At 47.2% G+C, this 144,179-nt stretch overlaps 1 protein-coding gene across 1 annotated transcript; it reads left to right on the forward strand.

Moving 5' to 3' along the window:
• Positions 1-1,147: 1,147 nt before the first annotated feature.
• ABHD1 (abhydrolase domain containing 1) lies at positions 1,148-102,964 on the forward strand. Its single transcript, XM_078650070.1, has 9 exons — positions 1,148-1,662; positions 60,812-60,972; positions 64,159-64,341; positions 71,446-71,491; positions 73,763-73,875; positions 74,736-74,909; positions 76,462-76,510; positions 83,345-83,510; positions 99,705-102,964. Exons 1-9 carry the CDS (start codon positions 1,543-1,545, stop codon positions 99,920-99,922), a joined length of 1,230 nt encoding a protein of 409 aa, XP_078506196.1. The 5' UTR covers positions 1,148-1,542; the 3' UTR covers positions 99,923-102,964.
• Positions 102,965-144,179: the final 41,215 nt, after the last annotated feature.

Consider the following 144,179-nt stretch of genomic DNA (forward strand, 5'->3'; position numbering starts at 1 on the left):
CACTTAGTCAGCGATACAGCCACTCACCTATCCACTCATACAGGCACTCACACTGGCATTCACTCAACCATAGAGCAACTCATACACCCAGTCACTACCCAATACAGGCACTCACAGAACAATTCACTCACCCATACAGCTACTCCCACATCCACATATTCAACCATACAGTCGCTCACTCACCCACTTGCACACCCATACAGCCACTCACACACCCACTCACACATGGATACACTCAGTCACACAACGACCCACATTATATATATTGGAAATACTATCACTCATTAGTAGAACACAAAGTATACTAATCTAACTTTTGTAATACCTTAGTATATATGCTTAACATTCATAAACTCTTAGAAAACACTCACCATCACGGGATGATTTAATCAGTGATGCCATTTGAGATGTCATCAGTGATTTCATCAGTGATGTCACTGAATATGTGAGGTCATAAGCGGCACATTACGGGGACATAAGTTATAGTTAGCTCAGGTACATAAGTAATAGTTAGCGCAGGTAACTATAATTGCTATATTTCACTGGTTTTGTATGAGTGAAATCTGAGCCTAACTCCTAACTATAATGTCCCTGTATCCTTTGGTTATTTCAGTGTACGATAGATAGATAGATAGATTAAATAATGTACCTTGCGTGGTAAAGGCATGCACTGTAAAGGCATATGCGCGGTAAAAATGTGCGTGCTAAAAAATGTGTGGTAAAGGCGCTGCTGCTAATTACTGCATTGTAAAGGTCGTTTGCCCAACCAGTAGGCCTTCTAGAAAGTCGCCTTGTTTGATGATGTCACCTGAAGTTTTGAAACATGTTGTGACATCATTGTCAGACTGGCTTATTTAAGTGTAAGCTCCTATACACACACTCTGCAAATATGTTGATTGCTAGGAGCTGATTCCATTTCCCTTACTTTGAGAATGGTCTTGTATCTTAAGTCTGTACCTGTAATTTAAGCTAAAATGTCAGACTATCTCTTTCTGAGTGTGCTCAGATTCTCCAGTTTAAGGCATTAGCAGTTCAGACTGTCTCAAAAATCGTTTGTGATTCAGAGATAGATTTGTAGACCTGATTTTATCTAATATTATGAACAGGACACATGTCCCAGAATGCACCGCTGCCTCCGGGGCAGGATGAGCTGCACCTCGGAAGCGTGAAAGCCTGGCGTGTGCTGGTCTGCTGCTCTGCTGCTGCAGGAAGTGTTCCAGGGCGAGAGCGCGTGCCCAGCAGAGGCACCCGCAGTCCGTGAGGGCAGTGCCAGGCAGGCTCCCTGCCCCTCACAAACATGGGCGCTGGTCCGGGCAGAGCTGCCTGCGAGGATGCCTGCATCGGTCGAGACAGCGCCTTGATCTCCCGCACTTGAAGCCCCGAGCACAGGCGCGGCGCCTTGAAGCTGTGACGGGATTTATCGGCGCTTCCGGTGATACCTCACACTGGTGGCATCTGACGGGCACGTCAGGCAGCTGCTGCTGGCAGAGACCGGTGCGGGCTGAAGTGTGCGCGGCTCGCGGGAGGCGCTAGGAGCGGAGGATGCTCGGGTACACGCAGATCGTGCACGATGCCCTGCTGCCCACCTGGGGCAGGCCCCTGCCCCTGATCCTGGGCGTCAGCACCGCCTACCTCTGCTACTACTGGGCCTGCGTCCCCAAGGTGGGTGAGAGTGCCGGCCGGCTCAGCTGCTTCCGGGGTGGGTGAGAGTGCCGGGCTCAGCTGCTTCCTACTCACGGGGTGGGTGAGAGTGCCGAGCTGCTTCCTGGGTGGGTGAGAGTGCTGTTTCCTACTCCCGGGGTGGGTGAGAGTGCCGAGCTGCTTCCTGGGTGGGTGAGAGTGCTGTTTCCTACTCCCGGGGTGGGTGAGAGTGCCGGCCGGCTCAGCTGCTTCCTACTCACGGGGTGAATGAGAGTGCCGGGTTCAGCTGCACCCTGCTCCTGGGGTGGGTGAGAGTGCCAGGCTCAGCTGCTTCCTGGGTGGGTGAGAGTGCCTGGCTCAGCTGCGTCCTGGGTGGGTGAGAGTGCCGGGCTCAGCTGCGTCCTGGGTGGGTGAGAGTGCTGGGCTCAGCTGCTTCCTGGGTGGGTGAGAGTGCCGGGCTCAGCTGCGTCCTGGGTGGGTGAGAGTGCCGGGCTCAGCTGCGTCCTGGGTGGGTGAGAGTGCCTGGCTCAGCTGCGTCCTGGGTGGGTGAGAGTGCCTGGCTCAGCTGTGCTTCCTGGGTGGGTGAGAGTGCCTGGCTCAGCTGCGTCCTGGGTGGGAGAGAGTGCCGGGCTTAGCTGCGTCCTGGGTGGGCGAGAGTGCCGGGCTCAGCTGCGTCCTGGGTGGGTGAGGAAGAGGTGTGGCGCCGCGGCCAGGGCGACTGACGCTGGAATCTGGGGACCACAGTTCGATCCCCGGCTCCGGCGGCAGGGTAGCCCAGCACCATGTGACTCTGGGCAATAGCTCGCTTAATCTTCCCGACGGCCCCCCAGCGCCTAGAGACCCTTACGGGTGATTGTGCGCTTTACAAATGTGGACTTTACTTTTTTACTTTGAGAGTGCCGGGCTCAGCCGCGTCCTGGGTGGGTGAGAGTGCCTGGCTCAGCTGTGCTTCCTGGGTGGGTGAGAGTGCCTGGCTCAGCTGCGTCCTGGGTGGGTGAGAGTGCCGGGCTCAGCTGCTTCCTGGGTGGGTGAGAGTGCCTGGCTCAGCTGCGTCCTGGGTGGGTGAGAGTGCCGGGCTCAGCTGCTTCCTGGGTGGGTGAGAGTGCCGGGCTCAGCCGCGTCCTGGGTGGGTGAGAGTGCCGACCGGCTCAGCGGCGTCCTGGGTGGGTGAGAGTGCCGGGCTCAGCTGCTTCCTGGGTGGGTGAGAGTGCTGGGCTCAGCTGCTTCCTGGGTGTGTGAGAGTGCTGGGCTCAGCTGCTTCCTGGGTGGGTGAGAGTGCCGGGCTCAGCTGCGTCCTGGGTGGGTGAGAGTGCTGGGCTCAGCTGCTTCCTGGGTGGGTGAGCGTGCTGGGTTCAGCTGCTTCCTGGGTGGGTGAGAGTGCTGCTTCCTACTCCCGGGGTGGGTGAGAGTGCTACTTCCTACTCCCGGGGTGGGTGAGAGTGCCGGGCTCAGCTGCTTCCTTCTCCCGGTATGGGTGAGAGTGCCGGGCTCAGCTGCACCCTGCTCCTGGGGTGGGTGAGAGTACCGGGCTCAGCTGCACCCTGCTCCTGGGGTGGGTGAGAGTGCCGGGCTCAGCTGCACCCTGCTCCTGGGGTGGGTGAGAGTGCCAAGCTCAGCTGCTTCCTGGGTGGGTGAGAGCGCCGGGCTCAGCTGTGTCCTGGGTGGGTGAGAGTGCCGGGCTCAGCTGTGTCCTGGGTGGGTGAGAGTGCCGGGCTCAGCCGCGTCCTGGGTGGGTGAGAGTGCCGGGCTCAGCTGCGTCCTGGGTGGGTGAGAGCGCCTGGCTCAGCTGCGTCCTGGCTGGGTGAGAGTGCCGGGCTCAGCTGCGTCCTGGCTGGGTGAGAGCGCCGGGCTCAGCTGCGTCCTGGCTGGGTGAGAGCGCCGGGCTCAGCTGCGTCCTGGGTGGGTGAGAGTGCCGGGCTCAGCTGCGTCCTGGGTGGGTGAGAGTGCCGGGCTCAGCTGCGTCCTGGGTGGGTGAGAGTGCCGGGCTCAGCTGCGTCCTGGGTGGGTGAGAGTGCCGGGCTCAGCTGCGTCCTGGGTGGGTGAGAGTGCCGGGCTCAGCCGCGTCCTGGGTGGGTGAGAGTGCCGGGCTCAGCCGCGTCCTGGGTGGGTGAGAGTGCCGGGCTCAGCCGCGTCCTGGGTGGGTGAGAGTGCCGGGCTCAGCCGCGTCCTGGGTGGGTGAGAGTGCCGGGCTCAGCCGCGTCCTGGGTGGGTGAGAGTGCCGGGCTCAGCCGCGTCCTGGGTGGGTGAGAGTGCCGGGCTCAGCCGCGTCCTGGGTGGGTGAGAGTGCCGGGCTCAGCCGCCTCCTGGGTGGGTGAGAGTGCCGGGCTCAGCCGCCTCCTGGGTGGGTGAGAGTGCCGGGCTCAGCCGCCTCCTGGGTGGGTGAGAGTGCCGGGCTCAGCCGCGTCCTGGGTGGGTGAGAGTGCCGGGCTCAGCCGCGTCCTGGGTGGGTGAGAGTGCCGGGCTCAGCCGCGTCCTGGGTGAGTGAGAGTGCCGGGCTCAGCCGCGTCCTGGGTGGGCGAGAGTGCCGGGCTCAGCCGCGTCCTGGGTGGGCGAGAGTGCCGGGCTCAGCCGCGTCCTGGGTGGGCGAGAGTGCCGGGCTCAGCCGCGTCCTGGGTGGGCGAGAGTGCCGGGCTCAGCCGCGTCCTGGGTGGGCGAGAGTGCCGGGCTCAGCCGCGTCCTGGGTGGGCGAGAGTGCCGGGCTCAGCCGCGTCCTGGGTGGGCGAGAGTGCCGGGCTCAGCTGCGTCCCGGGTGGGTGAGAGTGCCGGGCTCAGCTGCACCCTGCTCCTGGGGTGGGTGAGAGTGCCGGGTTATCTGCCCCCTGGGGTGGGTGAGAGTGCCGGGCTCAGCTGCGTCCTGGGTGGGTGAGAGTGCCGGGCTCAGCTGCGTCCCGGGTGGGTGAGAGTGCCGGGCTCAGCTGCACCCTGCTCCTGGGGTGGGTGAGAGTGCCGGGTTATCTGCCCCCTGGGGTGGGTGAGAGTGCCGGGCTCAGCTGCGTCCTGGGTGGGTGAGAGTGCCGGGCTCAGCTGCGTCCCGGGTGGGTGAGAGTGCCGGGCTCAGCTGCACCCTGCTCCTGGGGTGGGTGAGAGTGCCGGGTTATCTGCCCCCTGGGGTGGGTGAGAGTGCTGTCCTTCTGGTGGATAAGAGTGCTGCTTCCTGCTCCGTTTGGTGGGTGGGAGTGCTGCTTCCTGCTCTCTGTTGTGGGTGAGAGTGCGCCTGGCTCAGATGCTTCCTGGGTGGGTGAGAGTGCCGGGCTTGTCTCTGCTCTCTCTTGTGGGTGAGAGTGCACCTGCCTCAGCTGTTTCCTGGAATGGCCTAGAGTGCGCCTGGCTCACATTTCCTCCTCCCTGGGGTGGTGTCGGTGTCGGTGTGTCTGTCTCAGATGTCCCCTGCGGTGTGCCAGTATGCAGCAGCTGTCAGGACACCTCTGTTCTCTCCCTGGCATCGAGGAAACACGAGTGCAGCCTGTCTCCTGCGGGGGAAAGAAAGTCAGACAGGGTGTGCTTGCTGCCAGCAGGAAGAGAGACCCCGGTGTGCCCGGTGCCCACTCTCAGCTGAGTCTAGGCCGGGGTCACACGTGCGCCCTGACTAGTTTCCCCAGGTGGCTCTATGTTCCCCAGGGATAGCCTATTAAAACCCCTGATTTTCCACCAAACATTACAAGATGGTCACAGTGCCGATAATGGCAACCCCCCCCCCCTTAGTACAAGCTGCAGTCAATAATCACGCCACACACATTTTGTTGGAAAACCGTTTGCTGCAGGTTTATTTCATACAAGGAGTATGCCAACGTGGTGGGTTAACTTATGGGCTATCCAAGGGCAGGCAGCGATGAGTAACCTGAGCTGCCCACCCACCTGATGAGCCAAACTACACCGTGGCCAACCCAATCGGTGCTACCATTTATGTGGGGATTCTCCCCCTTAAATACCGTGGACCACCAGTCCGTGACTTTACTCACGCCGTTTTAGTGGTGGAGCGTTGCAAGGTAAGCCCCCGGTTGCTCAGGCTTACAACCGCCCGAAGGACTAGCGGGGCGCCGTCGTTTCCATCCAGGGTCCTGCCGTAAAGACTCCTGGGGTTTGACATAGAGCACCCCTGCTGTGCCCAATCAGAGAGTACCCCGTAGTACCAATCGGCCAACGCCCTAGATGTGGCCACCGTCCTATCCGGGGCTCCCCACCACCATGGCAGGCTCCATAACTTCCTGCAACCTGCAGTTACCAGTCCTGCTAGCCAGCAAATTTGCATACATCACTGATATGACCCTGCAAATATTCCTAGCTGCGGTCTAAAGCACTACAAGCAGAAGAAGAGCAGAGGTCCCAATACAAAAGTCCTATTCTACAATGCAGAGGCATAAGTGCCTACAGCCTGACCATTACAATACGTAACCAGTGGCTAGTGCACGGTTACACCTGTGTTATGACCGGACCCCACTGACGTCACTGTGTGAATATCGAGTGCATGTGTATGAGTGGAAGCAGAGCTCTGTACTGTTCGCAAGAGTGTATGTATGCTGTTACTAGTGGTGTATGTATGCTGTTACTAGTTGTGTATGTATGCTGTTACTTTTGGTGTATGTATGCTGTTACTAATGGTGTATGTATGCTGTTACTAGTGGTGTATGTATGCTGTTACTTTTGGTGTATGTATGCTGTTACTTTTGGTGTATGCATGCTGTTACTAGTGGTGTATGTATGCTGTTACTAGTGGGGTATGTATGCTGTTACTAGTGGGGTATGTATGCTGTTACTAGTGGTGTATGTATGCTGTTACTAGTGGTGTATGTATGCTGTTACTAGTGGTGCATGTATGCTGTTACTAGTGGTGTAAGTATGCTGTTACTAGTGGTGTATGTATTCTGTTACTAATGGTGTATGTATGCTGTTACTAATGGTGTAAGTATGCTGTTACTAGTGGTGTATGTATTCTGTTACTAATGGTGTATGTATGCTGTTACTAATGGTGTATGTATGCTGTTACTAGTGGTGTATGTATGCTGTTACTAGTGGTGTAAGTATGCTGTTACTAGTGGTGTATGTATTCTGTTACTAATGGTGTATGTATGCTGTTACTAGCGGTGTATGTATGCTGTTACTAGTGGTGTATGCATGCTGTTACTAGTGGTGTATGTATGCTGTTACTAGTGGTGTATGTATGCTGTTACTAGTGGTGTATGTATGCTGTTACTAGTGGTGTATGTATGCTGTTACTAGTGGTGTATGCATGCTGTTACTAGTGGTGTATGCATGCTGTTACTAATGGTGTATGTATGCTGTTACTAGTGGGGTATGTATGCTGTTACTAGTGGTGTATGTATGCTGTTACTAGTGGTGTATGTATGCTGTTACTAGTGGTGTATGTATGCTGTTACTAGTGGTGTATGTATGCTGTTACTAGTGGTGTATGCATGCTGTTACTAGTGGTGTATGTATGCTGTTACTAGTGGTGTATGTATGCTGTTACTAGTGGTGTATGTATGCTGTTACTAGTGGTGTATGTATGCTGTTACTAGTGGGGTATGTATGCTGTTACTAGTGGTGTATGTATGCTGTTACTAGTGGTGTATGTATGCTGTTACTAGTGGTGTATGTATGCTGTTACTAGTGGGGTATGTATGCTGTTACTAGTGGGGTATGTATGCTGTTACTAGTGGGGTATGTATGCTGTTACTAGTGGGGTATGTATGCTGTTACTAGTGGGGTATGTATGCTGTTACTAGTGGGGTATGTATGCTGTTACTAGTGGGGTATGTATGCTGTTACTAGTGGGGTATGCATGCTGTTACTAGTGGTGTATGCATGCTGTTACTAGTGGTGTATGCATGCTGTTACTAGTGGTGTATGTATGCTGTTACTAGTGGTGTATGTATGCTGTTACTAGTGGTGTATGTATGCTGTTACTAGTGGTGTATGTATGCTGTTACTAGTGGTGTATGTATGCTGTTACTAGTGGTGTATGTATGCTGTTACTAGTGGTGTATGTATGCTGTTACTAGTGGTGTATGTATGCTGTTACTAGTGGTGTATGTATGCTGTTACTAGTGGTGTATGTATGCTGTTACTAGTGGTGTATGTATGCTGTTACTAGTGGTGTATGTATGCTGTTACTAAAGGTGTATGTATGCTGTTACTAGTGGTGTATGTATGCTGTTACTAGTGGTGTAAGTATGCTGTTACTAGTGGTGTTAGTATGCTAGTGGGGTATGTATGCTCTTACTAGTGGTGTATGTATGCTGTTACTAGTGGTGTATGTATGCTGTTACTAGTGGTGTATGTATGCTGTTACTAGTGGTGTATGTATGCTGTTACTAGTGGTGTATGTATGCTGTTACTAGTGGTGTATGTATGCTGTTACTAGTGGTGTATCTATGCTGTTACTAGTGGTGTATGTATGCTGTTACTAATGGTGTATGTATGCTGTTACTTTTGGTGTATGTATGCTGTTACTTTTGGTGTATGTATGCTGTTAGTAGTGGTGTATGTATGCTGTTACTAGTGGTGTATGTATGCTGTTACTAGTGGTGTATGTATGCTGTTACTAGTGGTGTATGTATGCTGTTACTAGTGGTGTAAGTATGCTGTTACTAGTGGTGCATGTATGATGTTCACCACTAGTGGTGTATGGATGCTGTTACTAGTGGTGTATGGATGCTGTTACTAGTGGTGCATGTATGCTGTTACTAGTGGTGCATGTATGCTGTTACTAGTGGTGCATGTATGCTGTTACTAGTGGTGCATGTATGCTGTTACTAGTGGTGCATGTATGCTGTTACTAGTGGTGCATGTATGCTGTTACTAGTGGTGCATGTATGTATATGCTGTTACTAGTGGTGTATGGATGCTGTTACTAGTGGTGTATGGATGCTGTTACTAGTGGTGTATGCATGCTGTTACTAGTGGTGTATGCATGCTGTTACTAGTGGTGTATGTATGCTGTTACTAGTGGTGTATGTATGCTGTTACTAGTGGTGTATGCATGCTGTTACTAGTGGTGTATGCATGCTGTTACTAGTGGTGTATGTATGCTGTTACTAATGGTGTAAGTATGCTGTTACTAATGGTGTATGTATGCTGTTACTAATGGTGTATGTATGCTGTTACTAATGGTGTATGCATGCTGTTACTAGTGGTGTATGCATGCTGTTACTAGTGGTGTATGTATGCTGTTACTAGTGGTGTATGTATGCTGTTACTAGTGGTGTATGTATGCTGTTACTAATGGTGTATGTATGCTGTTACTAATGGTGTATGTATGCTGTTAGTAGTGGTGTATGTATGCTGTTAGTAGTGGTGTATGTATGCTGTTACTAGTGGTGTATGTATGCTGTTACTAGTGGTGTATGTATGCTGTTACTAGTGGCTTATGTATGCTGTTACTAGTGGTGTATGTATGCTGTTACTAATGGTGTATGTATGCTGTTACTAATGGTGTATGTATGCTGTTAGTAGTGGTGTATGTATGCTGTTAGTAGTGGTGTATGTATGCTGTTACTAGTGGTGTATGTATGCTGTTACTAGTGGCTTATGTATGCTGTTACTAGTGGCTTATGTATGCTGTTACTAGGGGCTTATGTATGCTGTTACTAGTGGTGTATGTATGCTGTTACTAGTGGTGTATGTATGCTGTTACTAGTGGTGTATGTATGCTGTTACTAGTGGTGTATGTATGCTGTTACTAGTGGTGTATGTATGCTGTTACTAGTGGTGCATGTATGCTGTTACTAGTGGTGTAAGTATGCTGTTACTAGTGGTGTAAGTATGCTGTTACTAGTGTTGTATGTATGCTCTTACTTTTGGTGTATGTATGCTGTTACTAGTGGTGTATGTATGCTGTTACTAGTGGTGTATGTATGCTGTTACTAGTGGTGTAAGTATGCTGTTACTAGTGGTGTAAGTATGCTGTTACTAGTGGTGTATGTATGCTGTTACTAATGGTGTAAGTATGCTAGTGGGGTATGTATGCTGTTACTAGTGGTGTAAGTATGCTGTTACTAGTGGTGTATGTATTCTGTTACTAATGGTGTATGTATGCTGTTACTAGTGGTGTATGTATGCTGTTACTAGTGGTGTATGTATGCTGTTACTAGTGGTGTATGTATGCTGTTACTAGTGGTGTATGTATGCTGTTACTAGTGGTGTAAGTATGCTGTTACTAGTGGTGTAAGTATGCTGTTACTAGTGGTGTAAGTATGCTGTTACTAGTGGTGTAAGTATGCTGTTAGTAGTGGTGTATGTATGCTGTTACTAGTGGTGTAAGTATGCTGTTACTAGTGGTGTAAGTATGCTGTTACTAGTGGTGTAAGTATGCTGTTACTAGTGGTGTATGCATGCTGTTACTAGTGGTGTATGCATGCTGTTACTAGTGGTGTATGTATGCTGTTACTAATGGTGTATGTATGCTGTTACTAATGGTGTATGTATGCTGTTAGTAGTGGTGTATGTATGCTGTTACTAATGGTGTATGTATGCTGTTACTTTTGGTGTATGTATGCTGTTACTTTTGGTGTATGTATGCTGTTAGTAGTGGTGTATGTATGCTGTTACTAGTGGTGTATGTATGCTGTTACTAGTGGTGTATGTATGCTGTTACTAGTGGTGTATGTATGCTGTTACTAGTGGTGTATGTATGCTGTTACTAGTGGTGTATGTATGCTGTTACTAGTGGTGTAAGTATGCTGTTACTAGTGGTGCATGTATGATGTTCACCACTAGTGGTGTATGGATGCTGTTACTAGTGGTGTATGGATGCTGTTACTAGTGGTGCATGTATGCTGTTACTAGTGGTGCATGTATGCTGTTACTAGTGGTGCATGTATGCTGTTACTAGTGGTGCATGTATGCTGTTACTAGTGGTGCATGTATGTGTATGCTGTTACTAGTGGTGTATGGATGCTGTTACTAGTGGTGTATGCATGCTGTTACTAGTGGTGTATGCATGCTGTTACTAGTGGTGTATGTATGCTGTTACTAGTGGTGTATGTATGCTGTTACTAGTGGTGTATGCATGCTGTTACTAGTGGTGTATGCATGCTGTTACTAGTGGTGTATGCATGCTGTTACTAGTGGTGTATGTATGCTGTTACTAATGGTGTAAGTATGCTGTTACTAATGGTGTATGTATGCTGTTACTAATGGTGTATGTATGCTGTTATTAATGGTGTATGTATGCTGTTACTAGTGGTGTATGCATGCTGTTACTAGTGGTGTATGTATGCTGTTACTAATGGTGTATGTATGCTGTTACTAGTGGTGTATGTATGCTGTTACTAATGGTGTATGTATGCTGTTACTAATGGTGTATGTATGCTGTTAGTAGTGGTGTATGTATGCTGTTACTAGTGGTGTATGTATGCTGTTACTAGTGGTGTATGTATGCTGTTACTAGTGGTGTATGTATGCTGTTACTAGTGGTGTATGTATGCTGTTACTAGTGGTGTATGCATGCTGTTACTAGTGGTGTATGCATGCTGTTACTAGTGGTGTATGCATGCTGTTACTAGTGGTGTATGCATGCTGTTACTAGTGGTGTATGTATGCTGTTACTAATGGTGTATGTATGCTGTTAGTAGTGGTGTATGTATGCTGTTAGTAGTGGTGTATGTGTGCTGTTAGTAGTGGTGTATGTGTGCTGTTAGTAGTGGTGTATGTGTGCTGTTACTAATGGTGTATGTATGCTGTTACTAATGGTGTATGTATGCTGTTACTAATGGTGTATGTATGCTGTTACTAATGGTGTATGTATGCTGTTAGTAGTGGTGTATGTATGCTGTTAGTAGTGGTGTATGTATGCTGTTAGTAGTGGTGTATGTATGCTGTTAGTAGTGGTGTATGTGTGCTGTTACTAATGGTGTATGTATGCTGTTACTAATGGTGTATGTATGCTGTTACTAGTGGTGCATGTATGCTGTTACTAGTGGTGCGTGTATGCTGTTACTAGTGGTGCGTGTATGCTGTTACTAGTGGTGCGTGTATGCTGTTACTAGTGGTGCATGTATGCTGTTACTAGTGGTGTGTGTATGCTGTTACTAGTGGTGTAACCACTAGTGGTGTATGTATGCTGTTACTAGTGGTGTATGTATGCTGTTACTAATGGTGTATGTATGCTGTTACTAATGGTGTATGTATGCTGTTACTAATGGTGTATGTATGCTGTTAGTAGTGGTGTATGTATGCTGTTAGTAGTGGTGTATGTATGCTGTTAGTGGTGGTGTATGTATGCTGTTAGTAATGGTGTATGTATGCTGTTACTAATGGTGTATGTATGCTGTTAGTAGTGGTGTATCTATGCTTTTACTAGTGGTGTATGCATGCTGTTACTAGTGGTGTATGCATGCTGTTACTAGTGGTGTATGCATGCTGTTACTAGTGGTGTATGCATGCTGTTACTAGTGGTGTATGCATGCTGTTACTAGTGGTGTATGTATGCTGTTACTAGTGGTGTATGTATGCTGTTACTAGTGGCTTATGTATGCTGTTACTAGTGGTGTATGTATGCTGTTACTAGTGGTGTATGTATGCTGTTACTAGTGGTGTATGTATGCTGTTACTAGTGGTGTATGTATGCTGTTACTAGTGGTGTATGTATGCTGTTACTAGTGGTGTATGTATGCTGTTACTAGTGGTGTATGTATGCTGTTACTAGTGGTGTATGTATGCTGTTAGTAGTGGTGCATGTATGCTGTTACTAGTGGTGCATGTATGCTGTTACTAGTGGTGTAAGTATGCTGTTACTAGTGGTGTAAGTATGCTGTTACTAGTGTTGTATTTATGCTGTTACTAGTGGTGTAAGTATGCTGTTACTAGTGGTGTATGTATGCTGTTACTAGTGGTGTATGTATGCTGTTACTAGTGGTGTATGTATGCTGTTACTAGTGGTGTATGTATGCTGTTACTAGTGGTGTATGTATGCTGTTACTAGTGGTGTAAGTATGCTGTTACTAGTGGTGTAAGTATGCTGTTACTAGTGGTGTATGTATGCTGTTACTAATGGTGTAAGTATGCTAGTGGGGTATGTATGCTGTTACTAGTGGTGTAAGTATGCTGTTACTAGTGGTGTATGTATTCTGTTACTAATGGTGTATGTATGCTGTTACTAATGGTGTATGTATGCTGTTACTAATGGTGTATGTATGCTGTTACTAGTGGTGTATGTATGCTGTTACTAGTGGTGTATGTATGCTGTTACTAGTGGTGTAAGTATGCTGTTACTAGTGGTGTAAGTATGCTAGTGGGGTATGTATGCTGTTACTAGTGGTGTATGTATGCTGTTACTAGTGGTGTATGTATGCTGTTACTAGTGGTGTATGTATGCTGTTACTAGTGGTGTAAGTATGCTGTTACTAGTGGTGTAAGTATGCTGTTACTAGTGGTGTAAGTATGCTGTTACTAGTGGTGTAAGTATGCTGTTACTAGTGGTGTAAGTATGCTGTTACTAGTGGTGTAAGTATGCTGTTACTAGTGGTGTAAGTATGCTGTTACTAGTGGTGTAAGTATGCTGTTACTAGTGGTGTAAGTATGCTGTTACTAGTGGTGTAAGTATGCTGTTACTAGTGGTGTAAGTATGCTGTTACTAGTGGTGTAAGTATGCTGTTACTAGTGGTGTAAGTATGCTGTTACTAGTGGTGTAAGTATGCTGTTAGTAGTGGTGTATGTATGCTGTTACTAGTGGTGTAAGTATGCTGTTACTAGTGGTGTAAGTATGCTGTTACTAGTGGTGTATGCATGCTGTTACTAGTGGTGTATGTATGCTGTTAGTAGTGGTGTATGTATGCTGTTAGTAGTGGTGTATGTATGCTGTTAGTAGTGGTGTATGTATGCTGTTACTAGTGGTGTATGTATGCTGTTACTAGTGGTGTATGTATGCTGTTACTAGTGGTGTATGTATGCTGTTAGTAGTGGTGTATGTATGCTGTTACTAAAGGTGTATGTATGCTGTTACTAGTGGTGTATGTATGCTGTTACTAGTGGTGTAAGTATGCTGTTACTAGAGGTGTTAGTATGCTAGTGGGGTATGTATGCTCTTACTAGTGGTGTATGTATGCTGTTACTAGTGGTGTATGTATGCTGTTACTAGTGGTGTATGTATGCTGTTACTAGTGGTGTATGTATGCTGTTACTAGTGGTGTATGTATGCTGTTACTAGTGGTGTATCTATGCTGTTACTAGTGGTGTATGTATGCTGTTACTAATGATGTATGTATGCTGTTACTTTTGGTGTATGTATGCTGTTACTTTTGGTGTATGTATGCTGTTAGTAGTGGTGTATGTATGCTGTTACTAGTGGTGTATGTATGCTGTTACTAGTGGTGTATGTATGCTGTTACTAGTGGTGTATGTATGCTGTTACTAGTGGTGTATGTATGCTGTTACTAGTGGTGTAAGTATGCTGTTACTAGTGGTGCATGTATGATGTTCACCACTAGTGGTGTATGGATGCTGTTACTAGTGGTGTATGGATGCTGTTACTAGTGGTGCATGTATGCTGTTACTAGTGGTGCATGTATGCTGTTACTAGTGGTGCATGTATGCTGTTACTAGTGGTGCATGTATGCTGTTACTAGTGGTGCATGTATGCTGTTACTAGTGGTGCATGTATGCTGTTACTAGTGGTGCATGTATGCTGTTACTAGTGGTGCATGTATGCTGTTACTAGTGGTGCATGTATGCTGTTACTAGTGGTGCATGTATGCTGTTACTAGTGGTGCATGTATGCTGTTACTAGTGGTGCATGTATGTGTATGCTGTTACTAGTGGTGTATGTATGCTGTTACTAGTGGTGTATGCATGCTGTTACTAGTGGTGTATGCATGCTGTTACTAGTGGTGTATGCATGCTGTTACTAGTGGTGTATGTATGCTGTTACTAGTGGTGTATGTATGCTGTTACTAGTGGTGTATGCATGCTGTTACTAGTGGTGTATGTATGCTGTTACTAATGGTGTATGTATGCTGTTACTAATGGTGTATGTATGCTGTTACTAATGGTGTATGTATGCTGTTACTAGTGGTGTATGCATGCTGTTACTAGTGGTGTATGTATGCTGTTACTAGTGGTGTATGTATGCTGTTACTAGTGGTGTATGTATGCTGTTACTAATGGTGTATGTATGCTGTTACTAATGGTGTATGTATGCTGTTAGTAGTGGTGTATGCATGCTGTTAGTAGTGGTGTATGCATGCTGTTACTAGTGGTGTATGTATGCTGTTACTAGTGGTGTATGTATGCTGTTACTAGTGGTGTATGTATGCTGTTACTAGTGGTGTATGCATGCTGTTACTAGTGGTGTATGCATGCTGTTACTAGTGGTGTATGTATGCTGTTACTAATGGTGTATGTATGCTGTTACTAATGGTGTATGTATGCTGTTACTAATGGTGTATGTATGCTGTTAGTAGTGGTGTATGTATGCTGTTAGTAGTGGTGTATGTATGCTGTTAGTAGTGGTGTATGTATGCTGTTAGTAGTGGTGTATGTGTGCTGTTACTAATGGTGTATGTATGCTGTTACTAATGGTGTATGTATGCTGTTACTAATGGTGTATGTATGCTGTTACTAATGGTGTATGTATGCTGTTAGTAGTGGTGTATGTATGCTGTTAGTAGTGGTGTATGTATGCTGTTAGTAGTGGTGTATGTATGCTGTTAGTAGTGGTGTATGTATGCTGTTAGTAGTGGTGTATGTATGCTGTTAGTAGTGGTGTATGTGTGCTGTTACTAATGGTGTATGTATGCTGTTACTAATGGTGTATGTATGCTGTTACTAGTGGTGCATGTATGCTGTTACTAGTGGTGCATGTATGCTGTTACTAGTGGTGCATGTATGCTGTTACTAGTGGTGCGTGTATGCTGTTACTAGTGGTGCGTGTATGCTGTTACTAGTGGTGCATGTATGCTGTTACTAGTGGTGCATGTATGCTGTTACTAGTGGTGTGTGTATGCTGTTACTAGTGGTGTAACCACTAGTGGTGTATGTATGCTGTTACTAGTGGTGTATGTATGCTGTTACTAGTGGTGTAAGTATGCTGTTTCTAGTGGTGTATGTATGCTGTTACTAATGGTGTATGTATGCTGTTAGTAGTGGTGTATGTATGCTGTTAGTAGTGGTGTATGTATGCTGTTAGTAGTGGTGTATGTGTGCTGTTACTAATGGTGTATGTATGCTGTTACTAATGGTGTATGTATGCTGTTACTAATGGTGTATGTATGCTGTTAGTAGTGGTGTATGTATGCTGTTAGTAGTGGTGTATGTATGCTGTTAGTGGTGGTGTATGTATGCTGTTAGTAATGGTGTATGTATGCTGTTACTAATGGTGTATGTATGCTGTTAGTAGTGGTGTATCTATGCTTTTACTAGTGGTGTATGCATGCTGTTACTAGTGGTGTATGCATGCTGTTACTAGTGGTGTATGCATGCTGTTACTAGTGGTGTATGTATGCTGTTACTAGTGGTGTATGTATGCTGTTACTAGTGGTGTATGTATGCTGTTACTAGTGGCTTATGTATGCTGTTACTAGTGGTGTATGTATGCTGTTACTAGTGGTGTATGTATGCTGTTACTAGTGGTGTATGTATGCTGTTACTAGTGGTGTATGTATGCTGTTAGTAGTGGTGTATGTATGCTGTTACTAGTGGTGCATGTATGCTGTTACTAGTGGTGTAAGTATGCTGTTACTAGTGGTGTAAGTATGCTGTTACTAGTGTTGTATGTATGCTCTTACTTTTGGTGTATGTATGCTGTTACTAATGGTGTATGTATGCTGTTACTAGTGGTGTATGTATGCTGTTACTAGTGGTGTATGTATGCTGTTACTAGTGGTGTAAGTATGCTGTTACTAGTGGTGTAAGTATGCTGTTACTAGTGGTGTATGTATGCTGTTACTAATGGTGTAAGTATGCTAGTGGGGTATGTATGCTGTTACTAGTGGTGTAAGTATGCTGTTACTAGTGGTGTATGTATTCTGTTACTAATGGTGTATGTATGCTGTTACTAATGGTGTATGTATGCTGTTACTAATGGTGTATGTATGCTGTTACTAGTGGTGTATGTATGCTGTTACTAGTGGTGTAAGTATGCTGTTACTAGTGGTGTAAGTATGCTAGTGGGGTATGTATGCTGTTACTAGTGGTGTATGTATGCTGTTACTAGTGGTGTATGTATGCTGTTACTAGTGGTGTATGTATGCTGTTACTAGTGGTGTATGTATGCTGTTACTAGTGGTGTATGTATGCTGTTACTAGTGGTGTAAGTATGCTGTTACTAGTGGTGTAAGTATGCTGTTACTAGTGGTGTAAGTATGCTGTTACTAGTGGTGTAAGTATGCTGTTAGTAGTGGTGTATGTATGCTGTTACTAGTGGTGTATGTATGCTGTTACTAGTGGTGTATGTATGCTGTTACTAGTGGCTTATGTATGCTGTTACTAGTGGTGTATGTATGCTGTTACTAGTGGTGTATGTATGCTGTTACTAGTGGTGTATGTATGCTGTTACTAGTGGTGTATGTATGCTGTTACTAGTGGTGTATGTATGCTGTTACTAGTGGTGTATGTATGCTGTTACTAGTGGTGTATGTATGCTGTTACTAGTGGTGTATGTATGCTGTTACTAGTGGTGTATGTATGCTGTTACTAGTGGTGTATGTATGCTGTTACTAGTGGTGTATGTATGCTGTTAGTAGTGGTGTATGTATGCTGTTACTAGTGGTGCATGTATGCTGTTACTAGTGGTGTAAGTATGCTGTTACTAGTGGTGTAAGTATACTGTTACTAGTGTTGTATGTATGCTCTTACTTTTGGTGTATGTATGCTGTTACTAATGGTGTATGTATGCTGTTACTAGTGGTGTAAGTATGCTGTTACTAGTGGTGTAAGTATGCTGTTACTAGTGGTGTAAGTATGCTGTTACTAGTGGTGTATGTATGCTGTTACTAATGGTGTAAGTATGCTAGTGGGGTATGTATGCTGTTACTAGTGGTGTAAGTATGCTGTTACTAGTGGTGTATGTATTCTGTTACTAATGGTGTATGTATGCTGTTACTAATGGTGTATGTATGCTGTTACTAATGGTGTATGTATGCTGTTACTAGTGGTGTATGTATGCTGTTACTAGTGGTGTAAGTATGCTGTTACTAGTGGTGTAAGTATGCTAGTGGGGTATGTATGCTGTTACTAGTGGTGTATGTATGCTGTTACTAGTGGTGTATGTATGCTGTTACTAGTGGTGTATGTATGCTGTTACTAGTGGTGTATGTATGCTGTTACTAGTGGTGTAAGTATGCTGTTACTAGTGGTGTAAGTATGCTGTTACTAGTGGTGTAAGTATGCTGTTACTAGTGGTGTAAGTATACTGTTAGTAGTGGTGTATGTATGCTGTTACTAGTGGTGTAAGTATGCTGTTACTAGTGGTGTATGCATGCTGTTACTAGTGGTGTATGCATGCTGTTACTAATGGTGTATGCATGCTGTTACTAATGGTGTATGTATGCTGTTACTAATGGTGTATGTATGCTGTTACTAATGGTGTATGTATGCTGTTAGTAGTGGTGTATGTATGCTGTTAGTAGTGGTGTATGTATGCTGTTAGTAGTGGTGTATGTGTGCTGTTACTAATGGTGTATGTATGCTGTTACTAATGGTGTATGTATGCTGTTACTAATGGTGTATGTATGCTGTTACTAATGGTGTATGTATGCTGTTAGTAGTGGTGTATGTATGCTGTTAGTAGTGGTGTATGTATGCTGTTACTAGTGGTGTATGTATGCTGTTACTAATGGTGTATGTATGCTGTTAGTAGTGGTGTATCTATGCTTTTACTAGTGGTGTATGCATGCTGTAACTAGTGGTGTATGTATGCTGTTACTAGTGGTGTATGTATGCTGTTACTAGTGGTGTATGTATGCTGTTACTAGTGGTGTATGTATGCTGTTACTAGTGGTGTATGTATGCTGTTACTAGTGGTGTATGTATGCTGTTACTAGTGGTGTATGTATGCTGTTACTAGTGGTGTATGTATGCTGTTACTAGTGGTGTATGTATGCTAGTGGTGTATGTATGCTGTTACTAGTGGTGTATGTATGCTGTTACTAGTGGTGTAAGTATGCTGTTACTAGTGGTGTAAGTATGCGGTTACTAGTGGTGTAAGTATGCTGTATGCTGTTACTAGTGGTGTATGTATGCTGTTACTAGTGGTGCATGTATGATGTTCACCACTAGTGGTGTATGGATGCTGTTACTAGTGGTGTATGGATGCTGTTACTAGTGGTGCATGTATGCTGTTACTAGTGGTGCATGTATGCTGTTACTAGTGGTTCGTGTATGCTGTTACTAGTGGTGTAAGTATGCTGTTTCTAGTGGTGTATGTATGCTGTTACTAATGGTGTATGTATGCTGTTAGTAGTGGTGTATGTATGCTGTTAGTAGTGGTGTATGTATGCTGTTAGTAGTGGTGTATGTATGCTGTTAGTAGTGGTGTATGTATGCTGTTAGTAGTGGTGTATGTGTGCTGTTACTAATGGTGTATGTATGCTGTTACTAATGGTGTATGTATGCTGTTACTAATGGTGTATGTATGCTGTTAGTAGTGGTGTATGTATGCTGTTAGTAGTGGTGTATGTATGCTGTTAGTAGTGGTGTATGTATGCTGTTACTAGTGGTGTATGTATGCTGTTACTAGTGGTGTAAGTATGCTGTTACTAGTGGTGTAAGTATGCTGTAACTAGTGGTGTATGTATGCTGTTACTAGTGGTGTATGTATGCTGTTACTAATGGTGTATGTATGCTGTTACTAGTGGTGTATGTATGCTGTTACTAGTGGTGTATGTATGCTGTTACTAGTGGTGTATGTATGCTGTTACTAGTGGTGTAAGTATGCTGTTACTAGTGGTGTTAGTATGCTAGTGGTGTATGTATGCTGTTACTAGTGGTGTATGTATGCTGTTACTAGTGGTGTATGTATGCTGTTACTAGTGGTGTATGTATGCTGTTACTAGTGGTGTATGTATGCTGTTACTAGTGGTGTATGTATGCTGTTACTAGTGGTGTATGTATGCTGTTACTAGTGGTGTATGTATGCTGTTACTAGTGGTGTATGTATGCTGTTACTAGTGGTGTATGTATGCTGTTACTAGTGGTGTATGTATGCTGTTACTAATGGTGTATGTATGCTGTTACTTTTGGTGTATGTATGCTGTTACTTTTGGTGTATGTATGCTGTTACTAGTGGTGTATGTATGCTGTTACTAGTGGTGTATGTATGCTGTTACTAGTGGTGTATGTATGCTGTTACTAGTGGTGTATGTATGCTGTTACTAGTGGTGTATGTATGCTGTTACTAGTGGTGTATGTATGCTGTTACTAGTGGTGTATGTATGCTGTTACTAGTGGTGTATGTATGCTGTTAGTAGTGGTGTATGTATGCTGTTACTAGTGGTGTATGTATGCTGTTACTAGTGGTGTAAGTATGCTGTTACTAGTGGTGTATGTATGCTGTTACTAATGGTGTATGTATGCTGTTACTAGTGGTGTATGTATGCTGTTACTAGTGGTGTATGTATGCTGTTACTAGTGGTGTAAGTATGCTGTTACTAGTGGTGTAAGTATGCGGTTACTAGTGGTGTAAGTATGCTGTATGCTGTTACTAGTGGTGTATGTATGCTGTTACTAGTGGTGCATGTATGATGTTCACCACTAGTGGTGTATGGATGCTGTTACTAGTGGTGTATGGATGCTGTTACTAGTGGTGCATGTATGCTGTTACTAGTGGTGCATGTATGCTGTTACTAGTGGTGCGTGTATGCTGTTACTAGTGGTGTAAGTATGCTGTTTCTAGTGGTGTATGTATGCTGTTACTAATGGTGTATGTATGCTGTTAGTAGTGGTGTATGTATGCTGTTAGTAGTGGTGTATGTATGCTGTTAGTAGTGGTGTATGTATGCTGTTAGTAGTGGTGTATGTATGCTGTTAGTAGTGGTGTATGTCTGCTGTTATTAGTGGTGTATGTGTGCTGTTACTAATGGTGTATGTATGCTGTTACTAATGGTGTATGTGTGCTGTTACTAATGGTGTATGTATGCTGTTAGTAGTGGTGTATGTATGCTGTTAGTAGTGGTGTATGTATGCTGTTAGTAGTGGTGTATGTATGCTGTTACTAGTGGTGTATGTATGCTGTTACTAGTGGTGTAAGTATGCTGTTACTAGTGGTGTAAGTATGCTGTAACTAGTGGTGTATGTATGCTGTTACTAGTGGTGTATGTATGCTGTTACTAATGGTGTATGTATGCTGTTACTAGTGGTGTATGTATGCTGTTACTAGTGGTGTATGTATGCTGTTACTAGTGGTGTATGTATGCTGTTACTAGTGGTGTAAGTATGCTGTTACTAGTGGTGTTAGTATGCTAGTGGTGTATGTATGCTGTTACTAGTGGTGTATGTATGCTGTTACTAGTGGTGTATGTATGCTGTTACTAGTGGTGTATGTATGCTGTTACTAGTGGTGTATGTATGCTGTTACTAGTGGTGTATGTATGCTGTTACTAGTGGTGTATGTATGCTGTTACTAATGGTGTATGTATGCTGTTACTTTTGGTGTATGTATGCTGTTAGTAGTGGTGTATGTATGCAGTTACTAGTGGTGTATGTATGCTGTTACTAGTGGTGTATGTATGCTGTTACTAGTGGTGTATGTATGCTGTTACTAGTGGTGTATGTATGCTGTTACTAATGGTGTATGTATGCTGTTACTTTTGGTGTATGTATGCTGTTAGTAGTGGTGTATGTATGCTGTTACTAGTGGTGTATGTATGCTGTTACTAGTGGTGTATGTATGCTTTTACTAGTGGTGTATGTATGCTGTTACTAGTGGTGTATGTATGCTGTTACTAGTGGTGTATGTATGCTGTTACTAGTGGTGTATGTATGCTGTTACTAATGGTGTATGTATGCTGTTACTTTTGGTGTATGTATGCTGTTAGTAGTGGTGTATGTATGCTGTTAGTAGTGGTGTATGTATGCTGTTAGTAGTGGTGTATGTATGCTGTTAGTAGTGGTGTATGTCTGCTGTTATTAGTGGTGTATGTGTGCTGTTACTAATGGTGTATGTATGCTGTTACTAATGGTGTATGTGTGCTGTTACTAATGGTGTATGTATGCTGTTAGTAGTGGTGTATGTATGCTGTTAGTAGTGGTGTATGTATGCTGTTAGTAGTGGTGTATGTATGCTGTTACTAGTGGTGTATGTATGCTGTTACTAGTGGTGTAAGTATGCTGTTACTAGTGGTGTAAGTATGCTGTAACTAGTGGTGTATGTATGCTGTTACTAGTGGTGTATGTATGCTGTTACTAATGGTGTATGTATGCTGTTACTAGTGGTGTATGTATGCTGTTACTAGTGGTGTATGTATGCTGTTACTAGTGGTGTATGTATGCTGTTACTAGTGGTGTAAGTATGCTGTTACTAGTGGTGTTAGTATGCTAGTGGTGTATGTATGCTGTTACTAGTGGTGTATGTATGCTGTTACTAGTGGTGTATGTATGCTGTTACTAGTGGTGTATGTATGCTGTTACTAGTGGTGTATGTATGCTGTTACTAGTGGTGTATGTATGCTGTTACTAGTGGTGTATGTATGCTGTTACTAGTGGTGTATGTATGCTGTTACTTTTGGTGTATGTATGCTGTTAGTAGTGGTGTATGTATGCTGTTAGTAGTGGTGTATGTATGCTGTTACTAGTGGTGTATGTATGCTGTTACTAGTGGTGTATGTATGCTGTTACTAGTGGTGTATGTATGCTGTTACTAGTGGTGTATGTATGCTGTTACTAGTGGTGTATGTATGCTGTTACTAGTGGTGTATGTATGCTGTTACTAATGGTGTATGTATGCTGTTACTTTTGGTGTATGTATGCTGTTAGTAGTGGTGTATGTATGCTGTTAGTAGTGGTGTATGTATGCTGTTACTAGTGGTGTATGTATGCTGTTACTAGTGGTGTATGTATGCTGTTACTAGTGGTGTATGTATGCTGTTACTAGTGGTGTATGTATGCTGTTACTAGTGGTGTATGTATGCTGTTACTAGTGGTGCATGTATGATGTTCACCACTAGTGGTGTATGGATGCTGTTAGTAGTGGTGTATGGATGCTGTTAGTAGTGGTGTATGTATGCTGTTAGTAGTGGTGTATGTATGCTGTTAGTAGTGGTGTATGTGTGCTGTTACTAATGGTGTATGTATGCTGTTACTAATGGTGTATGTATGCTGTTACTAATGGTGTATGTATGCTGTTACTAATGGTGTATGTATGCTGTTAGTAGTGGTGTATGTATGCTGTTAGTAGTGGTGTATGTATGCTGTTAGTAGTGGTGTATGTATGCTGTTAGTAGTGGTGTATGTGTGCTGTTACTAATGGTGTATGTATGCTGTTACTAATGGTGTATGTATGCTGTTACTAGTGGTGCATGTATGCTGTTACTAGTGGTGCATGTATGCTGTTACTAGTGGTGCGTGTATGCTGTTACTAGTGGTGCGTGTATGCTGTTACTAGTGGTGCATGTATGCTGTTACTAGTGGTGCATGTATGCTGTTACTAGTGGTGTGTGTATGCTGTTACTAGTGGTGTAACCACTAGTGGTGTATGTATGCTGTTACTAGTGGTGTATGTATGCTGTTACTAGTGGTGTAAGTATGCTGTTTCTAGTGGTGTATGTATCCTGTTACTAATGGTGTATGTATGCTGTTAGTAGTGGTGTATGTATGCTGTTAGTAGTGGTGTATGTATGCTGTTAGTAGTGGTGTATGTGTGCTGTTACTAATGGTGTATGTATGCTGTTACTAATGGTGTATGTATGCTGTTACTAATGGTGTATGTATGCTGTTAGTAGTGGTGTATGTATGCTGTTAGTAGTGGTGTATGTATGCTGTTAGTAGTGGTGTATGTATGCTGTTAGTAGTGGTGTATGTATGCTGTTAGTAATGGTGTATGTATGCTGTTACTAGTGGTGTATGTATGCTGTTAGTAGTGGTGTATCTATGCTTTTACTAGTGGTGTATGCATGCTGTTACTAGTGGTGTATGCATGCTGTTACTAGTGGTGTATGCATGCTGTTACTAGTGGTGTATGCATGCTGTTACTAGTGGTGTATGTATGCTGTTACTAGTGGTGTATGTATGCTGTTACTAGTGGCTTATGTATGCTGTTACTAGTGGTGTGTGTATGCTGTTACTAGTGGTGTATGTATGCTGTTACTAGTGGTGTATGTATGCTGTTACTAGTGGTGTATGTATGCTGTTAGTAGTGGTGTATGTATGCTGTTACTAGTGGTGCATGTATGCTGTTACTAGTGGTGTAAGTATGCTGTTACTAGTGGTGTAAGTATGCTGTTACTAGTGGTGTATGTATGCTGTTACTTTTGGTGTATGTATGCTGTTACTAATGGTGTATGTATGCTGTTACTAGTGGTGTATGTATACTGTTACTAATGGTGTATGTATGCTGTTACTAGTGGGGTATGTATGCTGTTACTAGTGGTGTAAGTATGCTGTTACTAGTGGTGTAAGTATGCTGTTACTAGTGGTGTATGTATGCTGTTACTAATGGTGTAAGTATGCTAGTGGGGTATGTATGCTGTTACTAGTGGTGTAAGTATGCTGTTACTAGTGGTGTATGTATTCTGTTACTAATGGTGTATGTATGCTGTTACTAATGGTGTATGTATGCTGTTACTAATGGTGTATGTATGCTGTTACTAGTGGTGTATGTATGCTTTTACTAGTGGTGTAAGTATGCTGTTACTAGTGGTGTAAGTATGCTAGTGGGGTATGTATGCTGTTACTAGTGGTGTATGTATGCTGTTACTAGTGGTGTATGTATGCTGTTACTAGTGGTGTATGTATGCTGTTACTAGTGGTGTATGTATGCTGTTACTAGTGGTGTATGTATGCTGTTACTAGTGGTGTATGTATGCTGTTACTAGTGGTGTATGTATGCTGTTACTAGTGGTGTAAGTATGCTGTTACTAGTGGTGTAAGTATGCTGTTACTAGTGGTGTAAGTATGCTGTTACTAGTGGTGTAAGTATGCTGTTACTAGTGGTGTAAGTATGCTGTTAGTAGTGGCGTATGTATGCTGTTAGTAGTGGTGTATGTATGCTGTTACTAGTGGTGCATGTATGCTGTTACTAGTGGTGCATGTATGCTGTTACTAGTGGTGCATGTATGCTGTTACTAGTGGTGCATGTATGCTGTTACTAGTGGTGCATGTATGCTGTTACTAGTGGTGCATGTATGCTGTTACTAGTGGTGCATGTATGCTGTTACTAGTGGTGTATGTATGCTGTTACTAGTGGGGTATGTATGCTGTTACTAGTGGTGTAAGTATGCTGTTACTAGTGGTGTATGTATTCTGTTACTAATGGTGTATGTATGCTGTTACTAATGGTGTATGTATGCTGTTACTAATGGTGTATGTATGCTGTTACTAGTGGTGTATGTATGCTGTTACTAGTGGTGTAAGTATGCTGTTACTAGTGGTGTAAGTATGCTAGTGGGGTATGTATGCTGTTGCTAGTGGGGTATGTATGCTGTTACTAGTGGTGTATGTATGCTGTTACTAGTGGTGTATGTATGCTGTTACTAGTGGTGTATGTATGCTGTTACTAGTGGTGTAAGTATGCTGTTACTAGTGGCTTATGTATGCTGTTACTAGTGGCTTATGTATGCTGTTACTAGTGGCGTATGTATGCTGTTACTAGTGGCGTATGTATGCTGTTACTAGTGGCGTATGTATGCTGTTACTAGTGGCGTATTTATGCTGTTACTAGTGGTGTATGTATGCTGTTACTAGTGGTGTATGTATGCTGGTACTAGTGGTGTATGTATGCTGTTACTAATGGTGTATGTATGCTGTTACTAATGGTGTATGTATGCTGTTAGTAGTGGTGTATGTATGCTGTTAGTAGTGGTGTATGTATGCTGTTAGTAGTGGTGTATGTATGCTGTTACTAATGGTGTATGTATGCTGTTAGTAGTGGTGTATCTATGCTTTTACTAGTGGTGTATGTATGCTGTTACTAGTGGTGTATGTATGCTGTTACTAGTGGTGTATGTATGCTGTTACTAGTGGTGTATGTATGCTGTTACTAGTGGTGTATGTATGCTGTTACTAGTGGTGTATGTATGCTAGTGGTGTATGTATGCTGTTACTAGTGGTGTATGTATGCTGTTACTAGTGGTGTATGTATGCTGTTACTAGTGGTGTAAGTATGCTGTTACTAGTGGTGTATTGCAAACACAACAGTGATGGACAGAATGTGGATTAATGTCACACATTCACCCCAGTCCAAAGATCTGGGCCCAAATCCATCGTTTTTCCACTCCACACCACCCTGGGTTAGACAATGGCGATATGCAAATCAGCGCTGACCCTGTGCCCCATGGGAACAGTCCAGTCCGAACTACAAAAGCCATGTCCTTCCCAGAACGGAATCAAGCATCCGAGGACCGGCCCGGTTTCGAGGTAACACCTCTCATCAGCCCGGCTAGCTTGACTCCAGTGGTGTGGAGTGTCTGGGACTCACGTCTGAGCATCCCCAGTACACTTAGAGCGGTAATTGCAAACACAACAGTGATTGACAGAATATGGATCAATGTCACACATTCACCCCAGTCCAAAGATCTGGGCCCAAATCCATCGATTTTCCACTCCACACCACCCTGGGTTAGACAGTGGCGATATGCAAATCAGCGCTGACCCTGTGCCCCATGGGAACAGTCCAGTCCGAACTACAAAAGCCATGTCCTTCCCAGAACGGAATCAAGCATCCGAGGACCGGCCCGGTTTCGAGGTAACACCTCTCATCAGCCCGGCTAGCTTGACTCCAGTGGTGTGGAGTGTCTGGGACTCACGTCTGAGCATCCCCAGTACACTTAGAGCGGTAATTGCAAACACAACAGTGATGGACAGAATGTGGATCAATGTCACACATTCACCCCAGTCCAAAGATCTGGGCCCAAATCCATCGTTTTTCCACTCCACACCACCCTGGGTTAGACAATGGCGATATGCAAATCAGCGCTGACCCTGTGCCCCATGGGAACAGTCCAGTCCGAACTACAAAAGCCATGTCCTTCCCAGAACGGAATCAAGCATCCGAGGACCGGCCCGGTTTCGAGGTAACACCTCTCATCAGCCCGGCTAGCTTGACTCCAGTGGTGTGGAGTGTCTGGGACTCACGTCTGAGCATCCCCAGTACACTTAGAGCGGTAATTGCAAACACAACAGTGATGGACAGAATGTGGATCAATGTCACACATTCACCCCAGTCCAAAGATCTGGGCCCAAATCCATCGTTTTTCCACTCCACACCACCCTGGGTTAGACAATGGCGATATGCAAATCAGCGCTGACCCTGTGCCCCATGGGAACAGTCCAGTCCGAACTACAAAAGCCATGTCCTTCCCAGAACGGAATCAAGCATCCGAGGACCGGCCCGGTTTCGAGGTAACACCTCTCATCAGCCCGGCTAGCTTGACTCCAGTGGTGTGGAGTGTCTGGGACTCACGTCTGAGCATCCCCAGTACACTTAGAGCGGTAATTGCAAACACAACAGTGATGGACAGAATGTGGATCAATGTCACACATTCACCCCAGTCCAAGGATCTGGGCCCAAATCCATCGTTTTTCCACTCCACACCACCCTGGGTTAGACAATGGCGATATGCAAATCAGCGCTGACCCTGTGCCCCATGGGAACAGTCCAGTCCGAACTACAAAAGCCATGTCCTTCCCAGAACGGAATCAAGCATCCGAGGACCGGCCCGGTTTCGAGGTAACACCTCTCATCAGCCCGGCTAGCTTGACTCCAGTGGTGTGGAGTGTCTGGGACTCACGTCTGAGCATCCCCAGTACACTTAGAGCGGTAATTGCAAACACAACAGTGATGGACAGAATGTGGATCAATGTCACACATTCACCCCAGTCCAAAGATCTGGGCCCAAATCCATCGTTTTTCCACTCCACACCACCCTGGGTTAGACAATGGCGATATGCAAATCAGCGCTGACCCTGTGCCCCATGGGAACAGTCCAGTCCGAACTACAAAAGCCATGTCCTTCCCAGAACGGAATCAAGCATCCGAGGACCGGCCCGGTTTCGAGGTAACACCTCTCATCAGCCCGGCTAGCTTAACTCCAGTGGTGTGGAGTGTCTGGGACTCACGTCTGAGCATCCCCAGTACACTTAGAGCGGTAATTGCAAACACAACAGTGATGGACAGAATGTGGATCAATGTCACACATTCACCCCAGTCCAAAGATCTGGGCCCAAATCCATCGTTTTTCCACTCCACACCACCCTGGGTTAGACAATGGCGATATGCAAATCAGCGCTGACCCTGTGCCCCATGGGAACAGTCCAGTCCGAACTACAAAAGCCATGTCCTTCCCAGAACGGAATCAAGCATCCGAGGACCGGCCCGGTTTCGAGGTAACACCTCTCATCAGCCCGGCTAGCTTGACTCCAGTGGTGTGGAGTGTCTGGGATACTAGTGGTGTAAGTATGCTGTATGCTGTTACTAGTGGTGTATGTATGCTGTTACTAGTGGTGTATGTATGCTGTTACTAGTGGTGTATGTATGCTGTTACTAGTGGTGCGTGTATGCTGTTACTAGTGGTGCGTGTATGCTGTTACTAGTGGTGCGTGTATGCTGTTACTAGTGGTGCGTGTATGCTGTTACTAGTGGTGCATGTATGCTGTTACTAGTGGTGCATGTATGCTGTTACTAGTGGTGTGTGTATGCTGTTACTAGTGGTGTAACCACTAGTGGTGTATGTATGCTGTTACTAGTGGTGTATGTATGCTGTTACTAGTGGTGTAAGTATGCTGTTTCTAGTGGTGTATGTATGCTGTTACTAGTGGTGTATGTATGCTGTTACTAATGGTGTATGTATGCTGTTAGTAGTGGTGTATGTATGCTATTAGTAGTGGTGTATGTATGCTGTTAGTAGTGGTGTATGTATGCTGTTAGTAGTGGTGTATGTATGCTGTTAGTAGTGGTGTATGTATGCTGTTAGTAGTGGTGTATGTGTGCTGTTACTAATGGTGTATGTATGCTGTTACTAATGGTGTATGTATGCTGTTACTAATGGTGTATGTATGCTGTTAGTAGTGGTGTATGTATGCTGTTACTAGTGGTGTATGCATGCTGTTACTAGTGGTGTATGCATGCTGTTACTAGTGGTGTATGTATGCTGTTACTAGTGGTGTATGTATGCTGTTACTAGTGGTGTATGTATGCTGTTACTAGTGGTGTAAGTATGCTGTTACTAGTGGTGTAAGTATGCTGTTACTAGTGGTGTAAGTATGCTGTTACTAGTGGTGTAAGTATGCTGTTACTAGTGGTGTAAGTATGCTGTTACTAGTGGTGTAAGTATGCTGTTACTAGTGGTGTAAGTATGCTGTTACTAGTGGTGTAAGTATGCTGTTACTAGTGGTGTATGTATGCTGTTACTAGTGGTGTAAGTATGCTGTTACTAGTGGTGTATGTATGCTGTTACTAATGGTGTAAGTATGCTAGTGGGGTATGTATGCTGTTACTAGTGGTGTAAGTAAGCTGTTACTAGTGGTGTATGTATGCTGTTACTAGTGGTGTATGTATTCTGTTACTAATGGTGTATGTATGCTGTTACTAATGGTGTATGTATGCTGTTACTAGTGGTGTATGTATGCTGTTACTAGTGGTGTAAGTATGCTGTTACTAGTGGTGCAAGTATGCTAGTGGGGTATGTATGCTGTTACTAGTGGGGTATGTATGCTGTTACTAGTGGTGTATGTATGCTGTTACTAGTGGTGTATGTATGCTGTTACTAGTGGTGTATGTATGCTGTTACTAGTGGTGTAAGTATGCTGTTACTAGTGGTGTAAGTATGCTGTTACTAGTGGTGTAAGTATGCTGTTACTAGTGGTGTAAGTATGCTGTTACTAGTGGTGTAAGTATGCTGTTACTAGTGGTGTATGTATGCTGTTACTAGTGGCTTATGTATGCTGTTAGTAGTGGCGTATGTATGCTGTTAGTAGTGGCGTATGTATGCTGTTACTAGTGGCGCATGTATGCTGTTACTAGTGGCGCATGTATGCTGTTACTAGTGGTGCATGTATGCTGTTACTAGTGGTGCATGTATGCTGTTACTAGTGATGCATGTATGCTGTTACTAGTGGTGCATGTATGCTGTTACTAGTGGTGCATGTATGCTGTTACTAGTGGTGCATGTATGCTGTTACTAGTGGTGCATGTATGCTGTTACTAGTGGTGCATGTATGCTGTTACTAGTGGTGCATGTAGGCTGTTACTAGTGGTGCATGTAGGCCAGTGGTTCCCAAACTTTTTTGACCCGTGGCTCCCTTGACCTAATTGGCAGTTGGCCGTGGCTCCCCACCATTTTTTTACCCGCGCACCGGGGTGCTGCGGCGCACCCTTTGGGAACCTCTGGTCTACATGAAGAATGAAGCCTAGACGTGATGAGGGATTCAGAGAGTAGCCATCACTATCATAAAACTTTATTTGCAATCACAAAGACCTTATAAAGTACATCTCAATGCATACAACACCACCATAGAGTAGTATAAAGCACTCCCACTAAAAGTAACCAGGCTAGAGAAAGGCTCAAGGAGCTCTTTGGCGTTACAAGAAGTTTACGTGAGGTGGGCTCTGATCATGGGCATCCGCAGAAATGTTTTTGGGAGGGGGGGGATTTTTAACTTCATCACCATCCCCCTTGCACCCTTTTCCCCTCTGCCTTACACCCTTCTCCCCTCCACCTTGCACCCTTCTCCCCCTCCCCCTTGTACCCTACTCCACCTCCGCCTTGCACCCTTTTCTACCTTGTACCATTCTCCCCTCTGCCTTGCACCCTTCTCCCCACTGCCTTGCACCCTTCTCCCCACTGCCTTGCACCCTTCTCCCCACTGCCTTGCACCCTTCTCCTCTCTGCCTTGCACCCTTCTCCTCTCTGCCTTGCACCCTTCTCCCCTCTGCCTTGCACCCCTCTCCCCTCCACCTTGCACCCTACTCCCCTCCACCTTGCACCCTACTCCCCTCTGCCTTGCACCCTTCTCCCCTCCGCCTTGCACCCTTCTCCTCTCTGCCTTGCACCCTTCTCCTCTCTGCCTTGCACCCTTCTCCTCTCTGCCTTGCACCCTTCTCCCCTCTGTCTTGCACCCTTCTCCCCTCTGCCGTGTACCCTTCTCCCCTCCGCCTTGCACCCTTCTCCTCTCTGCCGTATACCCTTCTCCCATCCGCCTTGCACCCTTCTCCTCTCTGCCTTGCACCCTTCTCCTCTCTGCCTTGCACCCTTCTCCATTCTGTCTTGCACCCTTCTCCCCTCCGCCTTGCACCCTTCTCCTCTCTGCCGTATACCCTTCTCCCATCCGCCTTGCACCCTTCTCCTCTCTGCCTTGCACCCTTCTCCCCTCCGCCTTGCACTCTTCTCCTCTCTGCCTTGCACCCTACGTGAGGTGGGCTCTGATCATGGGCATCCGCAGAAATGTTTTCAGGGGGAGGCACATTTTTAACTTCATCACCATCCCCCTTGCACCCTTTTCCCCTCTGCCTTACACCCTTCTCCCCCTCCACCTTGCACCCTTCTCCCTCTCCCCCTTGTACCCTACTCCACCTCCGCCTTGCACCCTTCTCTACCTTGCACCCTTCTCCTCTCTGCCATGCAACCTTCTCCCCTCTACCTTGCACCATTCTCCCTTCTGCCTTGCACCCTTCTCCCCTCTGCCTTGCACCCTTCTCCCCTCTGCCTTGCACCATTCTCCCTTGCACCCTTCTCCCCTCTGCCTTGCACCATTCTCCCTTGCACCCTTCTCCCCTCTGCCTTGCACCCTTCCCCCCTCGCCTTGCACCCTTCTCCTCTCTGCCTTGCACCCTTCTTTTCTCTGCCTTGCACCCTTCTCCTCTCTGCCTTGCACCCTTCTCCTCTCTGCCTTGCACCCTTCTCCTCTCTGCCTTGCACCCTTCTCCTCTCTGCCTTGCACCCTTCTCCCCTCTGCCGTGTACCCTTCTCCTCTCTGCCTTGCACCCTTCTCCTCTCTGCCTTGCACCCTTCTCCTCTCTGCCTTGCACCCTTCTTTTCTCTGCCTTGCACCCTTCTCCTCTCTGCCTTGCACCCTTCTCCGCCATGCCCGGTACCCTTCTCCCCTCCACCTTGCACCCTTCTCCCCTCTGCCTTGCACCTTTTCCCCTCTGCCTTGCACCCTTCTCCGCCATGCCCGGTACCCTTCTCCCCTCCACCTTGCACCCTTCTCCCCTCTGCCTTGCACCTTTTCCCCTCTGCCTTGCACCCTTCTCCGCCATGCCCGGTACCCTTCTCCCCTCCACCTTGCACCCTTTTCCCCTCCGCCTTGCACCCTTCCCCCCTCCGCCTTGCACTCTTCTCCTCTCTGCCTTGCACCCTTCCCCCCTCCACCTTGCACCCTTCTCCTCTCTGCCTTGCACCCTTCTCCCCTCTGCCTTGCACCCACCCACCCAATGCTCTCCACCAGGACCTGACCCTGCACCCACCCTCCCAACGCTCTCCAGCAGGCTCCTCACCCTGCACCCACCCACCCAACGCTCTCCTGCAGGCCCCTCACCCTGCACCCACCCACCCAACGCTCTCCTGCAGGCCCCTCACCCTGCACCCACCCAATGGTCCGAGGAATAAGAGATGTGCTTGAATTGCAGCCTGATATGTGTCTCTGACATTCCACCTGAGTCCCTTTCGAAATGCTGGGCCTTGTCTTTCAGAAAGCAGGTCTCTGGCAGTACATGAGCCTCGCGCACACACGAACCTCGCGCACACAAGACCTTCGCGCTCCCAGTTCAGCTACTGAACAATGTGGAAGGACCCAGCCCACCCCCGGGCTCTTATAAATTATTGGTGGGGTCTTAAGCCCTAATAACCTACGGCCTACGCATGCCACTGAGGCTCAGCCCCTCTGCTTGACTCCTGGCACGCTGGATGAGAGCGGGCAGTGTGCCGGTCTTGGAACACTTCGAACCAGAAGCCAACAGGCTCTCCAGGGGTCGATCTTGAACGGGAGCCCTGCCATACAGATGACAAGACGTGAAAGCTTCTTGGGTTCAAACACGCGGCGACGACTGATTCTCCTGTTAGAAAGGGGTATTATTAATAGAGCTTGCTGGACATTAAAACATATCATATTAACCATTCATATAGCACACCCCAAAAAATGCATGTTTGCAGATGGTCACCATAAACAACCAGAGTTTTGCATTGGAATTACGAAGGGTACGTGTTATACACACACAGTTCAAATGCTGAAAGCCGTCGAAAGGTCCCTTGTGAAAGGCCAATAGAAAAATACGCAGAAATCGATGCAGGAACACCGATTCTCGCATGTGCGTTCACAAATTATGAAAAACCCTATTATTTCCCTACCTATGAAATAACGGGGGCCGGTTATGGTAAATTGGGAGAACCTGGCCTTACATGGGATTTTAACGAGCCACTTGGAAAAAGAGCCTGACAGCAGGGTCGGATTGGGATGAAAATTCGGCCCGGGCACACAAAAAAATAGTGGCCCACAATTGCAGTTCGCAACCATTTATGCCGAAAAAGGTGATCGATTTCTTCTTAGCCGTTTGTAGTTAGATTTTTTTTATTGCAAAGTTATTTAAAACTTTTGCGTTTCTTGTTTTTTCTCTTATTCCATTGCAAAGTATTTGAATGGAACTCCTAACCTCAATCTGATAAAACTGTCAGCAGGCACCTGAGGCTTGTCTGTCTGGTCCTTGTAACCTGCTGTGGGGGGGACAAAAGCTTCCTCCCCACACTGACGACGAGTTAATCACACTGGTCAAAAGACACAACTCTCTCAAAAGGCTTACTGACACCTACTAGGGCCTAAGATGGAAGAAGGTGCACCAATGGTGTCCTCCTGGCGCCTTACTGTCATTCTGCAAATAACAATGAATGGGCCCAATATGTGGCCTGCTCAGACTACCTCTTACCTGAACCTGGAGCTCTACGGGGAAACCAGCCCAGGTATTTGGAGTTTCTTGAGCCACAGCCTAAAAAAATCGGCCCACAAGCTGGCCTCTGCCACAGGCCCCTCGGGCACAGGCCAACTGCCCGTCCTGCCAATCCGACCCTGCCTGACAGTGAAACTCTTAAACTCTGGGTGTGGCAGGGCCAAGCGCTGCGTGAAGCGCCTGTGCTTCGGGTGTGGGAAAACCCTGACTCAAACTGAAACACACGTGTGTGCATCGCGTTTGGTCCCGGGGTGTAGCTTCCATTGGTGAACCAGCTGCAGTGCCAGTGTCTCACCGCGACTTTTCTCAGATCCACATCCTGCACGGCGGCGCGGCGCCCCTGGCTTCCCTTCACGTCGCACCAGGGCGCCGCGGCGCACACTTTGGGAACCACAGATGTAGGCTGTTACTAGTGGTGCATGTATGCTGTTACTAGTGGTGTATGTATGCTGTTACTAGTGGTGCATGTATGCTGTTACTAGTGGTGTATGTATGCTGTTACTAGTGGTGCATGTATGCTGTTACTAGTGGCTTATGTATGCTGTTACTAGTGGTGTATGCATGCTGTTACTAGTGGTGTATGTATGCTGTTACTAGTGGTGCATGTATGCTGTTACTAGTGGTGCATGTATGCTGTTACTAGTGGTGTATGTATGCTGTTACTAGTGGTGTATGTATGCTGTTACTAGTGGCTTATGTATGCTGTTACTAGTGGCTTATGTATGCTGTTACTAGTGGCTTATGTATGCTGTTACTAGTGGCGTATGTATGCTGTTACTAGTGGCGTATGTATGCTGTTACTAGTGGCGTATGTATGCTGTTACTAGTGGCGTATGTATGCTGTTACTAGTGGTGTATGTATGCTGTTACTAGTGGTGTATGTATGCTGTTACTAGTGGTGTATGTATGCTGTTACCAGTGGTGTATGTATGCTGTTACCAGTGGTGTATGTATGCTGTTACCAGTGGTGTATGTATGCTGTTACCAGTGGTGTATGTATGCTGTTAGTAGTGGTGTATGTATGCTGTTAGTAGTGGTGCATGTATGCTGTTACTAGTGGTGCGTGTATGCTGTTTCTAGTGGTGCGTGTATGCTGTTTCTAGTGGTGTATGTATGCTGTTTCTAGTGGTGTATGTATGCTGTTACTAATGGTGTATGTATCCTGTTACTAATGGTGTATGTATGCTGTTAGTAGTGGTGTATGTATGCTGTTACTAGTGGTGTATGTATGCTGTTACTAGTGGCTTATGTATGCTGTTACTAGTGGCTTATGTATGCTGTTACTAGTGGCTTATGTATGCTGTTACTAGTGGCGTATGTATGCTGTTACTAGTGGCGTATGTATGCTGTTACTAGTGGCGTATGTATGCTGTTACTAGTGGCGTATGTATGCTGTTACTAGTGGTGTATGTATGCTGTTACTAGTGGTGTATGTATGCTGTTACCAGTGGTGTATGTATGCTGTTACCAGTGGTGTATGTATGCTGTTACCAGTGGTGTATGTATGCTGTTAGTAGTGGTGTATGTATGCTGTTAGTAGTGGTGTATGTATGCTGTTAGTAGTGGTGTATGTATGCTATTAGTAGTGGTGTATGTATGCTGTTACTAATGGTGTATGTATGCTGTTACTAATGGTGTATGTATGCTGTTACTAGTGGTGTAAGTATGCTGTTACTAGTGGTGTAAGTATGCTGTTACTAGTGGTGTATGTATGCTGTTACTAGTGGTGTATGGATGCTGTTACTAGTGGGGTATGTATGCTGTTACTAGTGGTGTATGGATGCTGTTACTAATGGTGTATGTATGCTGTTACTAGTGGTGTAAGTATGCTGTTACTAGTGGTGTAAGTATGCTGTTACTAGTGGTGTATGGATGCTGTTACTAGTGGTGTATGGATGCTGTTACTAGTGGTGCATGTATGCTGTTAGTAGTGGTGTATGTATGCTGTTACTAATGGTGTATGTATGCTGTTAGTAGTGGTGTATGTATGCTGTTACTAGTGGTGTATGTATGCTGTTAGTAGTGGTGTATGTATGCTGTTAGTAGTGGTGTATGTATGCTGTTAGTAGTGGTGTATGTATGCTGTTAGTAGTGGTGTATGTATGCTGTTAGTAGTGGTGTATGTATGCTGTTAGTAGTGGTGTATGTATGCTGTTAGTAGTGGTGTATGTATGCTGTTACTAATGGTGTATGTATGCTGTTACTAGTGGTGTATGTATGCTGTTACTAGTGGTGTATGTATGCTGTTACTAGTGGTGTATGTATGCTGTTACTAGTGGTGTATGTATGCTGTTACTAGTGGTGTATGTATGCTGTTACTAGTGGTGCATGTATGCTGTTACTAGTGGTGTATGTATGCTGTTACTAGTGGTGTATGTATGCTGTTACTAGTGGCTTATGTATGCTGTTACTAGTGGCTTATGTATGCTGTTACTAGTGGCTTATGTATGCTGTTACTAGTGGCGTATGTATGCTGTTACTAGTGGCGTATGTATGCTGTTACTAGTGGCGTATGTATGCTGTTACTAGTGGCGTATGTATGCTGTTACTAGTGGTGTATGTATGCTGTTACTAGTGGTGTATGTATGCTGTTACTAGTGGTGTATGTATGCTGTTACCAGTGGTGTATGTATGCTGTTACCAGTGGTGTATGTATGCTGTTACCAGTGGTGTATGTATGCTGTTAGTAGTGGTGTATGTATGCTGTTAGTAGTGGTGCATGTATGCTGTTACTAGTGGTGCGTGTATGCTGTTTCTAGTGGTGCATGTATGCTGTTTCTAGTGGTGTATGTATGCTGTTACTAATGGTGTATGTATCCTGTTACTAATGGTGTATGTATGCTGTTAGTAGTGGTGTATGTATGCTGTTACTAGTGGTGTATGTATGCTGTTACTAGTGGCTTATGTATGCTGTTACTAGTGGCTTATGTATGCTGTTACTAGTGGCTTATGTATGCTGTTACTAGTGGCGTATGTATGCTGTTACTAGTGGCGTATGTATGCTGTTACTAGTGGCGTATGTATGCTGTTACTAGTGGTGTATGTATGCTGTTACTAGTGGTGTATGTATGCTGTTACTAGTGGTGTATGTATGCTGTTACTAGTGGTGTATGTATGCTGTTACCAGTGGTGTATGTATGCTGTTACCAGTGGTGTATGTATGCTGTTACCAGTGGTGTATGTATGCTGTTACCAGTGGTGTATGTATGCTGTTACCAGTGGTGTATGTATGCTGTTAGTAGTGGTGTATGTATGCTGTTAGTAGTGGTGTATGTATGCTGTTAGTAGTGGTGTATGTATGCTATTAGTAGTGGTGTATGTATGCTGTTACTAATGGTGTATGTATGCTGTTACTAATGGTGTATGTATGCTGTTACTAGTGGTGTAAGTATGCTGTTACTAGTGGTGTAAGTATGCTGTTACTAGTGGTGTATGTATGCTGTTACTAGTGGTGTATGGATGCTGTTACTAGTGGGGTATGTATGCTGTTACTAGTGGTGTATGGATGCTGTTACTAATGGTGTATGTATGCTGTTACTAGTGGTGTAAGTATGCTGTTACTAGTGGTGTAAGTATGCTGTTACTAGTGGTGTATGGATGCTGTTACTAGTGGTGTATGGATGCTGTTACTAGTGGTGCATGTATGCTGTTAGTAGTGGTGTATGTATGCTGTTACTAATGGTGTATGTATGCTGTTAGTAGTGGTGTATGTATGCTGTTACTAGTGGTGTATGTATGCTGTTAGTAGTGGTGTATGTATGCTGTTAGTAGTGGTGTATGTATGCTGTTAGTAGTGGTGTATGTATGCTGTTAGTAGTGGTGTATGTATGCTGTTAGTAGTGGTGTATGTATGCTGTTAGTAGTGGTGTATGTATGCTGTTAGTAGTGGTGTATGTATGCTGTTACTAATGGTGTATGTATGCTGTTACTAGTGGTGTATGTATGCTGTTACTAATGGTGTATGTATGCTGTTACTAGTGGTGTATGTATGCTGTTACTAGTGGTGTATGTATGCTGTTACTAGTGGTGTATGTATGCTGTTACTAGTGGTGTATGTATGCTGTTACTAGTGGTGTAAGTATGCTGTTACTAGTGGTGTATGTATGCTGTTACTAGTGGTGTATGTATGCTGTTACTAGTGGTGTAAGTATGCTGTTACTAGTGGTGTAAGTATGCTGTTAGTAGTGGTGTATGTATGCTGTTACTAATGGTGTATGTATGCTGTTACTAATGGTGTATGTATGCTGTTACTAGTGGTGTATGTATGCTGCTACTAGTGGTGTATGTATGCTTTTACTAGTGGGATCCATTTTGGTTTGCTCCAGGTCTTACATGGCTTCAAGATGGACGCCGTGCAAAAGCCCCCAGGCAGTGGATGTGCATTGCCTGGATTTAGATAGCTAAGGGTGTAACTGTGGACACAGAAGTGCAGCGGACTGGAGACAGGACTGCCTTCAGAAATGTTATGTGAACTATTTAGCAAGGGGTTGGTGCTTAGTCCTTCCTGAGCACTGCTATTTGGTGGATAGTGGATGAATGGGGTGACTTCAAAGAGACAGTTGCCTGTGAAAGAGAACTTTCTTTGGGGAGCTTGGGTCCTTTGTTTTCCTGTGAGGGGCCCATCCTGGAAGACTGATGGGAGCCTAATGGGGAACTTTGTACTTAATATGGTTTGTGTCCTGCCTGGAGCCAGCATCTTCTTTACCTGCTGTGAGGGGCCATCACCCTGCTCAAAGAGGCCAGCAGGCTTAGAACAGAGTGACCGACTGCCCTCCTGCCCTCATCTGAGTAGTTCCAGGGTCTGTACCCCAGCTCCTTGTTTATTACCCATGAGGCAAAATGAGTCTCCATCATTTGATACCGGAGCCACAACATAGCAGCAACACCTTCTCCTGGTCATGAAGTGTGTGGAGGCCTGAGCGTTCTGATCTGTATTTCTGTGCAGCTAAAAGTTGTTCCTATTCCCATTAGTTTTACAGGGATCAGATTTTAAGGGTGGTCTCTTCATGGAACTCACATTTCTTTTTGGTAAATTTCTTTAACTCCGTCGGGGACCTTGGTTGTCAGATCATGGTGTTATTTCAGGCATTATTAATTTTAGAAGCCAGGTCACTTGCTTATTTTAAGGTTTTTAACGTTCTCTTGGCAGGGGATTTTAATGCAAAGCTGGGTGCATATCAAATTGGAGGTAGCCCTTTTACTGATTCCCCTCTCTCCACACCTATTTGTGACTAGGGGGCGGGAGCTTTCTTAAACCCATGTGCTCGTTGGCATTTGTAATGTGATTTTTGTTGGAGGCTGTTTGACGAACGATTTACCTAAATTCTATTGGGGTAAAGGAATGATAATAGACTATGTTTTTATTTTTAGGTCCCTTGTGAATTTAGTAAGCCCAAGAGCTGTACATGATACTGGATTTACTGATCATAACCCCATTGAAATAAGCGTGCTGGCTCCTTCTGGGCATGACAGGCCTAACAACCAAAAACAAGGGGATAGGGATTCGGTGGAGTAACCTCCCAATTTCTGCCTTATTTGAGACCCTAGTTAGATCCAATTTAAACTTTATTGATGAACATCTGCTAGCTAGTGAACCACCCTGCATAGTGATCTTGGAGGCCTTTTTCCAATTGTATGTGTCAGCTAACACCATCATGAGGGAGTTGGCGGGTCGGTGCCCAGCCGTACAATGTGGTTGGTTTGATAAAACTTGTAGAGTGGCCAACAGCAAACTCATGGAAGCTCTTGACGCAAGCCCTCACAACCAGCAGGCCATGATAGTGGCTATGAAGGGCTATAATCAGGCAATCAAGAATCGGGAAGCTGAGCATAAAGAGTCCTCCTGGGAGAAATTGCTGCTTAACTGCGACTCCCGGGAATCAAGGGCTTTTGGCCCAATTATAAATGGTAGACAACCCACCCTGAATGCCCCAGACGATATTGGTTGTATCATTAGACCAGAGCAATCTGTATCCCACTTCGAAAAGGTCTGTGCTCTTGGTTCTGATGCCCCTCTGGCGATGTATGAGGATAATGACCTTTATCCAGGGCTCCTCTCTTTCCCCTGCTTCTTTTTAATTTGTATCTCCTTCCTTTAATTTCCTCTCATCGGGAAAGGAAAGTCGTGACATATAACTATGCCGATGACCTCCAATTAATTTTTAGGTTTAAAGTATTTTATTGCATTTTCACAAACAAGGAAAACAGTACAAACAAGGAAGACGGCCGTCGTGATAATGTACTGCAATGCTCTCCTCTTGAACACCACCTGGGTTCTGTATCATATTATCCAAACAAATGCAATTCCATAGTTTGAGCATAACTGTCGTGACGGCAAATTCCAAAACCAACAACCCCTCTCAACTCTCCCCCCCCCCCTGCCCTCCCTCCCAACCCTCCCCTCCCACTGTGCCCGTGCAAATGTCCCGCGCCTCCTGCACTCCTGTAAAGGGTCCGACCCCTCCACTGCACCCTCTCTCCATGTCGGCTAGGTGATCGGAGCCGTCAGTCTCATTAGTCTAAGATATCGTGGGCAGGTGATCTCTTTGAACTCTGACTGCAACAAAATATGGAAAGGCTGCCACAGGTCATCAAATCGGTCCACCTCCCCCGCCACTGTAAGGGACGTTTTCTCCATCCCAGAACGTGCCATAACCTATGCAGCCAGCCTACGTTAGAGGGGAGTGTGGTGGTACGCCAATATATAAGTATGTTTTGAATCGCCGAGCCTAGCACGATCGCTATCTGTCTACCCTTCCTGGATCGCAGGGGGTACATCAAGCCATTGGGTAACCCTAGTGGAACATAGGCAGGGAGGCGAGGCAACTCAATGTTAAAGCACTGGTCCAACTCGTCTAGTACCTCCTTCCAGTACGGACCCAACATCGGACATTCCCATAAAATGTGCGTGAGAGTGCCTGTCTGTCCGCATTCGTGCCAGCAAGTGTCCGGAATGTGATGGTTCATTTCGTGTAGCCTCTGAGGCGTGTAATACCAGTATGTGGACACCTTGGTGAAGGTTTCTGTGAGCCCAGTGTGGTATGCGGAGTGACGCGCTCGGTAGGAGATATCATCCCACTCTTTGTGACTCAGTTCCCTCCCCAGCTCACGCTCCCAACGGGCTCTCCCTGGGTTATGTATATGGTAAGGGGGGGGCTGTAAGAGTCGGTATATGTCGGAGATGAGTTTGGCGTCCGAAGAACGCGTCGCAAGCCACATCTCGTAGGGAGTGAGATTCCGATCGGCCAGGTCCCGCACTTGCGGCTGAAGCGCCCAGTGGCGCACTTGCATGTACCGCATACGCTCAGTCTCGGGTAGCTGGTATTCCCGGCGAAGGTCTTCGAACGATACAGCGCCCTCTGGGCCGTAGATATGGAACAGCGCGCAGCATCTGGCTGCCTGCCATAGCGAGAACGCTCCCGGTTCCGTTCCAGGACTAAAGTCGGGGTTCCCCACCAGTGGTGTAAGCAGTGACGGGAAGGTGGTAAGGTCATGCTTAGTATTCATGGCGTCCCAGACGCGAAGCGGAACCTGTGTAACAAGGGACGCATAGAGGTTGGGGGGCCTATGACTTTTGCGCAGAAAGGGTATCTCCTGTAGAGTTCTGCCCGCCACTGCTTGGTCTAGGAACAGCCAGTGTCTGTCAGATTCCCACTTGCTCCATTCCACCAAGTCCCGCAGCTGCGCCGCCTGATAATACTTGTGGAGATCCGGAATGCCGAGTCCACCGGACTCGGGTGCCAGCGTAGACAGGGTTCTCTTGAGTCTGGGCTTACGACCTTGCCAGACAAAGCGAGCGATATCAGATTGAGCCTGTCGTATCCACCCTTTCGGCGGCTGGAGCGGCAGGGCTCGGAACAAGTACAACACCTGCGGCAAGAGGGTCATCTTCACCGCGGCGATCCGACCCAACAACGATAATGTACCTTTGTTCCAACGAAGTAGTTCCTCCTTCATTTTCTTGCCCAAGGCAGCATAGTTAGCAGCGACCATGGCAGGCAGGGAGGGCGCCAGCAGCACCCCCAGGTACGGGATCGGATCTCTAGACCACCGCATGGGGAATTGTCCCTGTAATTCAAGTCGTGTGGCAGAGGCAAGCGAGACGTCAAGGGCCGCTGATTTCCTCATGTTCATTTTAAAACCCGCCACCGCGGCGAAAGCGTCTATCTCGGCAATGCAAGCGGGAAGTGCTTCCCTCGGGTTGTCAAGCATCAGGATCACATCATCCGCATACAAACTGATGGTGTGGATGTACCCTCCCATTCGGACGCCAGTCACCGCCGGGTTCCGACGAATCCTCTGGGCAAAAGGCTCCATGTATAGAGCGAAGAGCAGTGGGGATAGAGGGCACCCCTGTCTGGTCCCCCTCTCTATCACGAACCGGTCGGAGTTGCAACCATTCACCCTCACCATCGCCGTAGGGGATTTGTAACAATTAAATATGAGGGTGCGGAACTTCTCACCGATGCCCAGTTTGCAAAGCACCTTCTCGAGGTAAGGCCAATGCACCCGATCGAACGCTTTCTCCGCGTCAACCGAGAGCAGCATGCGCTCTCCGGGGATACGGGAGGCTTTCTCCAAAATGTGGACCACCCTCTTAGTGTTGTCCACCGTCTGTCGACCGGGGACAAATCCGGCCTGATCCGGGTCCACCAGTCCCGGCAAGTGCGGTGCCAGACGTGCCGCCAGAATACCAGTATAAAGCTTGAGGTCCACATTGAGCAATGAGATCGGCCGATAGGAGGCGCATTCAGTTCGGTCTTTTCCCGATTTGGGGATAACTGTTACCGTTGCCCGCAGGAGATCCGGGGGGATGGCCCCAGGCTCGGCAAAAGAATTAAAAAGCCGGGTCAAGAGCGGCGCCAGCTCATGACAAAAGGTCTTATAGAACAGTGGAGTATAGCCGTCGGGCCCCGGGGCCTTCCCAAGTTTGAGTCGGGAGATAGCCACAATCACCTCTTCCGGTCGGATGTCCCGGTCCAGGTGTTCCGCCTGTTCCGGTGTGAGAACAGGAAGGTCGACCGACGCAAGATAATCTGCCTCAGCCGCGGCCGAGGGGGGCTCACCCGCATACAGATCAGCGTAGTAGCGACGGAAGCCGTCCGCGATCTGGTGGTCCTCCGTGGCCAACGTACCGCCAGGGACGGACAACTCCTTGACCCGTTGGCGCTGGTGTTGCACCCGCAATTTATTTGCAAGTAATCGGCCGCATCGGTCACCACCGGCGTAATACGCATGCTTCATGCGTAGCGCCGCATATTCGGCCCTGTCCATATCCAGCGCGGAAAGGAGCTTCCGGGCCGCCTTGAGCTGTCTCCATACTCTAGGGGCCCCCGTTCTCTGGTGCATCTGCTCCAGCTCCCGTACCGAGGTAGTCAGTTCGTCCCTTTTCCGTTGCCTATCCCTGTTCTCCGCTGAAGAGATGGAGATAAACTCACCCCGGAGCACCGCTTTCAGGGCTGCCCACTGCGTCGCCCGGGTGGTATCTCCGTTCTCATTATGGTCTCGAAACTCTTTGATTGCAGCGCGTACCTGTTTCAGAACCGCCGCTCTATGTAACAGGGTATCTCGGAGGCGCCAGACTCCTCGCGACTGAGACACCGGCGGCAGCAGGAAGGATCCTGACACCGGGGCGTGGTCAGACAACGTGAGGACCCCTATATCGGAAGCAGTAGCTAATTCGGCCACCGGACCCGTAACCAGGAGATAGTCCAATCTCGCGTATGTCCTGTGTGCGTGGGAGTAATAGGAGTAGGCACGGGTGTTGGGGTGTAGGCGTCTCCAGAGATCAAGCATGTCTAAATCTCCCAAGTGTGAGTTACTCAACTGTGAGAATTCCCCTGTGTGTGGGTGGCGCTGCGCTGACCTATCTAAGGACGAGTTAAAGACCATATTCAGGTCGCCTCCAATGATTGTGTCTGTCGGGGGTAGTCGCGATGTTTGCTAGAGCAGTTTGCAAAAACAGATCCTGATGATCATTAGTACTGTATATGGAGCCTATCGTGAACAGAAACCCCCCGATCTTCACCCTGTATGCCAGGAGCCTCCCCTTTTGCTCCGCGACTTTGTGCAATACTTCCCCTTTGAACGCCCTTGACACTAAGATAGCAACCCCTGCCGTTTTGGCAGTCCCTGAGGAAAAGAGTTGTACTGGAAACTTGGGAGACCGCAACCTGGGACAGTCTCGGGCCAGTAGGTGAGTTTCTTGTAAAAGACAGATGTCTGCCCGGGTGTTCTCTAGTAGGGACAGTATCGCCCTCCGTTTGACCGGGTTATTCAACCCCTTCACATTAAGAGTGACAATCCTAAGAGCCATGGGCAACCAGTGAAAAGGGGCCGCTAAACGGGCCCGAAGCAATGGGGAATCCAGTACAAGTCGGCCAAATGGGTCGGAACAATTGCATTAGAAGGCTCACACAACACTCTGTCCTCCGCACCTGCGGAGTATGGGTAAGGCAACAGCGGCAGCAAGGAACAGCAACAACAACCATACCTGAGGTCCGGATCCCTCCCTGAACAGTCCTCAACCAGCCCCAAAAAACTAACATGAGGGCGAAGCAAACGCGGCAGAAAGCAAGTGCAGCACAGCAGAAACCCCGTGCCCTATCCACCCTAACTCCCCGAACAGTCCTTGAACTTCCCAACTCCCCGTGTCCCCCCCCCCCTTTCCCATGCCCTACCCTCGTCCTCCCGATCCCCCCGCAACCCCATCCTCAACCATTCAGAAAACACCATTGTCCCAGTCCGGTCCTTAACGGACAAGTCTGTGGAGAAGAGTTCGAGTGGACGTCCAGCCACCACCTCTGCCCCCCCGGAGTACCCCCTCCCCCCCAGAACCCTCGAACCTGCAATGTTGAAGGTGCCAATGCGATCTCCCCCGGAGGTTGCTCAGGCCGTCAGGGCCACTTCACCAGACGACGTGTCTCTGGACACCTCCCGTATGGCGCTGTCCATTTCAGCTCTGATCGTGGGTGAGTCCGGTCGTGGAGGTGGGAGCGTGGATCGCCGCCGTCGAACCGTCTGCCAACCGTCCCTAGGGGCCCGGCGGCGAGGCGTTGGAGCGTCGTCATCTGCTGCGGTGATACCCAGCACTCCACAAGTGTCCTGGAGGGACCGCATCTGATGTAGCGTCCCATTCCAACGGAAGATAAGCCTGAAGGGATGGCCCCACGAATACTGGGTGTCGTGCTCCCGCAGAAAGTCCGTGGCAATCCTGTAGGACTTGCGTTACTGCAGCGTGATCGTGGACAAGTGCTGAAACAGTGCTATTTGATGACCTCGGAAGCTCACCGGATGTTTCTGTCGTGCCTCGCGTAGGATACGTTCCTTCAGAGGAAAATCCGGCAGGAAGGCCAAAATGTCTGGAGGTCGTGCCGAGGCTCGGCGTGGGAGACCCACTCTATGCGCCCTGTCGATTCTCACCGGGAAGTCTCCGGGTTCACCCAATATGTCCCGAAACAGGTCCCGCAGGTAGGCAGCTGCGTCTTCCCCCTCTTCACGAGATGGAACACCTCGGACCCTGATGTTGTTGCGCCTGGACCTATTCTCAAGATCCTCGGCGTGGGCCTGGAGATCAATCTGTTGGTCCCTGAGCCGCACCACCTCCTGCTGTAGGAGCTCCATCTCTTCATCCCGGGAGTGAGTGGCGTCTTCCATTGTGGAGACACGTTCACCGAGCGAGTCGACTTCTCTCCTCACCTCCCGGATCTCTCCAGCCACCTCCTGCTTCAGCGACTGGAAGTCCTCCCTGAGAGTGCCAAACAACGACTCCAAGAAAGACCTAGTAACCGGAGGCTCCCCTCCTTCCGCTCCCCGAGAGCTAGTAGGAGGGCTCGGGGCTGGCTGGGCCCTGTCGTGTCTCGGAGTGTTTCTGCCCAGCATTTCAGGCAGGGTGCGCTCACCTTTCTTGCCCCCTCTGTTGCCCGCCATTTCGGAGGTGGAGGTCCGTCGCAGGGGGAGGGGGGGGGCCTGCCGGTGTGGTGGCGGGACTGCGTTTCTTCCTCAACTCCAAGACCCAAAGGCTACGGCCCAGGCTGTCGTGTGGTTATCGGCACACAGCCGCAGGGCAACCGGCCAACGACCAGAGCCCGGCAACGACAGTCAGCAAGTGCGCCCTTCGCCCTCAGGATCGGGCCAGCTCATCCGTTCTGGGTTGAAGCCTGGGGTGCAGCTCCCCCTCAAGGGTCCAGAGTGGGCACCGTCGCCGCACAGGGGGAAGTGGTAGGGGCTGGGTCCACCCTCGGCCGGGTCGCGCCTCCGCAGCTAGCCAAGCAGATGTCCAGGGGGACCCGGGATGTCCCTCGGGCCCGACCGGTCCCCACGAACACGGGTCCACCACTCAGGCTCGTCCTCACCGGGGTAGAAATCGGGGGGCAAGGGCTCGGCGGTAGGCCAGTCCGCCCGTCAGCTCCGACACCCAGGCCTAATGCAGACACCTCCCAGGCCAGAAATGCGGGTCCCCGGCACGTCACCTGGGGCGTCGCACGGCCCACCCCACAGCCGGAGCCGCGAGAGGGGGTCCGCCGGTCGTCCCGGTGAGCTAGGCCTCCCGGCCTCTCAATCCTCGGGGTCGCGCAGTAGATCTGCGCCGGCGCCTCCCCCGGTCCGCTCCGGGAGGCGCGTCAGCGTCGAGTCCGGCACATCCGCCTTCAGAAGCCCGTCGGCGGCCAGGAGGGTAGTCCCCGTGTCCTCCGGTCCTTGATGTGGCTCACAGGGGCATTACGGCCCTCAGGGTCCAGGGGCTGATCGCGGCCTCCATCACACGCGGCTGCGCTCGCGCAGCGATCCCCGCCTGCTCCAGGGGCCGGTGGGTCGGGGCGTCGCGCTGCACTCGCGGAGCCACCAGAGGCTCCGAGCTGTCTCCACCGTGCTCGCGGACGTGTCGGGGCTCCCCCCGCTGAATCCGGGGGAGATCAGCGGCATAGAACGGTTCAGGGGCTCCGGGGATTCAGGAGCTCACGGCAAGAGCGTCTTGTCAGCCCGCCATCTTGGCCACGCCCCTCCAATTAATTTTTGACATTAACCTTCATCCTTCTTCTGTGACTCATTTTCAAGACCCCATGATTTTTATAAGCAAGTGGATGGATGAAAATCAACTGAAGCTTAACCCCGAAAAAACTGAGCTGATCCTTACTGGTGGACTTGCTAACCCTTGGAACTCCAGCTTTTGGCCGTCTACCTTAGGCAACCCTCCACTTCCGACTAGTTCAGCCAAGAGTCTGGGTATAGTGGTGAGCAATGATCTATCAATGAAAGCTCAGATCAGCTCAGTGGTTTCTGCTGGGTTTTTTCAACTACGCAGAATTAAGATGATTAGCAGATTTTTGTCTCAGGAAGCTCTGACCTTAGTGATCCTGGCCTTGGTCATCTCCCGTCTGGACTATTCTAACTCTCTCTATGTAGGCATCCCGGCCTACCAACTTAGACACCTTCAGCTAGTCCAGAATCAGGCTGCCAGATTGATCTTCCATCAACCCAAATGGCACCGTATTCGGCCCCTGATGAAAAGCCTTCATTGGCTCCCTGTGGCCATGCGTGGCCTGTTTAAGGTGGGATGCACAATCTTTAAAGCTCTCCAGGGCACGAGTCCAGCTTTTATTTCTTCCAAAATTTTACACTATGTTCCCACTCGAAATTTACGATCTTCCCACTTGAATCTGCTAGTTACCCCAATCTTTAAACGTAAGAAACATGGAGGCTCTCATTTTGCAGTTCTAGCCCCTCCGTTCTGGAACTCGCTTCCGATGGAGCTACGGTCGGTCTCCTCCTATGCACCGTTCAGAAAGCAGCTGAAGACATGGCTGTTCCATCAGGCATATGATAACTAGGTCTCCTCCCTGTACTGCTGCCTCACGCCTCCCTCAGCGCCAAGAAGCCGTTGGTGAACGAGCGCTTGATAAGTTCTTCATAACATAACATAACATCCATTGGAGATCAGGTTTGACCTTGAAGAGGTGTACGTGGCAATAAAGGAGCCTGTCCAGTAAAGCCCCCGGCCTGGATGGGATACCTGTGGACCTTTATACGGCCGAATCCAATTTCTGGGCCCCTATCTTAACAAACGTTCTGATTGCTGCCGTACAGATAGGTCTCGCTCTGACTTGGAAATCCGCAGTTTTAGTTCCTGTTTTTAAAAAAAAAAAAGGAAAAAGACAAGATCCCACATTCTACAGAGCCATTTCTTTGCTCAATTCCGTAGTGAAGGTGGTGGGCTGTATCATATTACAATGCATAGAATTGTGGGCTCAACCTCACAATATTCTCTGCCCAGTCCAGTATGGATTTGGGGAAGTAAAAGGCACCATGGAACAGTGCCTGAACCTCAATCTTAAAATCTGAAAATATGTATTTGCAAAGCAACGGACTATCCACCTTGCATTCATGGACTTGAGTAGTGCCTTTGACTGGGTGAACAGGTCAAAGCTATGGACACATTTGGTGACGTTAGCGCTACCCACTTCACTGATCGAATTCTTACCGGCACTGCACGCGGTTGTGAGTGCTTCAGCGAGATATGGCATGGGTGGGGAATGTGCTGAATCTTTTGCCCCCCAACGTGGGGTTAGTCAGGGATGTTTGCTAGCAACATTACTTTTCCTCAGTGGTCTGAATAGTTACTTGCCGCACATGGGAAAGACCCGCCAAAGGTAGAATCCGTCCCTGTGGCCTCCCCACTCTACGCGGACGATGCTGTGATTGCGGCCCGAATGGCCAATGGGTTAACAATTCTTGTTGACCTTTTTGTCAACCTATTGGTATGGGCTGGAGGTGAATAGCAGCAAAACACATTACATGGTATGTGGGAGAAAAATCCCTAAAACTAGGCCTATCATTATAAAGGGTAACCGGGTTACTACGGTGCCCAATTTCCCCTATCTGGGGGTTACTTTCGACTACTTGAACAACTGGCTTACATGTTTATCTAAGCGGTGCTCCCGCTTTTCTTTAGCCTGTAGTGCTCTTTTCAGATTTTCCAAACAGATTGGCAATAAACCCATATTACCCTTACTTCCGATCTATCGAATGAAATGCCTACTGATACTTCTGTAGTGTGCAGCTATTTGGGGATATCAAACTTGTAAGGCTTTACAGCCAGAGGAGAATTACATCTGCAGGCAGTTGTTGGGCCTAGCTCCTAATAGCTCACCTTTATTTGCACATGAGGAATTGGGCCTTGACTACGCGGAGGATTCTGTGCAGCTGGCTCCCGTGCTACTGTGGATGTCATAGTGGGCTGGGTATCACACTGGATTTCATAGGGACGTGATTGAGGACTGTCTTGGGTGTGAGTATGGTCTTAGAATACCATGGCTGAGTTAAGTTAAGTCTGTTTCTTTGACCCTGTTTCATAAGCTGCGTCTCCTTAGCAAGGGGGATAGAAGAGTAGTCGGGGATCGGTTTTCACAGCATCTAAAGGAAGTTAGGGATTCAGAGGCGACCTCTAGATGGCTTCTGTCCCTGCACACTGTGCTGTTACGCATCAGTTGGAACAATCACTTTTGACTAAATTCTAAAATCTGGTTTCTGCCTTGCCAGTTTGACTAAACAAGTATTGGCATAGCCAATAGGTCTCGCTTTTGGGACCTTATAAGTATTTAGTTATGCAGCACAATATCTTTGGTGCAACAACATTAACTGTTGCATTGTTAAACACTTATAAGGCCCCTAAGGCGAGACCTATTGGCTATGTCAATGCTTTTTACTTCTGTTATTTTTTACACACGGACAAAGGTCTGATCTACCGACCATCTGTCAGACTACCTTCAGCTGAGGCAACAGTCAGCCCACAGCTCTTCAAGGTGGGCAATGATAGGGACTTAAAATGTGGAACGCCTGTAAGGACACACAAAATATTAAATTAAAGGAACATGACAAGATGGCAAAAAGGAAGGAGGTAAGATCTATCATTTGTCATAAAATTGTGGTCTTGTAGTCGTGGTGCATCACAGGGAGCCCGCGGTAAGAGCCAGCATGTAAGACAGACAATGACACGAGCCAATGGCAAACGTGGGTTGAGAGTGGGCGGGGCTTCTATTCGCTACTCTTCTACAATAATTCTCGCAGAGCAGTGCATGCGCCCTGGCTCAGGCTCGACCTAAAAAATACATTTAAACTTGCAGTAGGCTGATTCAGGGCAAGGGTTCACGCTTGCAAAGCCATTCAGCAGACATTCACAACTATGTAACAGCAAAAGACTGGTTGCATTTTTGAGTAGCAAGTATTTAGTATACTTCACAGCCACAAAACTCCGAGGAAGTAGGGAGCAGAAGATAGTGTTAAGTTACTCCCTGAACCATAAGCCTTAACAAAATGTATTTTTTGAAAAGAACGGAAAGAATGTGACAAGGACCCTGGGGCAGCATTCCGACAAAATGCGGGCTGCTTATTGCCAAGAAGAAAAAGCAGCAAAACTGCATCCACAAAATGTGAGGTGCTACTAATAGGTTTCGCCTTTGGGACCTTGTAAGTGTTTAGCCATGCAGCACACTATCCGAGGTGCGGTGCCACTAGGGATTGAACAGCTATACAATTACTACACACTGGGTCATGCAGTCTGACTCAGGAATATATGTTTGCTTGATACACAGAAGGGAAAGTGTATCAACCAAACGGCACAGTTTAAAATATTTGGCAAAGGACGCCCTGCTGCGCCTTAGCCTTTCAATGAGGTAGAATAGAGGCAAACAGAGAAGGGGGGGTGCATAAAAGGAACTTACAACAATGAAATGGAGAGAGAGAGAGATATGGGGTGTTGTGTTAAATCAAGTGTCCTGTTCCCCAGCCATCTAATTGAAGAGGTTACTTTATTTCAGACCCCTAGTTCAGCGCTATTTTCAAAAATTTGTACCACACACAAGTTAAAATTGTCCTATTTCAAATGCCGGCAAACATACCGTGACTTTGTTAATCAGCTCTCCCATGTCATGTATGTTGTGATTTTTTCCATCAGCTCTCCCATGTTATGTTTTCGTTGTATTTCGTGTATTTTTTATTCAACGCTCTCATGTCAGATTTTAAACTCTGTGGGTGCTAATTAACTTTACGAGGTCATGTCTTATGTATGCACTTTTACCGACAGGGTGATATGTTGAAAAGTGAACTGCACAGCTGTGTTATGTTTTATGTAGAGGTGCCAAAACCAACCCCTGCAATTTCACACAGGTCAATGTAGGTGTGCTGAAATGAAACCCAACTTGAAGACGCCAGCCCCCAAGAGACGCCATATCTGTCAGTGCACTGAGTAGTGTTAGGGCCACACACGTGGAAGGAGCAGGCTAGACAAATGTCAAGTAACAAAAACAACCTGTCCTGAAGCTAAGTGAAGGGTGTCCAGAGACATAAACCAAGGCCACACATCCATGGGATTTAAAGGCAGTGCATGGCGACCATACAACCTGACAGCAGAGACAGATTAGGAAATGCCAAGGTAAACTTTTACAACCAGCCCTCACTTATTCAGATTCACAGTGTCACGGCCATGTAACAGTAAAAAGCAATGAGAGGTTGTTTTTTAATGTTTCAAAATTGTTATTTTATTAGTTGAAAATATAACATGTATTCTTCCGTCAAAGTCTCACTCCTGCTACTGTCTCTAAATGTAAACAAGCGTGAAAGTGAATTAGCCTGTGAATGGTGCTTTAAGCCCCAGTCCATGTACAGCGGGAGAGAGAGGCGGAGGGAGTTGTGTGCGCGCTAAAAAAAAAAAACACGCTGTCAAAGTCTCACTCCTGCTACTGTCTCTAAATGTAAACAAGCTTGAAAGTGAATTAGCCCGTGAGCGGTGCTTTAAGCCTCAGTCCTTGTACAGCGGGAGAGAGAGGCGGAGGGAGTTGTGTGTGCGCACTAAAGAACATTTAAATTTAGATGTGCGTGCACCATGACGAGAGAGGAAAGCCAGATGGCGCCTCTGCTCGTCACTGTGCGTGTAACTGCACGCTCTATGCCAGCCAGAAAGCTGTGGTAGGACTTTTAAAAGCCCACACACTAAATGTCTCGCAGAGCAGCATATGCGCTGGCTCAGGCGAGACCTAAAAATGACTGAGGTTTGTCCTTGTGATGGTTGCTCACAGCAGACTTTGGAGCCTTCGGTGGTGTTTTGTAAATTTTGTGAGTTTTTATGATGCAAGTATTTAATTCCTTTTTTTAAATCATGGGTATTTCAACAGTTTCGGCCTTGCCTTTTATACTTAGTTATTATCTGATCATGCAGAAATCCTGGCTGTCTCCTCTTTCCTGAATGGTGCATTTTATTTTTTTAGATCGGATAATGCCCCCGCCCTAATGCACCATAATGGTATTGCCTGGTGTTCACGGGTTCCCGAAAACTCATCAGGAAAGGGGAGTGATTGGAAAGGTATCTGGCTAAATAGGTCATCCATTTCACCTCAGAGGAAAACTCAGATGAGAGGAAACAATATTCCAGGCGGCTGAAAGTATCAGACACCGAAAACACTCTCTTGATGGGGTAGTGGTCCCTCCTCGTCACACAGCTGCATGCCCTGCAGGATATCTTTTAAGGCTTCAGTCATTCATGGTTTAGTATGCACGGGGGGTGATTCCCGATCCATCGACCCATCCAAAATACAGTTAACGTCACCTACCATTATTATTGCAGTGCCTAGATAGGGGGTTGCAGCCGCCAACATGGCAGGAAAAAAGGCAGGGCAGTCAGTGTTAGGGGCATAGATGTTAAGTCTACATATTCCTATCCTGTCCAGCTTACCATGCAAAATAATGTATCTCCCCTTGGGCTCTGCCTCCTGATGTAAATATTGGAAGGAACCCCTTTGAATGGTACTTTATATTGGAATAAGACTATAAATTCTTAGTACTGCATTGCAGATGAAAAATGGACTATGAAAAGAAACTAAGCCAAACTTTACTGTTAACACGTGGGTCCCAAACTTCCCCATTCTCTTCCAGTTCAAGCTACTTCACTGCCAGAGGAGAAGAGCCACTGTGTTGTGGGACTGGCATCATTGACAGCTAGTCTTCCGTAGGTGAGGGGTCATCAACTGGTGTCTGTAAGCCCTGCTGGAAGAAACTGTGGGTGGCCAGTGACCCTGGAAGCTCTCTGCCTGCTTAGAGGAGAGAACCTTGTCTTGCAGGTGCGTGCTTGCTTATGAAGAAGAACCTAGCTTCCAAGCCTGGGATGAGGAGCGGCCCAGAGGGAACAGAGAAAATATGGGAAGATTCGTGAAGTGCCTGTCGGACTGCCCAGTCAAGTCAAATTGAAGAGAGGTTGTGGCCAACTTGCCAGTGTTAACTCCACAGTACAGACTCCCCGATTCCAAGAAAGATGTAAGCGTCCTGTGCAGACTCTTCCGTTGTTGCCCTTCAGTGATTACACTAGCACCGAGGGCTATAGCGCCTTCCCCAGTGTGGGTACCCGCAAATGACTACGCCACACACAGAGCTTAATATTACAGGTCTTTATAGGTCTGTGTGTAACTGCGAACTCAACATTCTAAAACAAGGTTCCATTGCATTCCGCTCTGACACCTACGTCACAGCTCTACTGAGTCCATCAGGAGCCAAAAGTGTTCCATCATAAAACTCGCAAGACACTACAAGGACCGAAGGAGGAAGATCCCTGCACCCCAACGTCTGGTGCACACTGAGGGAGGTGTCTTCATGAAGCGGTGTTTGTGCCAGCCTACTGACCATCAAGAGATGGAGGAGGGGGTTGCACGACTGTGCCCTCGTGCATGTGACAGCTCATCCTGTACCCGTCTCCCGGTACGCCTGTGCTTCATGTCAGATAATACGATACACCTGAGAGACATTGACAGTGAACTTGTGACTGACTGAGTGGTGGTACGATTTATCGAACACTACTATCCCAGCACAGGAACTGAATACTGAATATTTGTTTGCTACGCACTGACCTTTGGGTCACAGAATACCAGGAAACTGCTCCACTGCAACACAATGATCCTGCACCCGAGCTTTAATTGTGATTACTTACTTATTTTTATTCCGTAAAGAACCTAGCAGTGAGTGTGTCCCTGCAGATTTGCGCGCTCGGATCTACCATATCAAGTTCTGTTTTGGTTAAAATACTGATCTTTTTCTAAAGGGACAGGGATTGGACCAGACATGACATTATTACACATGTTGTGTGTGTTTGAGTTCTGAGCCCCAATCTGCAACCACATTCCCCCCCCCAACCTCCCTGAGACACCTTCGACTGATCATCCTTCGTACTCTGGGAGCCAAATGCAGAAAGGGTGAACTTGGCCCAGTTTGCAGAGCGAAAACAGGATGGATTCCAAGGTAACAAAAGGAAACTACGTCAACTACCATGGTTGGGGCCCAGTCCCCTCTGTCTGGCCTGTGACTGACCACAAATGGGGTCTGAGACCCCTCAGCACTTTTCATCTTGGAATTTCATTACCTTGACTTGCATTATTACAAGCAAAACTTCAGGTCCTAGAATGCAACATGCTTTAAGGTAAAAAGCTTGGACTTTAGGAAGGTATCACATATGGCATGGGGCCACTTGACATCTGCTTGTGTCCCCTCACAGGAGTATAAAAAGGAATGGGGTGTGTAGTATTTCCTCCTTTAATAGAAACTAGGAGTACAGTATGTGCCCCTCTCAGTGGAGTAGTCCCAGGAATGTTGTAATCACTTGCATTAATTCTACTCTTAGGTGTCCACACCTTAAAGACAGGTACCCCACGGCCTTCCTAACAGTTTAGGCTTCTGCCCCTCTATGCTATGATAAACCACCTTTAACAGGAGGAAATGGAATGAGCTTACTGGTAATCCAAGCATTACCCTCCTCACTTCCTCGCCCCAGGCCTTACATCTTAAAGACCTATCGAAGCAGGCGTCACCGGCTTCCATCATCCAGGAAGGAGGTAGCCTGCAAGAAAGGACAAAGTCAAGGGGCATGCAGGAAAGACCGAACACAGAAGGCCTATATAGACGCAAGCACAATCCGCAAACCAGCATGCACGCACTAGGAACTGAAAGACAGAAGGCATAACCAGTATTCCCAGAGGAGTGGGGGTCACAAAAGTGGGGACACCCTCAGTATCTGACCCCCTTCCAAGCAACATCAGAGCCAGGGAAGCTAAGGGAGCGCTGGTCTTGGCTCCATCATACACATCCAGTAATGCTGGGAAAGAAAAAAGCTAATAGCGTCCATAAGGCAGAAAAAAAAAAAAAAAAACAAGGACCGAGGACACAAGAAGTGATTTGCCTACTCAAGCGGTTACACCCCACTCCAAGCAGAGCACTGGGGAGAGACCCACTGACTCCCCCACTCCAGAGGTTCAGGAACAGGAAGCCAAACAAAAATATTGAGGGAACAAAGGCCCACCGGGCTAAGTTAGGTAACAAAAGCAAACCAAAGGAGAAGTCAGAAACACTGAGGACACCTACCCCGGAGGCTGCAGAACAGTGCAACAACGCTCAGGAGGAGAAGACCAAGCCCAAGATAAGAGACAGCAGGGGAACCATCCCAAAATGTGGATCTTTAAAGGCACACGTAGAGGGGGGGGTTTAACATTGTACCTTTAGGTAGTGAGAAGTGTGCCTGTGTCAGGGTGTCAAAGCGATACCAAAGGGGATGATGGACGGAGCGTTTGAGCAAATCAAAAACTGACCCCCAGTCAGCGCCAGGAAACCTGCAAGGTGTCAGCAGCGCTTTATAAATTCTTTAAATAAATAAATAAATAAATCTGGGTTTAATCCATCACCGTTCTTTAGCTCACGCCGCCACCCCAGTTCAGACATGGCCATATGCAAATCAGTCTGACCCTGTGCCTCAAAGGAACAGTCCAGCCCGAACTGCCAAGCCGTGTCTTCCCTGGATCGGAAACAAGCATCCTGGGACCGGTTTCGGGTTCCTAACCTTCATCAGGGTGTCGACACACCTCCTGTTGTAAGGACTGCGAGGAGGAAGTGGTTAGGAGGTGATGCAGTGTGGGCCTGGCTCTGCTTCCTGTTTCTTGCAGTGGTGTGTTTGCAACTGAGACCAGGGACTCTGTCCCAGTGCCCTCGTGCCCTGCAGAGGAGGCAGCAATGCAGTGTGTGCCTTTCAGAGAGTATCCGAGATAGACACTTTTTATGCCCCCATCTAGAGAGTAAAATGATTCATTACATTGTGTTCCTTCTCTGAATGACATCTTTTTAAAACTGTTTACCCTCATTGGTAGAGAATATAGGGGCTTGACAGCTCTCCCCTGGGTAGGCATTCCAGTTCACCAGTTGCTGGAGAAGTGTGGCTCAATGGTTAGAGCGGCAGACCCTGATGCAGAGGTCTAGCCCGGGACCAGGGTTCAATTCCTGCCTCGGCGGGTCTTGGGCTCAATTTCCTCGGACCTGATAATTCTCGCCTCGGTGCCTATTCTAATCATGGGTCCCACTCTGCAACTCTGGGCAATAGCTTGCTTAATCTCCACAACGGCCCCAACAACACTAGGATGTCTGGCTTCACCCTGGGGGTGCCCAGGAGTGGGCACCTCACAGGGAAAAAGCCAGGAAGGGTTCCACAGCGATATGCGTACAAGCGCAGAGATACCCTCATGGGTCGATTCGTGCGCTATACAAGTACTACTACATTACATTACATTGTTAATGGGTCTTCAGGGCTCAGTTGCAGCATATGTATTTTGGGATCTGGATTATAAATTTCCAGTGGAAAAAAGCAAGTGAAGTTCTACTGGTTAAATAAAGGCCCATCTGTAACTGGTAGACGCAGCGAGGTCTCCTTCACTAATGAGAGTGGTTGGAGGTTTAGATTTTGTTAAAGACACAGAGGAGAATTTTACGCTTTTATTTTCTTGGCGACTCAAATAGCAAATGGAACATGATACCGTTTTCATTTATTCTACTTTATCGCAGCCTCTGCCCCTTCATTTCGGGGCATGAGCACAAGGCTCAACAATCTCCCCATTTCTTTTTAACATATATACTCCTGTGCTTCTAAAGAATTTTATTGTGATCACATACCTTTTTTATTCCACGGATACTCGGATTCCAATCAACCATAAAACAATCCCGGGTACCCAGTCACCAGTAGGACTCTGACTTTCGAGGCTGTAAGCAGCGGATGAATATAAACTACCTTATATTAAACCCTCTAAAACATAAATCCTTCCGATTAACAGCAAAGTAAGCCGGTAGGATTCTCGCTTATGACCCACCTCAATGGGGATCTGTGCAGAACCGATCAAATCAGTATGAAGTCCTGGTTTCTTTATACATTCTGATATAAATCTAGAGCAGCAAATTAACGAAGTTACAAAAACCTTTCCCAACCAAATACTTGGACTGCATTAAATCTTTCTGCGTCTTTTCAAATATTGTAGTCCTAGCCAATGACTTTGTTCGATCCAAGTTAGATTATGGCAGCGTAGCCTGTCCGAGCATATCCATAGATGTCATTAGACTCCTTCAGTATTTTCAGAACACCTTAGTGAGTTGCATCATCAACCTAAGGAAATATTACTCCATTGCGGACTCCATTGGCAACTACATTGGCATCCCATTGAGGAAAGATTCATCTTTAAATCATTGTGCACTAATCACAAAACATTCCGCTAAATGGGTCAAACATTGCTGAGGAAAAACTTCTAGTAATATGATTCTGATCGTAACTTTATCCCATAATAATTCACTATTTGTAATCCCCAAAAGGAGATTCTCAAATTGAGGGAAGAGGAGTGTTCCACGCTCAAGGTGCAGTTTTATAGAATTCCACCCATGCCTCGAACCATTATTAATTTCCCTAAAGCCCTGTAAATGTGGCTATTCACTCTATAAGGTGCTCAACTTCTGTTTCCCTAAGCGTCAAAAGGCACTAGCAGTACGGTTGTGATGCTATATTGACACCCTAAAGTAAATAAGGCAATATTATTGCTAAGGGAAAGATATATGGTTTAGCAATAGTGATGAGGTATAGCTCCTAACAGGAAGATTTTGAAATAATTGTAAAATTAATTATAGATCCAGGCATTCAAGGTAAATAAAAATGAAATAAAATGTAGTGAATTGCGTTTAAAGGTATTTATGACAGGGTAATGGTATGCGTGTTAATGGCGGGCAATGTTATTGTGCTTGTGTGTGTGTCTATATTTTTTTATTTCTACTGTCTTTGAAAATTATTTGGCTGGTGGCATAGGACAGTGGATGCAGCATCTATACTGTGCAGTGCCCGGACCCACAAGGATCACATCTGCAAGTGTTTTCAGGTGGCACAATGCTGCCTACTGTTGTCCGCACAGCGACTCATTGTTGCAGGATTTGGCGCTGAAAGAATTCAGCACTGATGACCAGTTCCCAGATGCAAATGGAAACCAGTGAAATTTCTCATTGGAATTCATTGTATGTTCTGGAACCAAAATATTAATATTTGTGTCTGTTACCAAGCATCCTAGAACCTTTAATTTTACTTTTCTAAAAAGAAACTACTGCTGCATTTGGTAGAACCAGCTGGATAGGACACGTTAAACGCAGCCATCTCTTCCAACCAGATTACCATTGCAATTAAGAACATGCAGAGTGGGAGTCCCAGGAAGCAGTCCATCCCAAACTCCCAGAAGGGACCACAAGCAACCTTAGACTGCTCGCGGTGGTAGGATGCTGATAGGCAGTGTCGATTCGGCAGCCTTGATCCCTCCTGATCTATACGTTTCATTCCATACCGTGTCTTAAACAATACTTATCGACAGATTGCCAAAGGCCGGCATCGGAGGCAAAGCTCGGCAGTGGATCACCTCGTTTTTGTCAGACCGCACGCAGGCTGTCAGGTTATCAATTTCACCTTTTCTTCTGGAGCTGTTACTTGTGGCACTGCTCAAGGGTCTTCTCTCAACCCAACCCTCTTGAGTATACATGTAGCTCTCCTGGCAAAGCTCATTCTTCAAATAACAACAAATCATATCAAAAGTCACCTTGATTTAGGAACAACTTAAATCCAGCTTTCGGAATTGCATGCTTTCTGGTGTTAAATTCATGAGTAGTAATCATTTAAATTAGGCTGAAATCTTATTTAGCCTTGAAATTAGTACCTAGTTTAAATAGTGACCAATGGGTTGGGGAACTGCCCCGGACCAGTCGATCTGCTCTCAATGTGGGGGCCATTTTTGATCATTCTCTTATCTTTCTCTGGTAATGTCTCTAAAGATGCATCTCAATGCTTCCTAATTCTTAGAACTCTGAGGAGATTCTGCCTTTTCTACTAAAACAAACGCAATTCATTGCCATTTAATCCACTCTCGGAACCAAACTCGATTATTCCGATAGTCTGTATCATGCTTCTACTCTGATAGTTGAAAAGAATAGTGAGGCTCAGCTGGGAAGGAAGGTCCATACCTTTACTTTCAGACTTGTAAAATCTGGAACTCTTTGCCAATAAACAGCTGTTTTATAATTGATCATCTCCAGCTCCGATAGGCACCCCAAAACCTGAAGTTCACTTTGTAACTGGCTATCCCTGTTATATCAATTCTGTCAGTGCCTAGATGCCTGATCTCACGCGTTATAGAACCCAATCAAAATCAGAAAATCAAATCAAAATACAGGTTAGGGAATACGACTTCAAAGGACTTGGAATGTCCTCGGAGAAGGATAAGATCAAATTCTTGGGGACGTGGTTGCTCTGTCGCAGCTGTATGACCTGAATAGTAAACCCTTTTTGGCCACATTAAAATCCACCTTTGAAAGGTGGCGCCCCCTGATCTTCTTCTGACTTATAGTTAAAGAGGAAACACCCGTTCCTGTTTATTATGTTGCCCACAATCCTGATTTTGAGATATGTTTGGGTAACAAGACGATTGGTTAGGAATGACAGAAAATGTAGACTGGTACAAAAGGGGGTGGTGATGGACGGAGCATCCGAACCAATCAAACACTCACACCCAGTCAAAAGATCTGGGTTGAATCCATCACCGTTCTTTAGCCCACTCTGCCACCCCAGTTCAGACATGGCCATATGCAAATCAGTCTGACCCTGTGCCTCATGGGAACAGTCCAGCCCGAACTGCCAAGCCATGCCTTCCCTGGACCGGGAACAAGCTTCCGAGGACCGGTTTCTGGCATTACAACCGTCTTCAGCCCGGCTTGCTTGAATCCAGTGGCAAAGTGAGCAAGGGACTCACGTCTGAGCATACCCTGCCACACTTATGGCGGCCAAAAGCGGTACAAAAGGGGGTGGTGATGGACGGAGCATCCGAACCAATCAAACACTCACACCCAGTCAAAAGATCTGGGTTGAATCCATCACCGTTCTTTAGCCCACTCTGCCACCCCAGTTCAGACATGCCTTCCCTGGACCGGAAACAAGCTTCCGAGGACCGGTTTCTGGCATTACAGCCGTCTTCAGCCCGGCTTGCTTGAATCCAGTGGCAAAGTGAGCAAGGGACTCACGTCTGAGCAAGCCGGGCTTAAGACGGCTGTAATGCCAGAAACGGTGATGGGTCAAACCCAGATCTTTTGACTGGGTGTGAGTGTTTGATTGGTTCAGATGCTCCGTCCATCACCACCCCCTTTTGTACCAGAAAATGTAGATTGGCCAACATCGTCTCACTCCAAGAAAGAAGGCAGGTTTGCCTTTCCTGACATCATCTAGACCCCAGGAAACTGATCCCTAAAAGTTTACTAAAGACCAAGCTTTATGGGTCTTTTGGAAAATGTAGAGGTAATAACTGTCTAATGCACATATCTTTACTTAGCCCTCTCCCCTAAGCCTGTTGTGGTCATGCCAAATTTGTTTCATACAAGAGTGACCTAAGGTGACCATAGCAAACTCTGGATTCATCAATCAACTAAAACTCCTGTTCTTGTGTTTCCTTTCATCACACGGAAACAGACTTTTAATATTATTCTTTTGTAACTTTTTGAAATCACTGAAGGGCCACATCGCTAATTTACGGAAGGGGTGATAATGTTCCAGGTGGAGGGGGTTGGTTGTCTAATGTTTGCTTTAAGGAGAAAGCTTTTCCTTCTTTTTCTTATCAATGCCATATGTGGTGAGTAATTGCTGTCCTCCTTTGTCTAACAAACTGTGCTCCTTTCAGATTTGAATGAACTTTTCAGCTATAGCTCTGTTACTTGGTATGTACAGGACATGGTTTTTGTATTGATATGTTGAAACTTAAAGAAAACATTCAATAAGACTTTTTTCCTTCTCTTTTCTAGAGACCCCAGTTGGTGGCAGGACCTGCATTGAAGTCCTTCTTGCAAAGGTACTGCCCGATTGTCACCGAGAAGTTCTACCCAACGCCTTGGTGTTTTGGAGGGCGACTCCAGACCGTCTTCAGAGTTCTCTTAAAGTCAAAGCCTCAGTTGTCATACAGGAAGTAAGTTTTTCTAATCCTTCATACATGTTAGTGAGTCAAGCAGGGAAATGTGTGTCCAGTGTCTTGCGGGGGATCCTGGATTTCTATGTAATCATGGACTCTGATGAACAGGCACAGAAACAGAGGTCACCGTTCAGACAACCACTGGCTTTCATTTCAATTTTCATTTTAGTGAACTTCTTGAGGTCCCTCACTGAAGTGCTGTGTAAACATTAGATATACAAATGGCAATTCATATGAAGAGTTACATGAGGATGTGGAACAGAGACAAAAATAATTAGCATTGAGGAACTGAGGAGGTGAGGCAGGGTCTGTAGAAGAAGGTTTGTAAATTTGCAGCAGAGCACTTCTTAGGAGGCACGCGTTCCATAGCAGAAAGGAAGGACAGATCAGTGATTAAGACAGGAAGAGCGGGGTTGAAAGCAAACCTGGTAAGAGGATGGAAGAAGGTGAATAGGAACATAAAGTGAGACAAGATCAACTGCAGTTAAGCTCTGAATTCATTTGAAGATGATCGTGAGAATGTGCAACAGTATATGTTACTGGAATATACGCCAATGCAGAGGAAAAGGGAGGAAGATGAAAGATGAGCCTGTTTGAAACATTAAAACTAGATTTGATGGAAGCAAGTAAGAGGCAAAAGAATTAATTGAGGGAAGAGATAATAGATCGCAGTTGAAGTTAGAGTCTTATTGGCATGGAAAGTGAGAAGAGGCTGGAATTTACAGAGGTTATAGGTTTGGATTCGGCCGAAGCGTACAGTTCCTGAGAGAGGTGCAAGAGTTCAGGCCTTATGGTGGCCTTTTTGGGTGGGTCCATACTATAAAAGGCGGCTGTACCCTCCTCCAACCACCAGTCAATATTGTTTTGACCAGCACTAACTAAGAGTGGATGCGTCTCACAAAAAACGCCTTGCCAACGTTTCCTCTTGGATACAAGCGACAAGCAGTGAGTCGCTCTGGAGTTTCTTTGAGAAGTCTTCAGTGGGAACACAGCAGTTTGAGAAAGCTTTGCTTGGCTATTGCTGGGCAGTGGAGGTTCACCTGGCAGAGGCGTTCTGCAAATGTAACTTCAAGTCCTTGATAACACGAGCTGTGGCTTGCGGGTTGCGCTTAAGGAGCGGTCAGAATAGAAGGCCCTGGAGTGATGCTCTATTACATTATTGAGTTTTTAATATTCTCCTGCCAAAATATGGAATCTAGGATATCAATTACCCCTACATTGTGATGGTAAGTATGTTTAGGAAATTAAAGATGTACTTTTCTAAAGTCCACATCTATATTCCTTGAAAACCTACACATATTATAAAGACAATACCATTTCAGGCTTAGAGTGCTGCATAAATTATGCAAAAAAAGAACCAGGGAGCTTTGGGTAGTTCCAATGTTTAGGTGGAGAGCAGCTCCTATATATGGAGTACTCTCCAACACCATCAACACTCTGAATCTGCTCACCTCAAATATCTGTTTCTCTAGCAGCCTTTTACCATTTTTTCCACCAAAGTCTTTAAGCATAGGATTAGCAAGTGCCCTCCACGCCAATATGAAAAATGACAAAAGCCTTTTGCAATGCCAGACACAGTATTACAGCTTTGGATTAGTGAAACACCATCTAAGTCAACCTAGACTAAATAAAAGCCGCCCCTGACATGTTTAGCTCTAATTAGAGCTAATCAAAGAGGTATAGATTTGTCAAGGGACCACCCAGTATAAATCAAGACATTATTCTTTCAGGCTTAGGGTGCTGCATGAATTATACAAAAAAGGACTAACTTATACCTTTGAGGAATGTCCTATTAGGAACGAAAAGCATCAGGAGTTGTGAAAAGTACAAACAAAAGTAACTCACCGAGAGTCAAAATCTTTTTCCCTGTGAGTAAGGGAAATGGTGAGGTATCTCAGGTGAATATGTAACTTAAATTAAGAAATATTTAAAAATACGTTTTTTTTTTAAACACATTTTTTTCCACTGGGAAAAACAAAGGTTAAATTGATGTTCTAGTTAGGTATGGTAAAAAGATCTTAGCTTACTTTAAAAACGAAAAAAAAACAGAAAGAGACGTCATAGTTAGGAGTTGAAATGAGGTTAGAACTAATGTTTACAAAATGTAATTAGCCAGTTATAGTTTAATAACTAACTATAACTTGTGCTGCCACTTTTTATGACCTCACATTTTGCATCACTCCTCACATGTTAAATGATATCGCTGATGACATCTTAAAGTAATCAAAAAATGGCTTTCCTATGGAAAGTCTGACCTAGCCATAACTACAGAGAGAGACCAGCTCTGGGTAGTTCCCAAGTTTAGTTAGTGCATATTACACTAATGTGGAGCTAAGAAGACTAAATCTACACTAATCATCACAATAAAGCTGTAGTGTGTAGCCTGGATTTCATATTTTAAAGGATGATATTATTTACCACCCCTGGATCCAGATGCAAGAGTCCCTGGGCCTGAGCAGCAGTTTAGAAGCCCTTTCTGGAAGGAAGGGTTCCACTTTCTTTAGTAGAGAGAACTCGTACCAGGCAGTGGCGTAACAGCCACCGTGGTGCGGGGGGCTCGAGCTCCAAGGGCCCCCTCCAGCACGGTGCATGGGCGGTGGGCTCCTGGCCTGAGAGCTCCTGACTGGGTAAGGAGCGTGGTGGGTGAGGGGGGCGCGTCCTCGTAATTTTCAGGGGAGACCCTTCAAGTTTCGCCACAGATACCAGGCCGGCCATCTTGGTTTTCTTGGCAATGTGTTCATTTGCCTGTGAACCTGGAAGACTTCTACAGCTTATAATATTTCTCTGAGGAGAATCGTGTTATTTTGTGTTAACACATTACAGTGTCACGCCACTGCCAACAAATTGGATCGTCCCTGTGCACTGGCCTTACAATTGTTTAAGTCCTTCATTTTTAATATCCAGGACTTTTCATGCCTTACATTTTTTTCCCCTCAACTGATTCAAAAGCTGTTGTTAAACTCTGGTTTCTCACTAGCTATACAAATCAGAGAAAAGTAGCAGGAAAGTTCCTGAAATGATTTTAACAGCACTCCGTGGGTGTCGGGCGGCAGGAACGCGAGCAGAAGGTCCTCTATTTTTAGATATGCCTGCGCATACTCGCCTCTGCACGTGCCAGTTGTTGTCCTGGGAGGTGTTTGTTGCTTTCTGCTGCTGAAACCTTGCTATGTTCTTTTCTTTCAGTGAGTTGATCGCAACTGCTGATGGGGGGCAGATCTCGCTGGACTGGTCAGACAATGAAGACAGCTTAAGGTACCCAGACTCTGCGTCTCGCCCAACTGTGATTCTACTACCCGGCCTTACGGGCAACAGCGAGCAGACATACATGTTACACATGGTGAGGCAAGCCTCCCAGGAGGGGTACAGGTAAGGAAACCATTTCTGTACCAAATGAATGGTAGATTTGGCCAGCCAGATGTTAAAAAAAATAAACCATTTTAAAATATTGTCCAATGTTTTTTTTTTTATATGAAGATGAACTATTTCGGCAAGAAGAACTTAGGCTTCTTTCGTATACCCACTAAAAAGTAAAATCCAGTCAGTTTTCCTCGCTTTCCACAATGAATATGTACATCTATTGAATTTCTTTGGAGATAATTTGCATGTTGTTTTTCATACATTGTGCAACTTGATGAGTTGTTATGCCCAGCCCTGAGGAAAGTACTAAATAGCATTTCTCTTGCCATACTCTTTTTGAGGGTTTCGGGGGGGGGGGGGACACGGGGGGAGAGGGGTGGTGGATACTGTATGATAGAATAGAGCCAGAAGTACTAAACAAGGGGGAAAGTGGGCATAGAGAAGACATTGCATAAAATGTGCTAAAGGAGCACAAAAAAGAAAAGTTGGTATGTAGGGCAGAGTGCAAAGTAACACACAAAGTATGGCTAAGAGGCGATACATCCTGTTTGGGTGAAAATAAATTGAAGTTACCCACTGAATGTAAACCCCCAAAAATGAAAAACAAAGTAAAAAAATATTAATGTTTTGGAATGTCAATTTGTTTGTTATCAAAATAATAATATAGTTCAATTTTGTATGTGGTGAGTGATATGGTTAAGTGGTGCATTTTCCTGTGAATATTATAACCTTTTTTAATTAAATGAAAAGCAAAGGGGAGCACAAGCTCCTGGAAAGAGCATTAGTGCCAAAGCCCCAGACTCCAAAACATTCATGTCCTTAAAGAAGCTAGGAAAGTGTGCAAAAGAAATTCTAAAAGCTAAAGCTGTTCTCTAACAAAAAGAGCATTGAGCAGCACAAACAATATCCCACTCCCACACTCCCTGACATGCCAGATAAGAAATGGAAAATGTTTACTACTTTCTTTGCCAACAAACCTCAATCAGAAATGGAACGAGAAAAATGAACAGTCTTCCCTTTCGTCACCAAATATACAAAACAAAGACACCATTGCATGAAATAAATGTACCCTAATATCTGTCAACACTCTGTGTACACCACTGAAGCATATGATGCCCTACTCACAGCTGGAGGATACACCATGACCATATCAATAGCCCAACACATCACCCCCTTCTGGGCTTCACATTGTAACCAGCAATCTAGCAAGAGGAAACCAATCTATGACAAATTAAACTCCATTAAAAAAGTCATCTAGCCTTTTTTTTTTCTTTTTTTTTTTTTCCCCGGGTCCTATGATTATGCCTGTTATGCTCCATGGACCACCGTTACAGGTCTCCTAGTTAGAAAATATGGTCTACAAACAAAAAAAAAAAAAACATGGTCAAGCAGGTTTAATGCAACCTTGGTGGAGTTAAATAAATAACCTTCCACCTCTGGAGGCTCCTTCCGCCAAAAACTTTTCTGTGTCTTGGGGTGAGACCTAAAAAGATCTTGTGGTCTCGCCCAGGTAAGACACGCGAGGTGGTCGGTGTTTTCTATAGGAGGGTTTAGGCAAATGAGGACAAAAAAAAAATTATTCAAAAAAAGTCATCTAGCCTCATCGAAGAACTTAGCAATTTAAAAAAAAAACACTATCCGAGCAGTCCTAGACACAATGAATTATTGTGAATGCTCTTATGATAAAAAAGTAACACCTCCAACAAGCTGCTTAACAGTTACCAATCTCCTTTAAGAGAAGGATACAACAACAAACACCCATCAGTTTGTGACAAATGATGCCCTCATGGTCCCTGACCAGAGCAAATTCTGCATGCAGGCACTTAAAGACCTTTCAAAAGCCTTGAGTACCATTGACCATGCATCCCTCATTCAACTCTATGGTGCAAAGAGATGGTTCACAAGATACATCGATGGCCGATCCAACACTGAAACGACAGGAGAATACTCGCCCTCACAAACCCTATTAGACTGGGTTCCTCATTGATGCATGCGAGACCCAACCCCCGTTCAATCATAATGTGGAATCTCTGAAAGAAGAGCGCCAAGGCCTAGGCCTTACCCAGCACCAAAAGGCTGAAGGGACACTCCTTACCGTAACAAGACACTTAAACCTTAACAATTTCCCTAGAAAAATTCAAAACTATCAAAATACTTCCTTAAACTTCACCGATCCAAAACAAAATTTGAAACACCAAACATTTGGTGCCTGAAGAAAACCTCCACACATGAGGACACACACTTGTTCTGTGTGGGATTGTTTACTATATTTGCATGCTTAAAAGTCTTCCTGAATCTAAACTAACTTCTGATTGTAGTATTCAACTCAGCAGCCAGTCTGTCCACCACCCTGGAATCTTACCGTACCACCAGTGGCGGCTGGTAACATTTTGAAAGTGGTGAGGTGTAAAAGTTTGGGATGAGTGCCATGTGGCAAGCAACCATAGTGAGAGAGCCTGACCATCATAGGGGGAGTTATCCTCTCCTGGGAAAATTTGTAAAAAGAAGTGGACAAATAGTGTATTTTCAAGCAAATTTCAGAAAGCAAGATTTATAAAGCAATTGTGAAAGTGTAGACTTTAAATATTAATGCACATAAAATGCTCCATATCTTACTGAATTAAAATTGTTTAACTGTTAGTGTAGTGTGTAAATTGTCCCTTGGGGCAAGCAAGGTTTGTAATTATCTTACCTGGACACAGGGTTGTCTCTGCACTGCATCTGGCTGGTAAGTGAAAATCTTCCTCCGAAATTGATTATCTTATAACAACAAGTGAGGGTTTTCCAAAATGAAAATTATGTTTTGAGCAAAATGTTAACAAGCTGTACTTAACTACGCCGGCACACAAGGGTCCCTGCACGCTGCGATCCTTTAAATGAGCCGTGCAGCCAGTGCACAGGAACAGCAGTGCACAAGTGGAGCAGTCTGCGGGGCTGCAATGCTCAATGCGGCTTGTGCTCAGGTCTGCCTGCAGAGGTTTCTTGCATTGGGAGACTTCAGCGCAGGACTACCTGGGCACATGGCTAGCAGAGTGCACAAATGCCTGTAAAGATGTCCGTGCACAGAATTAGCTGTCCACAAAGCCTGCTGTGCAGGGTCTGCCTCTGTTAGCCTGCTAGAGAGTGCATCAACTGTTTCCTGGGCTACTGTGCACAGAGCTAGCAATGCACAGAGCGGGGGAGGAGCCTAGCTCGCGTCCGAGATGGCCGCGTTTTAGCTCGGCTCCGTTCGCCTGCCTGTTTTAATCGTCTATCCTGTCGTTATCCTGCCCCGGGAAGCCCTCTTTGCTGTGCTGTAGTGCGAAGACGCCTTGCAGGCACTCACCCTTTGCTCCGGTGGTCCTGGGTGCCGTGGATCCTGTGCGGCGCTCCCGCTCGCATCGGAGCCTCCGGGGCGGGCTGGCCTGGACCTCTCGGCGGCGCCCGGACGGGACGGAGCACGATGATCAGCCCTTGATGGCGCAGTGGACGTGGTCGTGGAGGCCGTTGTGCGTGTAGGCCGGCTGTGCTTGGTGGCCGACTCCGGTGGGCCGGAGGCCTTGGGTGGAGGCGCTGCCGTCCATTGGCTGGGCTACTTGTATATCTGGCTTGCTCCCCCTTTGTTCTCCGGTCCGGCCATTTTGATTTCTTCCGCCCGGACTCGGAGAACGGGACCGGCGGCACTGGGGAGCCGGCGATTACCCTTCTTCTGGTGGCCCTCCTTCCTGCCCCGGGATGCCCTGCCGCCGGTCGGCTGGTCTTCATTTGTCTCGCTGCTGCCCCGACGGAGGTTGCCGGCCGCCGCGGCCTCGCCGGGCTTCCAAGATGGCGGCCGACCCTGAGTGTCTCAGCCGGGCCTGGACGAGCGCTGGAGGCCCGCCGCATGGCCCGGGTGCCGGATGTGGTAAAGGTTCTCCTACACTTCTGGATATCCTGGATGCCCTGCACTCCTGGCGAGCTTCTGTGGCTGCACCCGTTTTCGCTCTGGAGGCGGATCCTCTCTTCGGGCCGTTTGGGCCCCCAACATCGGGGGTGGCCTCACCGTTGCTGGGTGCGGCTGGAAATATCCTGGGAAGTATGGCCCCGGCGACAGCCGCGTCTGTGGGTGTACGGGGTTCCGTTGCCCTTCATCGTCCTGTGCGGTCTCCTTTGCCGCTGGTCTGGGGGCCGGATTCCGTCTGGCCTGGACTCGATGACTCTTCCTGCCCCTTCTCGCCTCGGCTGGCCGGCCATGGCTCCTGCGCCAACCCAGCTGGGTCGGCCTCGCTTGAACTATCCCTGGAACTGTGCCTGCGATGTGTGCGATGTACCATGACTTTCCTGGATCTTCCGTGTTTTACTCCACGTGCCTTATCCGGACTGCCGTCAGATCTCCCTGTTCTATGCCTTCGGTTCTTCGCGGTCTGGTTCTTGTTGGATCGGACGGCTATGACTTTGGACAAACAAGGACAGGGTTGATATATATTTGCCTCTATGTGCGGTAGTCTTGTATTGGTTGGATGATCGGCATGTTACGGTATGATTATGTGTGACTTTAAGGTGCTCCTGGAGTGTATCCTGATAATTTTGACTTCCCGTGGGCTTTGCCCTTTTTCTCAGGCGGGTGGGTGGGTGCAGATAATACTGTCCCTTGGCCCTCTCCCGTGTGTGATTCCTTCCCTTTTCCTTTCCCCTCCCCCGTTTTTGTCCTTTGTTTCCGTCCTGTCTTGCTCTTCTATATTTCGGGTTCTAATTAGGGCGACAGGCACGCTGCCGGGGGGTAGGCCATAGCCTTCTGCAGGGGTGCAGGGTGGGCTTGTGGGGTGGGCGGGGGGGTCTGTCATTTTGGGGAGTCTTTTTCCTCCCCTTTTTTCTTCCTTTTTTGTTCTATGGCTCTTTAGTATTCACTGTTTCTGGACTCTGTCTCGTCATGTGTCCCCCTGGTGTATTTTTGATGCATTTACCTTCCGGTCGTACTGTGATTGTGGTTCGCTATGTGTTCTATCATCAACCTTTAATGTATGCTGTGTACCGGATTCTGTTTTCCTGCCTGTCCCCGGGGGGCGCGTGATTGGGTAGGAGTCCCTTCTCTTTCCTTTTTCTTCCTTCCCCTCCCTCTTTGTGAGGGGTTTCTTTCCTTATGTTGGGGTGCGTATCGTATTGTTTTTTTTACGGTGGGGTCCTTTTTTTGTACTTAGGTTTGTCAAGTCGGGTGGTTGCTGTGGTGGGTGGGCGCTGGACGGCGAACGCCATTGCCTCTCCTTGTGGTCCTCCGATTGGGCTTGTACTTATTGCTATGTTTACTTCATGTTGGTTTTATCCTGTATTTTATGATCGCCGGACCGCGGCTCACCGCGGCCCCTCCCTTGTTGCTGGATTCACTGCCCGTCATGATCCTGTACTCCCCGCCCTGTAAAAAAAGAAAATTACCCTTCTAATTTCCTGTTCCTGCTGATTGCTCTATGGCTTTTGGTGTATCTCCTGTTTTCTTGCCGTCATATCCTGTGTACACTTTTATATTGCTACTTATGCTTTCGCTATGTGGTGGCCAGCCCGTTGGGTTGTAGGCCCGTATTTGTGAGCACTCTTTGTACAATAAAGGTTTAAAAAAAAAAAAAAAAAAAAAAAAAGCAATGCACAGAGCAGCCTTGCACAGTATTGTACCTGTACGGTGTACACTGCTCCCCGCAGGGTAGTCAATGTGCACAGTAGCCCTCCTGGCTGCGAGAATATCTGTTCTTTCCCTCTCGTCCTCTCCTAGCTCCCTACCCCCTCTTCTGGTTTTGCAGAATTTAAACAGTTTTTTGATCTGTATCAAGATTGGAGAAAAGTCTTCGGTTCGGCTCTGGCGCAAAAGGTCTTATCACGACAAAGTAAAAATCAAAACATGACGGAAAATAAGGGAAGGGGACCCAGTTACTACAGTGCAGTACACCGGAGTCGCGCCAACATTGACTTAACACTCAGGCAGTGGCACATGCAAGTTCAACACATTGAGCCACAAACTGATTCCAATTTTTTTTACCTCCTTATATAGTTCTATTCGTATTCAACACCTTAGCAATTAGCAGCAAACCATAATCGCACAAAACCATACTGTCCTGACCATTTCAGACAGGATGCATGATGTAAATGTGTCCACTGTCCACTCGACTCCACTCCAGCTGTGATCCACGATGCAAGCTGTGATCTACGTGATCAGGAGGCTCAGAGTCAGGACAATTCAAGTGCGAGGTCAGGTATGGTCTGGCTGATCTCCACCACTCCCTTGTGCAATGTGTGCGGTTATCAACGCGCCATGCCTGAAGAGGGGAAAGACTGAGAGAGAGAGACAGGCTGGTTGAGCAGCAAGGGCAGAAATAGCCAATCCCTGCACGGTTTCACAAGTCTACAGTGATTGGCCATGCTCCGTGGACAGGAGCCTTCCACTCCCGCGCTGCTTCATGTGCTAACCACTGCGCCACATGCCTAGTAACCACGTCTCTCAGCCAATCCAGACACAGTTCCCTTGCTGTTGCACAGCATGAGAGCAGCACCAGGATTGGCTCGGGCAGGCAAACTCAACTCTCATTGGAGACCAGGGGCTGTGGCTTTGATTCACCCCCCCCCCCCCCTGCTCACTAATGTGCAGATTGAAACTCCTGGAGAGAGGCTTCTAGGGCGCATGTCAAGCTGGCCGGATAAACAAGGCAGCAGTCCTACCGGACATGCTCACTTTGTGGGCTCTGGTGTGCTTGCTGTTGAGTATTGTCTCTGTCAAATTAAACATTGTTTAAGCCCCACTGCCTCAACCCTGCATGCACTGGCTTCCAGGAGCCGCCTCAGACAACAGGTTGAAGGCTGACTGGCAGAATAGAATAAACTTTAAAATGTATTTACGTTTATTCACATTTAATAGGAGGACTGGGGCCATTTAATAGGGGGAACGGGGGCCAAAATATAAGTGGGGCAACGCCCGAACGCCATAAGGGAGGAACCACCCGTGCGTACCACTCTTTGTCTTTCAAAATCTAAACTAGCAATGAAGGTGTCAAGTGTTGCACCAAATACAAGGGCTTTTGAGAACCCCAGATTCAGATGGTAATGGTTTCACTGTTTGGATAGAAACTGTTTGCTGACCATCTGACCATCTGTACCTCCTTGTTTTTTTCACAGAGCCATCGTCTTCAACAATAGAGGGTTTGGAGGTGAAGAGCTGCTGGTGAGTTGGATTTCTCTATATTCAGTGGTTGCCTTGCGTTCAGTTGCTCCTCATGCGTTACTTCTTCACTTGGGTCTAAATTTTCTTTCCTCCCTAAGAACACTCTGTACTCCCATTCACCTTCTCTTCTGTGGGTCACGTATTTCGCCTGCTCACAACATCACGATGCTTCGTGGTGGAGCTGATAAAATAGTGATTTGCTAGCAGATGGACTATATTTTATTCCTGGTCTTATGACTTTGCTCTACAGTCATCCCAGAAGTAGATATCTTACGTCACACTCACTGGCTGTCACAGATGGGCGCACGTCTACTGTACGCTTTTAGTCCCATTTCAAATATATTTCATGGGAAAAGTAATAGAGCTATGGGGTCATGGGTACCCCAGACTAACATCTTGAGTACACTCTCAAGTCGAACCCTAATTTTTCCAACCTAAAGTCAAACCCTTATAACTCGCGTAAACACTGAACACATTGAACTGAATGGTAAACACATTTCTCCAGGAGGGATAAGAGGGGAATTTTTCTTACTAATTATTAACTGGAGGGGGGGGGGGCATTCCTCCCCAGCCTATGAACTGAAGGGTATTAAGCATTCATTAAGGGGCTTTGACTGGAGGGCAGCGGTCATGCCTCAAGACCCTAGGACAATTGCCTTTCCTCGACACGGTAAACCTCGTTTACAACGCGGTGTTTACACCGCATGACCTTTACCACGCTGCCATTACAACGCAAGTCATTACTACGACTTGCGCCGGATGGCGCTGTTGGTTAAGGAATATTGGAATTTTCTATTCCAACACCTTCCCTACTGTTACGTGGGCTGGAGTTGGAATAGAAAATTATAATAATCCTCAATCCGCGCCCTCCAACGCAAGTCGTTGTAACGATTTGCGTTGTAAAAACTGCGTTGTCAAGTACCGCGATCATTTTGATCTCGTTGTACTGACATACATCCCTCGACATGCTATGCACTGAAGGGCAGGATGCATTACACAAGGGACTGGAAATTGCAAGACATTAAACTTTTCACCAGAGACTATTTTCTCATAAATGGACATTGCAGTCAGCTTTTTAAATTGGGATCATTACTATGTCCATTACCTAGGTGAGAGATATGGGAATTCCTTTCAAAGTTTGTCGTTACTTTTGTTTCCGCCTATGATTATCAGTGGTGTACTTGGCTCCTCTGTGCTTCTCATTTCCCTCAATGAACAGAATGAGTAGAGATACCTTGGATCTACAGGACCACTCTGTCTTGCATTTTCTCCGGCGGGCCTGGCTTTAAATACTGCAATGCTAGCTTGCAAGTCTCTAATGTACTTCTATCAACACCTCCTTCTCACTCCATTCAGAGCCCTAAGCTTCTGTCCAGGGTAGAGAAAGTAACAAAAACAGGTAACTGGAAGCTTTGTATTTAAAAGGCTCTTTAAAGATGATGGGATACTGCCACTGCCAATGTACAGGAGTCGGAGTATACATCCAAATCTGCATCATGGGTCACCCCATCAGTGTGTTGGGGAAAAGCAGGGGTAGATTAGTACTGAGCTGGTTTCCATAAACTAAGTGCATCTACTTGTGTGATAGTTTCAAAGCTTCCTTGAGAATGGGGCAAGTTTTCGTATATTGTGTCCCCGTGATCGTGCAATAGTATAACTCTTCTCGGCTTAAACCCCGTTCCTGTGATCACATCATTCTGTCAAGATGGTGGATTTCCTTATAATGTGATCACATGGCCCTGTTGGCATTGATGTGAGGCTCTGATTGCCTTACAGAGTGGTGCCCTGATAATACCATGCTGTGCCTGGTGCTTTAAGTGTTTGTATACAGTCAGGACAATAGTCTCTTTGCATTACGCTGTGGTCATTGACAACGTTGGCATGGCTTAGTGTGGCGATAAGTATAATGAAGAACCTCAAGGTGCTTTCTGGATGAGGAAGTGTTGCCGTAGCCAATAGCCATTAGAAAATGCAAAGTGGTTTGCCTTGAGGCAGATATTGTTCAGTGGAAATATTTCTTATTTATTTGCTGGTGGTAAGTGCTGGAAATGACAGAAGTTTATCTGAATTGCAAAGCACCATTTACTCTTTTAGTTAGTGTTTTAGAACAGTGAGTTTTGATGGCCGCAAAAGAGATTTTGCTTAGGGTTACCTGGTCCTTGGTCCCAGTGAGCTGTGTGGCTGTGGTTTACCGGAGGTCTCTGTAACTGAAATCCATTTGGCTTTGGTTTGCTAGGAAGCTCTAACCCAGCTCTATTCATATGTTTGCAGACATACCGCACGTTTTGTGCTTCGAACACCGAAGACCTGGAGACCGTGATCTCTCATGTCAAAAGCCTATACCCCAAGGCTCCGCTCCTCGCTGTTGGCGTATCTCTGGGAGGGTAAGCGCTTAATGACTTTATAATTATGTTATGTCTGGGAAGGAAAGACTATTCCATGTTTACTGGAGACACTGTAGATACAGCTGGGGTGTTGTGTTGCCAACACTTGAAGTTACACCTACATCACTCTTACAAAGTTTAGAAAGTAGCATGACGCATTTGATCAGTTTATCCTTGTCCGCACATGCTGATGGGTGGTTAGTTTATGTGTCTGATCTCCGCATACTTGACAAAAGACAACGTAATTTCTGCTGGTGGACGATCCATTGGTTTTCCGCCAAGAACACAGATTTCCTCTTGGCTTATAGGCACCTCCGATTTGTGTAACTTCTCTATTTCCCTTGTTATGTGTTTATGTATTCCATTATCATGGCACATAAACGCCGGGGAAAGATAAGACCAATATCAAGTCTTAAAGAACCTGAATGGATGCGAGTACAAAGTTACTGAGTAGGATCCTGACTCGCAGCATAGTATAGTTAGATAAAAAGAGGCTCATAATGAGGTCTGCAACTCATTTGTGTAATATCCAGGTGCCTACCTGAATCCTGAAGCAGCATTCAGTTTGAGAGGGAGAAAATACCTGTTTACATGCTATACGCAAAGGATTCTGGGTGAAACACAGCCCTATTGATAAGAATACAAGTCTGTCAGGTCAGGTTGAATATACCCAGAAAGATGGTAAATACAGGGGTGGATCAGAGCAGATGTCCGCTTTTCAAAATGTTGGAATATGAATCAGGCATGCTGCAGATGTAGGGGGGATGCCAACTGTAGGAAGTTGTGTAAAGTTCTGTGGTCACTGCCCCTCGTCTAACGTATCACCATATGGTGTGTGTTGCACTTTTTTTGCTCTGTAGGATGACCTTACTGAATTATCTGGCACGGAAAGGGAAGGACACGGGCCTCGTTGCAGGGGTCACCTTTTCAGTCGTGTGGAATACATTAGAATCCAGCTCGTCCTTGGAAGAGCCGCTCAACTTCTTTTTGTTTAATCAACGCCTTACATACAGCTTATGCAAAGCCATCAACAGGTACATTATGTTCGTTTATGACTGTGTGTACGTCTTTCCCTTCTATATTTCGCCATCAGATATCATGTTACTCCATGCTCTTCCAGCACATCAGTTTGCGTCTGCTCTCCTCTGGGTTCCCAAACATACACTGTACGTGGAATGGGGTTTGCTTAGGCTCAGCCTTCGTTCCATGCAGACTGTCAAGTGTGATATGAGTGAGCTCTCTCATTTATGTTCTTAGTAATTTAGGAGGCGGCTGTAGACTGACACCTGACCTATGTATGTACAGAAAGTGGTGTCTTGACTTCTCATTTCTGTAATTGCTTCAAGCCTGCTGAGGTTGTTGATGTGAGTATTTTCTTAGCCTGGAGGCAATTTTGGGCTTGCTTGCAATTAATGCTAGGGAGCTCAAGTGGGTAACAGCATAACCCACACTTGGGTCTGGGTAATGCATTGTGCTTTGAAGGTGATGGAGGCTTGCAGAGGGAGCCGTTGTTCATTGAGGGTAGGTGATATTATCTCAAACTTTCTTAGATTCTGGTCCGTCTGGATGCGGGATTAAGAATACTCTTCTAGGGTTGGGTGTGATTTGCACACGATGGTGAGCAGTGTACTTCTCCAGTTGGGTGAGATAGGACCAGGGTTTGTTCAGCTGTTCTTAAGTCACCTTCAAAGAGAAATACGTACACTTTGCAGTGCATGATGCGTTGATTCCAATTGGTTTGCGTCTTTTTTTTTAGATGTGCATTCTGATACTGAGAGTGGTGTTAATGTAAAACCTTGGATATGGTGCAGTGGAACAGCTGGGAAGTGGAAATGTTGAGGTTCATTGCTGAAAGATCTTTCTGCATACACTTGTTTGTTTTCATTGGCCATTAGAACAAACTCTTAGCCTGATTTAGAGTTTGGTGGTCGGGATACTCGGGCACAACATGACGGATATCTCAACCACCTTATTACAAGTGCCGTACGATATAATGCACTTGTAATAAGGCGGGCGGGATAACCGTTCACGTTTGTGATAGAGTAATTCGTTCGCCAAACTATAAATCAAGCCCTCTGTTTGAAAATGCATTTCAAATGTGACTTTAATATACAGAAAGTGAAGGTATATTTGATCCCGATACTTTTATTGCCTCAGGTGTCCTGTAGGTACAGTTGTGTGTTGACTGCTTACTGATGGATCTTGATGTTGTGATTGTCTGCCATTAGAGTTCCCAGGGTTTCCATTTGGAGAATACGAGAGATAGGATGTGTCATGGGGTCTACAAGGGACACAGAAAGACAGTACAATTTTAAAGTGCTTATTTTATTGAGCTCGGTTTCCCTCAAAGCCTGAGACAGCCGGCCAAACCGACATGCACACTTTACAGTGCCCATCACTCCTCCCCCCGCCAAGGTCTGCCCCCACCGCCCTACACTCATATCGGGTTAGCAAACCAGTGGTAAATAAAATTATTTTTCGCTGACTGACTTTGATAAGTGGGGTGACGCTTATCCGCCATTGCGAAGGAGCTGCCCCTCGATGGATTTGATATCTTCTTTAATGGCATTTTTTTTCATCCTCTAGACACAGAAAAGTCATGGAAAGCAAAGTGGACGTGGACCATGTGCTGAAGGTAAAGGCCGTATCCTTCTCTCCGATTATCAATCGGCTATGGATCCGTTCATAGAGCGTCTCGAAGAGTTGCCGTCTCTGTACGCTCATTGTATCTTTAACTGCTTCACTCTCCATTTCCCCACTTTCTTTTCACCCAGTGCTGTCGTCTTCCAAATATCTTTCAAACCCTTTCCTCACTGTGTACGTTACCTGGATTCCGCCCCTACCCAGAATCTATTTTAACACCCATTTTTTTTTCACTTTGCATCTCCCCCTCACCCCTCCATTCTCCTCCCTGTGCAAAATCTTTTTATGCCCTTTTCCTCACTGTTGGACGTCTTCACAAAGGTACATTTGGTTGTAAACATACATTTAAGACCAAATGTACCTATTTTGATGTACAACGTTAATTCACAGAGAGATACCTAGATGGGATAAAACCTTGTCCGTGTGTGGAGATTTATGGAGCCATAATTCCCACTCAAGGAGTGAGAAGTGGGCATTCCAAGCTGGCAGTTGCCGCGGGTGTTTGGCAATGCTGAGAAACTCATACATTTGTGTGAATTCCCAAACTAAAATAGATTTCCTTTCCACCCGGGAAAGGATCAGAAATTTACTCCAGCACAGGGAAGGTATGCAGGGAAGGGAAACAGATCAACTCCAGATTTGTTGGGAGTGTAGGGGAACGTCTTTCTCCTTGGGGTCCAATATTTTAGCTACAGGAAAAAAATCTGCATTTGAAAATCCTGCTGTGAGGAGATTTCCGCTTTGGAGAACTCCGTCCAGTAGAAAAAGGATCCTACTGGAAATTGCATGACATTCCCATAGTTAGGCCTGCAAACCTGCAACTTGCACTTGTGAATTCCAAAAAGTAGGAAACATTTGTTTAGGCAGAGACATAGACCATTTGCCTGTAAATTTCCTGCTCCATTTATTTTTTGGGGGTTGAATCAGGCCCTGCTGTTTCACTGACGCTCCTAACCCTTTTTCGAAAGTATTTTCACTCTTCCTTCTTTTTCACAACTTTTTAAATCTGGCTCTTTCCATCCTCTTTCTCACTCAGCCTCTGTATAATTCTTCCCCTTTTTCTGTTACTCTCGTTTGAGTCCTGTTTTTCTCTCTGTCCCCCTCTCACATATTGGATGTATGACGTTACAACGCATGCTTTTACCACGCATGCTGTTACAACGTGGTTTTTACAACGCAAACCTTTACAACGCATAGCGCTTTGGGGTGCTGGATAGTGAATAGTTTAATTTACTATTCCAACTCCAGTCCCCGTGGAAACTAGGGAAGGTGTTGGATAGTAAATTAAATCTATTCCCTATCCTAGAGCGCCCCCAGCGCAATGCGTTGTAATGGTTTTCGTTGTAAAACCTGCGTTGTAAAAGCACTAGGTTGTAAAAGTTTCATTGTAAAGGATGTTTCCCCACATTTTTGCTTGTTAATGCTCTATGACTTTGAGATTGCAAGTGTTGACAAGAGACCCGGATGTATTGAAGTAGTTTACAGAAGAATTTTGGGTATTAAATGCTATGACAAGCTAACAGGTTTTCATGTTCTGCCAATTCTGGGTTTTCTTCAAAAAGAATACAGATCTTGTGCTAATAATCAGGCTTTGTGACGTTTGATCCTGTGGTAGAATTCAATCCCCAGATCTCTTTCTTGTTTCTTATTCAGGGCAGAGGAAGAGACTCATCTCTGCGTTGCACATTGTGGAAAGAGCCGGTCTTCCTTTGCGAGTCTGTTTGTGCTGTTTCTTCTCATTCTCCCAGATGTGATTGCTGAATTTTGTCTCTTCCGTTCGTGTCAGATCTATAATACTTTATTGGCAGGACTTAAGTTGCCACAAATGTCAGCAAAGCTTGACTCATTCAATGGATTTACAATGTTGTAGGTTTGTGAATTTGCGCCTTTATGATGTCAGATTGTATTTGCTGATCCTTCTGTCAGTTATGAGATTTCTCGTCAGAATATGTATCTTGTGTTTCTCTTCAAGCCTTGTGAAGGTCCTGATCATATGGAGGGTTCCTCAGAGTAGTCGTTTCTCATTGTCTCCTCTTAAGGGGGGCAGTGAACTAAAGATTATATAGTTTATTTTATACAAGATCTTAGTTCTGTTTGACCGGTTTTGTTCAATACTTTGATCTGGAAATTCACAATTGTATATAGAAAATTGTTCTGTTGGGTTAGTGTTGCACGTTGTGTAGTTTTGGCTGTGGGCAGGTCCAATGACGTTGCTGTTGAGAAACATTTGTTCGATACCTTCATGGAATTTATGTGTACATTAATATTTTGAATTCATGAAGCACAATGACCACCAAACAAGTGTATCTTGATGCTGATTAAAAACAAGATAGATCACCAGGAAGGCACAGTCTGCTGTGGAAAGAGAGGGGACATATAAAAAGGCATAACTAAGCCCTAGCTAGATGGAAACAGGCAAGCCTTTACATTTTATAAAACGTTGTTAGGTTTACTCTTGACCATTGAGTCCCATATTTGTATCCATCACCATGGAGATATGTGGTTAAGGATTAGAAAGTGCACAGTGCTGAATTGTATGGCTTCTGTACATTTTCCAAAGGTGCTGAGAGTTATTAAAAAGAAGTGGTCTTTAGATGGATGTGTGATACTTCACCTGTTTAGCTAAAAGTTTAAACTGTTATTAGTTTTGTTTTTGTTTTTACTGTGGATTTGTCTCTGGTACATCATGATTTGTGTTCTGTTTTCAGGCTCTGTAGGTGGCAGTCATTTTTCCATGTGCCAAGGCCCTCGTGGTTAGGAGAGCATCTTGTCTGCATAGAGTGGATTGTTCTTCCCTGTACGATTCCAGCCACGTTTGTTCACACGCGGGACGCTTTTGCCTTAGCGCCAGAGGGAGTGCACGCTGCAAGTTTTCCAGCGCGATTAATGACCCCGGCACTCTATGAAACCTACTAATAAGGAATATCTATACTTCAACTGTATGAGTCTTAATGACCATAACCGTACCGCGTGTGAGGCATTTTCACTAGATATCTATAGTTATATGCACTGATAAGTGGCATATGTGGTGAGCTAAGAAGCCGAGGAACTACGTAGAATATTAATGCGGTTGTCCGCCTATGATTATCCAGTGATATTTGGAGGATAATACCATTTTTAACTTTGAAGAGATAGTTCGCTGGACGAATATCTTGTGAGACTGGAAAGGAGGCAGAGCGCACCCCTGACCTAGACTGTACGATATATAACTTTTGAGAAACATTGGGAAACATTGAATTTGTCCTGATGAAGGTGGTTAAACACTAACTACACCACCGAAACGCGTCGATGCTTAAGGAGTAATACTAGGAAAATAAATTAAGGAAAATTCTGTATTTTGTCGGAATTTAATCCCTTACCTGTACCTCCTTTTTTACTGAAATGTTGGATGTATTTTGTATATAATGGTCTGTTCTGTGTATGTTTCCCATTTTTAACAAACTATAGTGTATGGTAATAAACTGTGCAGATCTACTTTTATTATGGTGCTTTTTCTTTAAACCTTTTGAATATTTCTTGCATTGTTTCCTTGTTATGACTTGATATTATTTATTGTTGAGTGTATATGTGCCTACTGGTAAGAATTTGTCTTTCCATGATAATTCGCCCAAAGGGAATTATATATTTTGACTTGCGTTCTAGTGATAAGCCAGCAGTTGTTTCTCAGGATGTCAGGACATTTGCCCCGGCTTGCTTCATGTTCATATGTTATATATGTTTATAGATTTTGTAGCGTGCATCTATCACCCCTACTGGGCCATCCTGATGCTGAAACCAGTCAGTATTGTTATGTGGTTATTGGAGTCCATATAGTTGCTTTAAAAAAAATTTTTTAGGACATGTCTGCCCGACAGTGCAAGTTGTCTGGCTGCGAAAGACCAATTGTGGGCATACCAAGAATGTACAATGGGCTTACAGCCCGCCTATTGCTCATCATTAATTGGCTTCATTGCCACTCTTATTTGCTTGCTTCATGGTCCATGGTTGAACTTGTCACTTCTTATCCATCTATTTGACCCTACCCTGGATCATTGTTTCTTCACCATCCTTTTAGTTTGCTTACTTACATCCTTCAACTGCTCACTTTTAGGGAACTACTTTTTCTTTGTGGTTAAGCGCTTCATGAGAGTGCATGTGTTTTTCCAGCTGTCTCCCATCTCCACTCCTCCTCTTGCTATACCGCCCTCCCCCTGTGCTCCATGTTGCTCTCGCCTCATGTGATTCTGTCCTGCAAATCATCTCCCTGCCCCTGTGTTACTTTCTCCCTTGTGTGCTTCTCCTCCAACAAAGCACCCCCGTCTTGCACTGTTGCTCTCTCCCTTATGTGCTTCCCTGAAACCCCTGTGCTCAGTGTTATTCTCTCCCCCTTGTGCTTTACCTTGCAACCACCTACCCTTCGTGTTGTTTTCTTCTTCATGTCCGTCCCCTCGGCAACTCCCTGCTCCATGTTGCTGTCTGTGCTGTGTTTCACCCACCCCTGCTGTGTTGCTCTCTCCCTCGTGTGCTTCCCACTAGAGCCCTCTCGCCCGCACTCTGTTGCTCTCTCCAGTTTGTGCTTCTCCCCCATGTCCCCCTTCTCCAAACTGCACTGGCAATGGTCCCCACCGAGCAATCTGCCTCCTAAATATTATGAAGAGTGCCCTCCCCAGGGCTAGTGAGCCGCAAGTAACAGGATTTCTTGTGCTGTCAGTCCTCCTACTTCACCAAGGCAGGGCATAGTTGAGGAGTTCATAAGAATCTCCAGATAGAACTGTAGTGTAGTTCCTATATTCCTAATAGGCTCTGCGCATTGGAATAATATATACTGTAGTTTAGACGTAGGACTGAGGTCGACTAGGTCTCGATCAAATATATTAGGCTTAATTGTGAGTGCCAGCTAGCTCAGAGGTCACTAGAAACTTTCTCGAATTCACAAGAAGGGATTAGTTTCTGACAACCGCATAAACATGACAACTTTGTTTCCCAAGATAAAAACGTATCTCTAGAGTCGTGGAAACAATAGATAGATATTTCACTCAGTCAATCATGCATGCTTCGTTTCACCATGGGTGCAGAGAAATAGAGAGACGGCCGTTTTCAAAAAAAGTATTTATTGAACAGTCTTCCTTCTCATGCAGAAGAAATGAACTGCTACAATCGTAATACTGGTTGCAAAGTACAATGCGTACAGTGCGAAGAGTATTATAAAATAATACTGTAAAAGCATGGTATGGTTTCTAAGCCATATAAAATAACATAAAATACATACATTAATAAATAACGACTAAAAGTACTTCAACTGGTGCTTCTAAAGTACGCCTATCCCGGTGTACCTAACCTAGGTCTAGTACAAGGGAAGAGGTAAGTGAGGTGTAGCTTAGTTTCAGTATTCTTTGCCAAGAATCTATCCAAGATTTCTCTAAGGGTCTAATCAGCTTCGTACCTTGGTTTAGAATGTAGGAGGTCTGGTATCTCTCTCTCTCTCTCTCTCTCTCTCTCTCAGAACTCGATTTCCCAACAACCCGCCAGGGTAGCTTGGAAACACTGGAGCTGGATTTCTCGGCAAGAGAAAAGACAGCGTCTCTCTCAGTGCGTCTGCTGGAGGGTCGGCTTCCTTCGGCACTTGCTGCGGCGAGCTGTGTCGTGTAGGTAGATAGTCGAACTGCTTCAAACCACCGTGTCCTTGCCTGGGCAAGTGTGGGCATATTTATACCTTGAAGGTGCCGAGTTTGACGTAAGGTTGGACATAATAACGTCATCAAAGACTCAGTTCTTTGAAAACTCCATGAGTTATTGGACAAATCAATATTCAAGCAAGAGGAAGTCCCTGACTGCTGAAGGCGGGTTTTTCCAAGAAATCGTTGTGGATTTTCGGAACTAGTGGAAGTAGCCATGCCGTATTTGGACTGCATAGGCTAAGTCTAAATATGGTTATGATTTCTATGCCTATATAAGGATAGGGTGATTTATACCTATATAAGGGCATGAATCTGGAAAATTACACTAGGGTCCTATAAATGCTCTACAACAGAACTGGTGTCCCAGTCACAGAGGAGCCCAAGGTCCTACTCCACTGTTTTAAACTATTGTGGTCATACTGGGATCTTTAACGTGAAAAGATTCTCCCTCTTGACAAATTCAAGTTGTTACTTTGTACCTAATCCTGGTCATTCCCCCTAAGGGATCTGTCTGGTTTCCTTTTGGAACTACTCTCCTCCCGAATGAGTGGAAGTTCACAAAGTTAGTTGACAGGCATTTTCAGAAACTTTAGTAGATTGTTTTCTTCCTTGCCTCTCTAGTGTTTCCCCTCTGGTTCCACTTCTCGGGGTGATTTCCACTGTAGGGGTGTCATCTGCGTTCCACCCACAGTTCAGGTCCTGCCTCATCTGGGAGCCTCTCTCTGGAAGAGGTGAACTTGAGAGGTCACAAGGTAGATGTATGGGTGCCATTTTAGCTCATGCTACGCTTTTGGGTTCAAGGTTGCAACATATTGTGATTCCCTGTAAAAGAGCATTCAGAAAGAGGCGGATAACATGTAAAAAAATACTTAGTAGTTGAACTTGTTTCCATTTCAAGCCCCATCATGTGGTTTTAGCACCTGTTTTATTGCTGCCTCTTTCTTTCACTTTTCTCAAGTATTGCTCCCTCTTTCTTGACAAATGTTGTTCTCGGCATCCTGGTATCTTTTTCACTTGGTCTTCCACTTTACCTGTCTCATTCTGTAATTATTCAATTCACCTTCTTTGGATAGTACTTTTTTCTCTCTCTTTCTCTCTTTCTCTCTTTCTCTTGCACACCCTTGTCGCTCTTCATTCATAGCTCACATCCTCCTTTGTCTTTGTTTCAGGCACGGTCCATCAGGGAGTTCGATGAACGTTATACCTCCGTGGTGTTTGGATACAAGACCTGTGAGGAGTATTATCAGGAAGCCAGTCCTGACTACAAGCTCAGTGCGATCTCCGTACCCCTTCTCTGCCTGAATGCTAGCGATGACCCCTTCTCACCGTGCCACAGTGAGTACTCGAGGCCGTGAAAATTAGCGGGGGCGTGCTGGGACTGATCCGTGTGTCACAGGTTAGGTGGTATTGCTGTACCACCAGGATGCCCCACATAGTGTCCATGTTTCTAGGTTAATAACAGAAAGGCCCTTTTGCTACTTAAAAGGTAATGGTTTCTAAGCTTTATTAACCACAGTTCTCCATAGCAAAGTGTATACTGAAAGAATTTAATCACTTTTGGACATTGGTCAATAACCCAAGTCGAAACTGTTGAAAAGAAGGTCTGCATGCCTTGATTATAATAAAGATATTTTATTGAACGACGAAAAGCAGCGACCAGCAAGGGCCGATCCCATAAGCAACTGCCTCAATGAACATTCTTTTTTTTTTTTTTTTTTGAAAACCTTTATTTATGTAAAAGTGTACACAGCTATTTAGCCGAACATCCCGAAGGCACGGCAGCACGATAGAAACACAGTATCAAGGCACACACAGATCATATCTCGGATAAATGAGGTTTAATTTTACTTTTAAAGCAGGATGAAATCGAAAAACGTAAAAGACTCCAATATAAAACAAAGAAATAGGGGGGGATCAGGTGCCGTACTATAAAATATAGTCGTACAATGGGCGGGCCAATTAAGCAAATCCTACACAGTTAAAACGATCACAGTTAAAACATCGGGGCCGCATCGAATGAATCGGGATATATCTGCATACAATCACTGTGTGCACCAGTCAAGCGCCCGTCCATTGATACCCACAATGCAGCAAAAATTGAGGCACAAGTTACGAAAATCAATGAGAACTCAAAGATTAGCCCATTATGCTGATCCCAGACCCAGAGAAAAGAGAAAGTGAAAGTAAAGCCAAAAAAGCAAAGAGAAAAAAGGCCATAGAAACAAAGAAAGGAAAAACAAGAAAACCCCTCCTCCAACCCCCCACCCTGCACCCCTGCAGATGGCTACGGCCTACCCCCCTAGCAGCGTGCCTGTCGCCTAGTAACAGAACCCGAAATATAGAAAGAGTAAAGAATTATTAAAGAAAAGGATGAAGCGAAACAAAAAGAAAAAGATGGAGGAGGAAAATGTATTATACGCCCCCGGTATCCTCCGTCCCCCGTCCGAAGCGTACAACCCTAAAGGACAATCAACAATGAGTAGCGACATATCAAGCAAGTCAACAAAGGGAAGACGTCAAACATCGCCCGACCTCCCGCTAAACAGTGAATTAGTGGTCCCCTCTTCTTCTAAAGCCCCAAAGTCAGATCCGACCAACCATATCATCCTTGACCCCTCCGAATTCTCGTGCGAACTCTGTCCGATAGTACCACCATGGCCCCAGAAGAGTCAAAAGGCATAAATAAGTCAAAGATAGGTAGTACGTGTCCACTCGAACTCCACGATTCTTCGTAGACCTCCATAGCTGGTATGTTCCCCGTCACCGACCCAACGTCCAAGTATTCAATAGACCACAGTTCCATAAGTTCTGCAGGGACGGGAGGGGTTCCCGGCATCAATCGAACGTCGTCAAACCCCGGGGTAGGGAGGAACAAGACTGTGCTTCCAACTGCAAGGGGCTGCGGTGGTGGAGGCAGTGATCTCTCCAGAGTCTGAAGGTCGCTAGCACTCCGTGACCAGAACAATGGCGCCAGATCAGTTTCATGTCCGGGGTCTCGGTCTTCCGTGTGATAGTCCGCTAATTGCAGGTGCTCAGATGAGACAGGCGCCAGGCACGATCGCGCAGTTTCGGTGTTGCCAGCGATCAGTTCGTGAAGCCTGGCCTTCATAAAAGAGTGGAGCTCCCCAATGGCGGCCATCACGGTCTGCAAGGACGGCTCACATTGTCCCCGGACCTCCGCCACTCGCTCTCTTCTCGACATCAGGGAATACCCGGTGTCTCCGGGCGGGCAAACTGGGGTGAGGGCGTCCGGCGAGGGGGGGTGCACAGTTGGGTCACAAATACGGCTGCTCGATCGAGGGCTCCACCCCAGCGGGGGCGGCAGCCGCCAGAGCAGAAACCCCCCCCAAAGGCAGCCAGTCGATGATATCACCCCTCCTTTGTATGTAGCAGACCGACAGCACACCACACAATCCAGGCCAGTATTTTCTGCCGCAGCAAGGGACCAGACCCGGTCTGGGTCCCACGGCCGATGTTGTTCAGTTGCGGCCCGGCCGGGTCAGCACTCGAGACCCCGGCTCATGGGGTGGGGTAGGCCGGAAACTTCAACACGACACAACTCCACACATCTGGGCGATAAAAGTCTCAGGACCACACCAATGGACTCAGCAGCTATTCATCTGTGCGGGGTCCAGCTAAAAATCAGGATTAAATGCAGGATAGTCGATCGACGGACGGAGGTCAGCGGAGCCGGGAGCTCATGCGGCCATCTTGCTTCGCTGCGTAGCTCCTCCCTCAATGAACATTCTTACTACTTTAAAACACACCAGTTCCAGTTTGGAACTGGATTGCACAACCACCCTAGAATACAACACAAACCTTTGAATTTAGGGGGGGTTTCCTCTTCATCACATGGAGCTCATCTTCACTATACATGCTTTTCTCAGTGATGCTAGTAATATTTAGAGATTGTCTTATCGTCGGGGTCAGGCCCTGCGTACTCACAACTTACTGTGTGCAAAACTAAAGGGAAAGCCAGAGAACATCCAGACAAGAACGCTAAGGCAGGTGTGGGACAGAAAGTCAGCAGTGCAGAACTAGAGACAAAAAAAGAGACCACAAAACGTATCAGATAGTTGATAAGGTGGAACTAGTGACCAGCGGTGTAACGATACTCGAGCGGACCCGGACGTACTCCTGTTATACTGAATGCACAGTCGCACCATCCCCATGTATCCTGCACTGCAATATCTCTAGAATGTATTTTTTTTTAACATACCTCAAAAGCAATTCTCTAATATAATGACAACCTAGGATTCTAGAAAAAAAAACATGTAAGTCAGTTTTGCATGACATAACAAACGTACACTGCTTTGGAGGTCTTGCTATCCAGAGAGGGGAGACTCGCAGGCCTGCAGACAAAAGCAGATTGACGTCTAAACCTAGAATGAAGATGACGATGCCTAGCCGTGATCTCCTGATATCTTCTGAAGAGTGTGTCGCTAGAGCAAGATTGGCTTTGGTATACAGCCTGAGGGCCCCCAGGAGCCCGATGGAAGCTGCAACGCGTCACGCCCTTCCAGGGTATGAAACACTATCTGCTACTGGACCATCCAGAAAAAGGCTGTAGACATCTCAAGGGGTTTGCACAGCTCTACATGAATACCAAACCAATGCAATACAACTCTACCGGTGACAAGGAGCTACATTGTGAGAGCTCAGTAAAGTTTGAGAACTCAGAGTGAGTTGCATTAGAACACAATTATATCTGGAGTGCTTTCAAGAGGTAACTAGATGTAAATCAATAAACCTGGCAGGATGCGAGAGCAGGCTTGTGAGAAACTCAGGTTACATAATTGTAAAGACCTCAATAGCACTTTTACACTTCTTCTTACCTTACAGTGATCATACGCTGTTTATTATATCAGCACTGAGCGGTGCAGAGCTAAATCCCCTCTCAGAGTTACCCATCTCCTGCCCCCACTACACCTGTTATCTACCACACCTCCACATGGGGGTCACATTAACAACAGCAAAGGAAGCAAAAGGAAGCCGGCAACCAACTGCTCTGTTCTGCTGTTTAAGCAAAGGGTAAATGGAAAGGCATTAGATGTTAAAGATGAAGTGAGGAAGCAGGAGGCTTTATGCCTCACCTTTTGCCTTCGGTTCTTGGTTCTCATCCTGTAAAAGATGTCTCTCCTCTCCTCCAGGCTCTATCTGGGCTTTGGCAAACACAAGGAGATGACGGATGGAGCGCTGAAACTTTTCAGACACTCACCCCCAGTCACAGATCTGGGTTGAATCTGTCATCATTCTTTAGCTCACTTCCCCACCCCAGTTCAGACATGGCCACATGCAAATCAGTCTTGACCCTCTGCCTCATAGGAACAGGTCAGCCCGAACTGCCAAGCCATGTCTTCCCTGGACCAGAAACAAGCTTATTGGGACCGGTTTCTGGGTAAAGCCCCTCATCAGCCAGGCTAGCTTGAATCCAGTGGCAAAGTGAGCAAGGGACCCACGTCTGGGCATTCCCTGCCAACTTAGGGCGAACAAAGCAAACACAAGGGCCTTTCCTGCCTGGTCCGGGTCTATTTCACAGTGCAGTTTAGGGGGTTGGGGGGTCACTCATTATTGAAAGTGTCCCACAGCACATGTGGAGCACTCATCCCGTCTCTCGTGCTGCGAATGCAATGTTGATGTTTTACTTACACCAGCGGATCAGGTTAGGTTGTGGGCCCCCAAACTCTGTAGTGGTAGCCAACTACATTGGGGAGGTTGCCGGACCCTGAGACCCCTGCTAGAAACATCACAGTGGACTAGAAAGTTGATGGTGCCAACCTCTGGACACCCAGAGACACACAGTTGATCTGACCTCCATCAGTATAACTACAAAACTGAACAGAAACAAAACTAAAGCCAGGAATCACACAAGGATAATTTACAACAAGGGGTGGTGATGGACAGAGTCTCTGAATTAAGCAGAGTACTCTCACCCAGTCAAGAGATCAGGGCTAGATCCAACACCGTTTTTTAGCTCATTGCACCATCCCAGTTTCAGAACCTGGCTGTATGCAAATTAGTCTGTCCCTGGCCCAGTGCATCATGGGAACAGGGCAGACCAGACTACAAAAGCCAATTCTTACACTGGGAAGGAAACAAGCTTCCGGGGACCGGTTTCTGCCATTTCAGGCGTCTTCGGCCCGGCTTGCTTGAATCCTGATGGTGCAATGAGCAAGGGACTCACATCTGAGTATACCCTTCCACGCTTAGGGTGGACAAAATAATTTACAACAAGGGGTGGTGATGGACAGAGTCTCTGAATTAAGCAGAGTACTCTCACCCAGTCAAGAGATCAGGGCTAGATCCAACACCGTTTTTTAGCTCATTGCACCATCCCAGTTTCAGAACCTGGCTGTATGCAAATTAGTCTGTCCCTGGCCCAGTGCATCATGAGAACAGGGCAGACCAGACTACAAAAGCCAATTCTTACACTGGGAAGGAAACAAGCTTCCGGGGACCGGTTTCTGCCATTTCAGGCGTCTTCGGCCCGGCTTGCTTGAATCCTGATGGTGCAATGAGCAAGGGACTCACATCTGAGTATACCCTTCCACGCTTAGGGTGGACAACATAATTTACAACAAGGGGTGGTGATGGACAGAGTCTCTGAATTAAGCAGAGTACTCTCACCCAGTCAAGAGATCAGGGCTAGATCCAACACCGTTTTTTAGCTCATTGCACCATCCCAGTTTCAGAACCTGGCTGTATGCAAATTAGTCTGTCCCTGGCCCAGTGCATCATGGGAACAGGGCAGACCAGACTACAAAAGCCAATTCTTACACTGGGAAGGAAACAAGCTTCCGGGGACCGGTTTCTGCCATTTCAGGCGTCTTCGGCCCGGCTTGCTTGAATCCTGATGGTGCAATGAGCAAGTGACTCACATCTGAGTATACCCTTCCACGCTTAGGGTGGACAAAATAATTTACAACAAGGGGTGGTGATGGACAGAGTCTCTGAATTAAGCAGAGTACTCTCACCCAGTCAAGAGATCAGGGCTAGATCCAACACCGTTTTTTAGCTCATTGCACCATCCCAGTTTCAGAACCTGGCTGTATGCAAATTAGTCTGTCCCTGGCCCAGTGCATCATGGGAACAGGGCAGACCAGACTACAAAAGCCAATTCTTACACTGGGAAGGAAACAAGCTTCCGGGGACCGGTTTCTGCCATTTCAGGCGTCTTCGGCCCGGCTTGCTTGAATCCTGATGGTGCAATGAGCAAGTGACTCACATCTGAGTATACCCTTCCACGCTTAGGGTGGACAAAATAATTTACAACAAGGGGTGGTGATGGACAGAGTCTCTGAATTAAGCAGAGTACTCTCACCCAGTCAAGAGATCAGGGCTAGATCCAACACCGTTTTTTAGCTCATTGCACCATCCCAGTTTCAGAACCTGGCTGTATGCAAATTAGTCTGTCCCTGGCCCAGTGCATCATGAGAACAGGGCAGACCAGACTACAAAAGCCAATTCTTACACTGGGAAGGAAACAAGCTTCCGGGGACCGGTTTCTGCCATTTCAGGCGTCTTCGGCCCGGCTTGCTTGAATCCTGATGGTGCAATGAGCAAGGGACTCACATCTGAGTATACCCTTCCACGCTTAGGGTGGACAACATAATTTACAACAAGGGGTGGTGATGGACAGAGTCTCTGAATTAAGCAGAGTACTCTCACCCAGTCAAGAGATCAGGGCTAGATCCAACACCGTTTTTTAGCTCATTGCACCATCCCAGTTTCAGAACCTGGCTGTATGCAAATTAGTCTGTCCCTGGCCCAGTGCATCATGGGAACAGGGCAGACCAGACTACAAAAGCCAATTCTTACACTGGGAAGGAAACAAGCTTCCGGGGACCGGTTTCTGCCATTTCAGGCGTCTTCGGCCCGGCTTGCTTGAATCCTGATGGTGCAATGAGCAAGTGACTCACATCTGAGTATACCCTTCCACGCTTAGGGTGGACAAAATAATTTACAACAAGGGGTGGTGATGGACAGAGTCTCTGAATTAAGCAGAGTACTCTCACCCAGTCAAGAGATCAGGGCTAGATCCAACACCGTTTTTTAGCTCATTGCACCATCCCAGTTTCAGAACCTGGCTGTATGCAAATTAGTCTGTCCCTGGCCCAGTGCATCATGGGAACAGGGCAGACCAGACTACAAAAGCCAATTCTTACACTGGGAAGGAAACAAGCTTCCGGGGACCGGTTTCTGCCATTTCAGGCGTCTTCGGCCCGGCTTGCTTGAATCCTGATGGTGCAATGAGCAAGGGACTCACATCTGAGTATACCCTTCCACGCTTAGGGTGGACAAAATAATTTACAACAAGGGGTGGTGATGGACAGAGTCTCTGAATTAAGCAGAGTACTCTCACCCAGTCAAGAGATCAGGGCTAGATCCAACACCGTTTTTTAGCTCATTGCACCATCCCAGTTTCAGAACCTGGCTGTATGCAAATTAGTCTGTCCCTGGCCCAGTGCATCATGGGAACAGGGCAGACCAGACTACAAAAGCCAATTCTTACACTGGGAAGGAAACAAGCTTCCGGGGACCGGTTTCTGCCATTTCAGGCGTCTTCGGCCCGGCTTGCTTGAATCCTGATGGTGCAATGAGCAAGTGACTCACATCTGAGTATACCCTTCCACGCTTAGGGTGGACAAAATAATTTACAACAAGGGGTGGTGATGGACAGAGTCTCTGAATTAATCAGAGTACTCTCACCCAGTCAAGAGATCAGGGCTAGATCCAACACCGTTTTTTAGCTCATTGCACCATCCCAGTTTCAGAACCTGGCTGTATGCAAATTAGTCTGTCCCTGGCCCAGTGCATCATGGGAACAGGGCAGACCAGACTACAAAAGCCAATTCTTACACTGGGAAGGAAACAAGCTTCCGGGGACCGGTTTCTGCCATTTCAGGCGTCTTCGGCCCGGCTTGCTTGAATCCTGATGGTGCAATGAGCAAGGGACTCACATCTGAGTATACCCTTCCACGCTTAGGGTGGACAAAATAATTTACAACAAGGGGTGGTGATGGACAGAGTCTCTGAATTAAGCAGAGTACTCTCACCCAGTCAAGAGATCAGGGCTAGATCCAACACCGTTTTTTAGCTCATTGCACCATCCCAGTTTCAGAACCTGGCTGTATGCAAATTAGTCTGTCCCTGGCCCAGTGCATCATGGGAACAGGGCAGACCAGACTACAAAAGCCAATTCTTACACTGGGAAGGAAACAAGCTTCCGGGGACCGGTTTCTGCCATTTCAGGCGTCTTCGGCCCGGCTTGCTTGAATCCTGATGGTGCAATGAGCAAGGGACTCACATCTGAGTATACCCTTCCACGCTTAGGGTGGACAAAATAATTTACAACAAGGGGTGGTGATGGACAGAGTCTCTGAATTAAGCAGAGTACTCTCACCCAGTCAAGAGATCAGGGCTAGATCCAACACCGTTTTTTAGCTCATTGCACCATCCCAGTTTCAGAACCTGGCTGTATGCAAATTAGTCTGTCCCTGGCCCAGTGCATCATGGGAACAGGGCAGACCAGACTACAAAAGCCAATTCTTACACTGGGAAGGAAACAAGCTTCCGGGGACCGGTTTCTGCCATTTCAGGCGTCTTCGTCCCGGCTTGCTTGAATCCTGATGGTGCAATGAGCAAGGGACTCACATCTGAGTATACCCTTCCACGCTTAGGGTGGACAAAATAATTTACAACAAGGGGTGGTGATGGACAGAGTCTCTGAATTAAGCAGAGTACTCTCACCCAGTCAAGAGATCAGGGCTAGATCCAACACCGTTTTTTAGCTCATTGCACCATCCCAGTTTCAGAACCTGGCTGTATGCAAATTAGTCTGTCCCTGGCCCAGTGCATCATGGGAACAGGGCAGACCAGACTACAAAAGCCAATTCTTACACTGGGAAGGAAACAAGCTTCCGGGGACCGGTTTCTGCCATTTCAGGCGTCTTCGGCCCGGCTTGCTTGAATCCTGATGGTGCAATGAGCAAGGGACTCACATCTGAGTATACCCTTCCACGCTTAGGGTGGACAAAATAATTTACAACAAGGGGTGGTGATGGACAGAGTCTCTGAATTAAGCAGAGTACTCTCACCCAGTCAAGAGATCAGGGCTAGATCCAACACCGTTTTTTAGCTCATTGCACCATCCCAGTTTCAGAACCTGGCTGTATGCAAATTAGTCTGTCCCTGGCCCAGTGCATCATGGGAACAGGGCAGACCAGACTACAAAAGCCAATTCTTACACTGGGAAGGAAACAAGCTTCCGGGGACCGGTTTCTGCCATTTCAGGCGTCTTCAGCCCGGCTTGCTTGAATCCTGATGGTGCAATGAGCAAGGGACTCACATCTGAGTATACCCTTCCACGCTTAGGGTGGACAAAATAATTTACAACAAGGGGTGGTGATGGACAGAGTCTCTGAATTAAGCAGAGTACTCTCACCCAGTCAAGAGATCAGGGCTAGATCCAACACCGTTTTTTAGCTCATTGCACCATCCCAGTTTCAGAACCTGGCTGTATGCAAATTAGTCTGTCCCTGGCCCAGTGCATCATGGGAACAGGGCAGACCAGACTACAAAAGCCAATTCTTACACTGGGAAGGAAACAAGCGTGGAAGGGTATACTCAGACATGAGTCCCTTGCTCATTGCACCATCAGGATTCAAGCAAGCCGGGCCGAAGACGGCTGTAATGCCAGAAACCGGTCCCCGGAAGCTTGTTTCCTTCCCAGTGTAAGAATTGGCTTTTGTAGTCTGGTCTGCCCTGTTCCCATGATGCACTGGGCCAGGGACAGACTAATTTGCATACAGCCAGGTTCTGAAACTGGGATGGTGCAATGAGCTAAAAAACGGTGTTGGATCTAGCCCAGATCTCTTGACTGGGTGAGAGTATTCTGCTTAATTCAGAGACTCTGTCCCTCACCACCCCTTGTTGTAAATATTTTTGTCCACCCTAAGCGTGGAAGGGTATACTCAGACATGAGTCCCTTGCTCATTGCACCATCAGGATTCAAGCAAGCCGGGCCGAAGACGGCTGTAATGCCAGAAACCGGTCCCCGGAAGCTTGTTTCCTTCCCAGTGTAAGAATTGGCTTTTGTAGTCTGGTCTGCCCTGTTCCCATGATGCACTGGGCCAGGGACAGACTCATTTGCATACAGCCAGGTTCTGAAACTGGGATGGTGCAATGAGCTAAAAAACGGTGTTGGATCTAGCCCAGATCTCTTGACTGGGTGAGAGTATTCTGCTTAATTCAGAGACTCTGTCCCTCACCACCCCTTGTTGTAAATATTTTTGTCCACCCTAAGCGTGGAAGGGTATACTCAGACATGAGTCCCTTGCTCATTGCACCATCAGGATTCAAGCAAGCCGGGCCGAAGACGGCTGTAATGCCAGAAACCGGTCCCCGGAAGCTTGTTTCCTTCCCAGTGTAAGAATTGGCTTTTGTAGTCTGGTCTGCCCTGTTCCCATGATGCACTGGGCCAGGGACAGACTAATTTGCATACAGCCAGGTTCTGAAACTGGGATGGTGCAATGAGCTAAAAAACGGTGTTGGATCTAGCCCAGATCTCTTGACTGGGTGAGAGTATTCTGCTTAATTCAGAGACTCTGTCCCTCACCACCCCTTGTTGTAAATATAGGAATCACACAAGGATTGTACTCCATTGGCTCTCCACCAATAAGAAACCTGCTGTACATGCGTTGCCCACCAGCCCGGCCAATAACTCGGGTACAGGTGAAACCATCTGGAAAGGGTCCTATGCACAGAAGAAATTAATGAATTTCTGACCCCAGATAATGGAGTGGTTTTACAGAAGCTTTCCCACAGAACCAGACACAGACCCAGGCTCAGCAAGTTCTCTGTCCAGCACCACTTACTATCCCTGGCCTATGGTACGTGCAGCAGTTTTAGCTGCTGCACCAAACAGTGTTTGAAGCCGGGGGACAGCCTGTGTTTTAGTTGCAGCAATGCCGGAAGCTCTGCTGCACTGGTTCACCAGCACACCAGTAACAAGCCTGTCTCTAAATAAGTGACTTGCTCAATAATCTGTGACCGACATCATTGACAGACACCATTGTAATACAAATACCTATAACAAGGTGGTGGTGGAAAACCCTAAAGAAAGGACAACTGTCTGGAGGAGACCTCTGTTAGCTGTGGAAAGTTCTCAGAATGAATGACGACAAATATCTAACAGTGGAAGCAGACCAGATTCCGTGGGTGGACCGACCACTGCATAGCGAGTCAGAGAAGTTTAATCAACCGGCTTTTCAACTGCTGTGGCCAATATCTGATTTTGGGCTAAGCTTCCATCGCTGATTTCTCTTAGACTCCAGAAAATATTCCAAACTCCCAATGTCACTTTATAGTACCTGACCAGGATGGACTTTCAGAAGTCCTGTTGTTACGTTATGTGACATTCACTTCTGAACACATCCTTACAAGAGTCCCCTTAGCGCTGCTTGTATAGGACCAAGGTGGGAAGGAAAGGAATTACTGGGATGGCAGACCATAGTTTTTGTGGTGAAGCTGATGACCTCTTACTAAGACCCTACCCCTTGGCTGTCCATTCTGACCTTTATAAATGGAGACTAGTGGGAACTTGGGAGTTGGCCTTACTGCGGACATGTCTTTTATCCTTCGTATCAATAATGCCAGTATCAACATAGCCGTTTATCTATACTCCGGCTTTAAGAGATTGTTCATGTTCTTGAAGAGATCATCTCCCCAGTATTGTCACAAAGGTGCAGTTAGTGAATCAATGACTGAGTGATGGTGGACACTCGGGACAGATTGTGCAGTCCTGTTACAGGCACGTCGAGAAGGAGAGAAGCAATTTAAGAGGGCAAACTGCACCTCTGTGAACCACCTGGAGGCTGTTGGCTCTCTAACAAATAGAGACGTTGAAACATAGTTATATCGGCGCTTGGACCGCTCTTCATCTTGTACTCATGCTGGCCCATATTCCCTGTCCTGCCTGTATGGAGAACTTGCCGGAATATTGTACTGGCTATACTGGAACGAACAGCCCCCCCCGTTCCAGGGTAGGCAAGTCATGGGAAGCGAAGTAGTGGCTTGAATTGTGGCAATCCTGAAGAAGGTGTTTTCAGCCAAAATGTGCGTTGAAGAGATTGAATCTAAGTCACAATAGTGCAACGTTATTGAGTTGTTGCCATTACATTTACATAGAAATTAAGTTAAAGACGGATTAAGAAAAATTGCAAAATGTTCAAATACTGATGGATTTTATGTTGATGCACAAGACCAATGTTGCTAGAGTTTCAAGACCAGTATGTGTAGGGATGTTTGATTAGCCTTTGGAACGTATGCAGCATGTGGTATGGCGTGGTACTGAATGTATATGCTTTTAAATGGACTAGTATTGTTTCCTTTGTAGACCTGTTTTGGGAATACTGAGGACAAATGCCTAAGTTCATATAAACAAGTTATGTCCTTTGAGCAATATCTGATGAGGTACAAGAAGTGTTGATGAAATTTACAAATAAAATGACAAATAAATTAAAAAACATAACCCTTTGGGCCGTACATTTATGTGTGGATTTGAGACTTATGAGCTTAAAGGCAAGGACAAGGTTGCCGGGAGATTGTTCACTGCCTCCAGATTAAGCAAAGGATTTAATTCATACCATGTGTCTTCTATACAACGGTTTGTACAATTGGTCTTCCTCACTACCTCACCACACTGATAGTTCCACGCCAACTGGCAATATGCCTGAAGTCAGTCACCCAACGCAAAATATCAATTCTCCATGAAGAGATAAGATTATTGCTCTTACCTAACCTTTTGCATTTGACCTAATTCCCCGTGATCTACTTTGGGTAACTCTGAATAGGCAAGGGCTGCCAGGCGAATTGTTAAAACTCATAATGGGCTTGCACCAGGAGAATTATGCTAAAGTTAGGTGGGGACCAAATGGGGAACTTACAAACCCAATCCCCATTAAACGGGGTGTACGCCAGGGATGCGTACTGGCCCCCACCCTTTTCTCCCTATACGTAAATGACATTGCAGCCTATATGGAAAATTGTGAGAATGATTCGCCCCGATTAGGAGGGGAACGTGTTGCGTCCCTCCTTTTTGCCGATGACACAATTTTAATTTCACAAACACCACGCGGCCTCCAGACCCTCTTAGACAGGTTCCAACAGTATTGTACTTTGAAAGGACTAGAAATCAATATAAAAAAAACTAAATACATGGCACTAGACCCGCACAAAACTTTTAAAAGGAACTTAATGTTAAACGGACAAAAATTAGACTACGAACATAGCTTTACATATCTGGGAGTCCTGCTAGATTCTTTAATGGGATGGGGCCCACAACTAGAGCAATCAAAACTGGTGTTTAAACAAAATTGTTTTCCCATATTGCAGAGACATAATAAAAGTGTCAATAAGGCGGTCACCCCAGCAGTGGAGCTTTTTAGATATAAGGTACAATCAGCCTCACTGTATGGGGCGGAAATTTGGGGGCCAGCATGTAAGAAAACTTTTGAAGTACTTGAGAATAAGTTTATTAGGGGTCTTCTAAAAATTCCTAATAACACTCCGCTGATTCCCCTATTTCTTGACTTAAACATTAAACACACAGATCATCATGCAATATTGAGACCAGTATTGTTGTGGGTCAGACTATGGACAACAATTGAACTATCAGATTATAAAAATGGCTTGAAAGAGGTCCTTGAACTTGATAGTGACAGGAAAATCCTTTGGTTTAAACATGTAAAAACCTGGCTAATCAAGCTCGGATTAATGCACTTCTGGAATGAGCCAGGTTCCTTAAACTCAGTTTCTAAGAAAATAGTTAAACTGTCTTTTTGGTCATACGTGAGCAACGATTCCGTGTACATAAGAACACATGGCCCTCTTACAGAAAAATTCCTTATGGTAAAAAATGAGGCATCTTTTGAACAATTTCTAGATGAAATCGAGCCACCACTGGCCAAAACTCTGTATTTAAAATTTAGATATGGAACGTTGAGATTCAAAGTAACAGAGAAAAGTTGGGGGAAGATAGATAATGACTGCTGCAGCATATGTACCAACAATCAAAGGGAGGATATCTATCATATATTATTTTTCTGCCCTAGTTATGCAAAGGCGAGGAAAAGATGGATTGTCCCTTTGTGCCGCAATATTGGTTCTATTTCGCATAGGGAAGCTGGTAGGATCCTAAGTACGGACACCAGCCAAGTATTCGTGTTCGGAATCAGTAAATTCCTATTGTCCGTTTACTATACCAGAAGGAAACTAAACCTTTCATTTTAAATAAGGAATACTGCCATCCTGATATCTTATAAATCATGAATTATGCCTAGCTATTTGTGTCTTCTCAAACTCCCGGTTGTTATAATCAATTTAATGTTTTTTTAATGTGATTTTAAACATTTTTAACATATTTATACATTTTTTGCGCCAAATATAAAATTGTATTCTGTGTGTCCAAATATGATGAAATGTTGCTCCTATAGCGGGGTGCTGAACCAAAATGAACTGTAAGCTGTATGTATGGTGAATTTTATCAGGTTTTGTCATATTTTATTGTATCTTTTATGTTGCAAGTCAACGAAATAAAGATTAAAACTGAACTGAATCAATGACTGAGTGATGGCGGACACTCGGGACAGATTGTGCAGTCCTGTTACAGGCACGTCGAGAAGGAGAGAAGCAATTTAAGAGGGCAAACTGCACCTCTGTGAACCACCTGGAGGCTGTTGGCTCTCTAACAAATAGAGACGTTGAAACATAGTTATATCGGCGCTTGGACCGCTCCTCATCTTGTACTCATGCTGGCCCATATTCCCTGTCCTGCCTGTATGGAGAACTTGCCGGAATATTGTACTGGCTATACTGGAACGAACAGCCCACCCCGTTCCAGGGTAGGCAAGTCATGGGAAGCGAAGTAGTGGCTTGAATTGTGGCAATCCTGAAGAAGGTGTTTTCAGCCAAAATGTGCGTTGAAGAGATTGAATCTAAGTCACAATAGTGCAACGTTATTGAGTTGTTGCCATTACATTTACATAGAAATTAAGTTAAAGACGGATTAAGAAAAATTGCAAAATGTTCAAATACTGATGGATTTTATGTTGATGCACAAGACCAATGTTGCTAGAGTTTCAAGACAAGTATGTGTAGGGATGTTTGATTAGCCTTTGTAATGTATGCAGCATGTGGTATGGCGTAGTACTGAATGTATATGCTTTTAAATGGACTAGTATTGTTTCCTTTGTAGACCTGTTTTGGGAATACTGAGGACAAATGCCTAAGTTCATATAAACAAGTTATGTCCTTTGAGCAATATCTGATGAGGTACAAGAAGTGTTGATGAAATTTACAAATAAAATGACAAATAAATTAAAAAACATAACCCTTTGGGCCGTACATTTATGTGTGGATTTGAGACTTATGAGCTTAAAGGCAAGGACAAGGTTGCCGGGAGATTGTTCACTGCCTCCAGATTAAGCAAAGGATTTAATTCATACCATGTGTCTTCTATACAACGCTTTGTACAATTGGTCTTCCTCACTACCTCACCACACTGATAGTTCCACGCCAACTGGCAATATGCCTGAAGTCAGTCACCCAACGCAAAATATCAATTCTCCATGAAGAGATAAGATTATTGCTCTTACCTAACTTTTTGCTCTGAAGAAGACCTGAAGAAGTTCCAGACCACCCTCAATGCCTACATGTTCATGGTTCGAAACATTACTCTGTAAAGATCGATTAGTTTTCATGCAAGATTAGTTTTATTTCTTTTTAATGGGAGTTGATGAGTTCTCGCTTTTCTAGCTGTATTTTCACCACCGTCTGATTCGCCCTCTTTTGTTCAATGCTCTTACCCGCTCTGAATTTTATTTAGTTTTTGTAGCTTACGTGCTTTTTACACCTGAACTTTGGGATGCCCCTTCACAGTTCTCCATCAGAAAAGCATGTTTAGTATCTGCGGTTGAATACCACCAATAGTGGAATAAAGAAAATACACCCACATATTTATCACTCTGCTGCTTTCCATGTTTTTAGTTTCCTGATTTTTAAACTTGGGATTGTCCTATTACTACTGTTATTGGTAGACTTAGCCAGTTATCATGGCATGATGTTGTATAGTTCATGCCACTGTAAATTGGATTTAGGTGCAGTACTGTAAAGTAGCATCCTATGGGTTTTTTTCTTTTGGTAATGTTTGGTACTTCCACAGAAGGTGATACTCTTTTAACAACAAATCCATAACCCCTAGTTAAATTGTAGAGTTAAGTAGGATTATACTGGGAGCTAAAGATCACATAAAAAATAAACTGACTTCTTTTTTTCAGTGCCACGAGGAAAGCCAAACTTTTTGAAAGATTTTTCTCTTAATGTTTTTTCATCATAAATTCTGTTGTGGTGAGGAATTTTTCAGTGATAGCTAGAGTGGGCATGTATATTCAATTACAAAAATAATAATAATTAGAACAGCATGAGAATGGACTGTTCTGGTTCCTAATTGTTTGCTTTTCTTTCTTCCAGCGATACCCTTAGATATTGCCCAGAATGTCCCAAACATGGCGCTGCTGGTCACCATGCACGGAGGGCACATTGGCTTCCTGGAAGGGCTTTATCCACGGCATGAGAATTACATGGACCGCGTGTACCGGCAGTTCATCAGTGCTGCATTCGAACATCCGGAGGAGCTCAGTGAAATCTGCAACGGTGACGACGACAGGAAAAGCACAACTCCTAGATAGTGACAACAAGAATATGCTCCTTTAGCCTGGGCCCAAGAGACGAAGGACATTTACTTAGGCCAGTGAAGGAGTAACTCTTAGCTCCTCCAGACAGATACGTCTAGTTCAGTGAACCACTAATATCATTTAATAGTCAAATGTATTTTTTTTTAAAGTGTGTGTGATAGACTATCTTGCACTAAAGACTCATAGAGCACAACTTTAACCCAGCTAACAATGCACTTTATAATGCGATCCTTTTTTGGGGAGAAGCCAAAAAGGGAATGTTAGAGGCCAAAATATCCCATGATCTTCTTTCTGCTTTTAAAAGTGATGTCATTGCATTATAGAACCCCATGAATCGCTCTTGCATTCCTAAACGTGGACTCTCAAGCTCGCTCTCACGTGGTGTAGAGTGACGCTATGAGACGCTCTTCTAGGGTTAAGGATAACCTCCGTAGTATTCCTTTCAGATTGGACCAGGCCGGGGCCCTTCCTGTTTCTGTAGGGTTGACTCCACCGTTGTCCTCAATGAAGTTGAGGATGAGAAAGCTAATTAAGGATCCAGTATCTCTTCCTGGCCCAGCAGATGGACGTCAAATGTGACCTCCACCGTCCTAGGCTGATGACGGTCAAGGCTGTCCCATCTGGACGGCAATGTTTCAAAAAGGCAGGTTCGTCCGGCTCCCCACGCGATCTCTCCATTCTCTGAGTAGATTAGTTATTTACGCTTCATTGCATTGTGCTAAAGTGTCCTAACTTTGGAAAGTAACAACAAATAGAAAATACATATTTTTTAACATACTGAACTTAAAATAGACTTCAAGATCAATTTGACAATATCACCCCTCACATTTGGGATAACTGGTGAACACTGTGTCAAGTGGTTTACCCAATTTTTCATAGCGAATAGTAGTCACTGACTTACACAGTGCAATCAGCAGTGTATCTATCTTCATATATAAAATATCAAAGTTTTAGCTCTTCAAACTCTGCTTTTGACAGACGTTACCCCAAATTCCTAGGATTACTTTTCAGCATGCACCAGAAACAGTATGTTTCTCTTCGAGCACCTATAGCCTGCTCCATCATAACCAAGAAGTCTTCTCAACAGAGACTCCACTGTTCGAGTCCCTTCCTTGACACCCAGGATTTGCACGGGCCACTAGCACACCGGGAACATGTAATAGTCTTGCTGACTTGTATAAATGCGACACAACAACCAGTGGTATCATGGAACAAGCGATTACATTGAGATGGCGAGTCAACATCAGTATTTCGGCCAAGGCTGTCTCTCCCGGGGGGTGCAAATGTGTTAACTTGCGCCACCGTGTAGGTGCGCGTGATTGCCTAAGCACTTACTTTCTCCGTTTGCCCAGGCAGGAATGTAACTGGCCCTACATAAGCTCTGGATCATCAAGCATGTGGTAAGAAGCACTTAGAGGACACAATCTCTAAAGTACATTCTAATAATTTTGATCCATTGACAGGTAGAGCTTGACAGAAAGAAATTGTAGGTTTAGTGGCGATCATGATATTTTAAAATAGTACAGATAGCTCAAAGGTAATGTCTTCTAACAGCCCTAACTAATTGATCATTATGTATACACTTTTAAAGGATTAGCACTTAAAATGTTTGTTTTGGTTTCCATTTTGTAAAGACTTGCCCCCTCTTACCTCCCTCTCCTTCCCAACCCAAACATTCCTCTTTCTCCACTGGCCATCAAAGTCAAAATAAGCATGTATCTCCTAGTGGTTTCAGCACAAGCATCAGGTCCCAGAGAAAGAAATGCTCACCAGACAGCATTGTACCTTTGAGGACTGAGAACAGCACATGGCTCCAACAACCTTTAGCATTGCCAGGGAGCCAAACAAAAGGGGATCCCTTAAGAAAGACACACAAAAGCTTCAAATGTAATTCTAGGTGAAACATCTATCTTTGTCTAACAGCCCTACTATAAGACTCCATTCCCTTTGAGCTCATCACTACACCTGTTCCTTGAGCAGCAGCTCTTGTGCATCTACATTTTGTGTTCTTAATCACTTTTTAGTCTTCTGACATTGGTGCCTATCAATATCCTTGTCTTTTTCACTCTCCCTCCGCCTTGATTGAAAACAATGTATATAGAGTGACTTATATTGTCTACTGCACAGGACAGATTTGTAAACTTTTCTATGAAAGTTCGGAAACTAAAGAAAATTGTTGCACTAATTCCACAGATCTGTGGACAGTTACACCAGCAGAGGGAACTTGGTTACAATAGAAAATGTGTTAGATTTCCTGGAGTAATAGATTTATGTGGGAAAGGAAGAATGCTGTTCTGTGGGGAGGGGGAGATGGTCTGACCATGTTTTGGAATGGCTGTGAGCATAAACATTTCAAAGTTTTCTTTTCAATCCCATATATCAGAAGTTAACTCCAAACTATGTGTAAGTGTGTGAATGTGGTGGAAATTTGTCCCAGGCACCCCTATGTTTTAAGGATGTGGAGCATGGGGTATCTCCAAAGGGCACAATTGATTCCTGGGGAGAAAAAAAACAGTTTATTTGGCTAATGCATATTTCTGAAATCATTACTACTATATAGTGTTCGGATGGTTTATGTGGAAAACCAGAGATCCAGGCAAATCGTCAGTAGAAAACTATAGTTTGTAGATTTGAAATAACTTTTGCGTATGCGAACCAGCCAGTTAATGACACTTTTTAGGAGTGCCATAAGGGGTTGGCTGAGCACGTGCTGCAAGTGTCTCCTATCGCATGTTCACACCCTTCTTGAGCAATCCCATTGCATCTTTTGAAGCCATATTATTACAGTTTAGGGCTCCTATTGAATCTTCTTCTATAATTCTCTTGTTCACAGCACACATACAACTCAATTCATACAACAAAAGCAGAAACATCTGTGTTATTGTTGTATGATGATATTTTGAACCAAATCGGTGAACTTGTGCACTATTGGAGTAATGTTGTGTGTTGTCTTTTCAGACATTGTCTTTTCAGAGTGATAGATCAAGCTAACAGCTCATCTCATCCAACTGAAAAAATAAAACCACTTTTTCCACAGATGTTTGTATTTTTACTTGTGTTTCTGATTTATTCAGACCAGTCATTCTTGTACAGAAGGTAGCCTACTTAATACTAAATTTATATAGGGACTGCAGACTTTTGAACTGGGAAACCAGGTTTAAGTCCCTGCATCGGCTCAACATCCTGTGATTCTGGGCAAATCACTTAGGGGACGATTATGGTGTCTTTAGGATAGTCTCCTTCCGACATCTCCGCTTTCAATTCCGACTGCTTAGTAACATTGTCGGTGGTCGGAATTGAAACCAGCCGGTCATTCTGGCTGGATACCAATGGGCCAGTTGGAGGACCTAATGTAATCCCTGGGATGGCGTTTTCGCTGTTGGGATTACATTGTCGGTTTCCGACAGGCTTTCCATGTCTGGCTTTCCGACATTGAAAGCCTGTGGGAAAGCTTAGGGCCCCCATTACTCCACGGCCTCTGGTTGGGGGCCGGGGGGGCACCTATGGTGCCCACCGTGTGGCAGGCACCCTAAGGTGCCTGCCACCTGGTGTTCGGATTAACAATCTCTAATTTCTTCATGGGAGCTCGTGCTTTGGCCGGTTTATGGCCGCAGCACAAGCTCAGATAGAGAATTGGAAGTATGCGACCGTATCATGGGCGGTCGCATTGTAATGGCGGTGTCAAGACCCATGAACGGAGGTCAGTTGGTCCCATGACCGTGGCAACATCGTAATCAGGCCCTCTATGTCCCTGTGCCTAACCAAAAATGAATCTGACCTTGTGTAACATACTTTGCTTCTCATGTAAAAGCTCTAATGTATGCCATACGCGTGTGACCTTTCACAGGACCGGGGCAGACATGGCCCTAGTTTACCCTATATACCCCACACCCTGCAAGGGATCAACACAGTGTTGATGTAAAAAGAGAAATGTTAAGAGAAGTGATGGAGATTGTAGTGTATGTTAGCATGATCTTTAGTCCTTTATTGGTTTAATTAACCTAAGTATGCGTAGCTCAGTATGGAACTGTGTATGATTAACATTTGTTCCATGTTCTGCCTTCTCGCTTTGTGAGATCCATCGCTGACTGTCTAGTCGGTTGCAGCTGGATGTCGCAGGACGAGGAACTGTTGGCCATGGGCTCCCTCCCGGTTTACAAATAACTCTCTTCAAAAGCATCTTGTGCCTCCTCCTCTTACCTTCTTGACAGGGATTTATCAGCAAATTAGACAAAACGTGTTACCAAAGAAGGGTATGGAGGAGACCGGCACAAATACACACTCACATACCTGATGTTAATCCCAAAACTATTAATGCAATAATTAGGTGTTGCCTGACTAAGCAAAATAAGATTCATTTTAGACCATTTTGAAAATAGCTTGTAGTGGACCCACATTTAATATTGCTGGTTCAAGGACTTGCCAGGCACATGTCAGGAACCAACACACACGCGAAACACCTGGCATTAATCCGTATACTATTAATGTACTAATGCCATGTTGCTCGACCAAGCGGAATAATATTAACTTTAGATCACTAGGGAAACGACTTGAAGGTAATGTACCTTATTTCACTACCACGGCTTATCAATGTTTCTTCCCCAGTGCCGAATTCTCAACTGTGTCAATCCATGAAAAGCATATTTCCAATCTTATAGACGGTGACACAAGGTATCCTGTCAATAGTGGCACTACCTCAGATTCGTAAGCTGCTTTATGAAGAGCTTGCCGCCCTACAAGCAGTAGACCTCGGTGTATCCAAGGTATATGACTTGTACACAAGCTCAGAATCTGAGGATGCTTAAAAGAATTTTTCAATGTGATGTTTTGATACACACAGAAACCCCAATTAAAATCTATGCCTGGGGGTACCAAAAACTACATTCAAGTTGAAACATGTAAGTGAAATAGATTTAATTTGCAATCTTAAATACAGATTGATGGGTACATTGAGTGGATAATTTTGTTTTCAATTAACAGACGCTTATGATGTTATGATTGCGGAGGAAGACTGGACCCCACACATTATAATTGATACTCCTAGGATTGGATTTGATTGGATTTGAGACTTGTTAAGAGCTCGATTACCCGAAGGTGTCTTGGCGCTAATGTCCAGCTGATAAAAAGAAAACCACGATTGCTTTGTTAATGTATGATTGCTTGTATTTATTGAATAGCCATGTTTTTAGCTGTTTCCTAAATTCGAGTAGTGATTTGCAGTTTTTTAGTTGTAGCGGCTGGGAGTTCCACATTCTCGTTGCCCCTAATATGAAACTTCTGCCTCCCCAACGGACCTGCCTGTGTCTGGGAGTGCTCAGTAAAAGTGCCTGGGAGGGTCTCAAGTTTCTGGCAGGGGTGTATTTTTTTTAGTTGGTTCTCAAATAAAGGGGACCTAATCCCTGTCCTGCTTTGAATGCTAGACACTGGGACTTGAATGCTATCCTCTTGTCCACAGAGAGCCAGTGGAGTTCCTTCAGCCGATGTGATACTGATTGATGTTTTGGTATATTGAGGATCAATCTTACGGCTGCGTTCTGCATCCTCTGGAGCTTAGTCAGCAGCTGGGATTGTATGCCGACATATAAGGCATTGCCCTAATCAAGTCGTGAAAGGGCCAAAGCTGTGACTACTGTTTTCACGGAATCGGGTGGAATAAAACGCTGAATTCTTTTGATCATTTTGAGGATGCCCCAAAAGGTCGATGTGAGTTTGTTAATTTGGTGCTCAAAGGTTAATCTGTCATCAAAAATTACCCCTAAATTCTTAGCTTTTTTTACTGGTTCAGGACAATCTCCCATTTCACTGGGCCACCATCTGGGGGACCAGAATGGGGTCTTTGCACCCAGAAGGAGGACTTCTGTTTTTTGCCCGTTCAGTTTTAAGCAGTTGTTTTGCATCCACCTATTGATGTTCGTCATGCAGGCATTGAAGCGGTCAGCAGTTTCATCGATGTTATTTGAGACTGAGACCACTATTTGTGTGTCATCGGCGTATGATATGGCCGAGAAACCTCCTTGTCTGATGATCTCTGCCAGTGGGGTCACATAGATGTTAAAAAGTGTGGGACTCAGGGGGGAGCCCTGAGGTACCCCACATGGCAGGTCAAAAGATTTGGAGGTGGATCCTTTCAGTTCGACTACAAATGTCCTATTGCTCAGGTATGACTGCATAAGGCGGATAGAGGTGTCATGGAATCCTAGATTCTTTAGTCGGTCTGGTAAGATTTCGTGGCTTATGGTATCGAAGGCCGCCAATAGATCTAATAATATCAAGGCGGCCTTCTTTCCAGCATCCAGGGATTTTCTAAGTTCTTCACTGACTGTAATTAGTGCAGTTTCGGTTCCATGTCCCTCTCTAAAACCATACTGCGAATGGTCAAGGAGATTGTTCTGTAGGATATACTTAGAGATTAGTTTGTTAAGTATTCTGTCCAGTACTTTAGAGAGGAAGGGCAATCTGGAGATCGGCCGATAGTTATCGGGTTCTGTTGGGTCCAGATTTGTTTTTTTAATCCTACCCAGGAATACATTATAATGGGTGTCTTCTGCTCCTTAATACCTAAGTGTTCCTTCAAGGACCACTTTGCCTCAAAATGGAAATAACAGTTGGCACCAGCTTTTTACAAAAACAGACGATTTGGGATAGGGGAGAATGGAATATGTTATTCCTTTATGGGATGAGCTAAATCTGGTGACAGTACCCTATGAAGACAAAGGGTTTAAAGAGAATTCTTGATAAACTATAGTATCAGGGATAATTGTCCTGTGCCCATCCACAATGAGCACCCGATTTGGCTGATGAGTCCTGGAAATTAGCTTCAGAACCTGAACCAACACAATATGACATATACAATACAAAATACTCCTAGTTCAGTTTGATGGCACAGCTGGCGCCCAAAATGTACAAGATGTAGCGAATGACTTTTTCACACAAAAGCTTTGCGTCACAATACCCGACAGCATTTGTATTTGGAGGGATGCATTGCAGGTTCACTTTCTTACCTCAGGGGTATAAATAGATCTGATATTTTTTTCAGCATGCATCATTGAGTTCCTGTTGGAAGATATGAGCGTAGTGTTGGGGATGGATGGCATATACACAACAAATGCTCATTTAGAAAAGTACATTCAACAAATAGAGAACATTGTCATTATAATAGCAGGTGTAGCATACGAAATAAATTTCAGGAAATCCAAAATAGGTTTCTTAAATGTGACTTTTCTGGGTTGGTAGTCGTCAAGTGAGAGAATGTGACAAGCTCCAGAGTTCTAGAACAGTGTGCAACGCTTTGACCCCTATACAAAAATTACAAGCATTAAAACGCAGAAGTGTTTTATTTTATTACTATATACCTTCCATACTATACTGAGAGAGTTTAACCATTGTAGTAATTTACTGCCCCCACATTTCCATGAAAGCTCTGGGCAGGAGAACACTTGCGTTTTGAGGGATCTACAAAGAGACATGGTGCCACTGCCTACATGAAGACCTGCAACGAGTGTAATGTTCTGATGATGGAGGCCTCATTAATGCTGAAGACAGTTCACACAGCTCACTACATTGGAAGAGATCCCAGTAAACAAAACATTGTACGATGTAACAGCTGCCGCCTGTGCTTCTCACCAAAGTAGCAGCAACTTTTGATTCACTTTCACTAAACATTTGCTTCATATGCGTGTAGCCACTGCAAAAGATCGGTTATGTTATGTTATGTTAATTGGTATTTGTTGAGCGCATTATCACCAGCAGGTCTCTAAGCGCTGTCAGAGAGGTCTTAACCTAGCCAGAGGAGTAAGATTATATCCAGGCTTCTGCAAAAAGGACTGTTTTTAATTTTTTCCTGAATGGAAGGGGGGCGTGTTCCTTATGAAGACTCTCCGGCAGGTTGTTCCAGATGGAGGGTATAGATGATGAGAATGCTCTGCCTCCTTTCGTGGACATGGCTCACTACATTGGAAGAGATCCCAGTAAACAAAACATTGTACAATGTAACAGATGCCGCCTGTGCCTCTCACCAAAGTAGCAGCAACTTTTGATTCACTTTCACTAAACATTTGCTTCATATGCGTGTAGCCACTTCAAAAGATCGGTTGTGGTTCATGGCAATGGAAGGGATGCGTACCTTATACTAAGATCAAAGGTTGGCTCTTACTTCTAAAGCACTAGCAGAGGGCTTACCGAAGTGTGAGTACTACTCCAATCCTCTAACTCATTTAAACTGGAAATGAACAGAGTTAGAGAGGTTGACGAATGATCAACTAGACTTTAACTATGAGGGTTTTAAGTAATGGAGCAACGTGGCTAACCAACATACATAGCACTAAAAGAGCATTAAGTAACTTGGCAACATACCACATTATATTTTGTTTGATATGAAGAAGTTTGCCTCCAACCAGTCACTCAGATTCTAGCAGGTCTCTATTGAATTCTAAAAAAAATAGCTCTAACCTTATTGCTAGACCACCAATACCCTCTTAACTGTCCTGTGAGTTACTGAAATACTGCAATGCTCCTGCTTGAAAGCGATGAGTCAGAATGTGATGATTCCAAACACATAAGCATGGATTGTATTACAAGTTCTGCTTTCCTTATCTTGTTGATTTGTTAACCTTAGCTCAGCTGTCTCTGATTTGGCGTTCTTTACTCCTGTTTTGATCTGCACAGGATAGTCACATATCACCTTTTTCGCCCCTCACAGGTTTCTCAATCATTACATTGTTGCTGAATCTCAACTCTTCGAGTTCATATGCTTGCATACATTTACAGTAGACTAACCTTATTGATTTTACAATCAAGTTGCTGTTTGCTTTCTTTCGGATGACCACGGTCATGTTAGGAAACTGGTTACTGGGCTCAGCAGAACTGAATACTTCTGAGCTGGTTGTGGTTACCGGTAAGTACTGAGTCAAGGTTCCTTCCATGTCCGTCTCCAACAGCCTAGCAAATCACATTGATTTAAGTATGGTTTAAATAGTAAAGCTCCCAAAATGGCCACCAAGATTTATGAAACTCACACAATTTTGGGAAATCCCTCGACACTCCCAAAGATGATGCAATAAGTTAACTCAAGCATCCAACATTACAGAGGAGCCATGTCTTAGTTACATCTGTAACGTGAGCTAGCCTCTCGCTTCACACTTGCTCGTTGATAGTCCATGTTGATCATAAACAGCCATGTTGGTGGGACCTCTGAACAGTGAGGAGGCATTTGTGGAGGTGACTGTCCTTGAGATCTGGACTGTGACAGTCACACCTTGAACTGTTACAGAATTTGTAGATGATCGGACACCGGTGCAAGCTTTTTTACACGCTGCCCTCTCTACGTTTGATGCTACTGGCTGGTTATCGAGCCTAGTGACCTCATCACAGAAAAAATAACTAAGATGTATCTGGGCATCCCTACCTGGAGGTTGTACTAGTGACAGCTATGGAAGGCACAATAGCTGTGATGCTTCTGTGGCTCAAAGAAGAAAAGGCAGGTGTCGATCGACTTAGTCAAACAGTTGTGTGGTGATGAGGCTGCAAAATCATATGTTGCACCACAGTGAGAGAACTCCCTCCATGATTTGTAACTGCCTCAAGAAGCAGCTTGAAATGTGGCAAGCACTGTGGTAGTTAAAAATGAAAGGCAGCATGACATGCATCCTGTTACGTCAGCAGCTCCTGCACTGGAAGTGTATATTATGGCAAAAGACACACAATTGATGGATGGAATGCAGAACAAATCAAAACATTCACCCCCAGTCAAGAGATCTGGGTTAAATCCATCATTATTTTGCTCACCATGCCACCCCATTTTAGACCTGGCCATATGCAAATCAGCCTTGACCCTGTGCCTCATGGGAACAGTCCAGACCGAACTACCAAGCCATGTGCTCCCTGGTCCAGAAACGAGCTTCCTGGGACCGGTTTCGGGGTTTCATATTTGTAAAATGCACTAGTCGTCTGCGAGGGTATCCTGGTGCTGAGCAGGTGTATTTGCGCCCTGCCGATGGTAGGTTGGTAATTGAAAAGCCAGAACTTCAGCTTCTTGCGTAATTCAAGAAGAGAGGAAGAGGCTCTGATGGGAATATCGATTCATGCTTTAGGAGCGGTGTAAGAGAACGCCCGTCCTCCTGACACTGGTAATGGATTTGAATTCAACTCAGTGAATGATCTATCTGAAATACACCAGACTAGGACTCACACCTGTCGGAGGATGGAACCTTTTCCATAGAACTTGACAGAGAAGATCCGAATGATGGGTGCACCATCAGTTTCCATTCATGTGCATCCAGGGTGTGCTTGGAGTCAGGACTCAACGCCCCATGACACCAGGAGGCAGAGGCCGCTTGAAGAGCGCGAGCACAAATTAAGCAGACCTTGACCGTGGCACGGGACACACACCTAGGGTGTGTTTGTACGCAGGAATCAAAGCCCCTGAACTCGTTGTCGCGAGCAGGAGTAGGCTGCTTGTCGAGCGGGAGTACCAATTCTGTGGCTCTGGACCGCACTGCGGGACATGCCTAGGTGCGTACCCAGACGAATACCGTGTTGTCATTGCCCGACGGGGACCGTGCTACCCACTCGCGCCCTCACTTACTCCTATTTCGTCTGCCTCTTAGCCACTCTCTCCACAATTTCTCTCCTTCTCCCCTTCTCATCCTCTTCCCTTCTCATCTGTTTTACCCCCTCCCTCTCTCATACACTCCTCTCCCTAGGACACATTTCACAGTGAAATTAACTGTATTTAAATTAGTCCTTAATTTTAGGCTAGGTTTTCCAGTGCGCACCATGACACTTAATAGCAAAAAAATCACCCAAAAGTATTGAAAGTAAGTTTAAATAACACCAGTTAATATCATAATGAATTTTCTTACATACAAAATACATAAAATATTATGTCTCTTTGGTTAAATAATGTTTTCTTTCATATTTAATGTACAACACCCTTTATTTTCTTTTTGTTGATGGCTTGGATAGCCTTTTAAGTCAACAGTGCACACATGGTATGCTGTCTTTTGTTTTCAAAACCTGAACCATTAAGTATTCTGTTTCCCACTTGCATCAGAAGGCCTTTTGATAATTATCAGCATCGCCTTCTTTTCTATATGCTTAATTTGTACCCAGACAGTAAACAAAACAAGTGCTTTACCGCATGCTGTTTCATTTCAGTTTGTTGTGAACTTTCAGCCAATAGGCTAAATTATTTCCTTGCAGAATACATTAAAATCCTGCTTTCAAAACACATTTGCACTTTACTATAGGTTTCTGCAAAATATTTGTACCATCCATACTGCAGATATGTTTATTTAACGCAAAGATATTAGTTTTTTTTTTAAATCACTTAATTTTCATACAGACAATAACATTACAGGATTTCCCCAAACACACATACGGTTAGGCCATGCCACGTTTGCTGTTGTAGGCTGCACAACATGTGTTTCGGTTATACAATCCGTAATGCTGCAGAGTAGGTACATTTTTTATATTTAAAGCTGTGTAACATGCTGTTTGTTTTAAACAATTTTAGCCTCTAAATTAGGGCTTAATTTGAGCTGGGGTTTACAGGTGCACACCACGGCAATTAATTATTGCCACCTGCTTTTATAGCAAAAAATTTACCCAAACAAAGTAAAGGGAATTCAAATAGCAGCAGTTAAGGCGATAACATATGTTTTTACATATAAGGAAACTAATTTATTTGCCCAGGATCACAGGATGTTGGGACCACAGCAATACTCGAAATGTAATACCCATCTTCAAGTTGGCACCTTTGTTCCTATATTTTTGCCAATGTTTTTGTTAGTCCTAGTTATGTAATATACTGTTTTTTTGCTAAAATAAAACTTATATCGACTCTAGTTTATATAAAAAAAATATATATATATATATACGTATATACATATATTCTTTATTCTGTGCAATGTTGGTTTTGAGCATGCTGTATAATGTGCCTGTTCTGTAATATGCTGTTTGTCTTTTATATCACCCAGTACTAAAAGTCATCTGTGTTATACTTACCATTTAGGTTACACTATATATTGCTTTTCTTTGTGGTGTTTTATAAATATGCAGCTACATTATTTTTACACTTTAATAACTGACATATTTGTGTTGCAAATCCGTTTTATCACATATGGTTCTGCACCCTGCAGCATGGCTTGGAAAAGAAGCATTTGCAATGCAATAGGTCTCGCTTTTATAAAAGTTATTGCTATTGGAGTTAAAAATGACAATGTTTTATACTTTTGCTTTTTATGCCAATGGCAATAGCACAATGCAAATATAATTACTCAACTGCAAATAAAAAAAATAGTACAAAATGTCATTTTGAACACCAACAGCTCTAACTTAAACAAATGCGAGAACTATTGCATTGCAAATGCTTGTTCGACTTTGTGGTACCGGTCCCGTCTAATGTTGTGAATTCAGTAGTGCACTGTCCTATCACGTAACCGATTGGTCACCGCAAATCCAGCTGCTGTATAGAGCATGTGCTTGGGTTTCTAGATTCTTGTGGGCATATGTACAAGCCCCTATAGCCACCACAACGTCACTTTTGCTGAAGTTGTGGTGGTGATAGGGGGTTAGCCTTATTTACAAGGCAGCGTAAAGCCACTTAACGTGGCTTAACACTGCCTTGTAAATAAGGCACCCTGTCACTCTGTACTTAGCATGAAAGGGGCGTGCGATGGGTGTTATGGTGTTCATTCCACCACAACACCCATTGATTTTGACGCTGCCCCCATGTACAAGGGCAGCTTACATAGGAGGCAGAACCAACATTAAGACCTGGTCTTCAGTTGGCAACATTTGGAGAAATGCATTATTTCTCCTTGTTTTTGCTGTTTCCATGTGTGCTGCCTTGTGCAGCATACATGGAAAAAGCAAACTGCCATGGATTGTTTATGTACAGGAAGATCCCCCTTCCTTCAGTTTGTGTTCAGGAAAGGACACCTTCCTACACAGAAACAACCCCTCCCTGCACGCAGACACCCTTGTACTATGACCCTGCATCAACCTAAATAATAGTATTATGTAGCATAGAAAATAGGGAGTTCTAGACTAATTGGTTATGGGTGTGTGATGAACAATATTGGGATGCATCTTTTATTTAGTCTAAATATATTTATAATTGCTCAGTGTTCATTGTAATGGTTATTCTAGCTTACATGATTTGCAGAACCAGAAAAAGCTCATAACAGATACTATTTAAAAAAGCCAGGGTGCATTGAATCTGAGGGTTCAGACAGGACCCCATAGCTTTTGCCCCATAAGACAGGTTTGTCAGATTTTAAGCACCCCTCCACCTTTTCAAAAACAACAGTTGATGGACAGTATGCAGAACACTGTCATACAGTCACCCCAGTACAGAGGTATGGGCCTAAATCCATCGTTTTTTTGCTCACCATGCCATTCCAGTTTGAACCCAGCCATATGCAAAGCAGTCTTGACCCTGTGCCCCATGGGAACAGTCCAGCCCGAACTGCCAAGCCGGGTCCTCCCTGGACTGGAAACAAGCATCGTAGGACCGGTTTCTGGCTTTCAGCCCTCATTTTTTTGGGTAAATATGTTTTTATTGCAGGAAACAGATATAATCACATAATTGGCACCTGGTCCATATCAAAATCAGCGGTAGTGGCAAAAATATCAGTACACGGCCATTTAGCCCACAACCCGGAGGTCGGGCGGCATTTGCATCTAGTTTTTAGTGAATAGCCCCACTGTCTGGCAGTGTAAGACAGGTGAAAAGAATAGGTCACTTCTTCTTTTCTAAACAACCCAAACAAAAAAAACCCTTCCCCCCCCCAACAGTCCTACCCCCCCAGAGGAGTGAATCTCCAGACTTGATGGTATAGTCTCCTGATGCTTGACGGAAGCGAATAGCGCTTCCCTTTCCTCTTTCCACCTCCCCCCTCCCTACTCGTCATCGGTACTATAGTATACGGTCTAAGAGCGTGTGACAAGAGACTTAGTCCTCTCTATTGGGAATATCTCACCAATAGTATGCTATTGGGGTCTAGGCAGTTCCTCATCAGCACTATCAGAGTCAGTATGTGTGTCATGGTCGCGTAGGGCCTGCACCAATGTCTCCCAGGTTTGCGCTGCCTCCAACGCTCGCTCATCCTGTCGCCGCCTCGCCTGTTGGTATCGCAACGTGCTCTCACTCCCTGCCCACTTGAGAAGTTCGTTGCGCCATTTAGCGCCTGTTGGACCAACCCGCGCCTTCCAGTGTCTGGTGATTTCCCGCTTAGCCAGGAGCAACCCTAAATCGATAAACTTGCTAGAAATCTTATTTTTGGGAGTATGTGGGAACCAGTGTAGAATTCCTACCGCTGCATCTATCTGCAACGATCTCCCAGTTACGTCGGATAGCGTGTCTCCCACAAACAACCAATAGGAGGTCAGCACAGGGCAGGACCATAACATGTGAAATAGGTCCGCTCCGAGTGTCCTGCATCTCGGGCAGGCTGCCGTCTCCAAGGCGAAGTATTTCTGTAGTTTCTCCGGGGTCAAATAGGCTCTGTGCAATGTATAGAAGTGGACCAATTGGAATCGAGCACTGTGTGTGCCCTTCCAGGCTCGACGCAGCAGCTGGGCCCACGTGGTCTCCGGGATTTCCTTCCCTAAGTCAGCCTCCCAGCGGGTCTTGAGCACCACCAGGGGGGTCAATCTCTCACCGATCATCCTGGAATACAAGCATGATACTGCTTTAACCGTTCCCGCAGACATCATGACGTACTGGCATGCCGCAGACAGCTGTGGTTCCTCCTGCCCAGTCTTCCAGTGCGCCTGAAGTGCTCTTGTGACCGCCGCGTGGAGTAAAAAATCGCCCCGGGGAACGTCGTAGCGATCCAAAAGTGCTTGGAAAGGCAGCAACGCCCTGTCCTCATAGAGGTCTCCCAGGGTCTGTATACCCATCTCCTCCCAAACTCCCAGTCGAGACCAGTCACCGCCATGGGGCAATGCAGTGAGCATTCCCAACGGGATCTCCGGGGCATAAGGCCGCGGCCTACCCAGTTTGCGATGTACTCGGTTCCAGCACGAGCGTATGGTGCGTTCCTCCTGGGTGAGGTCCTTCAAATCAAGCCTCTGTTGCAGTGCAATAAATGATAAAACATGTCTGGGTATGCCACTGCCCTGTGTCTCTTCCGGGCCACGAAACTCCCGCGCCACCTCCTGGGTATAGGTCTGTAGTTGAGCAGCCAAATAGTACGTTTCAAAGTCGGGCGCTGCCAGCCCCCCCCCAATCTTTGGTCTCAGCAGGGTCTTGAGCACCACTCTGCGGCGGCCCGAGCCCCACAGGAACGCCACGATCATAGAGTCCAGACCCTGAAAGCTAGACCTAGGGATCCAGATCGGAAGTGTCCGAAAGTAGTATAGTAGGCGGGGGAGTGCCACCATCTTCAGTAGCGCTATTCGTCCCGTCACCGAAAGGGGCAGGGTGGACCAAAAGGACATGCTACCCTTAAGCGCCCGGATGCCTCTGGAGATGTTACCCTCTAGGGTATCAGCAGGGTGGTGGTAAACATGCACTCCTAAGTACTTGAAACAAACAGGCTCCCATCTGATCTCCCTGTGAGTGTTCGGCTGAGGTCTATCGCTGTGGACCGGGAACAGGCAAGTTTTAGCCCAGTTTACTCGGAGCCCTGATACTTCACCGAAAGCTGTGAGCACTGCATCAGCTCCGGTCAGGTCCGTTCCAGCGTCTTCGAGGAAAAGCAGTAGGTCGTCAGCATACAGGGAAATGTGTTGGTGTCCTGACACAGACTGCAATCCCCTGTAATGGGCCCCCGTACGGATCGATATAGCCAGTGGTTCTACTGCGAGGGCGAATAACAATGGAGACAGCGAGCAGCCCTGTCTCGTGCCCCGTTCTACAGGGTATCGCTGAGATATCAGCGGGCCCGATTTCACCCTAGCCACCGCCGAGGCATACAGCACCGTGGTCCATCGCAGGAATCCCTCTCCCAGGCCAAACCGCTCAAGGACCTTACGGAGGTAGATCCACTCCAGACTGTCGAAGGTTTTCTCCAGGTCAATCGAGAGGATCATGGGATCAGGAGCATCGGTGTGATCTCCCTCCAATAGGCGAAACAGTCGCCGGATGTTCATTGTAGTATTACGCTTGGGAATGAAGCCCGCCTGGTCGACATGTACTAGGGAGCCCATATGATCCAGCAGCCGTGCGGCTAATATGCTGCTCAAGATCTTGTAGTCGACTGTGAGCATTGATAGCGGCCTGTAGGACGCTGGCTCTACACCTTCCCGATCGGGTTTAGGCAGCGGTATCACCAGGGCCTCTCGCATCGAGCTCGGTAGGCGCCCCAGGGTCTTCGCTTCCTTGTAAACCCGCAGGAGCCTGGGGGCCAGGAGTTCTATGTAGGTGGAATCAAACTCCACTGGGAGTCCGTCCAGGCCCGGCGTTTTATTTCGCGCCATCTTTTTTATGGCGCTTCTGATCTCTCCCAGCTCCACGTCGCGTCCCAAGTCCTTCGCCTGTGCAGGTTCCAGAGTGGGGATCGGCAGGTCGTGCAGGAAAACGTCAGTCGGAGTCGTGTCTGGCGGTAGCCGACTGCGATACAGCAACTTATAGTAACGCCAAAAGCAGTCAAGGATTTCGGGTTGAGTGTAGACCTCCTTGCCCTCTTCAGTGCGCATGGCCACAGTGGGCGAGGTACGTCTCGTTGGGTTGGCAAGCCAAGCCAGCAGCGCTCCCGATTTATCGCCCTCAGCCAGCGATCTAGTCAGGTAAGCCTTGTGGTTGTAGCTGCGCAGCCGCTCGACCTCCACGGCCACCGCCTCCTTCGCCGCCGGGGTCTGTTGTTGGAGCTCCGGGCGGCCAGGGCGGGCAATTTCCATTTCGCGGAGTGCCCGATCAGACTTAGCTAGATCTTCCAGGATTACCCGACGTACCCCAACCCTTTGCGTTATGCAATAGCCCCTAACTACAACCTTAAATGCGTCCCATTCCGTAGCCCTCTCATCTGTCGTGCCCTCGTTTGCCTCAAAGTATCCCGTGATCTTGCCCTCTAGGTCGCCACGGAACACCTGGTCCTCCAGCAGCTCGGGACGCAATTTCCAGGTCGGCACACAGGGGGTGCTCTGAAGCCACCGGAAATCAACCAGTAGCGGATTGTGGTCGGAGATAGTCCTCGTCAGGTACTCAGAGCGCACCGCCGAGGAAGCCAATTCTCTCGATCCCATCAGGCTATCCAACCGCACATGCAACTCGTGCATGCCGGAAAAATGGGAGTAGTCTCGGGTATGTGGGTGTTGGGCCCGCCAGATATCCGTTAGTCCCCACTTAGTCTGCCAGTCCACCCTGCCCCTGGCTACCCGACGGGTCGGGGAGTCCCGAAGGGGGGGATGGGATCTATCCAGGTTGACATCGACCACCGAATTGAAGTCGCCCCCCAACAGGATGGGTCCCGACAGGTAGCGGGCCAAGGAGCCCGATAGCGCGGTCAGAAAGGCGAGCTGGTCCGTGTTAGGCGCGTAAATGCAGCAAATGTTCACATCTCTTCCCCCTAACTTTCCTGCCAGCGCCACGTATCTCCCCTCTAGGTCCACGGTGTGACTATCTACCTGTAAGGGTACCCCAGCTCTTATCCATATTAGCGCGCCTCTAGCATAAGCTGAATACGTGGTGTTGTACACCTGCCCTCGCCATCTACGCTGTAGCGCAAGTCCCTCAGATTTGGTGAGGTGTGTTTCCTGCAGTAGTGCAATCTGTATGCCTCTGCGCACTAGGTAAGCGTGGACTTTATGTCGTCTGGACATGGAGTGCAGACCCCGCACATTCCAAGTGATGCATTTCAGAGTTGAGAGATCAGCCATTGTCCCATGTTGTGTCTTCCTGTCTCTCCAAACACATTTCAAGCATAGGCAAGCACCCTGACCAATCTATACCGATGACGAGTCCCCCCCACAACAACAATAAAACAACCTTTAAACATGATTCCCTCTCCACCCCCCCAGAACAGGTTCCAAATAGTGCCATCCAGTTCCCATCCAAACTGTACCCTCAAAACCCCTCCCCCCTTGTTCTAACCTAGCAGTAGCCACCGCAGGTGTGCCTTAAGGGCAATATGGGGGCCGAGCGTCGATGGGGGGTCCCCGCACTGCGATGCCACAATGCGACCGAGCCCTATGTCACCAGGGCCTAAACAGGGAATCACCGCAACCCTCCAGACAGTCAGTTATCTAACAGTTCCCCTTATGCATCCCATACCTCCCATTCACCCGTCCACCCCTGCCCCCCGATCAGAACCGGCTCACCCAATAGCTTCATTGTTCATCAAGTAGGCCCTCCGCCGTCTCTGGGGTGACCACCGGAAGCCTCACGCTATCTGATTCAGATCCCTCCGTGTCCGATTGGCCTCCGCTCTCTCCAGGCTCGGAGTGTGCAGCCCCACGGTCCCCCTGGGGACCAGAGATAGAAGAGACCATCTCCAGCGCTCCTCGCCGTTCCGCCTCAGTTTCCACCGTCGAGGGTCGAGGAGTCCTGCCTCTACGATGTCAGAACCTCTTAGGTTTCCGCTGTAGAATGCCCTCCATCGCGGATTGGGAAGAGGTTCCAAAGCCATCCTTGCCAGCCCTGTACAGTTCAAGCCAACCACATGCATCGTCCGGGGTATCAAAGAACTTGGTCGAGTCGTCCAGGATGATGCGGAGTCGTGCCGGAAAAAGTAGGGAGTATTGGATGCCCTCAGCACGTAGTTCTCGTTTAACGGCCAGGAAGGAGGATCGACGTCTCTGCGTCTCGTAAGTATAATCCGTAAAAATGTTCACTCAGCTGTTTTCCACTTGATAGGGTCCCTTCTGCCTGGCAGCCTGCAATAGGAAGTCTCTGTCGCGGAAATGAAGAAGCCGCGCCACCACCGGTCGGGGGGGACGGCCCTGCAACGGCGGTTTGGCCGGCACTCTGTGCGCTCGTTCCAGGGTATAAAAGGGGGACAGCCCCTCCGGTGCCACCACCGTCCGCAGCCAGTCCTCCAGAAACGTCACCATATCCTCACCTTCAATTTTTTCCGGAAGGCCTACTATTCGAGCGTTATTTCTCCGGTTGCGCCCTTCCGCATCCTCCGCACGCTTCTCGAGGGCCTCTATTCGGGACAGGGCGTCCTTCACCGTGGCGTCCAAGGCTTTCTGCGCCGGTTCCAAGTGTCGCACTGAACTCTCCACCTCCTTCACCCTATCCGAGAGCTTGCCATGGTCTGCTCTAAGCAAACCCAAGCCCGTCGCCACTTGAGCAATGTCTTCTCGGAGGGCCGATCTAGTCTCAGTGATCGCCAGCATGATTTTGTCGAGCTGCTCTTGAATGTGTGGACTCCCTGGTCCTTCTGGGTGTAGGCGCTCCTCCCTATCGGGCGGCTCCACGTCGGAGGCGGTCTGGGCACCACCTTTGGGTCCCCTTGGCTTACCCATGGCGTTCAGGGTCTTCGTGAGGGTCCCAGCAGGAGAGGGGGATGGTCAAGTCGGGGGTGCCGTCTATGCGGCGCAGCCGCCAGAAACGGCGTTGCTATTCGGTCTTCTCCTCTTTGGCTATCAGCAGGCCTCTGAGGGGGGGCGGGCCCCTGGTCGACGGTCAAGAGGAGTATTCGACGATAGGTCGGTCCGGGCCCTCAGGGCAGTGTGCGACGGCGGGTTCCGCTGGCGAACCACAGCGTAGGCAGTCCAATTGCCCCCCTCTCCCTCGGTGCGTTGAGGCAGGTGTAAGTTCTCGGCCCCAGTCTCTGGGGCAGGAGGGGCCAAGATAGGCGTAGGCAAGGCTCGGGGAACAGTATGCCCTCAGGGAGCCCCCAGTCCCCACATCATCAACCAGCGTCTCATCTGAGCACCGCAGCGCCGCTCACCGTGTTCTAGCAGGGGGGGGGGTGTGGGGGGGGGCGCTCCAAGTCTCCCCTCAGCTTCGTGGGCCTGGACCATCCGCCAATCAAGCCAGGGGTTCAAAGGGCAGGCGGCCGCGGTAATCTCCGTGCGGCGAGGATCGTTCTACTGCTCCCCTCCCCCACGCAGCTCTTCGGCAATGCGGCAGCGGTCTGGGGCTCTCCGCGTTCAGCCGCCGGGCGTCTCCGGGCTTCCCAGGGGTTGTTAGGGGACAGTCCGCTCGGTGCCTCCCTAGTGGGGAAAGGATCATCCACCTCGTTAGGGGTGCTGGGGGCGCTGGTCGCAGTCGGGTCCCCGCGCGTCTCCACAGTGTTCAGGGCGAAGCGGCCGCCATCTTGCCTTCCGCTTCGCAGTGCCTCCGATCCTCGGGTACTCTGTCTCGAAGACCGCCGCGGACCTCCAGCGCCGCCGAACGGAGCACGGGCCGCAGGGGTCTCCTATGCGGGGTTCGGGATTCCCAGGGTGCCCCCGGGAACAGGATAACAGATGGCTCGATCGCGGAGTCGAGCCACTAGGCGACCTCCGCCATCAGCGCTCAAGCCACCCCACCCCCCCCCCCTGGCTTTCAGCCCTCATCAGCCAGGATAGCTTGATTCCAGTGGCATGGAGAGCACGGTCTCACGTCTGAGCATACCCGTCCAACTCTGGGTGACAAATGCAAAAACAACAGTTGATGGACAGAATGCTGAACAATGTCATACATTCACCCCAGTACAGAGATCTGGGCCTAAATCCATCGTTTTTTTGCTCACCATGCCATTCCAGTTTGAACCCAGCCATATGAAAATCAGTCTTGACCCTGTGCCCCATGGGAACAGTCCAGCCCGAACTGCCAAGCCAGGTCCTCCCTGGACTGGAAACAAGCATCCTAGTTTCGGTTTCGGGCTTCCAGCCCTCATCAGCCAGGATAGCTTGATTCCAGTGGCATGGAGAGCATGAGACTCACGTCTGAGCATACCCGTTCCACTTGGGGTGACAAATGCAAAAACACCTTTTAGCATAAGTCAGATGTATGAGAGGGAAATACATGTCCATTCTCCTTACTTCCACAGTTTCCTTTGGGGTCTAGGGAAATATACCAGCTGCGCCCCCTTCTGGGTAACCCCTACTTTGACAGAATTACAGGGTTCTTTTATGGTGGTAGACAGGTTTACCTTCTCCACTCCATCATCATATAGTGATCTGGGCACAAAGAAAGAGATGCTATGCTTTTGTTATAATCGCATCACACTAGGGAACATAGACCTTACACAGCCACAAAAGTGACTATCTACTTATGGTTCAGCTGCATTTTCCATAGAAAATTAATTTTTGGGATTCCTAATAACTTTGGTGCCGTCTGGGGGGTGTGGCCTAACAGTATGGCTGGCTAGAGACGTTGTGTCGGAGCTCCTGCCCCAGACATTATCCTTCACAAATCCTGGCAGAACGGAAATCAAACCAGGGGACAACAGTGACGGAAGACCCGCTGCATAGCAGGATCGAGAAGTAGCAGGTGGCCCGACTTCCCCGGTGAAGAAACAGCTGAGTGAGACTCCGGGGGAGAGGCGGCCTACCTTACCACGTATGCCGGCGCCTGCCCCTCAAGCCTAATATAGACAAGGCCCTGGAAGATGCTGAAACCCGAAGCGGGGGCCCTGTGGGCAAGGGAACACCTGTATGGCAAAGTAGCTTTGTGAGGAGGTCCTACCCGGAGAGTCTGCAAATCCCAGTGTTGAGGCAGCTCACCTGCTCTTAAATGGTGGCCCACCCCTCGCAGGTAAACTGCAGGGAGCCTCGGAGGTCGGCTGGACCCTGATCGGGGTCCCTGAGTGGAGAAGTACCCCTTGTGGGCTGAAGTAGCTTCGTGGGGAGGCCCTTGGAATGTGGGGTGGTGCCAATGCCCGCCTGGCGCGCGAGGGAAGAGCTCCAGGAAGTACGAAGGTTGGAGAGGTATATGTAGCGCGGCGGGGCCCGAGTCACAAGGGCCGCAGTTGCGCTAATTAAATACACACAGAAGACAATGCTTAGACTCTCGGCCGGAAGACCCCAAGCGGTCTTCCGCCCATTTATTCATACCCTCAGGACGAGCCCACCTCGAGGGGTGCTGGATGCATGGGGTGCATCGCAACATTGTTCTGAAGAGTCCGGATGGCTCTCTACAGTATAAGCCCCCGTGGTGGGAGCGGCCAGCTGGAACCACCGGTACATAACAGCCTGGCCTAAGTGGATGGGGGTCCAACTGACTGCACGTACCGATTGCCCCCTACAGAGGCCCATATGGGAGGCCCAGATGGGCTAGGTGAGTGACCCCTTGGGACCTGCTTACCGGCATACACCCCGGTGTTCCCTGAGGCCGTGATTACTGCATGCCATTAAACCGGGGAGGAATAGTGAGACCGGCTATACGGGGTTCCCCCGAGGCTAAAGCCGGAATATTCAGGACATCAGTACAGTGCTTGGTGCAGGCAACACGCGGTGGGTGCATTGAGGGTCCCTGTGGCTGTGGTGCTACTGCTGGCGTACTGTAGCATAGACTAAGGAAGCCATAGCCGGTCTGGACTCCCTAATACCCTGGACGAGAAAGAAAGGGACACTTGGTGAGAGGCATATAACTCGTTAGAGAGGAAAGTCAAAGAACTAAAGTCAATAATTATCACCAACTTGTTGGGGACTCTGATGGCTCATGCCCAGGGGCTGGAGGAAAGATCAAGAGCCCAAGGATATGTCTGAGGACACCTTGTATGGACAGGAACATAGGTAAAGATAAACCAGCAAGGGTTGCGCAGGCCAACAAAATCATACAATACACTGTACCAGGCCAGACGACACTCGAGCACAATAGAAGAGAATCTGAACAGACCCCCCATCACAGTACTATGGCGCAAGATAAAATGGAGATTATGGACACCATCAGAGACTCCCGAGTGGTGCTCCTGGCAAAAATGGACACTATGGCAATGGATATATACCACTTGCGATTAGACTTGCGGAAAGTGGCGGATTAAGTCACTAGTACAGAAGGAGAGCTGGGTACGCTGAGTGATGAAGTCCAGCGGCTCAGCACTACAGTGACCTTGCTTCATGAACGGTCTAACCGCCTGGAGGATCGAGCTGAAGATACAGAAGGGCGGTCGAGAAGAAATAACTTCATATTTCTGGGATTTCCGGAGAAAGCAGAGGGATTGGCGGCAGACCTTTTTTTACGCGAACAATAAATAGGAGCGGCGCTCCCGAATATCAGACTCTCCAAAATGGTTGCCATAAAAAGAGCGCACCGAGCCCTTGGGCCCCCACCAAGACCAGGAGCTCCTCTCACAGCCATAATTGCTTGTTTATTTAACTACAGATATAATATTGCAGTATGTGCGTACTCAGGGCCCACCTAAATTTGAGGATCAAGACATTCATATCTACCCGGATTACACCAGGAATTTGAATTAAAAACATTTGTAAAGCGCTCATATACCTGGCGGTTTCTTGGCGCTGAAGGACAATATGAACCTGAGTGGAGACTACGAGAGAACTAGGCTGGGAAGGCTTGCAGGAATAGGTGAGTCTTAAGGGCCTTACGGAAATCAGAATAGAGCGGAATGGATCTGATGGTGGGGGGAAGGGAGTTCCAAAAGGTGGGGCCAAGGACAGCAAATTTCGCCCCGCCCATCCTCTTCTTCCTAAAACGAGGAACTGATAGCAGTGACTGGGAGGAGGAGCGGAGCTCCCTTAACGGGGTATAGCTGGAGATTGCAGAGTTTATAAAGGCTGGGGCGTTCCAGCACGAGCCTGAAACGCCGTACAACCAAGTTTGAAGAGGGCCCGTTCCCTAATGGGCAGCCAATGTAAGTTCTTCAATACAGGGGTAGCGTGATGGAGCTTGGGGAGACCATAGATAAGGCGGGCTGCTTGGTTCTGAACCAGTTGTAGGCGTCGAAGGGCATAAGCTGGGGCACCATTATACAGAATGTTGCCATAATCCAGCCTCGAAAGTACCATAGCAATCATGATAAGCTTAAGGGCAGAGGGGGAGAAGAATCTGGAGATTTTCCGGATAGTACGGAGGGTAAAGAAGCAGGAGGATACCACCGTGCTGACCTGGGAGTGCAAGGTGAGGTTTTGATTTAACGTGATCCCAAGTGTTTTGACGGAACGAGAGGGAGAAGGAGAGGGGCCAAGTGAAGGGGGCCAAAACATGGGGGTCCAGCGACTGGATGCACCGCCCGTCAAAATCAGCTCAGTTTTGTCTGGGTTGAGTTTGAGGTGGTTAAAATTCATCCAGTCCCTGATGAAAATCATAATGGACTGGAAATTATGAATGGATTCAGAAGAATGGGACAAGTTAAAAATCAACTGGAGGTCATCTGCATAGTTAGATACAGTGACCTCCAGTTGCTGTAAAGCAAAAATAAGAGGAAAAATATAGAGGTTGAAAAGAAGCGGGAAAAGGGAGGAGCCCTGGGGGACGCCACACTGCACCTCACATGGAGAGGCAGAAAACCCCTCCAGGCGAACAGCCTGGGTGCGGTCCTTCAGGAAGGAGGTAAGCCAAGCGAGAGGGGGCCCACTGATGCCCGCTGCCCTGACACGGGTGAGTAAGATGGAATGAAAAACCGTGTCAAAGGCAGCGGACAGATCTAGGAGGACCAAAGCCTGGGGGCTGCCTTTATCCATTCCCTCCCTGAGGCTGTCCAAGACAGAGACCACAACCCTCTCCGTTGAGTGGCGGGGGCGGAAGCCAGCCTGACAGGGGGCCAAGTAGCCGCTGCCCTCCACAAAAGAACTGAGGACAGAGGCGACGTGGCTCTCCAAGATTTTACCCAGGTAGGGGAGGAGGGAAATGGGGCGGTAATTAGTGAGGGAAGAGATATCAGCGCCCGGTTTTTTCAACAAAGGGATGATAGTGGCTGCCTTATGAAGATCTGGAACAATGCCATCTCTGAGGGAATTGTTCAAGAATTCCAAAGGAGGGGAAGGGCAGACCCGGAAGATTTCCCTTAGTATGGGAGCAGGGCAGACGTCAGAGGGGGAGCCTGATTTAACACGCTCCATCAGAGAAGATAGCATTTTTCTGGTCAACGGGGGGATGTGGTCTAGGTAAAACCTATTAGAGGGGGGTTCCGGGGCAGGAGGAGAGGAGGGAGGGGGGGGGGATATTAGCTTTGATATCTGCAATTTTCTCAACAAAGAAATTGTTGAGGGCATCACAGAGGGCTTGGGAAGGGGAAGGTTTAAGGGATGCTCTATCTGACAGAGCCAGCTCATGGACCGTTGAGAAAATTTCTTTGGACTGATTTCCGGCTGAAAGGATTTTGTCAGAGAAATAGTTTGTCTTAGCTGTAAGGATTGCGCTTTTATATGCATTAAGCATGGACTTATAGTGGGCTTTTAAAGTAGGGCAGTAAGAAAGCCTCCAGGCGCGTTCTGCCTGACGGGCGACTAACTTCTTACCCTTGAGCTCGTCGGTGAACCATTTATTAACATTATGGGCACGTTTCACCGTAACACGTTTCAAGGGGGCCACTTGACTGCAGGACCTGAATAGCCAGTCATTAATAGCGGCGACCTGAGATGAGGGGGATAGTTCCTCTAGGACCGGGTAGGAGACTTGGAGGGAACGACAAAGGGCAGGAATGTCGACCTTGCTCCAATTACGGGCCCAGATGTTCCTGGGGAGGGTGGGGCGCACGGATCGATGGGAGTCTAAAGAAAATGAAATCAAAAAATGGTCTGACCAGAGGCAGGGAGTGACAATGGGGGGGGAGACCGGAATATTCAGTGCCCAAATTTGGTCCAAGATGTGACCCTTAATGTGGGTAGGGACGGACACATGGGAGGTAAAATTCAGACTGAGGAGAAGGTCTGTAAAATCTCTGGAGCCTGCGTCTTCCGCTGGATCAGTGGGCCAAAAATTAAAGTCGCCAAGAACAAGCACAGAAGCATTGTTGACTGCTAGTGTGGCGAGAAGTTCTTGAAACTCGGTCAGAAAAGAAGGGGTATGGCGGGGGGGCCGATAGGCGAAGACACATGTGATAGGGGTCTGGAAGGAAACAGATCGCATCACCAAGCACTCCGCTCCCTTGATAGATGGGGAGGGGAGGGTTTGGAACTGAAGGTCCGACCGGGCATTTAAGGCGACCCCTCCGCCTGCCTTGCCTGGCGGTCGATCGGCCCGCAAGGCGTGATAGGAGGAGGGTAATAATGCAAGAATATTGGGGAGAGAATCTGGACAGAACCAGGTTTCTGTCAAAAATAAAAGATCAGGTTTATGGGAATCTAGAAACACGAAAAGTTCTAATTGGTGTTTCACCGCTGATCTGGTATTCAAGAGGAAAGCCGAAATAATGGTCGTGGGCCTCGAGGACTGGCCAGGTTCTGGTGGGGGAACAAGAGGAGGGGGGAGGAAAGGAGGAGAAGAAATCGGGACAGGGGAAGATAGAGTAGAAAAGGGCCGGGCTAGACCGAGATTGAAGATGGTAGCCACTGAGGCGGCACTAAGTATTCCATGAAGTTGGTAGCGGTGGAGTTCCGCTGAGGAATAGGTGTGGAATTGGGCATGATGAGGTGCCCCTAGCCTCGGCCGGTCGCGGATGGGCGCAGACGGGCTTGCCTTTGGCACGCCTTTGGCGCGCTGACGGCGGGCCCGCTGCGCCCGTCCGCTGCGCATACGGTGAAAACACATTACTGATAGGAGGGAAAGTGAGGGGGCGTGGCCTGTAGGATGGGGGCGTAGCCAGTGAGCTCTGTAGAATGGCGGCAAGATGCTATGGCCCGCTGCAGCTCTGAGATCAGCTGCGCAGGGCTGCCAGAGCGTAGATGATTAAAGTGCAAGTGCCCAGGAGGGGAAGTAAGTAGTTAAAATACAAGCAATACAGTGAATCTTAAAACAAAATACAATTAGCGCTTACTCCCGGCTTCCGCCTCAGGAGTTCAATGTGTCTCTGTCTCGCGCTCGCATTCAGCACGATTTAAAGACTTCAGCGGGGGCGTGGCCTGTAGGATGGGGGCGTGGCCAGTGAGCTCTGTAGAATGGCGGCAAGATGCTATGGCCCGCTGCAGCTCTGAGATCAGCTGCGCAGGGCTGCCAGAGCGTAGATGATTAAAGTGCAAGTGCCCAGGAGGGGAAGTAAAGTACAGGAAAGTACAGGATCTTAGGAATTACTTTCTGGGGGTTAAAAGACGACTCACAGACCCTAAATGAAGTACGGCCTGATGTTTTCTGCCCGGCTCCGGATACAGCATGAAGGGAGAGTCTACTTTTATACCACACTGCAGGAGATCACCGACTGGATGGACTCAGTTCGCTTCGCTGGACAGGATCATAATCATGGTTGGCGAGAACAGGGACGACTAAGTGGGCGACAGAAAACCCAACGTTGCAACACAGGAGAACAAAGACCTACACCCCAGAACGCACCTGAGACGGGACGTATCTTGGTGGGGCCGGATGGCACCCTACAGAGCGAGTTAGACGGAGTGCAAACACATAACCAGTTTTCACCGCTCTGTCTAGTACAAGAAACTCAGTCGCAGGGTAACTCTGGCTAAACAAAAAGAGAACTCGGAGGTATAGTGAAATACCTACAGGGGTGGGGCTGAAGTATTTTATGGATAAAGAAACTGTGAGTACGGAACCTCGATGTATGAGACTGTGGTCTGAGATAATGGTTAAAAGTCAGGTGGGTATTCCTGAAGGACTGGGAGTTAAAACTGAGATCCCGGGGTTGGGTCATAGTTCCGCCACATTACAGTTTAGGATGTTCCAACTGTGGTGCACTGTAACTGCCTTGCTCGGCCGAGGGTTGGGCGGGGTGGCATGGTGCCAGGCAGATTTGCCGTATTTCAGGTTTTAGGCTTTCTTTGTAATTCCTTTCGTGAAAGTATTGAATGTAATGTTGGGGGTGGGGATGTAGGGTGGGGGGAGGACATACATATGGGGCTTAGTCCCGACTCCTTAGATGAAGGTTGTGCTAGGGGGATCTGTTGCTACTGCCTGGGGGGTGGGAGGTTATTGGATAAGAGCAGAGAAGATATCCCACACAATTTATAGGTATGCACAGGGTGATGGCCCGTGCTGATAAGTTGGTTTCCTCCCAATGAGATACGAGGAGTCATACCACAATATAATACAGTTATGGCAGAAGACAGACAATGCTATAAGTTTATAACATGGAATGTTAGGGGGCTAAATAATATGGTCAAAAGAATCAGAGTGGCTACATATTTAAAACGATGCAAAGTGGATATAGCCTTCTTCCAAGAAACTCACCTCTGGGGGGATTGCCTGGAATATGTTCAGTGAAGATGGAAGGGTCAGTTTTTTGTGACCTTCTATTCCAGAAACGCAAGAGGAGCGTTAATATGGGTGGCACCCCAGGTCCCATTCAAAGCGGAAAAGTCCAACCTAGATCCATTGGGTAGATATGAAATAGTGGAGACAACACTGGATGGGCGGAAAGTGTGCCTGATTAACATATTTGCCCTGATTAGTGACAATGGTGGGTTTTTGGGTTCAGTTATGCAGCAGATAAATCTTGCACCGGATGTAGAATTGATTGTTGCAGGGGATTATAACTGTGCCTTGGGTGGTACGCTGGACAAATGTCCCCTAAAGCCAGGGGCTAAACCTAAAACTAGAGAAGCTATGCGGCAGATGTTAATGAACTACAACCTAGTGGATATCTGGCGACATCGCAACCCACACCAAATAGCGTACTCATGTCACACACCCACTACTAATACACATAGCAGATTGGACTATTTTTTCATACAGAAAGGGGCAGCGAATGGAATTGAAGGCGCGTAATATCTGGCTTGATATTTATAGCATTACTCCCCACTATTGATAACATATACTATGGGCAGGCCGCAACCTAAGATCCCACTATGGAGGGTAAATACCGATCCAGTGTATAAGGCTGCAATTGGCCAGGAACTAACTCCATGCGTATTTTGATAGAAACTGGAATATCGCCAGTACTAAAGCAGTGGAATGGGAGGCCATGAAATTAGTGTTAAGGGGGGCATGTATGTCTACTGAGACTGGAGTTAAAAAAGTGTTTGAGCAAGATTTGAAGCGTCAGGAGCAACAGTTGGCCATTCTAGAAACAGCACTCCCCATAGACGCGGGGGGACTTACTAAATGGACAGCACAGCAACAAAAGATAGGGGAACTATGGGATAGCATGAGCAAGTATAATAGGAATAGGAGCAGGAAGAAATGGTATATAGAAGGGGACAAAGTGGGCCGTCTACTGGCACGTTTAATCAGTATGGAGACTCAACCACAACCTATCCTGTCAATTAGAAATGACCAGCAACGAGTGGTTTATACACAGCATGAAATTAATACGGCATTTACAACCCACTTAAATACAATATACTCAGAGTCCCCCAACCCCACACCTACCCAAACCATTCAAACTTATCTAATAGATATTGAGACACCCAGCCTGGATACTGACGATCAGGAAATATTAGGGAGCCCTATTAGTGGGGAGGAAATAAAAATGGCAATATCCCGGTTGAGTATAGATAGATCCCCGGGTTTGGACGGCCTGACTGCCGAATTTTTTAAAACTTATTGTGAGCCGGTGAACCCCAGGTTGTTAGAGGTAATTACAGCGGTAGATGGCAGAATTGCCAGTTTCAATGCGTGAAGCATTAATTGTGATGATCCCCACACCCGGGAAGGACCCGTCGACCCCGACCTCCTATAGACCCATATCTATACTAAATGTGGACCTTAAAATCATTAGCCAGGTGTTGGCGAGTAGGCTGCTTCCCTATCTTCCATGGCTGATAATGTGGATCAGTCAGGGTTCATACCTGGAAGGAATACGCTGCGAAACATTCACAGACTCACTCATATAATGCAGACTCTTGGAGATGAAGCAGAGGAAAGCACACTGGTGTTTCTGGATACTGAACACGCATTTGACTCGGTCCGATGGAACTATCTCTGGCAGGTTCTATTGAAATTGAGACTAGGAGCTGGGTTTATAAAATGGGTCAAATTACTATGCTAGACCTATGGCGAGAGTCCGGACGGGACGATTTGTGTCAGATGTGAGGATGCTGCAAAGGGGCACGCATCAGGGATGCCCTCTGTGCCCTTTGTTGTTTGCCCTCGCATTGGAGCCACTGGCATATCACTTTAGTATGGAGCTGCAGGGTCATGGTATTAAGATTGGCCAAACCGAACATATAGTTTCATAATATGCGGATGACGCATTGATCTATTTGCGACGCCCGTCCTATTTGATCACCATATTGCTTCACGCATTGGATAGGTTTGCTGGGGCTTCTGGTTAGCACATTGACAAGCAAAAATCGCAACTATATCCGAGAAACAAGTTAGAGGGGGGAGAGATGTCCCGGTCCCCTGGGATGGGTCTTACCTGGGACTTAGACTTGGTGCGTTACCTCGGGATACGACTTGCTAGAGATTAAGACACCTATTACAAATAGAATATGGGTAGGATTTTAAAAGGTTTGCAAGGGAGTATAAAGTTCTGGAATACCTTCAAACTATCCCTGATGGGAAAACCGCCTTAATCAAGATGGTGATACTCCCCAGTAGTCTGTACACAATGCAGGGTTTCTTTCATGAATACCCACATCGAGTTTTCAAAGAGATAGATGTCCTTCTCACCCAGCTGCTGTGGAATGGAAAGAGATGTAGGGTAAGTTGGAGGTGATGAAACAACAGTGGGGTAAGGGAGGTCTAGAAATTCCAGACTTAAGAGCTATACTATTTGGCGGCCCAATTGCAACATGCAATCGCATGGCACGATACGGACCCCTCGTGGGAGCAATCCCTCCTAGAGTGTACTTATGGTGAGAGACGATTGGGAACGCTACTCTGGGCGAATAAGCAGCATCTGGAATTATATCCTCCTTTAATAGGACTAATGGCCAAAATATGGGATAGAATGACTAAAAGAATCCTTAAAATAATGCCTTATGCACCAGATGGAGAAATCTGGGTTATACCACAATTTGCTCAAATAGAACAAACAATGTCAACTGGGAAATGGAAGGAGGAGGTTGTCTGATGATGTCAGACCTATACCCAGGGAATAGGTTTATTACCTATCAGGATGCGATGGATACATTTAGTTTGGGGACAGGACAATTCTTACATTGGATGATGCCAAGTAGCATCATCCAATGTATTTACGGACTGTGTTGTCGGACTCTTCCGCACTTGACTGCCAGGCTCAACACCTCCAGACGTCTCTCCAGTTGCCCGATGAGGTGCGAGCGGCACACTGGCTCCGTCGGCGTCATCAGGTGGGTATTCCTCATCTTCCAGGTTGCTTTCTGCCCACCTCAGGACGCTTGCAGGTGCGGTGTTAGGGGAAACGTCCTTGAACCAAGCCACGTTCCTCACGACGGTATTTTGGCCTCACCTGGCATTTATCATGGTTCTGTCCCCTGCACCACTGTCCATACTTCTGGTTTGAAAGGTGTACATAACTTTCACCCTGAGTAGCGGTCTTTGGTCACGACTTGCGATCCGACTTATGGACCAGGAATCCTCGTGTTACGACCTTGGGAAGCTTTCCCATTGATTGTTCACCGCTTCTGGTGTACTTTTTCCACGTCTAGACTTGGTGGCACCCACTCTGAGTCCTCAGGAATGACGACCCTGGGCGGCTGTCAGAATAGGAGGGTTGCCGGGGCACACCCCATGATGGAGTGCGGGGTCTGCCGGTAGGCCGAGAGGAACTGGTGATGGCATACCTCGGCGTCTTGGTTCTGGTGGATTCCAATTCGGAGAGCTCGATTCAGTGTTCTCATGAACCTTTCCACCTCCCTGTTTGCCTTCAGCCATTGGAGTGTGATCCTCCGGTGATGAATGGTCTTTTGTGTCAGAAAGTCCTGAACCTCCTGCCCTTGGAAGGGGGGGTCAATTGTCGGTCTTTACTTTTCCCGGCATATCAAACATCGAGGGTCGTACCTGGACAAATGCAGTGGAGAGTAAGAGTTCCATCACTGGAAACTTGGAGAATGAGTCTATGATCACCAAGTTGTTCCACCCATCGGGAAAACTCCCAAAGTCAACGCTGACCTTTTCCCACTGAGTGAAGTATGGGGCTTCCATCAGCACGGGCGCTGGAGCCGAGTCCCTTCCGGTAATGGTGCATGAGTGGCAGCGCCGGAGTTCATTTCCACAAGCTCATCCATGTCTGGGAACCACACTTTTGCTCGGAGCCTTGCCTTGGTCGTCCTAGCCTTGGTCATCTCGCATATCGATTATGCCAACTCACTATATGCTGGCATTCCCGCATATCAACTACATCATTTCAAGTTGGTGCGAAATCATGCAGCCAGGTTAATTGCCCACCAGCCTAGACGACATCATGTTACACCTCTGATGAAGAGCCTTCATTGGCTTCCAGTGGCTAAACGATGTGCTTTTAAGCTGGGATGCACCATCTTCAAAGCCCTTGCTGGGAATGGCCTAGCCTTTATCTCCTCAAGAATTCAGCGCTATACTCTTTTGAGAGAACTGCGCTCTTCCAATCTAAATCTATTGAACACCCCCTCATTTAAATGTAAAAAGCACAGGGGCTCAGATTTGCGGTCCTGGGATCGCAGCTTTGGAACTCGCTCCCAGTGGAAGTGAGGTTGACAACCCCTTATGCACAGTTCAGGAAAATGCTCAAAACCCATCTCTCCTCCCAGGCATATAAAGTAAGCCAACTGTCCCATTGCTGCAGCTCCCCCCCTTGCTCTTAGCGCCATGAAACCGCTTGATGTACGTGCGCTGCATAAGTACTTTTAACATAACATACATTCTTGGGGGGCCAGGTGAGAAGATCCAGTGAACACGACAGGAGTGGCTTGTGATCCGTCACCACCCTGAACTGGTGACCGCAGAAGTAGAGATGGAAGGGCTGGCAGGTCCATCTGATGACTAGCACCTCGCGTTCTATTTGGGTGTGCCTGGTTCCTGTCTGAGACAGTGTCCGGCTCGCTTAGGCCAATAGGAAGTTCTCCCCTCAAGTATCCTCCTGCAGGAGGACAGCTCCCAGCCCCACCGGGCTGGCGTCTACAACCAGCTCGGTTTTCTTCCGTGGGTGGAAGTAGGCCATCATGGTCAGATCCAGCAGTGCTTTCTTGATGTCCTGAAACGCGACCTCTTCCTTAGGCCCACACAACCAAGGTACGCTCATCTTCGTGAGTTGGCACAGTGGATCCAACAGCGCGGCCAAGCTCGGTATGTATCTTCCGCAGTACATTACCATGCTGAGGAAACTGCGCACTTTGGTCGGGTTTTGGGGCACAGAGGCACTCTGGAAGGCTTCTGCTCTCCTGGGGTCAACTTGGAGACCATGCGGGAGAATGCGTATCCAAAGAAGTCGATAGAATTCTGATAGAATGAGCACTTTTTCCAGTGTAGGGTGAGGCCACAATCTGTCAGGCGCCGTAGAGTGGCGCACAGTCGCTCATGGTGTTCCTCCATACTCTGGGAATATACGAGAATGTCATCACTCAGGTTTATGACGTCCACCAGCCCTGAGAGGGTCTCTCTGATAGCATTCTGAAACAACTCCGCTGCTGATGAGATGGCAAAACGGAGTCTGGTGTATCGCTGAAGTCCCACATGCGTGGAAAAAGTTGTGATGTATTGACTTTCAGGCACCAGCTCCAGCTGGTGGTATCTAGAGTTCAGATCAAACCTGGAGAACCACTGTGCCTCGTTTAGATCGGCCACAATGTCATCCATAGTGGGGTCACATGTCTTTCCCTCCAGATGGTCTGGTTGGGAGGACTCGTGTCTACACAGAGCCGGATGGCTGCAGGCTGCTTGGTTTTCGGCGCGATGACCAAGGGGCAAAACTCATGGGATAGGGCCTAACACCTTCTCGATTATGTTTTGGTGTTCCAGGTCCTGCAACTCCTTCTCAACCAGGGAGCAGAGGTGGAATGGGACAGGCCTATGCCTGAGTACTGTGGGCTTTATGGTCTTGTCGATTTGTAGAGTTACCTTGTGCTCCTTCAGTTTCCCCAGCCCTTGGAATAGTTGAGGGAAGTAGCAGAGCAGGTTTTCAGCATCCGAGTCGTATATTTGCTTTGCAAAGAATACAAGCTCAAAGTCTTTGGCAGTCTGGCAACTGAGCAGCGTGCTTTTGTGGCCTTCCGTTATGTGAAACTTGGCCCTGACGACGTAGTCGGTACTGGCGACATCAACTTCCAAAAGCGGTAGGGGCTCTGTACCCCCGTAGATGAAAATTCTGGCCGAGCTGGGGGTGAGAGGAGGACAGGGATCCAACCTTTCGTAGTCATTCGAATCCATTATATTGACCGATGCCCCGGTGCCGATTAGAGCCTGAATTGGGACAATGATGAGCTCTGTGCGCATAGTTGGGGAACGCCTCTTGCGACCAGAGCGTCCAGCGAAAGAGATCACGAAGATATAGTCCTCGTCATCTTTGAAGTATGCTGCGGGCTCTTGGGTGGGGAATGTCCCTTGGTTGACGGGGTCTTAGAGTGTCGGCGGAGGGTCTTGGCACGCCCACTGAGCTGCGGCGGGTGGACAGAGGCGTGTGAGTATGGCACGGGTGGTACTTAGGCCATCGCTGGTGGTGAGGAGGTGGTGGGTCCCCCATGAATGTTGTGGCTCTGGCAGTTGGTGTGCTTTAGATGGTGTGCAGTGGGGTGCACACTGTACGCTGAAATGCAGAGCTTGCTACGGTGGGTGTGTGGAAGAGTGGTATCTTTTCACTGAGTTCCTTCTTCCTTCCACTACCCTTTTCACCCCCTGGGGCAAGATCCCAAATTTGAGGTATGTCAAAAAGTCCCACCACAAATTGTTTCTCCGTCTTCTTTTTTTGAAAACCGTTTTTTTTTCCAGTTCCAGGAGTCTGTGTGATCTTCTTTGCACATGTGCTGACCCTCGCAGGAACTCCATGTAGGAGAGCCCCAAGTACCTCTTGCCTCACCTTCACTTTCACCAGGAGGTGAGGAGGCATACACACGGCCGTTCCAGGCAGTGCTGTAGGCCGGGGATGGTGCCGCCGTCAAGGAGGGAGAGCCACACCCCTGTGACGCTGTATAGTGCCAATATCGGCCCACTCACCAGCCCGCTCGCAGCAACATGCATGTCGCAGAAATAAGCAGACAAGACAACTTTTTGTTGGAGAAAAGTAGCTGCAGGTTTATTAGCATATACACATGCCAACAAGGTGGGTTATCTTACGGACGATCCAATGGCAAGCCGCCCCTCGCGACCTACCACCTGATGGGCCAATTTGCAACGTGGCCTTAGCCAATCATTGCTTAGCGGTTGTGGTGAGGAGATAGCCCCTCCCATTTCCGGTGAACCATTGGTCCACCCTCCTGCTCACGCCCCACCCCCTACGAGGGGCGGAGCGTTCAAGCGACCCCCGGTTGTACAGGTTTCCAACCGCCCGTAGGATAGCGGGCGCCGTCGCACCCCCAGGGTCCACCGCACAGACTTCCTGGGGATATAAGGCCTCAGCATCCTATTGTGCTCCTGAAGAGGGTACTCCCGGGTACCTTTCCGCCTCTGGATCGCCCTGTAACTCCGCCACAGCCCTGGGTGTGGCGACCGTCGCAGCCAGGGCCCCCCCACCAACGCCGGCATACTTCCTACTATTTCTAGCTTGTTATGTCTAGGGCCTCACCCCTAACCAGCCAGAACAGTCCCAGCTAAATCGGGCAGGAGTGTCAAGGTGTCCTCCCGAAGCCCCTTGCACATGGCGTAAGGTCTCCCAAGTCTAATGCGTCCTGTCTCTTCTGCCCTTTTAATTACACACAGCGCAGGACTTCCTGCGCCTCGGCTCCAGCGCCTCCCCTGACTAGCGCCTTGCCTACAGAGATAGAGACATGTCTGACCACTGAAATTTACCTGATCCCCACTGGTGGCAAAACCCACTGAAAGTTCAATGTGGTCGTTCTATCGGGTGCCGTAACATGCCGAGATGGCCAGTGCAAAAACGTAAAAAGATCCTTGGTGCACACACCAGATGTCACGTTCAGGAATGGGGAATTAAGAGTCTTGGGTCCGATTAAGAGACACTGCAAAATTATGCAAAGTGTCAACCTATACTGCTTGCTGTACCAGGGACTGGTCACAGATGCCTGGACCCTGCTAACCGCTTGCGACCCTGATCTACACACCAGGATGATGTCGACTAGAAAGATGGTGTGTCAACAAGGTTCCCTATATGGTGGACAGGGAGCCGCCGCTGGGACCCGTCTGTGAGCGTGTCAACACAGGGATACGCACCTCAGTCCAGAATACCCTTGCCTGACCCTCAAAAGGCACCTAGCACCCACTGCCCCCCGCAGCGCATGGCGAGGGAAACTGGCTCAGAACCACCAGACTGGGTTTTGAACACCATCACCACCACAGGCCCTAGCTAAAGATTGGCTACCTCTGACCTGGCAAGGCCTGTCGGAGGCCAGACCCCCCCCCCCCTTTTTAGTTGACTACCTAGCCCTGGGGAAGAGAGCTTGCAGTACTCCGCAGGGGGATCAAAGACCAAAAACATGGCAGTTCAGAGAGCAGAGAGATGCCCCACAAGCCTACTTCCAGCCAGATGTGCCACAATAAGCTCTACCCCCATGCTCCCTTCAACATAATGCACCTCAACTAAGCAAGACAGTGGTCGCGTGAGCCGAGACCGGTCTAAAGGGCAGGACTGGTAGACTGTCTAGGATGATCAAGATGAACCCTCTCGTGGTGAAAGCCTGCACTTCCAACAGCCCATCTGTTGACATAGTCAAAGCTGCTTAGATGGACAAGATAAAGGAGCCACAAAAGAGCTTACATGAATAGTCGACCACGCACTGGCCACCCTGAACAGGGCTACACGGGTCAAATTGCTATGTGTGACATTTCCAAAATTTCAGTGCCCAAAGAGTGGTATAGGATTTTTCCCTGTAGTTTGTATAAATACTGATATTACCTGCCCCCTCTGGGCCCTACAAGTACATCAAAATACAAAATACATAAAAATCAGAAGTGCCTCATTATGGTGCCCAATAACATTAGTTGGACAACTCATTTTGTGGCCGCAAGCTTCTCCATCATGCGTACAAGGCCGTATAGAGATTTGCTTAGGCAACCTCCCTTTAGCACTGTGAAAGGTATCTCCTCATGTTTGTCAATTGAACCAATCGTCCCCCTATGCCTGTCCTACGTTGGTCCCTATAAAGCTTAACACAAGCAGCCTATCCGACTGTGTAAACAAGTGGTCCAGCTAGGGGAACTACTACTTCCTCGCTATTACTTCCTGGACTGAGAAACTGCAAAAGGAACCCAACTTAGGTACTTGGGAAAACCACAAATGAAATACTGTCGGGTAACAGTCTACCTCCCGACGTGTCAAACCTAGTTGTTGAAATTTGACTGTTACACTTCTCCTGACACCTCGGGACCCTTCAAGTAAAAACAGCCAACCATGCGCCTACATGGGTAGAGGCTAGTTGTATCAGTCAAACCAGTCGCGGGGCCAGTCATGAAAGTCACCGTGGGGTCTCACTGGCATAAGAACACTGCAACGGAAACCCTACGTTAATCCTAGAATAACAACCATATGAGCCAAATGCAGCCGAAACAAGCGCCTGCGTGGGCCAGAAAAGGTGAGTTGTATCAGCCAAACCCGGCGCGGAGCCAGACATGGTCATAATGGGGTCAGACTGAAAGGGGGGTATGTGCTCCTATACCAGGCCCAGAATTAGTGAAAATCGCACACGCCTCACCTGGGCGCGAACGGGCCTGCGTGGGAAACTGGTGAATCTGAAAACAACAAAGTGACTGTCTCGGCGTGGGCCCATTTAAGGAGGAAAAGTGTGGCTAAAGCGAGGCCAACACATAAAAGGGGGCCACCCAGCGTGCAAAGGCAATAGCCGGAAGATTGCCTGGGCATTCCCAACTATACCCTTGCCTCACTATAAGTACCACAAAAGGAAGCACTACTTCTACTGCCAGCCCCCCTGCTGGCATCGTCCATGCTTCCTCGTTACGTCAGAATAAAGGAGCTACTAACGCATTCAAGCGTTGCCCAGCCGAGCTGGCCGCCCCCATATATGGCTGCCAGCTTAGAACTGCCATGGGTGACAAATCATCTTGTCGGTGCACGAAGAGTGGCCTTGACAGACCAAGAATGACACTTTCGTGCTAGCATTAAAACCATGGAGAATGCTCTATGAGGACCCTGGGAAGAGGGGCTGCCTTCAAGAGATATTCCCCAACAATGCGCTAACCTATCTCCCGCCAACAGAACGAGGCTCGAAGAGAGGCTCCCTGGGCAGCTGGGCCAAGGCGATAAGATAATTTCCCTATCCAGGAGGCTGCTGCTAAAAGGCATGTACCAAGTGACAAAATTGTATCGATTGGTATACTAGGAAGTGGAAAAGAAGGAGTAAGTCTCTCCCCTTGTCTACCAGTACTAACATCTAGTACCTGTCAAGAGAAAATGCCCCATAATGCTATAGAGCGAGGACCTCTGCTCCTGCACTCGAAGGAGGCTCCCAGGAGCACTGGGCCAATGCAGTGACATAAAATGTTATCCCGGGGGCCGCAAAAACCATGCACGAAACGCATAGCAAGATAGTCTGATGCTGGGACTTAAGGCAGGAGAAAAGAGGTAACCGCCACTCCCCTGCCGTCTACAAAACTTGTTGTAAACAAACACTAAAGGTTATATGCGAAAGTCGACGTCCTGAAATTCACAAAGTACCAGGATCATAAAGCCAGGGCAGCAACAGCCTCCCCCGAGGGGTGAAACATAACATGACCCGACGCGGCAAACAGGCTCCTAGCCCGAAGCCAATATGGCAGTAAGATAATTCCTAACCCCCTTGGGTTTCTCAGAGAGGTACTTGTCCCTACTCCGATTATCCTGCTCCGAGCCCAGGCAGGCAGGATGAAAGCGTTGTTTGGACATAACCAACGATGCCCGAGTGTATTTGGAAGAGAACAAATCCTAGAAAACAGCCCCTACCCAGCAAGACCAGCAAACCTGTTGCTAACTTGATCGCTAGGATCAGCCCCTTACTTATGTCCCCCAGTAGCTGTGTGAATGAACTCATTCCAAATGCGCATGGGATGCATGAAAAGCCCAGACACCCCCATAAATTATAAGCCAACGTATTACAAGTGGGACACATGGGGTGCCATATTTGCCACACTCTGCCACCACTTACGGAGAGAACACCCCAAATAATGCCTAGTAAGCCCACAGAGTGCCCAGACTCAAACATGTGAGCACGCAGCTCCACCTAAGTTCCTCACAGGGTGTCGGGAAAATCAATAAATACAAATTGCATGGCAAGCAGCGTGGCTACAGAATAGCTGCTGGCACTGGAGAAAACCAAGGGAACTAACCCCTGCACCCGGGCACACCAGGGGAAAGCACACAGATAGAACTGCCACTGGGCCCCCTGATAGCCCCAAGTATTACCGAAGGCAAACTGTCTGCAACGCTCTCCTGAACCAAGTAAAACGTCTAATAAATGTGTCCTATCAATGCAGCAAGCGGACCGAGAAAAGCCTAATCACCTGAAGGATTCACATGTCCTAATAAGGTTGCCTGCTCGATGAAAGGATGATCCATGCAGCCCCTGAGGACACGAGGTACCCCTCGTAACGCACAGCATCCCCTATGCCACGCGTGACCGCTAGAAGGCCGGTCTCCCCGGAAAAGTGCCCCCCGGGAACAGGCACCTCAAAGCCGCCGATACTATGCCTGAGAAGCGATCGCATGAACTGGCTGGAGAAACCTAGAGACACGTACAGCACCAATGGAAAATTACGCTTAAAAGACCTAGAAGCTAGGACCTAATAAAAACAGACCCCACTCGGCAGAAGAGTCGGGGACACGATCCCGTTGCCCAGGAAGTACACCAGGTCCCACGCACGCTGAAGCCACCGGGCCCAGCCAGGATCGACCCCCCACGCACACGACATGCCCTGTGTGCGGGGGCAGGGCGCAACAGACAAATCATAGAATCGCTTAGGGGGGGGCTAGCTGACCTAGAACTCGGGCCCAGGCAAGCCCCCACCGCGAGGCCCGCAAAGCGACCCCAGACACCAAAACAGAGGACACAAAGCGGGGCATGTTCTTTTGGCAGGAGCCGGCACTGCACAGACAGACCGTGCACCCATACACGCAATAACAAAATGCCGCACGCTGCACCAACGAGAAAATGACCACCGCAAAGGGCGAACAATGCCTGCGAAAGGCAGCTGGTAGCGCGCTTACTAAACAATAAGATTGCTAGCGATACTGCGCACCTGGAAGATGCCAGTCTGGGTGCGGCCTATTGCCAACCACAACATTCTCCTCCTGCGAGGACACTTGAAAAATATAGGAACTCTGGTATCATCAGAACAGAAGGCCAAGCTAAATAGAAAAAATTCTCTTATCTAAAGGCGTGTCCTCCTAGTGCGTCCTAGTGTTATGGGAGTAAGCCATACGAAGATGATCCTTGAATTTTCTCCATATAGAAAACATGCATACTTCTCTTTATTCTTATAACACGCAGCTTGCTACCTCTTACATAGCTTCGCCCAAAACGCTGCCCTGTCTGGTCCAGGTAGCCTACTGAACACCAGCTAGCTGCCAATAAAACGTACGAAAACTCGCCTCCCTTGCAGCCAGGCCCTACAGTGGCCGCACACAGGCTGCCCTAGTCTTCTGTATCCACACGTACTACACAACCTGCCACACTGACTTCCTCGTAATGCCTACAGAAAATGTGACCATCTGAGCTGAAAGTCATACTAATCATAGGTCCCTGTAAACAATTGCAAACAGAAGGAAACGTAAGAAAAAGTCTGCATTGAGAGGCCACGGAAGGGAACCGGGGACTTCGACCTGCAAAGCCCGTGCCCTAATCTGAGCTCCTTCCCTGGTCGACCACTTGCACCGACCTCAGAAAGTGGCGACAATCAATCTACCTCTTCACCTTGAAAAGGGGGGGGCTCTTAAATTAAGGAGCCCGAAGGGGACTAAACAATCGCGGCTCTTTGTGCACCACTCCAATGCTTGGCAACGGAACACTCCCTGACCGTCGCTATCCCCATCGCCGCCCGCGAGCCAACCCACCAACACTCGCTGCGTGCAACCCACTGACTCACTAGGGCAAAGGCATCACTCCACGCTCATGTTGCTGACCATGTCGTGCGACCCGCAAGGCCGGTCCGCGCACGCCGAGAACGTTGCGAACTGCCCCTGCGGGCGGCCAAGGGAAAACAGGCATGCATAACCATTCTATTGGAAGAAACACAGAGGCAACTCCGCACATCTGCGCCTTACACATACACAAATCTGCAGAAAAAACTGCCTACGTGCATGTCCCCAAGTGAAACAATACGTAGCAAAAAGGTCGTACCCACGGGCTGCAAAACCACCTTGCGCCGGACCTCTGACGAACACTGCCAAGAAAATGGCCGCTCCGGGCGCCCTTATCCATTAGTGCCGGACCTCAAAAAGTGGTGCCCCTAAAATGGCCGCACGCAGGCGCCATAAACCACGTGCATCAGACATAAAGAAACACACTGCCCCTGCAAATGGCCGCACTGAGTGCCCTTACCCTTATGCGCTGGACCTCACCAAATAGTGCCCCGTAACATTGGCCGCACCCAGACGCCATCACCCACGTGTGCCGAAAATGAATGGAACCAACCCCCGCGCTCGGTCACTGTATCCCCAATGCCAGTCCCTAATCCGCCGCGAGCCTCTCGGACCGGCCGGATAAGCTAGGAAATCAACCCTGAACTGCCCCGAGATCACATTTACCCCCAGGGCCTGGTCTCACCCGACAGGCAGACTGGGAGGTTTCCCATGCCTGGGAAAACATTAGAGTATCAATACCCCATAGTCCTACCCGCAGAGATGCTAAATAGCAGAGAGAGGGGGGGGGAGAGACAGTCACCGTGAAAACCCCTTAACTCCTCAGCGCTGCTGAGGCCCGTGACGGAAGGAGTGCTGGAATCCCCACCCTCCTATAGCTTACGACCCAGAGCGAACAATGGGCCCCCGGGCAGAGCAAGAAACTGTCCGCGATAAGGAAATTGCCCCGCTAGACACCCAGATAGGGAGGAACACGCGCCGTGCCCAGCCCCCAAAAACAAAGACTTGCACCTAAAACACCAGCTCGGGTACAACTATATAAACAAACCGATGGCTCCCATCAAGGAAGGCGCTAGAAAGACCGGAAGCAACCGCAACTTCTCCCGGGGAAGCAGACCGTAAAACGATGCGTGGAAGCTCGAAGCACTGACCATACCGTGACAAACAAACGCGTACCGGGGTCGAGGACATTGGGATAACGCCCGAGGTACTAGTAAGAAAATTGAGCCTCGGTGCCACACACTGCTCTCTCCGGTGTGCCAGCCGCAAAAGCGGTGCCCATAACTTCCGGCGCATTCCCCCACACTCAGCCAAGGCCATATATCCTTCGATAGTGGAGTTCCCTCACTCACATGCCATCCAACCTTAAACATAAAACCCGCATGGTCTTAGAACACAACCCCCATCCATGCAAGACGCGGAAGACCACCAAAATAGCCTGCTTCTGCTCCTCTCGCAAATGGACACAAAACCCAGGCAGCCGTCCCGCGACCGCCCTCTCCCCGAACAGAGAAAAGCGGAGAATGCAATAAACATCCAGCAGTCCCACGGCCTTACTCCCAAACAAAAGAAAGGGATCAACCCAAGTGATCCCAAAGCCTAACCTACCGAGGCCGTGGCCGGGGCATAGCGCACACTGCTATGCCTCTGCACCTCCCTAGTCCCCTCACCCGAAAGAGAAAACACAGAAACCATCCCGAGAGGGGATGACTCACCACGGGCGAACGAGACACTGTCGCCAGACCAGGCCACAGGCCGAAGCACTCAAGCACACTCAAACGGTGTCAGGGTGAGAGGAAAGCGGACAAAGAGGCCGCTCGGTGGGCGGGGGATGAATATATACTCCCCCCCCCCCCCCGCCCACCCCAGGTCGGAAGTGACGCGCAGGACCCTCCGGGGTCCCAGAGTGCTGGGCTGCCCCGTGTGCCATCTTGTGGCACTACGGTGGCTGCCCTCTTACTTGTGTCCCCTGCGGGGACGTGTCAGTCGGCCTGCATTTCCAAAGGCCTTGGGCAGCCAGCAAGCTCTCTGGCCTCTTCGTGACCGGTGGCAACATGTGGTGGAGCCGCCCAGGGGGCAGGCGATGTCGCTAGCAGCTATCAGTGCAGGAATGAGGTAGCACAGCCAGGTAGCAGCGAGGAGTCGACACTCCCTCGTCGCCCGTGTAGCGGGAAGCCCTGGGGCCAAGGCAGGCCTGAAGCAGCACAGCGCAGCCGAGACACTTCACACCACTGCTATGCTGCTCGGCATGTGATCACCACCCGTTTACTTCTCCCCTCGGACCGAGTCCGGTCACAAGGGGTGTGTATTGCTACAAATGAGGAGAGAGTCCGGGTGGCTCAGCAGGGAGAGAAAGCCTTCTCTGCTGGCGTGCCAAACCTCAGTGCCAAACTGTGTGCTCCGGTAAGGATATGCAAAGTCTTTGGGGGACTCGTTCCAAGCGTCCAGCTCGCAGGCTCACATCGGAGGCGCCACACAACTCCCCTGAGGTTGAGAAGGTCTGCATTGAGGGGCAGGAGGGTGGCCACACTTTTCTCAATGTGGTCCCTGTGCCAAGCAGCGAGGTGGCTCAAGTGACCCCAGTGAACATGGGGAGGCCCAGAGCGAAATCCCTTGCCAGCCCCTCAGCAGCAGCAAGCATTGCAGGGGGAGTTTACAACAGCCTGCGTGTCCCTACCACCTGTGTCGCATCAGACAACTGCGGTTCTACGGGTGGGCCTGCCGCACTCCCCACCGCCGGTCCCCTCTCTGAAGCGTGTTCCTCCATGTAGTAACGGAGCCACCCGGCCCGTTCTCACACGTACGCATGCACCTCAGGGGCAGGGTAGCCCCTAGGTATAAATAAACGGGCACGAGACAGCTCGGGGTCTTCGGCCCATAGCTAATAGCCAGAGTGTGTGCCTCATTGTGTCCAGAGTCTAGGTAGGTCCCACTACGTGGCCTAGGTTCGTCACCACCCCTACAGTCATTACACTGGCGACGAGGCGGGTCCTGTCCCACGCCTCGCCCCCGCAGAAGTGTGCAGGCGTACGTGCCTGCTGCCTGGAAGCCTCGCGCCTGCCGCGCTTGAGCCCTGAGTGAACTAAAGAATGGTGATGGATTAAACCCAGATCAGTTGACTGGGGGTGAGTGTTTGATTTGTTCAAACGCTCCGTCCATCATCCCCTTTTGTATCGCTTTGTTCGCCCTAAGTGTGGCAGGGTATGCTCAGACGTGAGTCCCTTGTTCACTTGGCCACTGGATTCAAGATAGCCTGGCTGATGAGGATTATGAATCCGAAACCG

This window comes from Lissotriton helveticus, chromosome 6, assembly GCF_964261635.1.
Source record: "Lissotriton helveticus chromosome 6, aLisHel1.1, whole genome shotgun sequence".
NCBI classification, from domain to species: Eukaryota; Metazoa; Chordata; class Amphibia; order Caudata; family Salamandridae; genus Lissotriton; species Lissotriton helveticus.

What these genes read in the sequence shown, in the direction of transcription:
- ABHD1 (XM_078650070.1), top strand. Translation starts at nt 1,543, where the DNA reads ATGCTCGGGTACACGCAGATCGTGCACGATGCCCTGCTGCCCACCTGG. An exon ending in ACGTGGACCATGTGCTGAAG is followed by an intron (nt 76,511 to 83,344) that starts GTAAAGGCCGTA and finishes TCTTTGTTTCAG; the next exon opens with GCACGGTCCATCAGGGAGTT. An exon ending in CCCCTTCTCACCGTGCCACA is followed by an intron (nt 83,511 to 99,704) that starts GTGAGTACTCGA and finishes TCTTTCTTCCAG; the next exon opens with CGATACCCTTAGATATTGCC.